This window comes from Ursus americanus, chromosome 22 (genome assembly GCF_024610735.1).
Source record: "Ursus americanus isolate L20-20 chromosome 22, mUrsAme1.1.p, whole genome shotgun sequence".
NCBI classification, from domain to species: Eukaryota; Metazoa; Chordata; class Mammalia; order Carnivora; family Ursidae; genus Ursus; species Ursus americanus.
In genome coordinates, this window is record NC_142148.1 from 12,088,969 (window position 1) to 12,218,294 (window position 129,326).

A 129,326-nucleotide genomic window follows, 5' to 3' on the forward strand; every position below is an offset into this window, starting at 1 on the left:
TAGCTATTAACTAACTTTTAGGCATTTTAAGGAGGTAAAACATACATTTTGCACATAAAGAAATATTTGATGCAAATATGAAGATAAAATTTTTTAAAAATTAGAACACTGAGAAAAACTACACCTTTGATGAGTGTCTTTTTTTGAGAGCAAGGATTTCCAGATAGATTCATTCTTCTAAATAATCAGCTTTGGTTTCTTTGTTTCTCCAACTGCAAAGCTGCTGATAATAAAACTCCAGGATTTTACATGAGTTCAGGTTATGTCTACTTTAACCCAAATGTTAAAACAGAACCCAGGGAATGCAGTAGTAAGGATCTAGCTTCTGTCTCAACCAATATCCATTTGCATCGTAACAACAAACATTTGAATGGGACGATCTAATTGCCTCTGTCCGCAGGTTCCTTCGAGAACTATAAAGACTGTGAAATGGAGAGCCATAATTGCAAAAGAACAACAGAAAGGTCTACGGGTTTTTTGTTTGTTTATTTATTTTTTTTGTTTTTTGCATTTTGTACAAAAGTCACCTGTCAGAGGAAAATGCTATGTTTCCAGATATTATGATACAATTTCCATAATGTAGCTCTTTGGTTGTACATGAGGAGTAACAGGAAAAAGGTGTATTTGACTCTAAAGATGCATATTAGAAATCAAATTTCCCATCCACCGTTTGTTGTTAAGATGCCAGAGCTGGTGATTTCCCTAAAGGACAGTGCAGAAAAACAAAATTGCTCCAAGTAGCAGTGTTGGAACAAAAACTTCTCTAGAGACCCAGCACATATAATCAACACTTAAAGCATCCTGACAAAGAAATAAGGCCTTGGAAATGCTCCATCTTTTCTAATTTTGTTCGCGAATGGCGTCCTGGCCTGGGGCTGCAGTCACACACACTCTTCTCACTATCACTAGTGTTTGAGTGGCACAAGCCACATTTACCATGAGATAGAACAGATTTATTCACAAAGTAGAATTTAGGCTGAATGGCTTATTAGTAGAGGTAAGGAATTCCTCTGTACGTCACGGGCCACCGGCAAGAACAATTACCCCAAATGGTTTGACATCCCGGTTTTTAAAAGGTCCATGCTGGTACGATTCAAATGCCTCATTCAGAAAATCCAATCTTTTAAAAGACAAAGTTAAAAAAAAAAATTCAAAGCTGAATATTTGGGCATGGAACAAAATGTGGTCAGACACTTCCCACTCTGCAAGAGGTGGCAAGAATGAAAGAGAAGGCAGGAAGACACTGGTGGTGGGGTAACCGCTGAAGAAAATGGCACCTGAGAACCTCAGGAGGAAAGGAGAAGTCTCCAGTCAGGGACGCAGTGGCACGTTCCTGGGCATGCCTTCAGGACAAATATGGATGGAGAGCATGGACTTGTTGAGGCTGTGACCGACCACAGTACCGGGGAGGGAGTCTTGGCGGCAGCGTAAAGACGTAATACATCCCAGGACAAGGTCAGTCAAAGGTGCTGACGTTTTCCATTCACAGTAAAATACTCGCCCACGGTCCCTTCCTCCTAAATGATACAGCTCCTCTTCTCTAATGTATGTAAGTAACATAAAAACTTAAACCTGCTCTTTTTTTCTTTGGTAGATAAATTAAAATACTTTGGGGGAAAGAAAAAAAAAATAGAGTACTGCTGGCCCAAACCAAACATTTCTCAAGGCTGTTAAAAACAAATTTAAGAAATCAGTTTCTTAGGAAACAAAAGCACCAGAAATCCTTCTCTATAAAGAAAAAAAAACCAGCCGATTTTAGATAGGTTCCCAACTTGCTAACTTCTAAGGCACCAGAGTTGACATCAATACAACCCAATTTCCAGAACTGAGGGGCAGGCAGAAGTCTGAATGTGGTAATGACTCCGTGTAACACTGGTTCTCCTGCTGAGCGTGGCTCTAGGGGAGCCCTGGGTGAGGGGGCGGAGTGAAGCATATGTTCTCTTTCTCACTGACTCAGAATAAATCAAGCTTCCAAACAGACTGCTTGCAGGCGGCAGGCCTGTTTGTTGCAAACTTTACATAAGCTGCCGCATCAGGATTCAGTTCTAATTGCCGTTAAGACTACTGCACCTTTATTAACACAATAAGGGCCCCCAGAATCCAACCCTGCCAAAGAATGCAGCTCCGAGGCTTGAGTTCATGGCAGTAGCTGGGCACAGGCCATCTCCTGCCACGGTCACAGTTCAGCCGTGCTGGTCCCACCATAGCACAGGCCGACTCTGGGTCAAGGACTCATGACACGTGGCTGAGGAGTTTTGCAGACGGCCTTTCTCCCGCACAGCCGCCATCCCTCTCTGGAGGGCCCTTGAAAGGGGACTGTGCAAAGGAGGGACACTACACTCACTATTCTGAGGTAAAAATAAAGGGTTTACTCAAATATAAATTAACTCTGTTAAATTATTACTTCATTTTTGTTACTACTTCATATATTAGATTTCAGAGGGTGTGAGATGGACAATGTATTCTGGAAATTTTCATACCCATCCACAAATACTTACTTCCAAGGAAGGCTAATCGTCTTCATTACATTTTTTACTTTTCCCTATAGACTTTTTCTCCCCAGGTTACTAAAACAGGGAGAGCCAGGAGGCACTACCTTTTTAAAATTTTTAACCTTGCAAGCTCTTAATTCTAACTTAATTACTAAACTCTGCTTTCAATGAAATCTTCAATAATAGCTTTTCATAAAGTACTGTAAAAATCACTCAGACATTAACAAAACAAAAACAACCCTTTTCCCCAAACTTTCTCCAAACTAATCTAACTACAGCTGACTCACAACTGACAAAAACACTCAAAATTCTCCAACACACTCAAATGACAACAAAAAATCCAGCATAATTAAGGCGGCATTTAGCCGTTACAAGAAATTTTATTAACATACTCTCTAATAATCACGAACCTCTACAGCTATGTTCAGTATTTTCAAGGACAGCGACTTCCTCCGACAGAACACGTACAGCCAATCATGGGACTCTGCTAGGAAATGGCGCATGTGCGGCGACAGGCTTGACAGGTGAGTCAGGAAGACGGAATGACAGAGATGAAACAGACTCCCCACCTACTGCGTTAACTGGGTATGCAACACTTTAATGAAACAGCACAACGGCTCAGCCAGGGACTGACGGGACCCGCGTCGAGGCCAGCTTCCACCAGGCCATTCTGAGCTCCCAGAGGCCGACTCCCTGTGCCTACGATCTGACCCTCCACGAGATGTGCCAGGCAGAGGTGGCGTGGTGAACGTTCTGCAAAGCTGCAGTGGTGGCCCGCGGGGGCCAGGGCTACCACACTGGGGACAGTGTTCCTGGTACCTGTGATGGCTCTTCCGGAATCCATATCTTATAGACAACACCTATCCGTAGAAAGAACTTGCGGAGAACTGCTCGGAGCTCAGGAATCAGGTCAAACTGCATAATTTCACACAAGTAGGGGTAGTACATAGAAGCGTGTGCTTTAAACTTGAGGTGGGAGAGAAGAAGAGAGGTCAGATTAGACAGGGAGCTACTTTTTCTGGCACTAGTTTCTCAAAAGTATTCATCTCATCCTGGAACTTTTTGCAATATTGGTGCTTTTTCTTGCTATTAAAAAGTTGGGGGGGAAATTTGCAAATTAGAACATCTTTTAATTATGCTTAACTGAAACACAAATTTTTTGGGGACAGCTTTGCTACCAAGTCAACATCCATTTTAGCAAAGCAGATCCCCCCTTCTGAGCCAGGGCTTCACTATCTGGACCCTCTTCTAACACAGCCGCGCTCAAAATCCCTGCAGCAATTTAACTGCTACGTGCGTGGTTTCAGCGTCAGCCCTTCTCAGGATGCTATGGCACCCTTGTCTGTAATGAATGAACTTTCCTCTAATGAATCTAGAATGGTGCTAGTTATGTGACCATTCTTGGAAGAATTGAAGAAATCGTTACTTTAAATTCCGAACATAAAGGAACCCAAACCTGGGTCTGAGTGGGGACATTAGTTTCCTGGTTTATACCTTTTCATCGTTTATTTTGAGGGTTTTTGTTAGAAGTAACAGCAGAAGACTTGTCCAGGCCTCCCGATGGCTCTCAGAATTCACTGTGATGAAATAGGCAAGGGCCTCACTGCACACGCTGGAAGAATCAAGAGAGAGTGAGACACGTCAGACAGAAGATTAACCTCTACACTCACTGGAGTGGAGAACTCTTCGTTCTTGCAATGAGTACTTATTTACTGGGCACCTGCTCTGGCTGTGCCATCCGGAGCAAATCACTAAGCCTCAGTTTCTTCGGCTGTAAAACAGGGATAAATAATTGTACCAAACTCGGGGGGTTGCTGTAAAGTTTACATGAAACCCGCGTGTTCAATGTTCGCTGAGCCCAGGGCCTGCTCCCAGCTTAGGGCCCCATCAGCGTTTGCACACAATGAACACAGAGCCGATCATCCACAGCTGACTACACACCGCCTCTCTCTTCTCCTGTTGCATACAGTTGCTACTTTTTTTTTCTTTTAAAGTAATCTCTACCCCCATGTGGGGCTGAAACTCAAGACCCCGAGATCGAGAGTCGCATCCTCCACCGACTGAGCCACCCAGGCGCCCCTCTAAGACATTTTCTTAAGTAGATTCTGTAAAAGTGGGATTACTGTGTCAAAGAAAGAGACTGAATATTTTAAGGCTCCTGATTTTAATGCCACCCGCTTTCCGGAAAAATCCCCTCCCTGCACGTTCCCACTAGCAGTGCAGGAGAGTGCATGTCTCATCACATGGCTGTCAGCACTGCATGTTAATGGGTTTAAATCTTGAAAGAGTGAAAAGGGCTTAGACAGAACATCTCGCTCACAGGAAGCTGGGTGGCGAAGATCTACTCTTCTGTCTGCGGCTCTTTCCATGCCATCCCCCCACTGCTGCATTTCTGCATAATCCAAGTTGGAACACCCTTGTAATTCACATGATTCCAATACATTCCTCTTGGAAAGAAGAGAGGGTGGGAGGTTAGAGCTGCCATTGCCCTCAAGGGACTTAGGACTTCACTCCAGGCTTGCTAACTCTGAGTGCTTTTTACTGCCCATGTTCCTGTGCCTTAAGAAACTTGTGAATGAAAGAAATGAGGTCCTGCCCTATTCAGCCCATTAGGAAAAGTGAAATACAAGTGTCAGCAAATAGAAGAAAGAAGCAAAAAGGAAAACAGTTTGTGAAGGCGTCAGCACGCAGGTATTTTTCTCTTATTCTCTTCAATTCACAGTATTATTGTGATGCGTTTTGTGTTTTACAGATAAGACATTTAATCAGAAACCAATTTTCTTACGTTAAAAGTCGTTGCTGTATTTCCTCCCAGGAATCCCGGCGGTTCTCATCGACATACATCCGGAACAGGATCCTCAAACAACAGGCCAGGCTGCTGGTTTCTTGTTTTAGAAGATTAGGTTTAGATTTGCCCTTAAAACCTAGAGATTAGACAGTCATATAAACAGTGCACACTTCTAGGATAATGCTGAGAAATCATGCGGGAATCTAAGCTAGTTACTTTTAGGGAACACTGAAAGAAATATTTCACATTCTTTTTTTCAATTGAAGTATAATTGACATATAACATTACTCTTAATCACATTTCTTAAAGCAGTACCAATCAGCCACAGAGATGTGTAAACCACTCTCACAAGCAAAACCTTATCACAGGCGAAGGCATAAAACATCTAGACATGTTAAAGCCACAAAGAAAAATGACATCATAAAATTATGGATAAAAATAGGTATTTGGGCAGAAAATCAATGGTTACCTGGTAATGGTAATAATACAAAAATCATACAAAGTATCACTTCTGTGTGAAGTCCACAAAATGAGACTCCCACTGTCGCCTTGCATGTATCACTTACCTCCAGGGTTTATGTGTTTATTTTTGGAGGGGGGAAAGAGAGAGAACCCCTAAAAGCCTCAACAAATGTATGAATGCTTTCCGTTTCTCCTAGACTAGCACCATTTTTATATCACCATATTTAACTACACCATTTTAACCTAATGTAAAATGTCTTGGTTTGCTAGATCTATTTCAATTCATTTTTCTATCAATTCATTTTTCCATCAAATACTTCCTGAAAATCTCCCATGTGCCAGGCAGTATTCCTGGTACTGGGATGGAATGTATCCATCATGTCCTTCTTTTCCCCTCAAGCATGAAAATATCTGGCAAGTTATTCCAGCCAGGTGTACAATATGAGGAGTTTCCCAAAGGCTTTAATGTTTTAGAACGATGACCCCTGCGGCCACCTGTCCTAGCCGCTGTGTAGCCTTACCTGCTCTCCACAGGACCGTCCGTTGCTCGTAATTGGAGTTGAAGGCCTTTGAGAATGAGTGGGACTCCTGCAAACAGTCCAGCAGCCTGAAGAGGTGCCGGGAAGACATGCACTTGTACATGCCCTGATCCTCCGTCTCTATGCGGATGTCGGCATCCAGCGTGTCTTGCTAGAGAGGGGGGGCGGGGGTGGGAGAGCTAAGTGAGGACGGGCTGCTTCTGGACTTGGAGGCAGTCCTCACTCGCCAGAAGTCATCCTCTGTCTGAGAATCACACACATCATTCCTCACCACCCTGAACAATTCTCCGTTGGACTCTGCTCACTGGCCGGGGGAAGAATTATGCCCAGGGCCTGCATGATGTCAGGCTTTGCCGGCCCAAGTTTCTGTTCTGTCAGTACTGCCTTCGCAGCACAAACATGAGTATGTGCTTCTCCAGTTATTTCACTACAGGCTGCACTGTCCTCTCTTTATATACCTTATAACGAAATTAGAAAACGAGAAAGTCACTGTACTGTATGTGACAGAAGGTCCAGTTGCGTAACACACTGTGAAGACAGGAACTGCTAAGCGCAGCCTGGGTGGGACCTTTAGCTTCATCAGGTGACTAATGAACGTAGCAGCTCCACAACTGTGTTTTCAAATGTGAAGGGAAAAAAATATAAATATAGGTATAAAATGCTAGAAGTTTTTGTTGAACATGGTGCCTAAAATGGGAGACATACTTAGGGATTTTATATTTGTTGAGCCTTCTAGGAATGGATCTATCATTTTTATAAGCCAGAGACCACAAAAAAAGTAGAGCTTGCAATATTCCCCAAATTGATCTATAGATCCAGTTCAATCCTTATCAAAATCCCAGATTACTACTTTGCAGAAATTGACAAGCTGGTCCTAAAATTCATATGGAAACACAAGTGACACAGAATAGTCTAAACAATGTTGATAAAAGCAGCACAAAGTTAAAAGACTCATACTTCCCATTTCATTCAAGACAGTGTGGTGCTGGCATAAAGACGGACATACAGGTCAGTGGAAAAGAACTGAGAGTCCAGTAATAAATCCCTGTATTTAGGGTCAAGTGATTTCCAACATGGGTGCCAGAACAATTCACTGGGGAAAATCAGTCCCTACAATAAATGATGCTGGGACAAGTGGACATCCACGGGGCCAAGACAAAGGTGAATGAACTAAACAAACACAAAATGAACTAAAAAATGGATCAAAGACCTACATGTAAAAGCTAAAACTATAAAACTCTTAAAAGAAAACACAGGACAAATCTTTGTGACCCTGAATTAGTCCATGCTTTCTTAGATATAACCCTAAAATTACAAGCACTCAAGAAAAAATATTAACTCAGACTTCATTAAACTTAAAAATTTTTGTGCTTCACAGGCTACCATCAAGAAACTAGAAAGACAATGCACAGAATAGAAGAAAATAGTTGTAAATCATATATCTGATAAGGGACTAGTATCCAGAATATAGAAAAACTCTTACGATTCAATGTTAGAAAGTTAAAATATCCAATTTAAAAACGAGCAAAGGATTTAAACAGACATCTCTCCAAAGATACACAAATGGCCAATAAACACAGAAGATGGTCGACGTCACTAGTCACTAGGGAAACGGAAACCTAAACCACAGTGAGATACCACTGCACACCCACTGGGATGACTGTGACAATAAAAAAAAAAAAAAAAAAAAAAAAAAAAGACAATAACAACCATTGGTGAGGATGTGGAGAAACCAGAGCCTTCATCCATTGCTGCTAGGAAGGTAAAATAGTCTAGCTATTCTAGAAGACAGTCTGGCAATTCCTCAAAAAGGCAGGCACAGAGTTCACCTATGACCCAGCATTTGCACTCCTAGGTATGTGCTCAAGAGAATTAAAAACATGTCCACATAAAAACTTGCATACAAATGTTCACAGTAGTGTTATTCATCATAGCTAGACAATGGGAAGAACCTGAATGTCCATCAACAGGTGACTGGATGAACAAAATGTGGTGCAGCCATACGATGGAATATTATTTTATGTATGTATACTCACATCCACATATATGTAACAACACCGGTGCTACATGCTACGGCTACAGGCTACAACGTGGATGAATTTGGGAAACATTCTGTAAGTGAAAGATGTCAGATACAAAAGCTCACGTTTTATGTGATTCTATTAATATGAAATATCCAGGTTAGGCAAATCCATAGAGACAGAAAGTAGATTAGTGGTTGTCAAGGGCTGGGCTGACGAGGGAAGGGGGAGTGACTGCTAATGCTTAGGGCATCCCTTTGGCAGTGATAAAAATATTCTGGAATTAAACTGGTGACGTTTGCACAACTCTGTGAATATACCAAAACTCTGAACACTCATTCACAGGATCTGCTGGCCCTTGAAGCACTTACATTTACAACCTGTGGTGTAATGTTACTGTCCAACCTTTGGATATCCAATCCTCTGTCTCCGAGAATAACATATATACATAAAAGGTTGTACACACAAAACAAAAAAGTAAACTTCAGAGGAAAAACTGGTATCTTTATCCATATATTTTTCTCTCTCAGTTATTTATGGTTAATAATTACACACCAATTATGAGGAATAGTCTCCCTGATTAATAGTAACACTCTTTTTTCAAAGCACCAGGGTGGGGATGGCATCTGAGCGGTGGGGTGCTGGTAAATTGGCTTTCTGGGAAATTTTAAAAAAAGAAAAAAGAAAAGCCCCGATTTTTAGTGTTTGCTGATTTCTGTGGTATAAATATTTCCATCGCAGCCCATTTCTCAAGCCACCAATATGCCACGACTGAAGGCAGGGCTGGGGAGAGGTGAGCCCGATGGGCTCCGGCAAGCCACTACCAACTGGCTCCAGCGCACCACTGCATCTGAGCGAACTCCCCCCCCAACAAGCACATTCTTCTCGAAGCTGGTCCTGTTACCTGGGCAGCAACCATGTGTTCTGCATCTTCCTTTTTGCTTGTTGCAGGGTAGAACACGATGTTGTCGATGGTCTGTATCAATTCCAACTGGACCACACACTTGATGAGGAGGCTGGCAAACAGTTTCTGATCTATATTAGATGATAAAGATTAACCCTAATAATGATTCAGCCAGTGCTGAGTAAGTATTCACCGAGCTCCTACTACGTGTCAGGCACGGTTCTTGATGCCATGGCAGAACAGTGAGTAAGCTGGACAAAAACCCCACGGCAGAGACAGACAATAAACAGGATATTTAAGTCTAAGGTACAGCATGCCAAATGCTGATGACAAAGGTAGGGATGGGGATGAGGGAGAGATTGTGTCGGGGTGGGGCTGCAAGTTGAAACAAGCTGGTCAGGAAAGGGCTCTCTGCAAATGTGATACCCGAGCGAAGACCTCAGGGGAGGAGAAGTCAGCTATGCAGGGACCCTATCTTCCAATAAGCATCTCTGCCACCTGCAGGGACTCCTACACACAGCTCCAGACTGTGCCCTAAGCACTCCAGGCCCCAGGTTCCTGCAGCAGCGAGACTCTCCGAAGTAGCTGACCATCAGTCTTGAGGGGGTGGGGCTCTTTTCTGTTCTTAGTTTCCAATCACTTTCTGTCTGCTCCGGAAGTGGTATCCTCTTTCTGTAACTGCTTCTGTTTCCCTCAAGAGTCCCCTTTTACCTCTTTTAGTGGTTAGCCATCCTTGACTAGCTAATAATTCTTCAGGTAGAATCGTCTCTGTTCAAATTATTGGTGTGGTTTCTGCCTACTGACTAGACTGGCTAATATCTCCTCCCTCCATCTTTGTCTTCTCACTCCCCGGGCTCAGGGGCGGCCCATGTCGGACACTTCACTGGTGTTGATTTGGCTATAATAAAAGTAGAGATTCCTTATTCAACTTATTGTTATAGAATCAGAATGCTGAAAACATTAAACAAAGTGCTCAGTGATGGCAAACAAGGATGGGTCATCTTCAAGTTTTGGAAAGTGTGAAAGTGTGTGTGTGTGTATTTATATAAATTCTCCATGTAGAATCAGCTCTAATTAAAGAAGAATATGGTGGCGTTGCAGCACATGTACATTTAATTTATGCCAATTCAGTGACGTCACCTTGGACCAAAAATGACAGGGAAAGAAACAGTCCAAGTGGTGTGAGACTGTGCCTGCTCCCCACTCACTGCGCTGACGCCCACAGGGCGGGCTGGGAAAGGGGAAGCATGTTCCCAGGAGGAAGGGCAGGGGTCTCAAGTCCCAGGCCCCTCTCAGAGTACAGACCTCGTGCTGCACCAAGAGTGGCTCTATTTAGAGAACTGTATACACGCACCCTCCACACAAGCCAACCCTTTATCTTGCTCGCCGGCCCCTGCAGGGACCCTGGCTGTGCCGCAGATACTGAGAAACAGTGTGAGTGTCCAACATGGCGCCTTTTTAATGGATTCCAAGGGTGGTTATGTTTTATGCCTCCAAGATAGTTGGTGACCACACGTGGCTGTGTCTAACACACTGCTTCGGAAGTTAACGGCAGTGTCAACACCGACAGCCTAGCATGTGCAGAAGTGGGTAGAACTGCTCTGAAGAAAAACAACAGGGCCACAGCTGGAAAAAGACCAGACCACGAAATCAGGAATGTTCCTTTCTCAGTCAGCTGAAAGTGTGCCCGAATCCCAACTCCACTACACAGTGGCAAGTCATGTCAGGTTATCTGTCTCAGTCCCAGTTCACGCAAATGTAAACAGCACCTCCTCAAAGGGCTAAAGGGACGATGACATGAGATCACACACATGAAACACAGTGCAGTGCCTGCCTCACAGTGACTGGGAAAGCCATTTTTTTTAAATGACAGGCAGTAAAGCATAACCACAAGTCACAGAGACAAACTGATAAAAGTAATCTGAAACTCATATCCAGAAAAGGAATCTCTAACACAAAGAAAGCTCCCCCAAACCAATAAAAAGACTAACAGCCAGTATAAAATGAGGAACGATTTGAACAGATGATGAAAAAATAGAAAGGCTCTTAAACACATGAAAAACTGCTCAGTTTCACTCATAATTAGAAAACTGCAAATTAAAACTACTCCAGAGATAGGAAATATCACCTACGTGTCCCCGAAAATCATGTAGACAGGTACAACCTTAATGGGCAGGAATCTGTAATTATCTGTCAAAATGGCAAGTGCACTTCACCCAGCAGTCCTATTGCTAGGAATTTATTACACGCATAAACTCATGCATGACACGTTTATTAGGTGATTCAATGTAGTACTGTTTGTAACAGAAAGAGATATGGAATAATAAACATCCATTAGTAGGAACCCAATTAAGAAAATAATAGTACACAGTACTATTACTATGTACTATATATTCTGGTACAGGATAGTACACCTATATCCTGGGATCGCCTATAATAAATAGTATAAGAGAACGTGAAAGCTTTTTAGGTAGTGATTTTGAATGGTCTCAAAAATACACTAAGTGAAAAAAGAATAATGCCCAGTATTCTGTAATTTGTATAAAAAGGACAGGAGGATCCGTGTGTGTGTGTGTGTACATATGCATGTGTTTATGGATATGCTATTTCTTGCATATGAATACACATGGATACAACTGGAAACGCACATAAGAAACCGGTGACACTAGCTGCCACAAGGAAGGGACTGGCAGACTGAGGCATGGGGTGGAAGAACCCTTTTGTAACTTCTGAATATTTGAATTATATAAACGTGTTACCTATTTAAAATAAATAAATGAAAACAACTAAAAAAAGTGGCCTTACTTGCATATGGTCTACCTTTCCAGCTGTCATCGGTCGGGTTAGAGAGTTGGCTCTGGCCTCTCTCAGAGGCGTTTTTATCTATGCTGCTTAGAGACTGGCGGTCCAGATCCACATCCTAAAAGTAATGCAGACAGAAATACAATGTTCACTTTCTTTACCCACAATTCAGTATTTGGGCAGAGATGTGCCCGTTCTGACACTGCTGGCCCAACTTGAATTTAAGTGCCTTGCGTAGCTTGAAGTAAAATTATACTGCCTGCTTTATTAGGCTATACAGCAGAGAGTATGAATTTCACGTATTTTCTCCCTCCCATTAAAATGTCACATTTTCTTATTCCTACTTAGAAGGAATATGACACGGGGCGCCTGGGTGGCTCAGCTGGTCGAGCATCAACTGTTGATCTCAGCTCGGGTTTTTTTTGTTTTTTGTTTTTTTAAGATTTTATTTATTTGAGAGACAGAGAGAGTGAGAAAGAGAGCATAAGCAGGGGGAGGGGGAGAAGCAGACGCCCCCGCTGAGCAGGGAGCCCAATGCGGGGCTCGATCCCAGGACCCTGGGATCATGACCTGAGCCGAAGGCAGTTACTTAACCAACTGAGCCACCCAGACGCCCCTCAGCTCAGGTCTTGATCTTAGGGTTGTGGCTCCCAGCGTGAAGCCTGCTGAAACAAACAAACAAACAAACAAACAAACAAACAATGTGACAAATTAATGAGGACAAGCTCAAAAATAAACCAGTGTGATAGCTAGCTTTTTGAAAACCTTGACAGAAGACAGTTAACACACAAAAAATGTTTAAATAAGGTGCTTCATTTTTTAAGTTGCTAAATCCCAAATGCCTTTTTTTTTTTTTTTTTTTTAAAGTAGGCTCCACATCCAACGTGGGGCTTGAACTCACGACCCTGAGCTTAAGAGTTGCATGCTGAGGGGCGCCTGGGTGGCTCAGTCGGTTAAGTGTCTGCCTTTGGTTCAGGTCATGATCTCAGGGTCCTGGGATTGAGCCCTGCATTGGGCTCCCTGCTCAGCAGAAAGCTTGCTTTTCCCTCTCCCTCTGCTGCTCCCCCTGCTTGTGCTGTGTCTCTCTGTCAAATAAATAAACACAATCTTAAAAAAAAAACAAGAAAAGAGTTGCGTGCTCCTCTGAGTCAGCCAGGCACCCGCCCTCCCCCGCAATGCCTTTTAAAATCTAATGGCCTTACAATTATTTGGGAATAGAAGTTAACAATACAAAGCCCCTGTACACCAAGGTACTTTAAAGTGAGACTTGAATCACAACTTCTCTATGTGGCCTCACACAGAAAATAAGAACCACTATCTCACTGGTGTGGAGGAAAGAACTCTTTATTTAGGAGGATAATAAATAAGGATAATTATACCAAGGCATTACTTCTATCAGCAAAACACCAGAATTGAGAGTCCAACAAGGGATAATTCGTTAAATAGATTACAATAATGTATAGCCACTGAAAAATCGGCTCTCAAAGAATATTTAAGAATATGGAAAAATGTTATGTGCCAAGTGCTTCCAAATTTCAAACCTGTGGATTAGATGTGTACCATTACACAAAGAAAAAACTAGAAATCTAAACTGGTTTTTATTGGGTGACTTCTCTACTTTCTAAAAGAAGATGTTAACGAACATATATAGATTTAAATCTTTTCTGGTCTTTTTTAAAAGTAATCTCTAGGGGCGCCTGGGTGACTCAGTCCATTAAGCGTCTGCCTTCGGCACAGGGCGTGATCCCAGAGTCCTGGGATCACCCCGCATCAGGCTCCCTGCAGGGAGCCTGCTTCTTCCTCTCCCACTCCCCCTGCTTGTGTTCCCTCTCTCGCTGGCTGTCTCTATCTGTCAAATAAATGAATAAAATCTTAAAAAAACAAAACAAAAAACTCTACCCCCAACATGGGGCTTGAACTCACGACCCTGAGATCAAGAGCTGAATGTTCCACCAACCGAGCCAGCCACGCACACCTAGTTCTTAAATCTTATAACCTTTTTTTTACTCACTTCCCATCAGAAAAGCACGAACTCTTTGGGTTGCTTAATTTTTTACTCTAATACAAGATCAGAGAAAAGACAACAACAAAAAACCCTACCAAATGTTTTTCTGACGAATCTTCCTCCATTCCTACAGGTCTCCATGTCAGCAAACTGAAGGGAATGGAAGAGAAGGAAAATGACCCACGTGAAAGGCAACGTGAAGCCCTAAGATGTCTAGCGAGCACAGACACAAACAGCACTAAGCACATTCGCACTCACACGTGTGGGATGGTTGTTTTGAAGATATCCAGCATACAACTGCATGTCTCATCCCAGACGTCGGGACTGAATTTCTCCCCGTTGGATATGACTAGGTTTTCTAAGCAATTGGTACCTGACCGAGCCAACTGTTCATTATCTGCAAAATAAAGCCACATCTATCATCAAACTTCCACTGCTGTTTTGATTCCCACCAGGGCACTGACATTTTATAAAACTTTTTCTGTTTAAGCAGGCTATAAAGAGATAAAATTATCTATCACAGCTTTACTGCTAGGGATGGAAGAAGGTCAGTTTGCTAACTAATTACCCAGCTTCTTGTATGATGAATGGTAAAAGACAGAAATATTAGACCAGTGTTTCTCCAAATTTAGTCCCCTGAACACTGCCATACTGGTATCAACTGTTTTATCATTTATTTTAAAACTGAGTCACTTTTTGAAAAAACTTAACACACTGGCGCTTTGTCCTAAGCCAAAACCATCTATGGAATCCAGGTCAAACGTGCCACGTGGCTATTCTTCCTAGCGCACACCACCTCAACGCTTAAGGACTCAAATGAACAATGCCCACTGATGAAGCTGTTGATACGGACCCCCACAGCACATTTTAAAAACACTGCAGAAAATTTCAAATATAGACAAAAGTAGAAAAAAACAGTAAAATATACAAAGGCACATCTTTTAAAATATAATAATAATTACATCCCATCTTTAAGAAATGCTTTGTAAACTGGCTTGGGGAGATTGTTTTTATGCTCTAGTTAAGTAAAAATATGCATTTTCACCAATTAAATTATATATTGTACTCCGTGGCATTACATTCTTGCTTTTACATATTGAACAATTAATCTCTCATTAAAAACTAAGTCAAGAAGAATGACGCCCAGAGACACAGCGAGTACCTTGTTTGACACACCACTGCAACTGTGCAAACACATCAGAAAGAAGCACTTCATTCAGAGCTTCATAAAACTGGGTGAACACATCACAAATGGCATAGAGCGCGTGATTGCAAGTTGTTGTCATCCACTCGGATTTCTGAAAAAAAAACAAAAAAAACAAAAAAAACAAGATAACGTTGAGAGGCCACTCTCCTTGTGGGGAGATGGGCACTCTTCCCCATCACGGGCAAAGCTGTTCTGGTGTGCAACCTGGCAGTACGGATGCAGGAACACGGCTGACAGGAATGGACCCAAAGGGAAGAATAAGATCTCTGGGTGAAGGCCTATGAATAAAGATGTTTACACCACACTGGCATTTACACACGGAAAACACAGATACGAACAAACACCCAGCAAGGCGGCAACTCAGTTAAGTACATTTATATGACAGAATATCAACAGTCATTCAAAGTGACACTGACGAAAACTTGTAATGATTTGGAAGAAGTGAATATGAGATATGCTAACTACACCTTTTTACACTAAAAGTTCACCTCTGGTATTTTCATGGCACTATTTCAAGTATTTAATATAGAAAGAGATCTAGGAAATCATCGAAAAGGGAGGGGTCCCTACTGCTAAACAAGATTCCAAAAGTGGAAATCGTAAGGGAAAAAGATTCCTAGATTTGGTTAAAAGCTAAAATTTTCTAAAATGAAAAGAAAATGAGAATAACAAAGTGGGCAAAATCATCTGCAATTTACGTAAGGACATGTTATTTTATGTACACACTAAAAAGCTCCCAAAACAATCAGAGAGAGGTAACTAACCCAACAGACGGGCTAAGGATGTGAAAAAGCAATTCATAAAAGAAATCTGAATCAGTCGTGTGAGAAAAAGTGTGCAACCTCACTAGCAATTAAAAAGCTTTGAGGCAGGGGTACCTGGGTGGCTCAGTTGGTTGAGTGTCAACTCTTGGTTTCAGCTCAGGTCATGACCTCAGGGTCATGAGATCCAGTCCCGTGTGGGGCTCCACGATGGGCATGGAGCCTGCTTAAGATTCTCTCTCACCCGGGGCACCTGGGTGGCTCAGTCAGTTAAGTATCTGGCTCTTGATTTTGGCTCAGGTTGTGGTCTCAGGGTGTCTGGCTCCATGTTCAGCAGCGAATCTGCTTCTCTCTCTCCCTTCCTTCCCTCTCTCCTCTCTTTCCCCCTCTGCCCCCAACTCCCACATGCACGTGCACTCTTTCTAAAAATAAAACAAAAAAACTTTGGGGTGCCTAGCTGGCTCAGATGGAAGAGCACATACCCCAAAACATTTTTTAAAAGATTTTATTTTATTTTTATTTTTTTATTTTTTAAAGATTTTATTTATTTAGATGACAGAGAGAGAGAGCCAGCGAGAGAGGGAACACAAGCAGGAGGAGTGGGAGAGGAAGAAGCAGGCTCCTAGGGGAGAAGCCTGATGTGGGGCTCAATCCCAGAACGCTGGGATCACGCCCTGAGCCAAAGGCAGACGCTTAACGACTGTGCCACCCAGGCGTCCCAAAAGATTTTATTTTTAAGTAATCTTTACACCCAACGTGGACTTTGAACTCACAACCCCAAGATCAAGAGTCGCACACTCTATCGACTGAGCCAGCCAGGTGCCCACAAAAATGCTTTTAATGGGTTTTTTTCAGGGATCAGAGAAATTCCATTTTTGTTGTTGTAGTTTTAAGATTTTATTTATTTATTTGAGACAGGGAGAAAGAGCATGAGCACCAGGGGGAAGGAGGGGTAGAGGGAGAGGGAGAAGCAGACTCCCTACTGAGCAGGGAGCCCGATATGGGGCTCGATCCCAGGACCCCGAGATCATGATCTGAGCTGAAAGCAGATGCTTAACCATCTGAGCCACCCAGGCACCCCAGACATTCCATTTTTTACTGACTGCTGAGAAGTAGTCCCTGTTGAACTGGCAGGTACAATGCCCGAGGGCAAAGCGAGTGGGCCATGGTGACTTATTTCCTCTCGTCCTTCCCCAAATGGGGACATTTTCTTAGCACTAGTTGACTCTGGTATAACAGTGCTAGGAAGGGGGTTTCCATTTTATTTTTTAAGAATTTTTTATAAGATTTTATTTATTTGAGAGAAAGAGCGAGAGCGAGCACAAGTGGGGTAGCGGCAGGCAGAGGGAGAGGCAGGCTCCCTGCTGTGGGGCTCCATCCCAAGACCCTGGGATCATGACCTGAGCTGAAGGCAGACGCTTAACGGACTGAGCCACCCAGGCACCTGGGGGGTTTCCATTTTAAAACACACCTCCGGGAGCTCCAAGTGTAAGACTTACACGGGGACGATGACGCAACACTGCAGGGGACGAAAGCAGAGAGGCCTCCCCCGCTGTATCCAGGACACTGCGTCAGTCACCACCTACCTCTGACTGCTGCTCAGGGAGTTTCATGTTGTCAAAAATCCTGAACACGATTCTGAACAGGTCCTGCCACCAGTGCTTTTCAAAGGTGTGGCCATAGCTCTTCATGATCTCGAACATGACCGTGAGTCCTCTGGAGGAACAAAGCCAGGTGCAGGGCGGGAATGGGGGGGAGCGGGGAAAGAACAGCAGAGAAGAGAGTGGGAGAGCATGGGGTCAGGCGAGCAGGTGACTGAGGCTCATTCTGTGACAGAAGGGGCACCGTCCCGGGACATGGTTACCTCGTCCGAACATCTAGCTTGCATCTGTTAATGATGCAGGAGAGCTCAAACAGGATTGGGAACCAGCCTCGAACCCAGACCCTGTCGCCAGGAGCCACATTCATGTCGTCGCTTGTGTATTCTTGTAGCACCTGCCGGGAGAGTCACCTCTCAGACGCAGACTAAGCAAAGGAAGAAACTCAAAGGGAACTACATGAAGATTAAGGCCCCACACATTTTCCCTTCCTAACAACGTCCACTCAGCAAGGGCAGGATAGGGAATCCCCAGGAGGCAAACACAAGCCTCTCCCCAGTGCACACGAGCGGTTATGCCTACCTTTGTGGGTTTCAGAATAAGCTGAGTGGGCAGATCACTGCTGAGCTAACTGAGGCACTAGGACGTGAAGTCGGCTGCCCAAGGTCATGCAGCTAGGAGCTGGCAGTCCTCCCCAGTCTGCATGTAAAACCCACTCCCTGCCCTACCTCTGGGATTTCGAGCCCTTTGATCTGTAACCACTCCTGAAGCGAGGTACTATCCGCTGTTAATAAAATTTCTTTATCAGCTCTGGTTACCCAACGTTAGGCAATTTCTCTCTGTGCCCCTGTCAACTCCCCCATACAGTGGGGACGTAACTGCCAATCTTACAGGTCTGATGTGAAACTAAATAAATCAATACACAGAAAAGATCTGAAGGAGAGATCTGAATAGGCTGTCATAGTTTAGATGTGCTTATTTCTATCCCATTTCAGTGTCTGAGACTGTCATTTAAACCAAGCGGGCCTCTTTGGAAAGGTGAGTCATAAAACAAAAAGCCCAAACATTTCTGGGAGAAAACAAAAGGTGATTTTTAAAAATGTGATTTCTCAGCCATGTCACAATGCTAAAATGTCATTTCCTTAGGCGGGCGGTTTGTTTGCTTTCAAACAGAAAGGTCTAGCTTCTTCAGCTTTGCCAAAATTCAAAACTAAATACTACCATTTTCTACAAAAACAATTAGTAGAATACCAGGTAAAAGTTCAGTAGGAGTAGAAGTAATTTCATACGCAGAAAATGAGAGAGGGGGTGGAACCCCAGCAACGGGCAGCATTTTGAAGTGAACGCCCAGTTCAGGGCAAACATGCACTTCTAAAAGTGTAGCTGGAACTCTCTTTGCGATTCCTTTTCCCCTCAGCGCCCATGAGGGAGGTGAGGAAATAATGTACCCGAGGCCTCTCGGAGACATATTTCCCACAGAAGCGGATGAGCCGGATCGCCTCCATGCTCGTGTCGGGGAAGGCGGCATTGCAGGCAAACTCCGACAAGCACTTCACAGCGTCCTGAAAGGAATCGATGGCTGCAGGGAAATGGTGCTGGAAAATCGTTGCTGCGGAAACAAAGCCATGTTCTTTATAAGACCAGGAGACTTAGAAATGGGGATCAAATGAATACCCCCCAACCCCGAGGGGACTACTTCCATGAACATCTAAGAGAAGCAAGTCACTATCTCTAGAAGACAGCATTTTTTATTAAATTATTCAGGAATGAATCCACTGAGCACTGTCTGGGCTAAACTGGTTCCTGAGCTCCAATTCATTAATTAATTCATTGATTCATTCATTCATTCATCAAACATTTACTGAGTGCCAAGTATGTGCAAAGCACAGTTGTGGGCCCGGGGACAGAGGTGACCAATCAAATTTCCTGCCTCATGATATTCGTGCTCCAATGGACAAGACAGACAATCACCTAAGCCAATACATACATAAAATATAAAATAATCTCAGGTTGGGTGAGTGCTGGGTGAGGGGACAGAAGGCCGTAGGGACGGCTTAGGCTGGGGGTCAGAGCAGGACTCTCTGACGAGGCCCTATCAAGTATCCCTAAGGAAGTGACAGAGGACAAGCCATGAGAAAATCAAGTTTCACCAGGACGTCAAGGGGTCCATTTCAACTTAAGCTATTTTAGGATGGAGCTGGAGGAAACGGATAGGATAAACACAGATCTGCGTGTGAAGCTGGCCCTCAGTGGTCTGCCAGAAGCTGAGCACCGAGCAAAGCTCTGGCCCTGGGCTGGTGATCCTGAGCGTACTCCTTTAATCCCCTGGCCGTTCCCATCCCAGGGCCACACCGCGTGCTACCTGAAGGAATGTTGTGAAGATAAAGGGAGATGAAAAGGTCAATGAGCTAAAGGTGAAAGGCAATTCAGAAGTCTAAGATTTTTCAAAATCCTACAAACATCACCTAAGACAAAAATCCAAGTAGCAAGAAGCTTCTTAAGAGTTAAAAGATCTCAAAAAAGATTAAAGCTGATCTAATGCTCTACCACTTTGACGAAGACCAAGAAGAGTACACAGCCTGTGGTTGATGACAGGCAGGACAAGGGCCATCTGGTCAGTCCAGAGGGGACAGACACGCCACCAACTCTGGGATGGCCTGTCTGGGGGTGAATCCTGCCCCACCATTTCCTAGCTGTGTGACCTCAGGCAAGTTGTTCTACTTCCCTTTTCTGTCCCTCAGTTTCCTCTCTGGTAAAGTGTGGGGAGTAACGGTATAGCCAGTTCTCGTTACTCATGGTAGCCGTGCTCGACAGAGTCGCTGTGAACACTGAATGTGCCCACAGTGAAGAACGACTGCTCCTAGGGGACGTATGGAGGTACGGCCCGCGAGCCTCTGGTCACAACATCTTAATTAACCAATCAATATATAACCTTGTTTCACATGTGTTTCAGTTTAAAGACACCGTATTTTATACATAGCGTTGGGTTCATCAACACTGAACTTTTGGCCAATAGCACTTTAACTCAAGCCTGAAAGAAGCTTCGTGAAAACATGTATTTTCTCTATAAGGCATATCACAGCCTTCCTGTGCTCAGGGACACAGGAGAGCACTCCAGCACCATACTTCAGAGCCATTTTATTTATTTTTATTTTTTAAGATTTTATTTATTCATGAGAAAGAGAGAGAGAGAGGCAGAGGGAAAGGGAGAGGGAGAAGCAGGCTCCCCGCAGAGCACGGAGCCTGCTGTGGGACTTGATCCCAGGACCCTGGGACCATGACCGGAGCCGAAGGCAGATGCTTACCCGACTGAGCCACCCAGGTGCCCCCTTCAGGGCCATTTTAAACGGTGAAGTCACCAACAAAAAAACAGAAATGCAAAAAAACATGGCAGTAAGTAAACCACGGAAAGGATATTTACTTATTTATAGTGAGAGAGCTGAAACAAGAAGGGAGAGGGTTGCCTTGTTAGCCTCGGCTGGGAACATGTGCCCGGGTGACTCAAGTGCTTCCCTGCTGAATGCACGCACATGTCCACAAACGACCACAAAAGCGCTGGGAGCACTGGTTTTGTGGTTGTGGATAATGAGAATCAGCTATTTATGCTTCACGGGGTTTTTGTGCACATGTCCAAGCACATGTTAAGAGCTGAGAACACCACCTGGCACATTATCATATCACAGCCGACCTGAAACAAGGAAGCCTTTCTGGGGAGTAAACAGACAGGAAATAAGTGGTCACCCTTTTAGACTTGCAGGTGGGACATGAGAGCTACTTACTGACGATGTGGCCTGTGGTCTGGAAGGCCAGCTCCACGATGTTCCCGTCGTGATCTGAGGCTGCCTGGTGGAACACAGCAAAGATGTTCTTCCAGCCCGAGCGGATGTTGGCTGCCTGGGAGTTCACCATCTGTGCAATGCAGCGGATCACCATGTCCCGGATGGTCGGAGACCTAAGGAAAGAATGGGGCAGCCATGTCGTATGTATTTTGAATGGTGGGAAGAGAAATGAACACGGCATCACTTAGAAGCAATGCATTAGAAAATCCGCATTTTTTATTTTTCTATTTTTATTTTATTTTATTTTTTTGGAGCCCAACACAAGGCGTGATTGAACTCACGATCCTGAGGTCAAGACCTGAGCTGAGATCAAGGCTGGGATGCTAACTAAGCCACCCGAGTGCCCCCCAAAACCACATTTTTAAAAGCGCACAGTAATCCACATTCATTTAAAAAAAAAAAAATTTAACTAGATACAACAAAAAGAAAAAACATTAAGACAATCACCACGGCAGACAGTCAGCTGCTTTCCCAGCAGCTGTCCTCCCACCTCTTTGGTAACAGAACTCTGATTTCATGCAGGCAGCAACATGCCTGACCTCAGGGAGCCAGTCACAAACAGGACAAGACAACATGACAATCTTGTCTCATGTACCAGGTCCTTGATGCCCCAGCCTCCCTTGTAGCCAGGGAAGCTACATGACCTGTTCTAATTACATGTAAGAGAAAATCTGTGGAAATGTGAAGGGGAGGGGTTTCTACTATAGTTTTGTTTTTGTCTTACAACGAATACATATGGTAGGCTCTGCACCTTTTCCTGGTATTCCCATTCTGAACACAGCATGATGCCTGGAGCTAGACCCTCTGTTCAGCATCACAAAACAATAGGCTCAAAGATAAAAAGTGATCCTGTGGATGGACAAAGGGACAGAAAAATGCTGGGTCCTCAGGCGCCTGGGTGGCTCAGTCAGTTAAGCGTCTGCCTTTGGCTCAGGTCATGATCCCAGGGTCCTGGGATCAAGTCCCGTATCAGGCTCCCTGCTCAGCAAGGAGCCTGCTTCTCCCTCTCCCCCTTCCCCCCCCCTGCTTGCTCTCTGTCTCAAATAAATAAAACCTTAAAAAAAATAACAAAAAAGAAAGAAGCTGGGTCCTCAATGACAATTTGGGCTATGGAACCAAACGTGGGTCGGCTTGCCTCTGACTTCTTAAGTAAACAATACACAGCTTTGTGGTTCAAGGCATTGTTGGTCAGTTTTTCTGGCTGAGAAACTTTACACTAACAATACTCATAATTCTGCCACCCAGAGATGACCATGCCTAAATTCTTGGTGCATGTCCTTAGATTTTTAGGCAGGGATATATGTGTATAGTAAACACATATACATGGATGGGAATATACACATGCAATTTGAGAGGCAAAATTTTAAATTTAATTATTACAAAACAAAACCTGAAGACATAAAAAATGGCCCATTTTCTGAAGCAGCTGCATGGTTCAACATGGTGTTACCTGGATATTTGCAAAAGGTTAGCATGTATGTCTTGCAACCTATTAAGACATATGCAGTTATGGGGTGAGCTCTATTATCAGAGAAGTAACAAGAAGCAAGGCCACACAAACCTATCTCTTCCATACACCACTAGCTTTGAAAGCCATTTAGAGTGGCTTTGGGATTGCAGACTTGACTTGCAAATTTCATCTGGCTTAGGGTAACATTCATGTTCATCTGCGGGATCCATACTAACTGATAATTGGTCATTTAGAGAAGGCAAGGAGAAAGTCAAAACCGAGTTAAAACATAGCTCCGAGTCCACAAAGCAGATATGTCACCCACAGACAACAAAGGACTGCCTACATACCTTGGTGACTTTAATACATAATACAACTGAATTCATGATTGCCTCCTCCATGGCGAAGAAAAGCAGCTCGTTGGGAAGAACTACATGTGCTTTTTAAGGATTTATTTATTTGAGACAGAGAGAGAGGGAAAGAGCATGAGGGGTTGGGGACAGAGGCAGAGTGAGAGAGAGAATCTCAAGCAGACTCTGCACTAAGCGTGGAGCCCAGCACTGGGCTAGATCTCATGATCCAGAGATTGCGACCTGAGCTGAAATCAAGAGTCGGACACTCAACCAACTGAGCCACCCCTCTACATTTAGTTTTTAAAATGCTTTTTGGGGGGTGCCTGGGTGGCTCAGTTAAGCGTCCGACTCTTCATCTTGTGAGATTAAGCCCCATGTAGGGCTCCATGCTCAGCTCCCTACGCTCCTCTTCCTGCTCACATGCTCTCTCTCCAAATAAATAAAATCTTAAAAAAAAAAAACAAAAAAACTTTTCGGGGTGCCTGGATAGCTCAGTCAGTTAAGTGTCCAACTCTTGATCTCAGGGTCATGAGTTCACACCCTGTGTAAAAAATAATAATAAAAAAATTTTAAAAATATAAAAAATAATTAAAAAAATGCTTTTCAGGGTGCCTGGATAGCTCAGTCAGTTAAGTGTCCAACTCTTGATCTCAGGGTCATGGGTTCACGCCCTGCATAAAAAATAATAATAAAGGGTGCCTGGGTGGTTCAGTCAGTTAAGCGTCTGCCTTTGGCTCAGGTCATGATCCCAGGGTTCTGGGATCCAGCCTCACTGGGCTCCCTGCTCAGTGGGGAGTCTGCTTCTCCTTCTCCCTCTGCCACTTCCCTGCTTGTGCTCTCTCACTCTTGCTGTCTCTCAAATAAATAAAATCTTAAAAAAAAAAGTTTACTAAAAAAAAATATAATAATAAATTAAAATAAGAGGATTTTTGCCTGATTATTAAAAGTAATATGTGATGACAGTAAATATTTTGGAAAATGTAGAAAAAAAATAATGAAACAAAAAAATTCCTTTATGTGACAGTATGATATTTCACAGGGAGAGACTGATAAAACTGTCCTTATTACACCGTCCGACTCTATAACCTGCCCTTTTGACCGAACTATTAAGCATTTCCTGTATCATAAACATTGTGAACGTCTGAACAGCTGCACAACAGTCCATGTTTGGCTGTACCAACACTGACTTAACACTTTTATATTTAGGTGGCATCTGGTTTTTTAAAAATTACTTTGTGTGATTTACAACGTTTTGCTGTATTTCAAATTAATTCCCTAGAAGAGTTACAGAAGTACAGAATTAGTGAATCAAAGGGCAGAGAAATGTTAAGGTTCCTGCACACTGCCCAAATGCTTTTGAAAATGTTATAGCAAGTTACAGTTCCATCAACAGTGTCTGAGAGTGGCTGGCAATGTGTGATTCTAAACTTGCTCTGTCCCTTTTCAAATGCTGGCTGGGCAGCCATGGCATGGGCAGGGAGGGCCTGGGATTCTGGCCATCAGTGCCACCAGCCAACTAGGCCAGCTGCCACGCCAGGCCTCCAACTCCTCCGCACTCAGAACAGTGTCCCCAAAGGACGGAGGGTATTTCTGTGCGTACGCTATAATCAGGGGTGAGGGGCGCCTGGGTGGCTCAGTCAGTTGAGCGTTCAACTCTTGATTTCAGTTCAGGTCATGATCTCAGGGTCATGAGATCAAGCCCCGCGTTGGTCTCCATGCTGGGGGTGGGCCTGCTTAGGATTCTCTTTCTTCCCCTTGCCTCCTGCTCTCTTTAAAAAAATAAAATAAAATAAAATAAAAATCAGGGTGATGCCAGATTCTGGAACGGGCTTTATTTTCTCTTAAAATGAGCAGTAAGGTGATGAAGAGAAAAACCAAAAGAGAGAGAGACATACCAGGGAGACTTTTCTGCTGCTCTTTTGTTACCCCAAACGATCCACACTGGCTTACGGCCTTTGAACTCGTAAGCTTTCATTTTCTTAAAAAAAAAAAAAAAAATCTAAGCAGATCTCATGGACACATTTTAGTGGGGGGACAGACACCTGAAAGTCATCCTTGACATTTCTTCCTCTTTTGCCCCACAGCTAATTCCTCAGTACATGGTGTAGGCTTTCCATTTGAAAATGTGTACAGAATCCAATCCCATGGTGCCTCACCCCCTTGATCCAAATCTGAACAATTACAGTGGCTTTTCATTTTCCACGGATAAACCTAAGAAGATCCCTTAACGTATGTCAGACCATTTCACCTCTCTGCTCAAAACCCTCCAATGGCTTTTGTCTTTGACAGGGAACAAGGCAAAGTGCTGACCAAGGCTGACAGCTCCTTCATGACCCAGGCACTCTGCTGCCACTACGGCTTCATCTTCCAGGACTTTCTGCTTTGGTTACTCTGCCCAGCTACCCTGGCCTCCTTGCTCCTCCTTATCATGCCAAGGATACTCTGCTGCAGGGTTTTTGTTCCTGCTCTTCCCTCTGCTCACAACACTCTCCCCAAGATCACATACAGCCACTCCTGGCTTGTTCCTCACTTTGGTTAAGGGTCAACTTACCAAATGCATCTCGGCTGACTGCCCCATATAAAGGAGTGCTTCTACTCTTATCCCCTTACGTTGATTTAAACATTTTCTTGTTTATCTATCTCACTGGAATATAAACAAGTTTTTTTTTGTTTTTGTTTTGTTTTTTAGATTTTACTTATTTGTTTGACAGAAAGAAAGAGAGAGCATAAGCAGGGGGAGTGGGAGAGGGAGAAGCAGGCTCTTTGCTGAGCAGGGAGCCCAATGCGGGGCTCCATCCCAGGACCCTGGGATCATGACCTGAGCTGAAGGCAGATGCTTCACCGACTGAGCCACCCAGATGCCCCTAAACAATGTTGTTTAATTTCATTAAGGAAAACTTCAAACACATATAAAAGTAAAGAGGATATGGTAATGAACACCCATGTACCCAGCTGCACCGATGAAAACAGGGGCCAGAGGAAAACAGGCATTTTTGACTGTTTTCTTTAGTGCTGTATCCTTGGCACTCAGAATAGTACCAGCAGCTGGCAGGCTGCAATAGAAATAGGCCAAGTGAACGCATGAACAGGGTGACTGCTTCAGAGGGACAGCTGTCCTGATCTCTTCTGTCACCCTCCTGGGGCAGAAAGGATGGGTCACATAATTCTTGACCTTGTTTTAGGATGCCTCCACAGTGGCTCTTTCTCTGAACAACGTCAGCCCCCACCCCAGTAAGAACGCATGGCATGTTTCTACTAGTTGTGCCGGTGTGATCTATCCTTCGGGGAAAGGTCACACACAGATCTGAGTTTTGTACTTAGAAACGATACATGTGAATCAGTCTGTTCATTTTACCTGTTTCCATCAACAAAGGAAGAAAATATTAATTGTGTGATTAGTGTTAGGAGGTCTTTTTAGGCCTCCAATGGGGAATCTGACAATGCACATACCTGTTTTTCTTCATGATATGCTCAAAGGGCCTCAGAAAATCTTTCTGGAAACGAAAGTTGGCTAATTCTCCCTTCTCGAGAAACTTCATAGAGAGTTGCCTTAAGGAGTCAACAGCAAAGATCGCCACATCTTCATTGGGGTTACAGCCAACCTGAGCAGGAACGGGAGGGGAGGTAAGATAGGCACAGTACAACAATTGTGAATGTGGGGTTCTGAACGTCAAAAATGGACAGCCTGCCTTCGAAATAAATGCTATGGAAAAACACACCTAAGGAGAAAAGAACATGATGTTTCTTGGCTATGACCTGGGCCATTCTGTTTTAATGATGAAAGATCAGTACTGCACATTTAACTAAAAGTGCTTTCAAATGTGCTATTTAATTTTTTAAAGATTGTGGCAAAATACACATAAAACACAAAAGTTACCATCTTAACCATTTTGAAGCGCCCAGTGTAGTAGTGCTAAGGGCATCCATACTGTTGCGCCCGTCTCCAGAACTCTAGCAACGCTGGAACTCTATACCCGTTAAACAACAATCCCCCACGTGCTAATTAATTTTATCCAAATACACAGAAGAAGTCAAAAGACTTTAAAGTCTCTATAAAGCCTTTTCTTTTTTAAAAATTTTATTTATTTGAAAGAGAGAGAGAAAGCGGGAGAGGGAACACAAGCAGGGGGAGCGGAAGAGGGAGAAGCAGGCTCCCCGCTGAGTAGGGGCCCCGACGCAGGGCTCTACCCCAGGTCCCTGGGACCACGACCTGAGCCGAAGACAGACGCTTTAATAACTGGGCCACCCAGGCGCCCCTCTGTAAAGCCTTTTCATACTTGCCCACATCTGTCGCCTGAAGCAGATGATTATAATTATCATCAGCCTCAAAAAATTCAGCACAAATATTGAGGCTTTTCAATTTCCTTAAAATTGTACTTGTCTATAGTTTACCTACTTTTAGAGTCTGGAGTTATGAGTATATATTTGGTTGGTGCTTCTCATATTTTTCCCTCAAGAAGAATCCCTCAAACAGAGCAAGGGAATGTTTCTCACCAGAACCCCTGCCAAGGGATCTGGGGCATCTTGCAGCAGCCTGCTCCAAGCAGGAAACTTCACTGGCACGTGGTCTGACCTGAAAAGGTTTTATTTTTAACAGAAGTAATGTTGCAATATCACTTGTAATAAAGAAAAATTGGAACATCAATAGGAAACGGTTACGTAATGGTATGTTCACAGACATGGAGTAACATTCGGCAGTTAAAAAGAAATACATTCAGCCTTTAAAACAAAAAGAAGATTCTGTCACATGCTTCAACATGGATGAACCTTGAGGACATGATCCCAAGAGAAAGAGACCAGTCACAAAAGGACAAGGGGGCGCTTGGGTGGCGCAGTTGTTAGGTGTCTGCCTTAGGCTCAGGGCGTGATCCCGGCGTTCTGGGATCGAGACCCACATCAGGCTCCTCCGCTAAGAGCCTGCTTCTTCCTCTCCCACTCCCCCCGCTTGTGTACCCTCTCTCGCTGGCTGTCTCTGTCAAATAAATAAATAAAATCTTTAAAAACAAACAAAAAAAACCAAAAGGACAAATACTGGGACGCCTGGGTGGCTCAGTTGATTAAGCATCTGCCTTCGGCTCAGGTCATGATCCTAGGGTCCTGGGATTGAGTCCCCCATCAGGATCCTTGCTCTGCAAGGAAGCTGCTTCTCCTTCTGCCTGCCGCTGCCCCTGCCTGTGCTCCTTCCCTCCCTCTCTGACAAATAAATATTAAAAAAAAACAAAAACAAAAGGACAAATACTGCACGATTCCAGTTGCATGAGGCAGCTAGAGTAGTCAAATTTGTAGAGACAGAAAGCAGAATGGTGGTTACCAGGGACTCGGGGAAGGGGCAGGGCAGAGGAAGGAATGGGAAGCTAGTATTCAATGGGTCTGGAGTTTCAGTTTTGCAAGATGAAGAAAGAGCTCTGCAGATCTGTTACACAAAATGTGAATGTACTTAACAGTAGCAAACTGTACATTTATAAATGGTTAAAATGACAAATTTTTATATGTATTTTACCACAATTTAAAAAAGAACAAATTCATACATACTAATATCAGAGTTAAATATTTAAGATTCCTTGCTAAGTGGAGGAAGCACTTAGTGTAATAGTAATTATGTTTTTTTATCAAAAAAGCAAAAGAAACCAAGACAATATTATCTGTATCTCTAGGAGTATATACACATACACGTGCAGAGAAAAATGTCTGGGAAGATAGATAACAAACTGGTAATAATTAGTTTTGGGGAGGGTTCAATAGGGGAGTGGTGATGGTCAAACGTGGCTTCAGCTGTAATTTTTTTTTAAGGTGTTTATGTAACATTCATTAAATTAAATACTAATAAAAAGAATATTCTTCTCCTAAACATCAGGATTCAGGAAATCCTGCAGCAGGAATACACGCCATACCTATGGTGCAACTTTGCACAGCCCGGGACACACATGTGTCCTACTTTAGAAGAGAAACACGGGACTGTTCCCAAGACTGCCGGAATGCCAAGAGCTAAGTTACAGCCGTACTCAGCCATCCGTTTCTTCAAACCTACAAGATTCTTATGTGCTCCAGTTCCCAAGGGGAAGCAGAACATCTTCCTGAGGTGGTACAACAAATGAAGAGCCCCAGAGGGAGCAACTGAGTTGTCCACAACTTTGTGCTTAATGGCTCTGATGAGTGGAACAGACATTGGTAATGAAGGTGACAGCCATGAAATGTCTCATTACTATCTGTCAGCCTACATCCCAAGCTGCCCGTAAGTGGCCCACAGATAACCGAGAACTGACACCTGAAGAGTCTTGACAACAGAACTGCAGGTGGGAAGTTACTTGTACAAACGATGTTCTCTCCTGAAGAAGTCCCACTGGACATGAGGTCTAGACTCTGAGAAGCTGGGAAAGGTTTACCAAGACACTTTTGGATTATTACCTCTGAGAGAAAAAAGGATGCTTTGGCTGCTAGTGGACAGATTTCATGGAATCAGTGAGAAGCGTTGGCTCCAGCTTAGTGGTCACCAGCTTGGACAAGAATACAAGGTGAGGTACAGTAATGATAATGGTCCGCATTCCCTTTCTCAAGCAATTTCACACTAATTAAGTCAGCTGGTCCACTAAGAAGTTATTTACTCAGAAGAGTGAGAAAGCTGGTTGCTGAGCTAGCTGGTCACTGTAGATGACAGCGCTAGCATCCACCAGTCACTCAACAAACAGCTGCTCTGGGTCCTGTGCCGGCTCATGGCTGTGTCCTTCCTGAGGGTTCAGATGAAAGGTCACCTGCTTCTTTTTATAAGTTTCTTCCATTCAATGGAGAGAGCACAGTTCTCTTTTGGATAAACTGTTTTTTACTCATAGTACTTTTATGCATCTGTATTACAACTCCTCATTCTCCAGGAGTAAGAAAAATGCTTTGAAACCAGGGAGTATGCTTTGGTAGGAAACAGTGCTATTCAGCTGTTAGCTTTCCTGTAAGAAGTTAATGGCATCACAGATGCACACACACGCACACACAAATACACAATACACACACAGTCTGATTTTTAAAACTTTGTTTGAGTGTGTGCCAATATGTAGGCGATGAAGCCCCTAGCGGAGAGAGAAGAGTGTAGTCTGGTTTTCTCTCAGTAGTTGTCAGTTTCATAACACACCAATCTCTAACTTGTTCCTGATGGAAAAATAAATGTTCGTTTGCTAGGGGCACCTGGGTGGCTGAGTTGGCTGAGCGCCGACTATTGATTTTGGCTTAGGTCATGATCTCAGGGTTGTGGGATGGAGCCCCGTGTCAGGCTCTGTGCTCAGCAGGGAGTCCACTTGAGATTCTCTCCCTCTGCCCTTCCCCCAGCTGGCGTGCGTGCGTTCTCTCTCAAATAAGTAAATAAATTAAAAAAATAAAATAAATGTTAGTTTTCTCAACAAAGGTTTCTGAAGAGTGGTGGCAACGAAAGCCAGCCTATAAGAAGCAGTGACATTAACAGTGAAACTATATGGAACATAGCTTAACCTTCGGTCGTTCAGAAGACATTAGACGGGGGCGCCTGGGTGGCACAGCGGTTGCCTTCAGCTTAGGGCGTGATCCCAGCGGTGGGATCGAGCCCCACATCAGGCTCCTCTGCTATGAGCCTGCTTCTTCCTCTCCCACTCCCCCTGCTTGTGTTCCCTCTCTCGCTGGCTGTCTCTATCTCTGTCAAATAAATAAATAAAATCTTAAAAAAAAAAAAAAAAAGAAGACATTAGACGATTTTGCCATGCATTCAAACACCACTGTTTGTCCAGTGACCATAGTGATGTTTGTGTTGTTAGCCTATGGATATGGATATTAAAGTATTTTTAATGCCACTAAGATTTTAATTTCATATTCCATGAGTTCTAGCAGTATGTAAATATGCTCCACAAGGGAAATGAATTATAAGTATCCTCTGCTTCTCGCAATGTCACACTGCACCGCTTTGCTTTTCTTCTCAAAGATTTATTCATATGCTTGGGGGGGAGGGGGAAGGGGAAAAGGGAGAGAGAGTGCCAAGGTGACTCCTCACTGAGCGCAGAGCCTGATGTGGGACTTGACCCCACCACCCCGAGATCATGACCTGAGCTGAAACCAAGAGTTGGACACCTAACCGACTGTGCCACCCAGGCGCCCCATGCACCACTTTGCTTTTATGAAAGACCTACCTTAGTATCTATTTTCACTAACCAAAAAAAAATCCAAAGAGGATTTTTGCTTTTATTAAAAAAAAAAAAAAAAAAAGGTGAAAAGTGAAAGTGACACTTAGCATTCGTTTTGCCGCGAGCTGTTATAGAGGCAGCACGCACCCCAGCGGCAAGACAAGTGCTGCCAAGCCCCTTCCCCACGAACTCCACTCAGCATCTCAGCATTAAGCCACCAGAGCTTTGAACTGTGTCAGTGAACATCTGGGCTTTATCTCAGTTCTGTGCACTGCGAGCAAGATGCGTCCTAAGGTATCAGAAAAGCCTAAGAGAGGTTATTTTTGGGGTGTGGCAATGCTCACAATTTTTTCATATAAATTAGTGGTTACTGCCTCTCTGCTTTACACCATTTCGGCTTATAAAAGGTTTCATAGCAACATTCTACTTCTGGATAGCAGAAAAATCTGTATAAGTACCTAAACTCTCAATTGCTTCTTCTTTGAATATAGTTGCCTGCCTTTTTCTTGACACTGATGGAGTGGTTTTTGAATTTGGAGAGTTACCTTATTGAAGTGATCTCCAATCACATGCCATATTCGGGACCACTGCAGCCGGATCCGATTCATGTTGTAGTACGATATCTCCACAATCTTCTGCAAGCTGAACATGCGGGGGTGGTGCGGGGAAGCCAGCTCGTCCATGGACACGGCGCACAGCCAGCGGACAAAGTCAACTACAGGCCAGACCCAACGACACACGCGAGGCTTCGTTAGTAATGGCCAGACAGGCACAACATGAGGATTCTATAGTTGTCACACGTGAGTGACAAATACATACCTATAGCATTGCCATCCAGTCTGGTAGATCCAGTAAAAATTCTAGGAAGATAATTCCAGACACAGTAAAATAAACGTTAGATTTGGAAGCTGCGTTTCAATTTCAAACACTGAAGAAAAGTCAAAAATGAAGCATTTCAGGTCTGGTACCTCCACTAAAATAAATGATTGAGGCATCAGAGGTACAAAACTGGTCAATGAACCCAGAGCATAAATGCCTATAATGGTAGAAAGAAAAAGCGACACATCAAAAGGAGGAAGGGAGCGTAAAACATAACAGCACGTGGTGTCACAACAGTGGGAGTGGGGGAGTGAGGACCTCCAACAAGCTACTCCTCCGTAAGACAAACAAACAAAAAACTACCCAAACCAGCTCTTTCAGGACTGAACTCCGGAAATTAGCAAAGGCTGGTAAAATGTTTATTCAAGAAAAATGGCTCAATCTTGGTATAGACAGAGACTATTACGGTGTTTTAGGTTGGCCTATTTCCATTACTGTCTTCCCCGTTCCACAGGAATGTTGAAAACCAACAGCTTTGAAGTCGCAGTAACTGTGAAACCAGCAACCTAGCTCCATATGAAAGAACAGAACAGTCCTGAAATTCCCCCCAGAACACCAGTCTCAGAACTGACATTACATGACCTGCCTGGCAGTACCCTGAAAACCCCCATTTCCAGGATTTGTCTTTGACTCAGACCTCATTTGGTGCAGCCCTGTCCCTGGGGCTTTTGTTAAAAGCAATCTGTACTAACGACCTGAGGTGGCAGTCACAGCTGGGGAAAAACAAGGACCTGGCCAAAAACCTAAAAGGAAAAGCTGGGAATGAGACATCCACGGGAGGCTCTATTTTATTTTATTTTTTTAAAGAGTTTATTTATTTACTTCAAAAAAGAGAAGAGGGAGAGAGCGCACAGAGGGAGGGAGAAGCAGACTCCCTGCTGAGCAGAGAGCCTGATGTGGGACTTGACCCAAGGGCCATGAGATCATGACCTGAGCCGAAGGCAGACACTTAACCGACTATGCCACCCAGCTGCCCCAACCACAGGAGGCTTTAAAACGCTCCACCATAGGCCTGGTGTAAACTTCTATGGCAACAGCACAGAGGAGAGGGCAGAGAATGGAGCTATATAGGAGCCAAGATGTTTCACACCACACAAATTAAGTGGACAGTAATTCAGAGTCGAATGTTAAAAGTTAAGATGTTATTAATCATGATCCCCAAGGCAATCAGTAAGAAAAACACTGAAAAATTACAGTAAAAGAAACAAGGAAAGTAAAATGATACACTAGAAAATTTCTTAACACCTAAGAAGGCACTGATAATGAAGGAATGGGGGAACAAAAACGACATAACACATATTTATAAAAAGAGAAAAAGAGCAGATCTAAATTTCACCCATCAACAATTAAATTATAATTAAATGTAAATAGATAAAACACTTTCATCCAAAAGAAGAGATTAGGGGAATGGACTAAAATAAACATGATCCAACCATCTGCTGTCTGAAGTGACTCACTTTATTTTTACTTCTTTTATTTTACTATTATTGTTTTTTTAAAGTAAGCCCTATGCCCAACGTGGGGCTTGAACTCATAACTCTGAGAGAAGAGTCGCATGCTCTACAACTGAGCCAGCCAGCTGCCCCAGAGAGACTCGCTTTAGATTAGAAGACACAAACAGGTTGAAAGTAAAAGAATAAAAAAGACATAGCATATGAAAAAGCAACCAGAAGAGAAATGGAATGGCTGCACCAATATAAGACAAGAGATTGAAAAAATCATTACTAGAGACAAAGAACATTTTATAATATAAAAGGTTTAATCTGTCAAGAAAACATAAAAACATATATGCATCTAACAACAAGGCCCCCAAATCATAAGGCAGAACAGATAAAACTGAAAGGTAGAAATGGACAACTCAACACTGCCCAGGATCAGCATATCTATATAGACAGAATGAAGATTAGTGGCTATCGGGACTGGCAGGGGAGGCAATGGGGAGTGACTGATAATGATAAGCACAGGCTGATGGAAATGCGATGAAATTCGATAGCGGAATAGCTTCTCGGCCTTCTGGCTAAGACCAAATGTGAAATTTAATAGTGGTGATGACCACACAAGTCTGAATATACTAAAACCCACTGAATTGTATACAGACATTTTAAAGATTATTTATTTGAGAAAGCATGCGTGAGCAGAGGGAGGGGCAGAAGGTGAGGTAGAGGGAAAGAATCTCAAGCAGACTCCCTGCAGAGTGTGATCTCATGACCCTGAGATCATGACCTGAGCTAAAATCAAGAGTGGGACACTTAACTGACTGAGTCACGCAGGTGCCTCCTGAATTCTACATTTTAAAAGAATAAGTCTTATGGTATGTGAATTATATCTCAATTAAAAAAAATGTAATGGTGCACAAAATGATGCTGGGAAGACTACTATTGTCCATGATCCGGCTAAGGCAGAGAAACAGAGAAGAAATAAGTGTGGTTAATGGAAGAATAAACACTTTGAACTTTTAGCCTAAACCTACTGAAAAATGTGAGGAAAACCCATCAAAACTATGTTACAGACAGTATCTCCGTTGGAGAGAAGCAGGGAAGCATCAGGAACAAGGTAATCAACATACCTTGTTAAAGAGTTTAAACTACTAAGAGGATTGTTCTGAGAACAATACAAATTATGCCCCAAATTCTATACTGCTATCATCTCAACACTGTATTTAATACTATGGGACAGGTCATTAACCACATGAACAGCAGTGTACATGACTATTCAAGGGTACTTTTCAGGAGTTTGTTCATTTTAGAAAATTCATATTTTAAATACTGCTATCTAATGAATGTCTTCGAGTAAGAATACCTATATTTCTCATGGATGTTTAATTTCAAGTAAACAGGTATCATGGAAAGGTTCTAAGAAAAAAGAAATGCAAACTATGTGGCCACCTCTCACTCATAGATAGGCTTTATATCTTAAACCCTTCTTGAAATTTTTAAACAAGTAATTTCTGCTAAGGAAACGAGGTAATCTAAAACATCAGCACAAGCAAAAACTCTTGTTTTTAAAAAGGTCACGAATTCAAACGAACATGAAGGTTATTAGTAGCTGTGGATCGCATGTGCTACTTCTTAGTTCGAGCGATCTAGAGGTCACAACACTTACAAGAGTCAAAAAGATTAGGAATCCATTAGTATACACAGAGGATGTGCCAAGGTACTGGACAGTCCAGCTTCACTGCAGAACAAAATCATTACCTGTCTACAGCTACAACCACACTCTGTGAGCTGGTCTCACCAACCGATTCCTGGAAGCTGGCCATCTGTCTTTTATCCACTCCACCACTCACCAAATTACCTGAAACACAACGCGCAAAATCAACATTGCTTCTAAAACAGTCGAGTATTTAGAACAAAGCATTCTGTGGCATCAATACGCAGAGACAAGTCACATAAGAGAATGGTTTGCAGGCAAAACAAAACAAAAACACCCTCAACTGATGACAGAATAAAATTAAACGTAGGTTTTGGCATTCGGCGTTTAAAATCCGTTCTTGGGGCGCCTGGGTGGCGCAGTCGTTAAAGCGTCTGCCTTCGGCTCAGGGCGTGATCCTGGCCATCCGGGATCGAGTCCCACATCAGGCTCTTCCGCTGTGAGCCTGCTTCTTCCTCTCCCACTCCCCCTGCTGTGTTCCCTCTCTCTCTGGCTGTCTCTCTGTCACATAAATAAATAAAATCTTTAAAAAAAAAAAAAATAAAAATAAAATCCGTTCTTATTCTTAAAACACAAGCTCCCTTGCTTGTACCAACCACCTTCCTTTCTTAAGTCTTTCACATTTTTATAGTATTGAATGCCTACATTTAGGAGAACGAATACAAAGTTAAGCAGCACTAACTTAGAGCTCCTGGAAGACGGTACGGCTTATACCTCTCAACGTCCGGCGTGCTTTCCCAGATTTCTCTCCAGCCATCCCTGCGTGTGCCCTAGAAGCGGGTGCTATTACAGCCTCCCCCTTCCATACACTCTGTGCTTTTAACTGTACCCTGTCCTATTCCGATCAGTGTACGTGGGACCTAGGAGCCTGCCCTCTGCCCTGAGACAGCCTGGGTTTGAAACCTGCCCCTGCTATTTCTTGCTGTGTGGTCTCGCTAGAGTCACTTCACCCCAGCGTCACCTTCCTCATTTATGGGATGAGGATGGTAACAGTGCCAATCTCACTGTATTGTTAAGAGAATTAAATGAGTTAAAATGCATAAACCGAGTTTTTAGAATGTGGTCCAGCACATTTGTTTGCCTTATTTACTGTTAGATACCGACGGAAGCCTCTCGATTCAATGAGAAACCATTCTACTTTCAGGAGAATGAACGTGGAAGAGATGTTGAATCTACTTTTCAAAATCGAGAGATACACATACCCATTCTTCTAATACTAGGTACTAAAGCTGTAGCCTTTCTAAAGCCAATGGCTTCTACCCCCAATACACTAGTATGCATAGAAAGAAAAGTAATGCACCCTGCTGATTTTGATAAAATAGGCATTTACTCAACAGTTTAATCACAGATAAGAGAGCCAAAGCAGCACTTCCACTTCCATTAATAGACATACTGTCAGCGGGCACACAAGGAAGAGCTGGTTTACGTGACAGTCCTGCTGAGACAAGAGGCGTTTCATTCTGGTTAACTTGTGACTCCATGACGGCCAGCCGTGGGGCCTGGTGTCTTACCAAGGCCAAGGCCCATGAACTCTTCTCCCGCCAACGTGTGGCTCTTCAGGCTCCCTTCTCTTTCACGCCCAGATCCAGACAGGTAGCGGGTTTTCACACCGGTTCCTATCAGCTGAGCGAGCTCCAGCTGGCTGATGCATTTCAAGATCTAATGAAAAGAAGGTGTGAAGAAGTGAGTTTCCATTTCCGGCCTGAAAAGGTCACTGCAGTCTTAGTCATTCGAGAGCTCTTTGAAATACACAGCTTTTCAGGTGAGAATGAAATCTGAGGGTCTTAGGGTGGTTTTCCTAGTCCTGGTGAGGCAACCCACTGACTACACACCTGGAAGACAGACATCACTATTTTTTTTTTTTCCAAACTGTTAAAAGTAAAAGAGAAAATGACCAAAAGAAAAGGTGGTACAAGGGGCGCCTGGGTGGCACAGCGGTTAAGCGTCTGCCTTCGGCTCAGGGCGTGATCCCGGCGTTCTGGGATCGAGCCCCACGTCAGGCTCTCCCGCTATGAGCCTGCTTCTTCCTCTCCCACTCCCCCTGCTTGTGTTCCCTCTCTCACTGGCTGTCTCTATCTCTGTCGAATAAATAAATAAAATCTTTAAAAAAAAAAAAAAAAAAAAAAGAAAAGGTGGTACAAGGGAGTTATGCCATATAGATGTTTAATTATGCAAATGTGATAAGCACTCGAGAAAGAGAGAAAAAGCTCTTTGGAGCAGGGAATCCCACCCACCATACTATCCAGCAAGTGGGCCATCTGGGCTGACTTAGCCCCCCTCACCTCCTTTCTACTCTACCCCTCAGACACAAAACACTAGCCTCCCTGCTGCTCCGATAACTTGACATGTCTCGTCCTACCCCCAAAGCCTTTGTACTTGCTGCTCCTTATGCCTAGAACGCATTCCTTATGCTCTTCCCCACGGCTCACTCCCAGCTTAGATTCTCGGCTCAGACACGTGTCCCTCAGAGACCTCCCTTGACTGCCCTGAGACTGCACACCACCTTCTCTACCACCATCCCCTGGTCACACTTTTCTTCCCCTTAGCCTTTACCACTTTTTGGCATTATGCCATGTATTTGCTTGTCCTCTGCCTTAAGTACCCACAGGGCATTAATGCTGTCTTGTTCGCTGCTGAATCCCCAGCACCTAAAATAGCTGGTGATTATTATCCAGATAACTGAATGAATGAGAACATGCCCTGGAATGGGTGTGCAGTCGGAAAAAAGACTGCAGGTTCTGGCCCCACGGGGTGGTTCTGGGGTGGACAAGACCCACCTGCACGCAAGCCTTCTCTTGACTGGAGCTTATCTGAAGAAACCGAAATGGGTCTCGACTTCTACTGGAGGAAAAACTGGCTACCAGAAACTTATCGAGGGACAGCACAGAGTTCTCCGGGTAAACCCTTCCTCAGGGATTTTCATGGGAACTTCTAACTAAAGCTGAGTTTTGCCCTTCATGTTGACTTTATGATCCAATCTCAGAGTATGGAGTCCACTACACCACTGAGCACTGCTTGGTATTGTTACTTATAAACTTCCTGTTGACTGAGAAAGGTACTTAATTCTACCAGAAAGAGCCATCCCCTGATTGCTCCACATACAATGATACTACTAAATTATTATCAGTAAACTATTATTAACTCCCTCCCTTTTCCAGAAGCTGAGGAGGGCCAGAGTCTCAAGTATGTCAACAACTTGTGGCCGAGGACTTCTTGGCTCCAGCCTGATTTCTCAAGGTTTCTGACCATCAAATAGGTGGTGATTCATTTTAACATTCCCAGGTGCTGTTATATACCCGGCAACCAGGAGGAACCCCACGGAGATCAGCCTCCTACGTTAAAAAAAGTTCTAGGAGCGCCTGGGTGGCTCAGTCATTAAGCGTCTGCCTTCAGCTCAGGGCGTGATCCTGGAGTCCTGGGATTGAGCCCCACATTGGGCTCCCTGCTCCGCTGGGAGCCTGCTTCTTCCTCTCCTACTCCCCTGCTTGTGTTCCCTCTCTCGCTGGCTGTCTCTATCTCTGTCAAATAAATAAATAAAATCTTAAAAAAAAAAAAAAGTTCTATACGAAAAAGCAGCTACTTATTCACTACACATTGTGACTCCTCAGGAAACAGGAAATTACTTCTTAAAAACAAGACAAAGCAAAAACAACAACAAAACGGCTCCTGGCTGGCTTAGCTGGTGGAGAATGTGACTCTTGATCTTGGTATCCTGAGTTTGAGCCCCACCCTGGGCACAGAGATAAAGAACAAAAACCAAAACCAAAACCCAACCAACCAGCCCTCCCTACCCTCACCCCGTACAACTCCATCTTTTCTAATAAGGAAAACTCCAGCGTTGCGATGGAGAAAGGAAAGGCTGGGTGAAAGGGGACAAAGGTACATGCCATGATGAGCGGGGGGGGCTAACACATACTGAGCCCTCACCACCTGCCAAATGCAGTTCTGAGCCCTGCACAAGACCTCCCTTCACCTCATGGCAACCCCACGAAGGTGCGGCCTGGGGATGAAGGGACGTGCACGCCACACAGGTAGGCAGAGCTGCACACCTACACCAGACCCCGGCAGTCCAGCTCTGGGCCCTCCCCCTTAAGGACTTGACCCCGTGGGGGAGGAGGCAGCCATGTCCCCTCTAAGTGCCCACGGTCCCCGCCACTCTGCACACTCACCTCTACTCTTTCAGTTTTCTCCCTAAAGCAAGAAGCAATATGTGCGGACACCACATATTGCCAGCGAGAAATCAGGTAATGTAATTAAAGGGAAAAAAGCAGAAAAGAAATCGCCTGCATAATGCTATCACTCAGGATGTTAACACTTTTCTTTATCCTTTTCAGATACGATCAGGAGAGAGATCAGGCCCCCAGCGTTTTCTAAATCTACACACTGACACGCACGCCCAGGAGCACAAGGGCTTGGGGCAGTGGGCTCACTTGGAAGGAAAGCTGCTGCAGGAGCACTCCTGCGAACAGGAGCTGCTGGGGAGGGGTCGCTCCGTGCCGCGGCGCATCTGAACGCACCCACCACAGCCCCAGAAGCTTTCAGAGACGTGAGGTCATTTGTGGATAAAGGAAAGCCCAGAGTTAAATCGAGGCTTGACTCTAGTTCCAGAACTGGACTGACCAAAGAGAGAAGACGGACACTGAGTCAGAGGAGTGCTGGGAGTCCTCCTAACTAAGCAAAGGCATTTACCAGGCTTTCAAAGGAAACGCACCTCGTGCCAGGAATTCCCAAGGTAGTTGCCATCGGTGTGCGCCACTGTAATGAGTGTCTTTATGGTGTCGATGTTTTTCTGCTTCATTTCTGTAATACTGGAGCTGGCCGTCAGAAGGGAGAAGCGAGCAAGAGCCTGAACGTAGGCATCTCGCTCCAGCTGCAACGGAAGTTCAAGCAAGAGAGTGCGCTGAGATTCCACCCTTAGCGTGCCCATCTGCACGTCCACGGGACTGTGTGTGCACCGGGCTCCTGATACCTTCGGTACACACATCACCTAACAGGCTTCAGACACATCAATATGCCAGTTATTCCGTGCTGGCGTCCTCCTGCTACTGAACATCCCTGTGTGCCACATGGCCGAGAGCCGGCTCTCTCCTTTGCCACTGACCTCACACTTAAGTTCTATGTTCCGTTCCCTCTGGAGGGAGTAGGAGAGGAATCTGATGAATGCTAAGACTGCCACACACACTCTAGTTTCTGCAACAATCTTGCAAGGTAGGCCTATTTTCTCAGCTCTACAGAAGAGGAGACCAAGAGTGTCTTAGAGAGGAGTTAGCTGGGCAACGTCACGGGGCTGGAGAAGCAGCAGGGCTAGGTTCTGCAACCCAGACTGTCTGATGTCGAAGCCTGAGGTCTTCGTACAGAAGAAAATGTCTAACTGCAAAATACATGGGAATAGAAGATTTGAGTTTTTCAAAATAAATGGGGGCATCACTCACTTAGGAAGTGATGCATGGGGCTGACAGCCTCCTAATTTCCTAAGAGTTTGAGAATTGTATTTTGTTGAGTTGCTTGAATTTTTCTAGATTCAAAGGTTTACAGACATACTCATTTTGTAGTAAACTATTTCCCCCAGAGAAGACTTGGAAACGAAGGACATTATAATAAAAACTGAACTTAAAAGGAGGAGTAATATTTTAGCACTAGGGCAGGCAAATTAGGTAGATGGATAGGAAGTCTGTTTTGTCAAATCCAATCAAGTAGCTTAGACCCCACCTACTCACTAAAGAAGGTTACAATCCAAATCTCCAATTTTCCCCGAGACTGTCGTCAGCACAAGTCTGCAGGCTTCCTCTCTGCAGGCATGAGTAGGTAGCTTGAGATATTTTTGACTAATTGGAATTGTCTGATAGTTTCTAAGTTTTGCCAAATCTGAAAGAACACAGCCCACCAGCATCTCTGGAGCCTTGCTCACTTCCACCCACCTGCATTCCAAAGATGCAGGCAATCCGGATTGCACACCGGATGCCCTCCAAACACAGCGAGGCTACCTCCGTATCATCACAGTTCTGCAGCCCGATGCTGTAGGCTGCCAACAGTGGCGTCCACACCAGCTGGAAGGAAGCGAGGTTTCCATCATGTCTAGAGTTTCAGCATGGGAACAGCTTAGAGGCCACACTGTGAGTTATGAGCAGAGCCAGGATGCCAAGTTCACTGCTAGTTTGATTTCAATCTACTCTATTCACAATATAAAATGGTTCCTCCTCAACTGGGGTCAAAGGTATCACTACAGATATGCTCCTTACTAAATGCACAGTTCAAAAGGAAGGACGAGAAGTACGTGGCTAGCGCGCCACCACCACGTCTACCTGTGCTCGTGGCAGACATCGCTCATCACCTGGAGAGCCCGCTGCCTGCGCCGTCTATTCAGGGCACAAGAACCCTTCTCCGCACAGTGCAGCAGGCAGGCGGTGCCAATCAGAGGCTGGCACGCACAATAAAACCTACACGCAACTCATACTCTATGAGCTTAGTTTCTTGAAAGGTTCCTAATTCCTTTCGACTTTACTTTTCCTCCAATTTTCCTGTGAATTCCCTGGAAATAAAGGGTCACAAAAATCTAGAACTGATGAACTAACAGGATATTGACAGCTACTATAAAAACACCTTAGAGAAAAATTATGCGTTAGGTATATAAGGCATGTATCTTTTCTAGAATTTTAAAAACAGAGAGACTTCAGGATATTGTCTTTTACTTCCAACTAATTTCACCTGGTAAACTAACCCTGAGGCCATGGAGGTGAAAAGTCAAAATAAAATGGTCTCTTTTGTCTGAATAATTCTTTTTCTTTTCTTTTTTTTGCCTGAATAATTCTTAATTCATTCAGTCCCCCAGTACCCCCAATAGCAACCCTGTATTTATCCCCATTTTACAGATGATGAACACAGAGAGGGACTCAGTAAGCTGACCAAGGTCACAGAGCTACAAAGTGGCAAAGGCAGGATTCAAACCAGCCATTCTGACCAAGGAGCCCACACCTGTGGCCGGCGATGGCACATCCCCTGCATCATCAAAGGGCTTCTGGGAAGTACTCACTTGAGTTACTGTGCACCCAGACCTGGCCTTTCCTCTCGTCCACCTCTTCATTACAGAGTCACTGGTTAGCTTCTAGCTGGTCACCTGCAGAATCAGGCTGAGCCAGGGCCTGGCTTCTCAGGATACTCACTTTGAACATTGGCCGGACGTGGTCCAGGTGAGTGGCACTTGTGAACGGAGCCTTGGCATGGCTCACAGCCTCCATCAGAGCTTTGGCCGTTCTAGCCATTTGTTCCATCTCCAGGTTGTACAGGAGCCGTCTCTGTTTTTCACTAGCTACGCCTACAAAGAAATGAGAGTCTCACAGTAGCTGCTGACACCGTCTGAGCGCTTGCTATGGGCTAGGCACAGTTTTAAAAGATTTACAACGGTTAAGTCACAAATCCTCCTGAGCACCTCCACGAGTGTGCTCCGAATATTACCATTTTACTGAAGGGGGATATGAGGCACAGAGAGGCTCAGCACCTTGCCCAGGGACATCGGCCAGTACGTAGTGGAGGTGGGCCTTGACCCCGGCCGGTGTGGCTCTGCAGCCCGTGCTCTCAATCTCTACGCTCTGCGGAAGCCGAGAGTGTCACAGGCCTTCCCTCACAGAATTCTCAGCAAGGCTGGTACAATCACCGCTGGCGTTAAAGCAGTTTTAAGGAACATTGTGTGGGATAATTTAGCTTTCAGATTACTCATTTTAAATTCCTTCTTGTGGCTAATCACAAATCTAGCAAGAAGATGGGTATGAGAGAATCAACATAATCACAATAACTGATTTAAACACATTTACTATTCAGGTATCTAGACAGGCAAATTAAATTTATCATCAGGGAACTTAATCACGCAATCCAATACACTTGAAAATTAGAATTAATAGAAATAATTTGTCATTAGACCTTACTCTGCTTAGTAGATTTGGTTGCGATCGTATGCTCTTTTGTTTCTTTCATGGCAATTTTCTTGCCTTCTATTTCTTCATAGATGCTTGAGAGATATTCTTCCGGGAGATCTTTACTATCATTGATACCCCGATTCATTTTAATGTATTGTTCTTTTGTCATTTTATTTTTTACCTGAAATTACAAAAAATTAAAAGCCATTTAGAAAACATCCAATGGCCCAAATAAAACTCCTTATTTAGCTACTACAATATATAAATCATTAAAATATTTTACCTGAGGGCTGTGCAAGTCGGTGGTTAGCATGATAATTGAGTACGCTAGGACATACGCAGTGTCGGCACTAGCAAACAGGGTTTGCCTGGAAGAGAAGGTTTCAGATGTAAGAGCACACACAGAGAAGAGGCTAATGGAGACACGCTGCACTGAAAGCAGGCCGACTGTTTCAAGTGAGGCCAAACTAGTCATGCTTTTATCACCATCGAATAATAACTAATGACCTTGAGTGTAGAAACAGCTAATTAAGAAATTGTGTCAGGTTTTAGGTTTCTTTCAATAAAGCACTTTTATTTTTTTTTTTTAAGATTATTTATTTATTTATTTGACAAAGACAGCCAGCGAGAGAGGGAACACAAGCAGGGGGAGTGGGAGAGGAAGAAGCAGGCTCCTAGTGGAGGAGCCTGACGTGGGGCTCGATCCCAGAACGCTGGGATCACGCCCTGAGCCGAAGGCAGACGCTTAACGACTGCGCCACCCAGGCGCCCCTGAATAAAGCACTTTTAAGTCAAGTTTTAAAGAAGATTCTTAAGGTGCAGCCAGAACCCCGGATTAGGGTGTGGCAAGCGAGGCACCCAGAGCACAAAATGCAAGGAGACCCTCACTCTGAACATGACAGTGAGGCCCTCTTACAGTCTGCACCCTTGTGCCTCACCTGCCTCATGCTGGTCCTGTTCCTGACAGCATCTACTTTGTGCTAGGCACTGGGAAGCAAGAGGACGAAAACTGCTGTTCAGGGGCGCCTGACTGGCTCAGTCGGTAGGGCGTGTGACTCTTGATCTTGTGTTTGTAGGTTCAAGCCCCATGCTGGCAGCAGATATTAAAACAAAACAAAACAAAACAAACAAACTTAAAAAAAGAAAACTGCTGTTCAGCTATTAGTTACAGCTTACATTACCCACTGTAATACTGAATAGCAAAATTTGAAGAAAAATATTTATGTTGTTCTACACAACATGCCGGTGAAGTCTGACTTCTTTGCCTTAGACAAGAAAAGACAAAAAATGTGTGGATACACAGCCTCAAAATAGGTGAGGCTAAAGCTACAAAAACTGGTCTGTCCAAATCATCCCCAAAAGGAAAGGCAGAAACTCTGAAGAACCTAACAAAAGGTCTGTATTCTAAGATGAAACAATCTAACATGTTTAGCCATTAAGAGAAACAGACCAAGGTCCACACAGGAGATACGTTCAAAATAAGTAACATCTCTTCTGTCCTCAGGGCAAATTCTAACGTCCACTGGGTTAAAATGACCAGATGCTGCCTCTGTTGACCATGCATCTAATGGGAACAGCTTGCTGTGCACCTGGAGGATTAGAACCAATAAATATGAAAACCAAGTTGACCCGAGAGGCAAACTGTTATCAAAATGTCTCTACTGAACAATTTTCACGTCATGTTCACAGTATATTCGGACATTCTTCACTTTATGCCCAGGGGAAAGAGTGTGAGCTTTTGAGTTAGACAATCCATGTTCAATCCTGCTCTGCTACTTACTAGCTGATTAACTGGGGACAGGTTGCTCAATCTCCTAGAGCCTCAGTTTCCTCTCTAAAAAATGGAGACACTACTCCCACGCTTACCATTAATTAAATGAAATGTATGTAAAACCCATGGCATGGCTGACATACAGGAGACGTGTTTTTGTTTGTTTTTTGTTTTTAAAGATTTATTTTAGAGAGAAACAGAGCATGCACGTGTGCACGCATGAGGGAGGAGGGCCAGAGGGAGAAAGCCTTTTTTTTTTTTTTTAAAGATTTTATTTATTTGACAGAGAGAGACAGCGAGAGAAGGAACACAAGCAAGGGGAGTGTGAGAGGGAGAAGTAGGCTTCCCGCCGAGCAGGGAGCCCAATGCGGGGCTTGATCCCAGGACCCTGGGATCATGACCTGAGCCGAAGGCAGATGCTTAATGGCTGAGCTACCCAGGCACCCCCAGAGGGAGAAAGTTGTCTTCTGCTTTTTTTTTTTTTTTAAAGATTTTATTTATTTATTTGACAGAGAGAGACAGCCAGTGAGAGAGGGAACACAAGCAGGGGGAGTGGGAGAGAAAGAAGCAGGCTCCTAGCAGAGCAGTGAGCCCGATGCGGGGCTCGATCCCAGGATCCTAGAATCACACCCTTGGCCGAAGGCAGACGCTTAACGACTGAGCCACCCAGGCGCCCCCGAGAAAGTCTTAAGTAGACTTCCCACTGAGCCTAGAGGCCGACTCGGAACTCGATCTCATGACCCTGAGATCACGACGTGAGCTAAAACCAAGAGTCAGAGACTCGACCTATTGTGCCACCCATGTGCCCCAGGAGATGTTTAATAAAGGTTAGCTCTCTTTTTAATTTCCACTTCCTAGAGAAACATGAACTGCCTACCAAAAGAAGACCGAAGATGAAATCGTGTACTTAGGCGGGTTTTATTAGTTATGCAGCCACTTTTAATAACCTGCCCATCAGTATGTAATCAAAGAAAAGACAAAATTCCTTGCGATCCACCCCATATGTTAAATCAGGGAGCTATTCTTAATTAGGAAAGAGGTGCCCAAGGGCCTCTTCTCAACTCATAAAATTACTCTTATCAAAACAGCATGGGCTTTAGCTGTGTGAACGTGGGCAAGTTACTTAGCCTCTCTGGTCCTCTATCTCCTTGTCTGCAGAAAGGGGACAGAAACAAAAGCTGTGAGGTCTTATCTGAGATATTCCCTCAGCACAGTATCTGGCACATCGTAACAGAAACTTTGGTTGTTTGGCACAAATTTAGAAAGATTAAACTCAACTCCCAACCAAACTAAGATCAGTGTTCTGAGGCAGGCAAAAAGATGACATGGAAGGGACTTCAACACAGCACTCACCCCTGGTTGCACTCTATGTATCTTGCAGCAAATTTCTCCATTAATCGATCAATCTTCTGGGCTTCCCCAGGTAGACGGAAACCTTCTAGAAACGTCCGCAGGGCTGAGACAAATTCCTTTTCGCAGAAGTCAAGTTGGTCCACGTAGGCATACATCACTTCCTTGTTGAACCTTGTGCTGTCTCCCAGAAAATCACCTACTTGGGTCTGAAACATACACACCCACTCACATCTAGAAACTGTCATATGTGAACCCACAGTAAAACACAATTCAGGGAGAGTGGTGGGGGGGGGGGCAGAATGCCCTGCTCTCAACACCCAGAACAGGCTGGCCTGCTAGAAAAGCTAGGCGACTCCAAGCCTGCCTGCTGCCTACCCACCCACCCATTCCAGGCTCAGTCTATCCTGTCTCAGACAGAACAGGAGGAGGAGGCACAAGAGACTTAAAGATGAAAGAATGATGGGACACACTCAGGGGGGAGGTTAGCTGCAGACAGGCAGCCAGAAGTTTCTAGCAGCCAAGGGACACTTCAGGTTCTGACACTGTTCCACCAAGTACACAACTACCTCTTGGGAGCTTTTTGCAACACTGGCCAAAGGAATAAGTAGGACTGCTATAAACAGGGGTGTGGACAATAGCCACTGCACTCAGGGTCCGCCACGCTCTAGGTTCAAGCTGATGAAACCCGATAAAACCTACACTCAAGCGTCCAACCCCCAGTCTTACAGAATCAAGGCGCTCCTCCTGGTGCAGGAATTGGGCAATGTCTTCAACTGATGTTCCCAGCATGCCCTGCTCCTGGAGAAACTGGATGCCTCTCTTGGGTTTCTTGTTGAAACTGTTTCAAGAAGAGACAAGACATGGGTTACTTATTTCAAAATCTAGAGGATAAAAAAAGCTGGCATCTGAGGCATGAACAGTCATTGCCTATCAGCTCAGGAAGGTCCTGTGAGTCCTGAGCCTTCTCTGAATTCACCTTTAATTTCTGACCTAGCTACAGCAGAGTCTGATGGCTGTCATCCAACATCTGTTCTCCTCCTCTCCAACAGTAAGAAAGCCCTAGATGTTTAGCTAGGCACACAACCACCTGGAATAAAAACTACATTTTCCTGCCTCCCTTAAAGTACGGCCACGTGATAAAGTTCTGGCCTGTGATATATGAGCAGAAATGGTGTGGGTACTTCTATAGGAAGGATCCTTAAACAAAACTGGCTTGGCTGGGAGGTATATTCTTTTTGCACTTTCCCCTTTATTCCCTAGTATATGTGTGATGGCTGGTGCTCTAGCAGTCACCTTGAACCATGAGGGAACACTGAAGGGGAAAACTGTGTTAAGCATCCAACTCTTGATTTCGGTTCAGGTCACGATCTCAGGGTTGTGAGATCAAGCCCCATGTCAGGCTCTGCGCTGGGTGTGGAGCCTGCTTAAAATTCTCTCTCCCCCTCTGCCCTCCCCACCTAAAAAAAAAAAAGAAAAAAATGATGGTGAAGAGAAAGAGTAAAAGAGCCTGGATCTCTGATGTCCATGAGAGCCAATATAACAGCCCTAGGCTGTCCACGTTGGGATTTCCTTTAACGGTGCTTAAGTACGGCTTCTGTCTCCTGTTAAAGGCAGGCACACTTCACTATGGCTAAATTCAGTGTGCTATTTACCAGGCCCTGCACTGGAGAATGTTATGTGCTGGGGCAAGAGCCGCGCAGGAAGGACACAGATCAGATGCGAGCGAGAGCAGTCTGCAGACAGGCGGCTACAGAAGACTCCCTTGAGGAAGAGAGGTTTCGTCAGACCTGAGGGAGGAAAAAGACCCAGGAGTATTCCAAGCAGAGGGCACAACGGTGAGAAGAGTTCAAGGTGTTTAAGGGACTGAAGTGCACCGTGTGACTTGGGTACTGGCAGGAGATGAGGTCAGTGGCGGTGGGGACGGGATCAGGCTTTGATGAAGAGAGGGAAACCTGGAATGATTTTAGGCGGGGAAGTAATAAGACCAGATTTAAGTTTTTAAAAGAGTAGCTGCTGTGGGGAGAACAGACTGGGGGCGATACAGGGCCAGGGAGAGTGGAAATGAGATCAACACTTCACTTAGTAAGTATTATAACATCAACTTTTAAACCAAACTGAATTTACTAACTTAATCATTCAAAAGTTGGACAGGATAGGAGACTGAGTTTATGTATTTGTGTGTGTGAGAGACTGGAAAGAAACACATTAAGATGTACCAATGCTTGTACTAATGATGGTGCGCTTATGAGAGAATGTCATTTTTCAAAGATACACGGCTGAGGTATTACGGTGGGTGCAAATTACTTTCAAATGGTTCAGAAAAAAATATACATAGATAACGCTAACAAGGCAAGAGTTATTTCTTCCGTATGTTGGAACTATTCAAAAGATATAGTTGGAAAATTGCTACCAATGGTGATTTCCTTTAGATAATAATTTTGTGACTGATTAAACATTCTTGCTTCATGCTTTTATTTTCTAAATTGGTTTAATTTCTTGCATTAGATAAAATAAAAATTAAAAGACCAGGCATCGACTACACAAAGCTATTAAATTTCAATCTCAATCTGCCTCCCCCTCTTCTACTCTCTCACTCACTCACTCTGCCTGGCTCAGTCAGGCTTGGCTGCGAGTGCCAGCACTGGCCTTTGTAACAGGCATTCCCCTAGTGCAGTCAGTCCCCAGGTTCCCAGAGAACACGTGGCTTTGTCAGAGGCCCCAAGAGATTCAGCCAGAGTAGCAGCCATACTCACAGCTCGATGCCGTGTTCGATAATTTCCTTTTGTTGCTTGATGACCTCAAACTGCTCCGGATCATCCTGGACAGCCATCTGGGTCCCCGAGGACACTGTGGACTCCATGGATGTCACACTGCTCCGTCTTGCCATGTCAAGGCCTTTCCCATCCCCCAGTTCCTGATCTGTGGGCCTCTCCTGACCTGCAACGACATAAAAGCAAAGGAAACCAAATCAACACACGGGATACAGACACACCTGAGCTCAGGTCTGGCTCTGTAGTTCCCTTTCCCAGAGCTGTAACAATGACGTTTCTACCCTAAGAGTCGTAAGCATGAAACTTTGATATCGCTCACGTACTTTACTTAAAAATTTATTTTTGTGGAACCTGATGAGCTAATTTCAAAATTCACATAAAAGAACAGAAGTACAAAAACTGTCAAGACACTTGAAGAACAACGAATAGGAAGACCTATCCTAACAGGTATCAAACTCACTCAAGAACTCAAGGCATCTGAAAAGTATGGTATTGGTGCAAGAACAGACAAATCCATAGAATGGAACAGAAAATTCAGAAACAGACTTACACGGGGAAATCTGGTGAATCATAAAGGTGGTGCTTCAAGGTGGTGAGGGGAGGAGAGACGACTAAAAAAATCAGAACAACTGTCTCTCCATTTGGGAAAATGACATCAGAGCGTAACTCACACTATTCCCCCCCACCCCCAATTCCAGATGGATTAAAAAGCAGAAGCTTTAAGGTAGTCAGCAAACTAAAGCGTTTTGCTAGTTCTAAGAAAGCGACACAAGGACGACTTTCCCAACAGCCGTGATGGGAATGGAGGTGGTGATGCAGCAAGCCTTCTCACCGAGGCTGGTCTGGTGGTTGGGATTCACATACAAGTCTTTGCTCCACTCCACCATGCACTTGAGAATGGACACGAGGCACTCCAAACCTTTCTTCCTCAGACTGAGCTCCTGAAGGACAGAAGGGACATGGCACAGAGATTTAACAGATAAACTGAGTGCAGACATCTATGGGACTCTTAGGGAATTCTGTGAGAATACGAGATAATCACTTGATATTCAGTGCTATTGAGCACAGAACCCAAGGAAAAGTTAACAGGTGATTAAGTATTAAGAGTTCATTGCAAAAACCCTGAAAATCTCTAAAGCTGTTCATTACAAACACCCTAGTAGAAAAATAGTAGGAGATGTGTGCTTTCCTAAAAGGAACAGTGTTATCTGGATTTTTTTCTTTTTAAGTAAACTCTATGCCCAACACGGGACTTGAACTCATGACCACCACATCAAGAGTTGCATGTTTTACCTACTGAGCCAGCCGGGTGCCCCAAGTGTTATCTGGATTTTTAAAAGGAAGTTATTTCATTGCTTGTGTAATTTGAAAAACACTTAAGACACTTTCCTTTTTAACAAACCAATAGGGTTGGGGTGCCTGGGTGGCTCAGGTGGTTAAGTGTCCGCCTTCGGCTCAGGTCATGATCCCAGGGTCACTGAGCCCCGCATTGCGCTCCCTGCTCAGCAGACAGCCTGTTTCTCCCTCTCCTGATCCCCTTGCTTTGTGCTCACTCTCTCTTTTTCTGTCAAATAAATAAACAAAACCTTTAAAAATAAATAAATAAACCAATAGGGTTGTGGTGCCTGGGTGCTTCAGTTGGTTAAGCATCCGATGCTTGGTTTCGGCTCAGGTCATGATCTCGGGGTCATGAGACTGAGCCCCACATCAGGCTCAGCACTTAGTACAGAGTCTGCTTGGGATTCTCCCTCCCATTCTCCCTCCCCCTCTATTCCTTCCCTCCCCTCGCACACATGCACACATGCACGCTCTCTCAAATACATAAAATCTTGGGAAAAAATTGCTTAAAATACATAAAAATTAAAAATCAACAGGGTCTTAACCAGTGACCTCCCCCCCCCCCGCCAAAAAGAGAAAGAACTGTACATCATGCAACAAATGAGTGGTTCTGTACACATTCTTACCCTCTTTTTTTTTTCTTTTTTTTAAAGATTTTATTTATTTGACAGAGAGAGAGACAGCCCGCGAGAGAAGGAACACGAGCAGGGGGAGTGGGAGAGGAAGAAGCAGGCTCCCAGTGGAGCAGGGAGCCCAATGTGGGGCTTGATCCCAGAACGCTGGGATCACGCCCTGAGCCAAAGGCAGACGCTTAACGACTGAGCCACCCAGGCGCCCCCATCCTTACTCTTCAAACACTCACAAATGCGTTCCATTTTAAGGCTTGCCCTATAAATAAATAAAAATACTAATTTTTTAAAAAGTAGCGTTTCTTAAATAATTGTATGTGAATCACAGACAACCCAAATATATGCAAATATTTTCTACTCAAAACAGTACCTAAGGAGGCACAGATCTCTCTGTGAGTCTAATGACAGCGATGGACCTTCTAGGGAAAATGCCCTTACACCAAAATTCTACACGATTCCAGGCAGCTCACAGACCTTCTGACCAGTTCGTTCAGAGACCTTAGCTTAAAATCCTCTTCTCTGTGTGGGCCCTCCAATGAGGCAATTGGATAAGACACAATTTCCTTTGCCCTACTGGAGCCTAGGATCCTGTTTTCATATAAGCTTTGGAAAGGTGACTGAGAGTGAACTGACTTCCTACAGGTCTCGGCTCAAATGTCACCTTCTCAGAGAAACTACCTTTGTGACCCCATTAAAAATGACAGCACCCTCATTTCCAGCACCCCCTTATCCCTGCTTTAGTCTTTTCTGCAGCTTACTTCTCCACTGTTGGCTTGTAAATGTGACCACAGCAGTTGTGCACATTCACGCGCACTGCGTTTTGTTCCCCTGCTGAATCCCAGCACCAGGGACAGTGCTGGCCTGGCACACCGCGGTGCTCAATAAATGTTTACTGAGATGAACGCACTTTATTATTTTTTTCAAATAAAAATGGGTCCTTAAAAATAAAAATCCACGCTGGCCATGGAGCCTAATACAGGGTTTGAACTCACAACCCCAAGATCAAGACCTGAGCTGAGAGATCAACAGTCAGACACCTAACCAACTGAGCCACCCAGACACCCTGAAACAATGCACCTTAAATATAAATGGGGGGGGGCACCTGGGTGGCTCAGTCGGTTAAGCGGCTGCCTTCTGCTCAGGTCATAATCCCAGGGTCTTGGGATGGAGCCCTGTGTCAGGCTCCCATGCTCTGCAGGGAGTCTGCCCCTCCCTCTCTCTCTGACCCTTTCCCCCCCAGCTCATGCTCTCGCTGCACTCTCTTGGAGATGGATAAATTAAAAAATCTTTAAAAATACATATATAGGGGCGCCTGGGTGGCACAGCGGTTAAGCGTCTGCCTTTGGCTCAGGGCGTGATCCCGGCGTTATGGGATCGAGTCCCACATCGGGCTCCTCTGCTGGGAGGCTGCTTCTTCCTCTCCCACTCCCCCCTGCTGTGTTCCCTCTCTCGCTGTCTGTCACATAAATAAATAAAATCTTTAAAAAAATAAATAAAAATACATATATAAATGGGTGTTTTCAGTGTTTTTACCTGTAGAGGTGTCATTCCCAGCTCATGTCCACTTCTTCCCTGAGCGATTTTGGATAAATCATTCACGAGGCGCTCAAAAATGTTAGCGGCATTTAAATCACAGTCGTAGTTGACATAAATATCTACAACACACTGGGCGTCTTGAAAAATAACAAAGAGATATGAGAAATTCTGATACAACAGACACAGCAGTTACGTTTTTTTATTCAATGAGATTCCTTTTTCAAAAATGCTTCCCACTGAATCACTGACTCAGATAGCCAAGCCTCCCTCAGGAAACGTGTGTCAGATGTACCAGAAGTCGGGGGAGGCCCTCTTCTGAGGCCTGCCCCAGCACTAACTGGAATCTTGAGCAGCTCACCTCTCCAAGGCTCACTTCCCTCATAAGAATGGGATAACGATTGCCCGATCCACCTCTCAAGGCTGTTGTCACGTATGGAATTCTATTTGATGACAGACGAGTGGGAGGCTTGGTTGACAGCCACACAATTGTACGGTGATAAGGCAAAACCGAACCGACCTTAGCATCCAACCAAGGGTTGGCAGCGCCAATACCTTGGACTCTGTGACTAACAAAGTGTTCGGTTTGTAGGTGGATTTTGCAGGATTAGGAGGCTTCCCAGGATGTGGGACTTTCTGTGTGGAGACCACAAAGTGCAGGGCAAACCAGACTGAGCTGGTCATCCTCTAAGGGAGAAGTGGAGCCGGACTAGAGGTTAGGTTAGCATTAGCCTTTAAGGTGAGGCTTTCCAAGTGCTGTATTAAAACTCTAAAAGCAGGAGGTAAACAAAGGTCTCAATCTGGATTTTGGAAAAGTATTTCTGGGTAAGTCAACGGATGAGCACCCGCAGAGTAAAAATACCTGCACAGATCCTTGTCAGAGTCTGAATGACCATCCACCTGTGCTCAAAAGAACTTGTTGATGTTTCTAATATGTTCAGGAAAATCTCTTTGAAAAACACCTACATGACATGAAGACAGAGGGGGACACCAATTAATACCATTTAAATTAGGGCTCAAAACCCCCAAAGGCTTTAGGGAACAGGCAGCTCTGACGAGTGAGGTAGCCTGGAGAGAAGTAAGAGAGCAGTGTGCACACACACACTGCTGAGGCGCGTCGGAGGCCTGGCCTCCCGTGGGAATGGCTAGCCGGGCGGGACCACTGCGACCTGGAGGACGGAGGCCCCCCTAGAGGAGCACATGCTCCTCAGCAACCAGCGAGAGCTGAGCCTAGTGTTACAATCCCGAGAGAAACCAGAAATCTGGATTTTCATGTAAAATGAAAGGAAAATGACTTCTCAATTTGCCAACTAATTCAGGTTATCTCAAATAATTTAGAGGCTAAACAATGATGTTTAGAGGACTGAGCCCAGCACATGGGCCACTCGATTTAAACTTTTGGTTAAAATGAAGGCATGCAAGATTTGGGGGCAGGAACTTTTAGGAAAAGGTATTCTCTCATTCATTCAAAAAAGTTCTTCTCTGGGGTGTCAGCAAGTAGACCATGTAAGTCTAGTTAACTCTTTGTGTAGAAGCATTATACAAAAAAAAAAAAAAAAAGAAACAACAAAAAACCAAAACAAAACAAAAAGAACCCCCACAAAAATCATTTTGGACCCCATACCTCTATTTGCATTTTCAAGTGCATTTTGAAGTTTGACAGAAGAGTAAGAAAAATGGCAAGAGAGAGCTCGAAGACATCAGGCACTGAAGAGACACCGTTTTTGGACAACGCCACACAGAGATACTGCTTGATTGCGTTGACGAACATCTCATGAGTCCTGAAGACGGGGCCGGCGTTCTGCAGCACGGACAGGAGCAGCTGCAGGGAAACCACCTTGGAACGCAGCTCGTGGGATCTGGCACAGGAAGGGAAGGACGGGGACAGCGCTAAAAGATTCGATTTTAAATGGTGTGTTTCTTGAGAAGCCCTCGCTCCTCTACCAGCGAGCAGAATTTTCTGAGAGCCAATGAGTTAAGAATTGGCACCTAGATGCCAAGAGCCAGAGGGCAGATGGCATGAGGTGGGTCCTTCTGGGACCTGCAGGCCCATGAGGACAAGAGCAGCCAACTCCTACTATCCTTTTCCTCTCCCTGCCATAAAACAGGGTATTTAGCAGGAACAAAGTAAGTATAAAGCGACTCCAGAGAGCTGGTTCTGCAACTGACCATCACAGCTGTGAGACTAAACCCTGCGTCCTGCTCTGTCTCTGCGCACAAACAGAAACAGTGCTCTTGATCCACCTGCCTCACATTCTCCACCCTCCCCACAAAGCCAGAAAGACAGAAATTGTCCTGAGTCACCTCCTTAATGGTCATCATGTCTCAACAGAAGAGCTGAGGATTATTATTAGAGACTAACAATAAAAGTGACAATAAAACACAAAGTGCAGGGCCCCCCACTCAGGATGCGATTATATCACTTTATGTAACTGATCCTGTATGACGATTTCCCACATCCCATTTTTCAGGGGAGGTTCAGTAAGGCAGATGGCTGTGGAGGGGCTTTCAAGCGAGCCAGGAGTATAAATGCGGCTCTCTGGCCCCAAAGCGCTATCCTCTCTGCAGTAACTGGTTCACTCCGAAGAAAGGTTTGGCTTCTCTGGGTTGCAGCTGGGGCTTAAATCTGTACCCATGGAGCAGAGGTTTTCCACGAGGGCAGGGAAGTGAGGTTTGTCCACATCCCGCCTCTGCCCACCCTGCACCAGATTAAATTCATTAGTCAGGGAAAAAGAGGGTGCACGTTCAATATAATAACTCTTTTTTGCATATAAACCAAGGAAAGCAACACTGGGCAAAATCTTGGTGTGGACACAGAGACAATCCATTATGAAAGAGCTGTAGGGACAGCAGGAGTCTGAAAAGCTGTAAATTCCTGCATTCACACCAACCAAGGGACAGGGCACTGGGGTTTCCTGGAACCCCCAACATCCTCCTGGGTCGTCTGGGTCATACGCGGCCAAGAACTACTGTCTGCTTACTTTGGATCTGGGGGGCCTTCAGCAAGGGGTTTCATGGACAGCTTGCAAAGGGAGCGAAACACCAGGAAGGCGTCCTTCTGCAGGATGTGAGAGAACCTAGCGGCCACTTGATGTCCCTGTGCATCTGATTCCTAGGGTTAGAAAAAAATAAGAGAAAAATCAAGGGGTCAAAACAAAAGAACTCTTTTTCAAATATAAGGAATGTAATTATCTCATGGAAATTTAAAATTCTGTTATTTATTCAATGGGGAAGTGAGGAATGTGGGGGAGGGGACAATATGCCAAAATCGGAGCTATGGGGGAGTCATTTTAGCAATTCTAAAACCTTGTTCCTTGTCCTTCAAAAAGTGGGTATGGATGGCTATGGCTTAAAATGATAAACGAGCAAACGTTAAACCGTTAAAAATCTAACACAAATACAGCTGACCCTTGAACAACACGGATTTGAACTGCATGGGGCCACTTACACGTGGATTTTTTTCAATAAATACAGTACAGTACTGTAAATGTATTTTCTCTTATGATTTTCTTTTCTCTACTTTACTGTAAGAATACAGTATATAATACATATATGAAATATGTGTTAATCCATTGTTTATACTATTGGTAAGGCCCCGGTCAACAGTAGGCTCTCAGTAGTTAAATTCTGGGGGAGTGAAAAGTGAAATGCAGATTTTCGGCTGCATGGGGAGGGGGAGGTCAGTGCCCCTAGCCCTCGCATTATTTAAGGGTCATGTGTATAAGTAATTATATTAGCTTGGATAGCAGTATTTCTAAGAACACTACTGCAGGATAGATGGGGGAAAAATGATAGGCATTTTAAAATATACTTCTTTAATTAAAAAAGTAAGCTACATTAAAAAAATAAAAATAAATATTTGTAACATATGACAAAGACTAATATGCTTGACATACAAAAAGTTCTTATAATTCATTAAGGAAATACAGAAACCTTCCACCCAATGGAAAAAAAGGCAAAAATACATGAATAAGCAATTCGCTAAGAAATGCAAATGGCAGGTAAACCTAAATAATCTTATACTAATTATTAAGGCGGGCTCTTTCTCCCATCAGACCAGCAAAATTTGGAATGAAGGCTATTGCCCAGTTTTAATGAGGGAATGGGGAAATGAGCGCTGATAGCCTACAGGTGGGCAGAGACTCGAGCATTACCTTCCCAGCAGGCTAATGTGATGTTAAGGAACGAAAGCCTTAAAGCTTCCAACTCGTGACCCAGCAATATCACTTGGAATTTATCCTAAAGAAAAAATTAAGGATGTGCACAAGATTTATCTATAAGGATGCTCATTATAGAAGTATTTCCTGTGATAAAAAAACTGAAGTAACATAAAAACCTAACAGGGAATTGGTAAAACAGATTATGGCAATCCACAGGACAGAATTTGACATGACCGCTAAGACAATTAGTCAGGTCTGTATGCACTGATGTGGAAAGATGTCCATAAAACAAAGCAAGTCACAGCCTAGCATATTAGGCAAGAGTCCTTCGTACAGATTTGAGTACATCCCTGTAAGTGCATTCTTAATGGAGATGACATAATCCAATGGGGACTGCTACAGACTGAATGCTGTGCCCTCTCCACCTCCACTCACAGGTTGAATCTAATTCCCAAAGTGATGGTTTCTGGAAGTGGGGCTTTTGGGAGGTGATTACATCAAGAGGGAAGAGTCCTTGTGAGCGGTATTAGTGTCCTTAAGAAGACAGCCATTTATGAATCAGGAAATAGGCCCTCACCAAACACCAAAACTGCCGATACCTTGATCTCGGACTTCCCAGCCTCCAGAACTTTGAGAGATAAATTGCTATTGTTTATAAGCCACCCAACCTATGGTATTCTGTTACAGCAGCCCAAATAGACTAAGACAGGGACAGGTATTGGTTCTTGGTGGAGGGGTCTCCGGGGGGTGGGGGTGGAAAAAATCTTATTCTTTGTACGTATAGAGCACAGATACGTGTATAATCATAAACAGATACCCAGTTCCAGTCGTTTTAAAATTCATGAAAGGGGGCGGTGCATCAGAAAAAGCAATCTATAAAAAGGCTGGGGGGGGGCGCTGCTAATGTGAAAGATTGAGAAACACCAGTGAAAAGGTGCAGAGAGTGGGTTCAGGTGGGATGTTAACATCATATTTCTCCCTGTTTCGCGTGTTTATACATAGCATTTTCAACAAAACAACAAAGCTATTTAAAAAAAAATAATGTGGCGACAGATCTATGGGTCTGAAAGGATGTTCATAATATACACTAAGTTTCAAAAGCAGGTTACAAAACAGAAGCATGTCATGTGATTACATTTAAGTGGAAAAATATGAGGAGAGAAAAATCTAGAAGGACATAAAATGTTAACAAGGGCTATCTCTAGGTTAAGGGATTATGGATGACTTTTATTTCCCTATTTTTCCTTCTCTGCATTTTCTTCTTCTTCTATAATGAATGTATAATGAGAGAGAAGAGAAAAGCCCAGAAAATCTCAGTTTTTAAAAGTCCGAATACACAAGGTTTAATAACGATGCTATGTATACCCAACAGCAGCACATTCCAAGAATGGGACCTCCTAATCCAGAGCGTATCAGGCCAGGACTGTGTGACTAACTGAAGAGGGTCAGCTGGTTTTCACTCGTGTCTTCTGCTAGAGACTTAATTCTGCATCTTCTAAAGAAGTAAAACTCCGCACGGGTCTGTATAGGAGGAGGATCCCCAACGTACCAGATTATCCGCCGACGACAAGGACTGCCTGTCGTCTGCTATCCCGTTGGTCTGTGAATTGTCATCAGCTGCTGGGGGAACAGCACATTCCTGGCACTCCAGTTCACCCAGGACCCGCTCGGGTTCTGTCAGGCCGTGCTTTTGTGCTGCTTCTTAAAACACGAGTGCAAAAATCATCACCAAATTAGTACTTATCCCAAAAGGTCTGACACCAGGGAGAAGCTATTCACATCACCTTCCAGCTCCTGCTTTTTCCCCTTTCTCTTTGCCACCGCCCTAGGAGACTGACCTAATTTTGAAAAAGGCTTGACCAAAGTGGTGCTTAGGCTTTACATGTGTCTATTATCCACGCCCCACTCCCCAGAGGTTTCATTCATACTGCAGTCCATGTCAGTGGTGCCTCTAGAGCTGAGCAAGATAGCAGCCCTGCCCATCCCTGTCTACTTCTGGAAAAGGTTAGAAGCAGCCGAACATGAAAAGCACAGATTTTTAAAAAATGTTACCAATACAGGGGTTAGAGCAGAAGAGCCATGTAAATGAAAAGAGTTGGCAGTTATGAGCGAAGACCTCAGTCACACGGGGGAAAAAAAAAAAAGTAGACCTGAGCTTCCCGGCGGCCATGTGAAAAAGGGAAAGATAAAGAATTAAAATTATTCTATTTTAAAGACATTGCTACCAGAACATACATTCTACATTCTATTAAGTATTTTTATTTAATTCTACATTAAATAAATAATGAAATCTATGAATACAGATTGGCGGTAATCAACAAAAGGACAGGGCTTAGGGGCGCCTGGGTGGCTCAGTCGTTAAGCATCTGCCTTCGGCTCAGGACGTGATCCCAGGGTCCTGGGATCGAGCCCCGCATTGGGCTCCCTGCTCCGCTGAGAGCCTGCTTCTTCCTCTCCCACTGCCCCCGCTTGTGTTCCCTCTCTCGCTGGCTATCTCTCTCTGTCAAATAAATAAATAAAATCTTTAAAAAAAAAAAAAAAAAAAAGGTTGGGCTTAGAGCAGTGAGTCAAACTTCTTTGACTGTGACCCTCAGTAAGAAATACATTTTAAAAATCATGACTCCTGGGATGCCTGGGTGGCTCAGTTGGTTAAGTGTCTGCCTTTGGCTCAGGTCATGATCCCCGCATCCTGGGATCAAGCCCCACATCAGGATCCCTGCTCAGTGTGGAGCCTGCTTCTCCCTCTCCCACTGCTCGTGTTCTCTCTTCGCTATGCCTCTCTGACAGATAAATAAAATCTTAAAAAAAAATCATGACCCAGTATACACGTGCATATGATAACTGAAGAACACGTTTCATGAAATAATGCTTAATGTTACCATGTGTGATGCAGTTTGTATTCTATTTTCATTTTATTCTCTTGCTTAGGAAATGCCAATTGTGGGGCACCTGGATGGCTCAGTTGGTTAAGTGTCTGCCTTGGGCTCAGGTCATGATCCTGGGTCCTGGGATCGAGCCCCAGGCACCCTGCTTAGTGGGGAGCCTACTTCTCCTTCTTCCTCTTCCTTCTGCCCGTCCCCCTGCTTATGCTCTCTCTCAAATAAACAAAATCTTAAAAAAAAAAAAAAAAAAAAAAAAAGAAATGCTGATTGTAACTCCTTGTTAAATTAATGATTTCTTGACCCGTTAATGGTTTATTGACACTGGAGCTAAGTGTTCAACACATAGCCATTTACCTAAGATTTGGGGGGGAAAAAAAAAACTCATCCAATAGTCATTCTGACTCTCCGAGTTTAATTCCACTGAAACCACACCATAAAACTGAGGGAGCTATGAATGAAGTCTAACAAAACGAACAAAGCTTCCCTGTGCATCTGATAGCGCTGACGCTGGGACTGTCCCCTTGACACATCAGTGGCTAACCATGAACATTCAACAGCCATGGGCACCACCTCAGGATTCACAGCCACTCCTGGAAAAAGCTGGCTATATCTGGGAGTGGCCTCTGTCTTCCACGTGGAGCACCCAAATTCAGCATCATCAGACTGTGCTGAACACAGCCCCGATGAGAATAAAATTAATCCCTAAAAAGACGCTTCTTTTTTAGGTATTTAGAAATATCTTTCACAGATATTTCTGAATTCCACATGAAAGACAGGCAGATACGAGCAGACTCAGTTTCCATGACTTCACTGGGGGTGGGCACTCCACCACTAAAATTAACTGGCCAAGGACTTTTTTGGAACAGCGAGGAGGAGGACAGGCTGAGCTCTTGGTTCTTACCTTTAACAGCAGACGTGACCACATCTTCTAAGATCTCCTTCACCACTTCCTGGGCTCCGTCATCAGTCCCTACACACACCCAAAGACACAAACACGAACATGTGGGTATTTCCCAGGGAAGCAAAGGAAGGGGGAAAAGGAGGTCACATCTCAGGAGGCAAACGGGGCAAACAAGTCCTCTCCAAAGCCAAATCTCATTATGCCAAAAGAAAACAAGTCCTGTGCAATCTGGAAACTCTTAGGCAGCATCTGCTATGACTTTGAGTTTCCCTCTGTGGATCACTCTTCCTTCCTAAGGCCCTCTCCACCACCCTCGAGTTGGAGGCAGGAGCTGGACCGTACCCAGCTATGCTTCTTAGCAGAACAAAAGATGGAGCTTTCTCTTGTGCCTTCACCTCGGGCACCCCAGAGCCTTGGGAAGTGACACGCCTCCTGCTGCTTCGCTTCCTCCACACTCAGAACCCAGAACTCAGCACGAGACTTCTAATGCGGTCGCTGAGGATTTACTGCATTTTAAATCGAATTTTTCTGTCGACTGTTAACTGCTTACGTGGAAGAGCTTCGGCACCAGCCGTTCTGGGAGAACGAATCCACAGTCTTGGACTAGACTTTAAGGAGTAAACATGAGTGATTTCTCAAACATCACATTGACCAAAAAGGCCAACACATAAAACAACCAAAATAAGCTTTCACATTCTTCCCGAATGAGGCCTTTCAATCCAGCCCCTACTTTTATGAGTTCTGTGTTTGATCCACAAGGTCCTGGAGAGCAGTACAAAGTATTTCCATTTCCACTGAGCAGCGGACCCACCCAAACTACTTATCTGCCCCTCCCCCGAAGCTTCTCCGAGGAACGACTGATAAATAAAACCACCACCGTAACTATTTAGAAGGATAAGTCAATCTCTGGAAAACGTGGATGTTGCATGCTTTTCTTAGAGGGTGAAAAAGAACTCGAACGGAAGTTAGGAAAGTGGGTGGCCATGGTTATGATCTCGGCACCCACGTCTTCGTCTAAACAACGTGGCTTAGACTAGATGGGTGTGTGAGCACGCTTCAGGCACTCTCGGGCCACCTTCGTCATGTTTGCTGTTTTCACCAACACGAGGATCAGTACGTCACACACGTACAGTTACCAGCGCTCTTCATGCTGACTCACCTCAGGCAAGAACGTTCACAAGACCGCAGGCTTCACGCACCAATTATATTTTCTGAACATGTTAAAATCAATGTGTAACTATGAAAATCAACACTGTTTACCAACGAGCTGCCTAAAACCGTCTCATCTACATATGACAGGGTATTTCCAAGTTCCTTTCCGGGTCCAACACTCTCCAGCGCCACGATTTAGTACCAGGATGACGACAGCTGCTCGTCTGTACCGTACATTCCACCCCGAGCATGCCAGCATGCCGAATGCGTGTCACCGGGGGAGCTGCATCAGAGACTGTCAGGTGGAGGCTGCTGGGGACACCTGGTCTGCAAGCAGGCGCTCTGCAGCCTCTGCACTGCTTCCCCCCACCCAGCTTTACGGAGGTACAATCGACAACGAAGACCTGCATGTATACTGAAGGTGCACAACCCGATGATCTGATGTATGTGTACACTGTGAAATGGTCACTACAATCAAGCTAATTAACACCCCATCACCTCACACGGCTACTGTTATGCTCGTTCTTCGTGTGTGGTGAGAACACGTAAGATCAACACTCAGCAAATTTCAAGCCTACGGCCCAGTACTGTTAACTACGGTCACACTGCTACACGTCACATCTCTGGAACTCCGCATCTTACATAACAAGCTCTGTAACCCTGACCAGCATCTCCCCATTTCTCTAACCACCCTTCTACATTCTGTGCCGACGAATCTGACTCCTCTAGGCACCTCATATATGTGGAATCATGCAGTATTTGTCCTTTTATGACTGGCTTCTTTCACTTGGCGTAATGTCCTCCAGGTCCATCCATGTTGTTACAAATGGCAGGATGTCCTTCTTTTTAAAGGCTGAGTAATATTCCCGTGTGTGCATGCATACGTGTGCATGTGTGCTTTATGCATTCATCTTCTGACATTCACGTCATTTCCGCATCTTGGCTATTGTGAATAATGCTGAACAGGGAAGTGCAGATGATCTCAAGATCCTGATTATATTCCCTTTGAAGATATACCTAGAAATGAGCCTTCTCCATCACAAAGTAATTCTATTTTTAATTTTCTGAGGAACCTCCATACTGTTTTCCATATCGGCCGTACCAATTTACATTCCTGCAACAGGGCACAAGGGCTCCCCTCTCTCCACATGCTCCCCAGCACTTGTCCTTCATCTTTCTGATAACAGTCATCTGACAGAGGTGAGGTGGTATCTCCTTGTGGTTTTGATTTGCATTCCCCTCATGATTAGTGAAGCTGAGCACCTTTTTAAGTATCTGTTGGCCATTTGTATCTGTTGGCCTTTTGAGAAATGTCTGTTCAGGTCCTTTGTCCATTTTTCAATGGATTATTTGTTTTTTTGCTATTGAGTTGTAGGAGTTCCTTGTATATTTTGGATATTTACTCCCTATCAGATATATGGTTTGCAAATAGTTTCTCCCACTCCACAGGATGCATTTAAACTCTGTTGATTGTTTCATTGGTTGTGCTTATGGACTGTTCTGTTTTGTTTTTTCAATTTGAATTAGCTGCGAACACTTAAAAAATTGGGAGACATGTCATAAAAATCCAGATCTGGCTTCTATTAAGAAAAAGATTATCTGGCAACAATAGGCCACAGTGACTGGAACCAAGAGCAGCTGCCCCCTTTAGCCAAGGTGTGAACTCTAGAGATGTCCTGGTGCCTCAGTCCTTGCCACTGAGGACAGGTGTCATTACAGTGAGCAGGAAATTGACACAGGACTCTGTCAAGAGTGGGGAAAATGGGACACTGACAGGGTTGGGTGTCTGAAAGACATCAGAGAGAAAATGTTCCCTTGTGGAAGTGACTTCAACACGGTGAGGAAGAGTGAAGGCTCCAGAGCCAGTGTGTCTGGCTCAGGTCCCTGCTCTGCCACTTCCCAGTGTGGGGATTAATGTCATGTCACCTCTCCAAGCCTCAGTTCCCTCAGTTCCCTGAACAAGGATGATTTCAACCTCACTTACCTCATGGGACTTTGTGAGAATTGAATAAAATAATACCTGGAAAGCATTTAAAATGCTACTTGAAGAGTGAGGACTCAAATGTTAATTTTTCTTTGGCCCGTAGAGTATGATTGTGCTAAGACATTCATGATGCCTTCATGAGAGAGGCCCTCTCATTTCTCTTTCTTTTTTTTAAATTTAAATTCAATACCCAACATATAGTATATCATTAGTTTTTGATACAATGTTCAATGATTGATTAGTTGCATGTAACACCCAGAGCTCATCACATCACATGCCCTTTTAAAATATTTATTTTAAAGAGAGATAGACATAGAGCACATGCATGACTGAAAGCAGGGGCAGAGGGAGAGGAAGAGAGAGAAAGAGAGAGAGACAGAGAAGCAGACTCCCCACTGAGTGCAGAGCCCCACACAGGGCTCGATCCCAGGACTCTGAGATCATGACCTGAGCCGAAATCAAGAGTTAGCCCCTTATCCTACTGAGCCACCCAGGTACCCCAAGGCCTTCTCACTTCTGCCACTTGCCTGGCCCTGGAGACTAGGTCCATATAGAAGTTTCCCAAGGAGGGGCATCTGGATGGCTCAGTCAGTTAAGCGTCCAACTCTTGATTTTGGCTCAGGCTGCGAGATTGAGCCCCACATTGGGCTCCGCGCTGGGCACTGCTTGAGATTCTCTCTCTCCCTCTGCCCACCACACCCCCCACTCTCTCTGTCAAAAAAACCCAAATAAACAAACAAAAAACTAGACAAGAAATTTCCCACTAACCACACAGAAGGCAGTTTCGGTTACTTAAAGCCATCACTATTTTTCATTCTAAAGAGAAAAAAATGTCCTTTTTACAGGCTTAGTCAGTTGAGCATCTGCCTTTGGCTCGGGTCATGATCCCGGGGTCCCTGCTCGACCAGGAGTCTGCTTCTCCCTCTGTCCCTCCCTGTTCATGCTCTCTCTCAAATAAATAAATAAAATCTTAAAAAAAATAATAAACAGCATCAAGACCACCGTTTTTTGAGGGAATAACAGTGTTTAACTCATTTTCTTTGACAGGCTGGATCCCTAACAGCACCTGTGCAAAATCAAAATATTCTCAGGCGAGGAAGAGGTGGGAGAGTCAAGAAGCCCTAATTCCAAAAGAAGGTTCTCGTAGAGGAAGCTGCTGCTGAAGAGCCCCTAAGAGGTCCAGAAGTAGCCAGGACTCCCCACAGTATCCCCGCTCTGCTTCCCTTGCTGACGTGTCAGCCTGGGGTAGGTCTCAGAAGAGACCTTCCTGGATGATAGAATAACCACTAAGAGGTCTGCTGTGTTTAAGCTTCAAGCACGCTGTCAAAATGTTAGAAAACCAAACCAAACCAAATCCTTGCAAGGTTCAGAGTATAATGCTGGTTCCCCAGGATGTCCAGCACTCACCACCTGGCCATTACTGATTGGCCATTTCACAAACTCTGTCCCTAAGAAAAATAAGAGGGTCACCTTGAATAGGTTCAGATAAAAGAAACCCTTGCTGCCATTCCCTCCCTAGCCAGCAGGAGAACCCACCCCTGTGGTGGGCATCGCCAGTTACTAACTCATACCCTGAGTCCTTACAGAGCTCTAATTTTGTTTTGGAAGGGGCTGTCCCTATATTTCTTCGCCATCCCAGCAGAAAGGGTGGCCATGTGACCAAGTTCTAGCCAATGAGGGGTAAAGCATAAATTACTGGGGATTGCATGGGCTCCTTAGGGAGGGGCATGACTCAGCTGGGAGTCTTGGAGTCCCACCCTCTTCCTCCCTCCTGCAGAACGTGACAGCATCTGGAACCATGAGGTAACCTAGAGGATGAAAGTTACATGCTAAGAATAATCAGGAAAAAATAGAAGGAATCTGAGACACACCCTCCCACACCCCTGTTTTCTGTCCAGTGAAGCAGGGGACCGTGGGGGATGTGGGTAGGTGGGGTAATAAGATGCATTCACTCATTCATTCCATCAACGAATTCAGTGCCTGTGTGTTTGGCGCTGTTCCAGGCATGTGGAATACATCACTGTTTAAAACAAAGATCCTTATCCTCACGGTGCTTACATTCTAGCTGGGATAATAACTGTTATGCTATACACTACAGCACTAGGGGAAAAGCAGAGTGGGAGGAGGCAGATGTGGAACTGGCAGGGACAAATGTGAACATATGGTGACGATAAAATGTGACATGCCTGTTTCCTAGAAACTAGGGTTTGGTTGTGTCCAATGTCCAAGCACTTGGTAATATGCAAGAATACTAAAGGAAAAAAAATCAGGGAACAAAGCTGTTTGCTGTCACATTCCAGCCACACACCAACACAGTTCCTCGATAGGAAGAAACACTTAGGCAACCTACTGTCGCAAAGTAAATGTCCATCAGGCAGCTAACACAGGGGTCGTAAACCCCTGAGCTGGAGCTGCCCTGCAAGAAGGCTGTGTCAAAAAGGAGGGAGACCTGGGGGCACATTTTGTTATTTTTATAAAGTATTGGTCTGAAACATATTTTTGTTTTGTCCACAAAAAACACTGAAATTCCTAAAGCAGAGGATCTGGGATTGCTAACATGGAAAATAGGCTCCCTTTATTCTACGCACTATTCTCACCACCTTCACACCTGATTACCATCTTAACTATTTGCTCTTTTTCTTTAACTCATTTTTTTAAGCGGAAACTTATTTGAAAGCTAATAATAATAACACACACATAGGTCCAAGCGCCAGACACTGCTCTCATTTAATTCTCACAAACCTGTAGGAAAGGTACTAGCTGTGGCCTGATTTTACACATGAGGACCGTGAGCCTTGGAGAGGTTAAAGATTCCACTCAAGGTCACGGAGCTACTACACCGTAGAGTCATGATCTGAAACCAGGCTGTCCAATCAGAATCTCCATATTGGCTGAAGGAGGATAACTTTGCTCTGTTCTAGAATACTTAAGAATTGTGTTGTTTTTTTCCCTTAAAGAATGAGACACAAGAACAAAAAATGAGCTAAGAAATCCCTAAACACACAGGTATCTGTGTGCCTACAACAGCTACTCATTAGCTATATAAATATAAAAACGCTGGTGTCTCATACATGTTGGGAGTCAAAAAGTCAGAATCTTAAAAATGATCTTAAAAAAATAAAAGAAAATGGGAAGTGACAGTTTCTGGGCATAGGATTTCTTTTGGGTGTTAATTAAAATGTTCTAAAATTGACCGTGGTGACGACTGCACAACTCTGCGAATGTACTAAAAATAACTGAATTGTACATTTTAAAAAGCTCAACTTATGGTATACAAATTATATCTCAATAAAGCTGTTTAAAAAAAAAAAAAAAAAAACAACTGACAAGAACAGCCAGGTAACAAGGAGTGTGAATGGACAAATGGGGTGGGGTCCCCTAGGAAGACTGCTGGCTGTGCCCCCAAATTCACATAAGCTAGAACGTCTCAGGCTCAAAAATCTCATTTTGTAAATTTACACAGAGTAATTTAATCCCTGTCTTGGACAGGCTGATAAGACTTATGAACTGACTGCTGATTTATCAACTTAGGATGAAAAACTAGTAAGGAGAAAGAGATGCTTAAGTCTGTTGGTGAACTGTCTCCATCCATGCAAATTTCACTGGAAGGCAAATGATCCCAGGAAGGCCATGGGGAGGATTCTCAGTAAATTAAATAGGAAAATACAGGGGCGCCTGGGTGGTGCAGTCAGTTAAGCGTCCAACTCTTTTTTTTTTTTTTTAATTTTATTTATTTATGTGACAGAGAGACAGCCAGTGAGAGAGGGAACACAGCAGGGGAGAGGGAGAGGAAGAAGCAGGCTCCCAGCCGAGGAGCCCGATGTGGGACTCGATCCCGGAACGCTGGGATCACGCCCTGAGCCGAAGGCAGACGCTTAACGACTGCGCTACCCAGGAGCCCCTAAGCGTCCAACTCTTGATTTCAGCTCAGGTCATGATCTCGGGTTCCTGGGATCGAGCCCCATGTAGGGTTCTGTACTCAGCACAGAGTCTGCCTGGGATTCTCTCTCCCTCTCCCGCTCTTGCACTCGCTCTAAAATAGATAAATAAATCTTTAAAAAATAATAATAAAAACAAATAAATAGGAAAATGCATGTCAAGTGCCCAGTTAGCAAGCACGGTGCCGGCATGGTGACTGGAAGGTAGGGGTGGCTCCAGGATGGTGATGACGGTGACGCACCTCACAGAAGGGCAGGGTGTGTTCCCTCCATCACAGAGACACTAGAGCCCAGGCCTCTCAGTGGGCCTCCACGGCCTGGACTCCAGCCTAGGGCACCGTCTCCCTGCATGGAAATCTCCACCACCTGTCTCGGGCTATCCTTCCTCCTCAGCTTCCAAGGCTGCTCAACCTTCTTTTGAAGGACCTGTTCTTTCTTTAGAGCCGTATCTTGAGAACCAGAAGCCACTCGCTCTTTTTAAAGGTAACAGCACACTTCCGTTCCAACCCACTATTTTCGAGTTTGCTATTTGATTCTTACAGGCAGTCTGATTCCCACATTCTTGGGAGAAGCCTCGTGGGGGGCACCAAGTACTGGCAACAAAACCCACAGTGATATACTCTGTGCAAATCACTCTTTGCTTTATAGCAGAATTTTAAGTTACTGTGTTTTTGCAAAACCATCTTTTAGAAGTCAAGTTTTTTCCCCCATTCATTCAAAAAAAATGTATTTACTGAGTGTCTGCCATCAATGCTGGGCACCATGCCAGTGCTGGGAATATAATGGTGAACAGAGTGATCTAGATCTCAGCCCGGGAATAAGTGAACATAAACTCTTCAGTGATCTCAGGTAGTGATAAGTGCTATGAAGAAAATAAAAGAGGCTGATATGGCAGAAATGGGGGAGCTGCAGAGAAGGTGATCAGTTTGAACTGAGAGACCTGAAGATAAATGGGGGCGGGGGCAGGAAGTGCAAAGGCACCAACAGCAAGCACGGCACTCTCAAGACACTGTGCTGTCAATAAGGGGGAAAGAGCTGTAAGAGCAGATGGAGAGGCAGACAGGGGCCAGGTCACACACGGCCTCGGAAGCCATGGGGCAGGGCGGGCACAGATTCCACTCTGAACGGGATCTGATAGGAACTCACCAAAGGGGTTTAAGTAGAGGGGGGCTCTGATCTAATTCATGCTTTTAAGAGATCACTTTGGCTGCCATGCAGAAAATGGGCTGTAGTGGAAGCACTCTGATGCAGCTAGAGAGATTTGCGTTTTTATCTGCACAGCTATGCTTACTACATATCAAGTGTTTAAATGTTAATATTTATTGACTGACCACAGCCTGATAAGGGTTACAGTAAAAACCTGGTCCTTGCCCTGAGAGTTTAGGAAAGCGAAGATAGCGACAGATCTGGAGGGTGGGCCAAGAGTTTCTCAGCACCTTCCCCCAGATACAGGACTGCAGGACTGAGGAGACGGCAACTCTGTGCTCACCCGGAGACGTGTGCCGCTCTTGGTGGCAACTTTCTCTTTTGTCCTTTCCTTGAGTAAACTGATTCAGAAAAACCTTGCAGCAACAGCACTTGGTCTGTTCCTGTGTATGCCAAGCACGCTGATAAATAACAGAGGAACAAAAGCTGCTCACACATGCGTCCTCTCACAGGACACACTACCAACGGACACTGTTGTCAATAAAGGGACAGAAGACATGAGATAAACTAGAAAGACGGGTCAGGTATTTCATGTAGACCAAGCAGCTAGAGTGAAGAATTACTGCACAAAAATCATTTGGCAAGGTACATTCCTGAAAAAAAAATACGAATTTGAGAACTGATTCATACAAACTGCCCAGGGAAACATGCAAACACTCTGAAATAATCTTATGATAACCCAATCCGCCATTTCTTGCCTAATGTTTTGTTTACTTTAAGACTATAATCAGGTGTGGGATGTCTCTTTCATTTAAAAAAGCAAACAAAAACACGTAAGGTACTAAGTCACCACAGAAGAAAACAAAGTTATCTCTCTGTCCATCTCTAAGTCCACCCCCCCCCCCCCCACCTTCCTGCTCCTTTCACAGATGTCTGTGAGCAGCCACTAGCTGCCAGGCTGGGAGCAAGGAGCAGAGATCCCGTGTATACATGACAGAGGGGGTCCCCATGTCCTTCTCAGGGCAGATAAGACAGACACTGAGTAACTAACTACCTTAACAATTAACTACTGGGAGATAAACACCCCCAACCGAAGCCACTGCACTGAAGCTGACATCAAGAAGTAGACGCTTGCTGCATTCCAAGGACTATTTAGAGAAAACCACACAGCTGACACAGGACATTAGACATCATGCTTTGGTGGCTGTGCTCCTCAAGAGACGAGCAACAGGGAAGGGGGAAGGCCCAGAAATAGACAAGCTGCTATCAGAAGTTCCCTGCAGATGTTACCAGACCCCTTCAACTGCCCCTCAGCCACAGATGGGTCCCTCTCACGGCGGGAAAGGAACAGTGTCCAGGGTGTACCTGACAGCGATGGGCCTCTTTCTCTGGGTGCATCTCCATTCTCTGAGCTCACTTTTCCAGAAGCACTCCTGGCATGTTCACCGTTGGTTAAATCTGTCTTTTCAGGAGTCGTTGGTTTGCTCTGTGCCTGGCTCTGCTTCAAATGACTGAATTTTGGGGACACTGTTGCAGCTTGGATCACAGGGGACTGGGGTTTTGACGGGATTGGTCTTTCCAATTCTCTGGCCTCCTGCAACTACAAGGCAACAAAAAAGGGATTCAATCTAAATGCTCCCAGCACTGGGGTGCCTGGCTGGCTCAGCTTCTGGAGCATGTGACTCTTGAGGTCAGGGTTGTGGGTTCAAACTCCATGTTGGGTATAGAGATAACTAAATCTTAAAAAAAAAAAAAAAAAAAAAAAAATTGGTCCCAGCATTTTGAGAAGGACCAGAAAGTATGCCAGCCTGAAGAATAACATTTTAAACAGAAGGATAACATTTAAAAAAGGAAATGAACTCTTTTGACAAACTCGAAGCAAATTCTGAATGCTGATTCCAAAACCCAAGCTAGATTCTCTGCTTTTTAAAGCAAGAACAAAAACAGAATTCAGAGGAAGAAAGGATGCACTTTAAGATGAAACCGTTCACAGATCGGGTGTGCCGCGTCCCCAGTAGCTGATGACCACCACCACTCACCACTTGGTTTTCCATGCGCGTGAAAATGACGTTCAGCATCTGAGTGAGGGTAGCCTTGGCAGTGGTTTGATTGATGAGATTTTTGCTGGCCAGATAGATATTGTAACATGTCCTGACTGTCTGCAGGATAGTGCCCTCATGAATTTCAATGTGTGGGGATGTCACCGCTGTCAGAAGAGCCTAAAACAAAAACCCACAACCTTCACCTTCACAAACATCCACCTGCCTCCCATCCTCCCATAGCCAAACTTTTCTACAGGGTGTGGCTTAGTTTTGGTTTGGTTTTGTGAATTTGAAGAAGATGGCTCTGCAAACCATAACTCCCTACTGCTCTGAGCTTAAAGATAATTATTAACACTATAAAATCCAAATTATTTGCCGTAATTAAGTTGTGTTGAAGAGGGCTTTCTATCAATATACTTTTTTAAAAGCCAAAAACACAGTTCTCTTAGGAGGAAAACTGCTCTAACTCGATCTCACCTATATTAATCATAAAATATACAGGTTTTGATAGGCAATCAGCGTCCCAGTTCCCTAGAGGGTTTTCAAGGGAGCTCCAGGAGTTGCTAACATGGAGCCATCCCACACAAAGTCAGGACTGAAGATCTGGAACGCTGGCTACACCCATCCTGATCCTGTTCTCCCAACAAGCAGACGGTACTACCACATGCCAAACCACTTCTGGCAGCAGAAATGGACCAGAGAAATGGAAATGGAATGGGGGGCAGGACAAGAGGACAAGGGGCAGAGTGGTCTAAGATTATTCAGGACCCACTGAGAAATGGCAGACTGGGAATCCAGAATTTCAAGGAGAAAGACCAGAGGACTTCAAGCCGAGTCAACTGACAAGCAATTTACATTGTTATTAGTGGAACTGTTTACTTTGAAAACACACCTGGTTCCACTTTCCTTGTCTCAGTCTGTGCTAATAAATTCTGACACTTAACAAAAGATCTAAGCGATGCTTACACTCTTCTGTTCCAGCTCAGCACCACCTGAGACAACTAACACATGGTAAATTAGAAACCCCAACGCCCAAGGGAGACTAGTTTTCTTATTCAAAAATCCAGACCAGGCAAACAAACAGAAATACCTTAATTATTTGTAACTGAACTCCTTCATCGGTCTGAGGGCCCTGAAAACAGTTGCAAATGGTTTCAACGATCCTGTCGATGAGCCGCTTCCCTGGGGCTCCACTGTCGGGGGCGTTGCCGGTGATGTGCCCATATGCAATGAGTTTCTAAATACAGAAAGAACAGAGATGAGAAGTTTCTGCCTGGCCAGGACTGCGGCTGTCCATGTCAGCAAAAGACAGGCAGTAAGCTTGGCCTTAACTTCTGGTTCCCTCAGATCCCCCTGCTCCCCTGGGGCATGGCAAGCACAGCCACCCAATGGGTGCCGTGTCCACCCTGCCTCCCATGGCAGAAGAGCCCCAGGAGGGTGAAAGGCTGTCCAGTGGAATAGGCAAGGTGTAGAACAGTCACCGGTACACAACCACTAGTGTGAAAAATTGATGGACTAAAAGCCATACATAATGGAGACAGGAAGTAGTCGGTGGTTGGCTGCGGCAGTGGGGGGAGTTAGAAGGAAACAGGGAATGACTGCTGATGAACCCAGGGTTTCTTTCTGAGGTGATCCAGACGGTCTACAATTAGATTGTGGGGATGGCTGCACAACTCTGTCAATGTACAAAAATCACTGAATTGTACATTTGCGACGGATGACTTGTATGCATGTGAATTATATCACGAGCTGTTAACAAACCATATATATTTTTTTCTTTTTAAAAGGAAAGATACATAAGAAACAGCTGATAACGTGTTTTGCTGGAGGGGGGCACTCAATTCTGCACCTATGTTATCAAACGTGTGTCAACCCAGTGGCTGAAGAAGTAGGGGGCTGCTTGGGCCACATCCTCTTGGTTGGGCTACTGACTGGCTTGGACAGGGGCTGCCTTTCAGAGGCCTGTGCCGTCTCACTTAGGACCTGGATTTCACCATGGAGAATGTGAAAGCTGGAAAGGAAGTCAAAGGTCAGGGGCAAGATGATTTCCAAGCGTGGCTGAGACTCAGCATCAGCTGAGGGAACCCATCACAAATACAGACTCCCAGACCTCAAAGCAGACCTACCAAATCAGAATTTCTGTAGGACAGCCTGGTAATCAGTGTTTTTCTCTAAGCTGTCCAGGTTATTCTGAGGGTTGAGCAGCTAAAAGAATCACTCATCAGACACAACCCCTCTAGGATATGCGCATTCTCTGCTTCCACTGACTTAAAGAAAATGCTATTCTGTTCTTTATCCTTTTCGGTTCCTAATTTGTCATCTCCTTGCCTCTACACGCACAGAGTGACACACGGATCTGAGGTTGTCTATGGTGCCACCACCACTGTGCTAGGAAGACCTGCCGCTCTGCAGAGGCCCGACTCCATTTCTCAACAGCTTTCCCCCCATCGTTAGCTGTGGAAGCACCGCCATCCAGTAAGCAGAACAAAACAGGTTAAGAGAGAGTGGCTGAGAGTAGAACATGATCCCGCCAGATTGTGTGACTGAATAAACAGGAGAGGCCTGCACACCCTCTGCCGATCAAATCCAACCCCAGAGGTCACCACACAGGGTCAGGGGGTGGGAGCAGGAGTGGGGAAGGTGCAGAGGGTGGGAAATGTGTTTCTGAAAAACAGCTCAAGATGCTCTTTACCTCAACCCTCTTCCTGCTGCAAGACACGCAGGCTTCCCAAGTGGGCAGCACTGGCGCCTGGTACGTCAACTCTTGGTTTTTGACGTTCCTTATGCCTTAGCCCTAATGGATGCATAAGCCCATCTGGAGCACCGGATTATGAGTGGGATGGTTCTGAACTCCTAAAACGCGCATGTTGAAAAGTAGGCCCATAGAACAATGGTGCTGCAAAGCAAGGATGGAGGTGAACTGTTGAATTCAAATATGAAAAAGGCTTAGAAAGAAGAGTTCTCTCTGCTCTATAGGCTCCTAAGAGAGCACACTCCCCTTCAAGCTGAACAGGTTTTTAAAGCATGGCTTTACTCCCGTGTCTGTGCAGTGACACAGGGCCAGAAGAAAGCACAGTTCCTGCGTCCCTGGATATTTCTAGGTCTGCCCTCTTACCTCTCCTTGGGCCAGATATTGTCCTGGGCACTGGAGGTACAACAGGGAGTAAGACGGTACTTCTTCTCCCAGAGTTTATATTCTCCAGGACAGGGGCAGACCGAAGCCAAAAGTCCTGGCTGGGATCTCCAGGGCCCTGATTTGTAGACATCTTAAAAAGAACAAGTTGCACTGATAATGCATAGCATTATCTCATTTTTGGAAAATAAAAGCTATGTGACTGTGTGTGTATTTTTGTAAATGCACAGAAAAAACCCCGGAAACAGCAGAGGTCCAGCAGCATGAGTGTGCTTGGCAAGCTCACTTGAGGAAAGTGCTTTGCACAGTGAGTGGGGTGGAAAGTTACTGGCAGGTTTAAGTAAAGGATTAACATGATGTGGTACATTTCTAAAGGTTCCCTCCAGTTCCTGCGTGGAGAACAGCCATAGGAGTAGAAGCAGGGGACAGTGAGGAGGCTGTCACAGCTGTCTGGGAGGGAGATGCTGGTGGCTTGGACTCTCAGAGGGTGACATGGCTGGAGGGTAGAAATTCCTGCTTTATTCCTTGTCGATGCAATGAGATGGGAAGTGGGCAGAGGAGGGAGGCCTTTGGGCAGCTGACTCACTGACCCTTGTGTCCAAGGAGGCTGCGTGCACGGGGATGTTCACTGTTACTCTATTTGTCAATGCCCCTCTGTAGGGGAAGAGATAAATAAAATGATGGCATAACATATCATACATCAGTCAAAAGGATGCACGTAGCCATATAGCTAGATCTTAAAAACATTGTCGAAAGTGAAGAGCAAGCTGCAGAACACCTGAAACTTACTTAACATATCAAATACACTTCAATGATAAAAGCTCTTTAAAAATTAATTATTTTAAAGAAAAGTACTAAATACATAACGATAAAGAAGAGTGCAGATACGGAAGAAATTGTGAGGGTGAAACATGATTGACTTGTGTTTGAAAAACAGAGTCCTCATCATAACCTACGGAGGCAAATGACACTATTGCTAATCTATGTCTGAGGATCCTGGACTCTGGAAAGGTTAAAGAATTTGTCCCAGGTGTCTTAATGACATGTTAAGCCAGTATGTAAATGCTAAGCTATCTGTGACCCAAGTCCGTACTTTTTAGCCTTGACTTATTTTCCTTCTTTATGGACAAAAAGTTACATTAGGGTAGGTCATATGAAGTTCCTGATACCTGTTTTTCACTCCATGAGAATGACAATTTCATGTGTTTCAACCTAAAACATTATTAAAATGAGAAAGAAAGTCCACATATCTAACTAAAATTCTAAAGATGCAAATAAATTAGGGAAACTTGTCAAATTCATAAAATAAAAATCTACCACCCATAGGCAAGAAAAAAAAATGAACAACAAAGGAAAAAAGTATATGCCCTGCACAGGCAACTGGGTTTGGGGCTACGGTCTTAAAAAAAAAAAAAAAAAAAGTTCTAAAAAAAATTTTAACAGAGAACGTAGCCATGTACAACTTTTATAATTATTAATGGATTTTAAAATGTGCTTTAAAAATCCAAAGTTTTCTAGAAATAAGAACTAAAAGATAATGCTTGTGGTATGAACAAAGGACAGCTGAGATCAGTAGTTTCCTACAGCCCTCACTGTGACTTAGAAAGAAAATATTACAACTCTATTCCTACTTTTTAAATCTTTTTCAAAGTTCTATTCTTGTATGTTTTATAATATATGTAATATAGTAACAGTAATACATATACGTAATCTTATCACTGAAGAAATATGAATATATTAGAAGGATATTCTCAAAAAAAAATCTGGTTATTGACATATGCCCAGGCAACCTTGGAGATCATGCACTGAGTAAGGCAAGACTGAACCTAATGCCGCTCCCCCCCGGTGGGAGGGGGGGGGGAAGAGTGTGCAGCAGACTAGGTGCTGAAGGGAAGGAATAAAGAGAATCTTTATCGTTTGGTACAAGTGAGCAGCAGCAGAACTCTAGGTTGCTCTCAGCAGGGAGAGGGAACTCTAAGCTAACTGTGTCAGGACAAACCAAACCCGGAAGCACCTTTGCCACCCCATCACCTCTCCAAGCTCAGAGAAGGATGCCTTTAAATGCCCAGGGCAGAATGTGGATGTGTCTGCAGCTGGCTTCAATTCTGCTCAAGCCAACCTTTGCCCCTGGACACTGGCCTTCCATTTCCAAGACGGAAGTCACGTCTCCCACACTGGGGAAAAGCCAGTTGAACAGGCTTTGCAAGGACAGCCTCCAAGAGCAAATGAAATTTTTCATTCAGTATTCCAGGGAGCACTGGGTCACTTTCTAATGTCATAAAAAGAATGACACAGCTTGCATTTTGTATAATGACCAAAGAAATTCGAGTGTACCTACTAAATCACAGAGAACTTCCATTCTAAAAAAAAAAAGAAAAAAAAAAGAGCTAACCATATGTCATCGGCCTCAAGACACTCTTACATGTACATTTATAGCTCAAGTCAGGACAGTGGGCTGAAGTAGAGCAGGATGTCAATGTTTCCGTTCCAGAGTTCCAGAAACAGACTATTTCCAGGAAAATGCAGAACATAAAATATAAACAGTATATTTTTAATCAAAGGGCCAGAACCACACGGTAACAGTTAAGAGTGGTGGTCAGCAACCTTTTTCTGTAAAGAACCAAATTTTTAGGCTTTATGGTCTCTGTTTCAACAACTCAACTCAGCCGCAGTAGTGGGAAAGCAGCCAGAGATAATAAACAATGGGCCCAGCTGTTGCTATGGACTCAATATTCGTGTCCCCCTGGTCCTATGTTGAAGCCCTACTCTCAGTGAGATGGTATGAGGAGGTAAGGCCTTTGGGGAGTGATTAGGTTTAGATAAGATCATGAAGGTGGGGTCCTCATGATGGGATCAGTGTCCTAGAAAAAGAGACTGGAGATCTAGTGTGCTCTCTCTGCCATGTGAGAACACAGCTGACAACTCAACCATCTACAAAGCAGGAAGAGGGATCTTACCAGGAACTGAATCAGCGGGCACCCTGATCTTGCCCTCTCCAGCCTCCAGAACGGAGGGAAATAAATATCTCTTGCTTAAGCCACCCAGTCTGTGGAATTCTATTTCATTAGCCTGACTATATTAAGACAGCTGTGTTCCAATAAAACTTTATTCACAAAAGCAGGTGGCAGGCCAGATTTGGCTTACAATTGTAGTTTAATGACCCCAGGTTAAGAATTCAGACGGGGTGGGAAGAGTTCTAAATGCTCACCCCATTCCACCACTTCCTGGGCAGGGGGAGCTCGGTACTGCTGGTCACTTCATTCTCTCAGCCTCCATTTCCTCAATTCCGAAATAAGGATGAGAGTTAAGTAACCAGAGTGTTTCTGGGAAGATTAAACACGATGTTGCAGACAGAGCACAGGGCCCAGCACAGGCCAAGTACTCAATAGCCACTGTTCTTAGTACATTGGTAATGTTAACTGTCAGCACCAGCTTCAGAACTAGACCGTAACACGAGAAGAAAACAACTAAAATTAAACTTATGCCAAACTTCCTCAGAAAATTTCACAGCAACAAATATTTTAGGATAGAAGGAGGACTTGGGCCTGCCGTTTAAGAATTCTTGGCTCATTATACGTTTCACATAGGACAATCTGTACAGAATTATACTGAATGAGAAAATAGCTTTTCATTTGGAAGAATTGCTTGTGAAGAAACTGTCACCAACTTTCAAATACAGATATATCAAAGAAGTGAGATTAATAGAGTAAATATTAGACTGGAGATGCCAAAAATGTGGCATGCCCACCGCCACTTGGCAGCCCGCGCCTCAGCAGACATCACCAATTGATCACCATACTTTCTCAAGAAACCCAGATGAAGCTTCAGATAGCTTTTCAACACAGCTTCTGAGCAATCATAATATAGAACCTATTCACTATGCCTGTTCTAGAAAGTACTGGTAAATTGTGGACCTCTAAATATAATTTTTTAATTTATCAAGCTTTTGATGTGCAGGTTGCCTGCTGGGGCCAAAGATAAAAGTGAGGTAACCAGAAACCTCAGGAGTAGATCTCTTTTAAAAAAAAAAAAAAAAAAAAAAAAAAAGAATTCTGGACCAGGAATTAAGACACCTAAGTTGTAACCTTTTTTTTCTTTCATACCTGCATTATTACTGGACAAGTTATCTTTTTTTTTTTTTTAAAGATTTTATTTATTTGACAGAGAGACACACAGCGAGAGGGAACACAAGCAGGGGGGAGGGAGAGTGGGAGAGGGAGAAGCAGGCTTCCACTGAGCCGGGAGCCTGATGCGGGGCTCAATCCCAGGACCCTGGGATCATGACCCGAGCCAAAGGCAGACACTTAACAACTGAGCCACCCAGGCACCCCTGGATAAGTCATCTTAACTTCTCTATTCCTATTTCTTCATCAGCCAAAGGTAATTTATCACAAGGTCACTGTGGCTCTCATATAGTCAATCCTCATCATTCTCAGATCCTGTATTTGCAAATGTACCCACTCAACTATAATTTATTTGTAAGCCCCAAATCAGTACCTGTGGCGCTTTTGCAGTCATGTGTGACACAGAGCAACGAAAAAAATCAAATTACTTGATGCATATGTCCTCAGCCGGGGTCAAACAAGGAGATGCTCTGTCTTCTCGTTTCAGCTCTTATACTGTAACTAGTATCTTTCCGGTGGCCTATGTCATGCCACATTTTTTGCAATTTTTTTTTGCACTTTTGTCCATTTTGTGGATGTTTCTGTCATTTAAATTGGTCCCTAAGACCCATGCTGTAGTGCTGTCTACTCTACCTAAGAGCAAGAAGGCAATGATGTGCCTTATGGAGAAATTACGTGTTAGGTGAGCTTCGTTCAGGCCTGTGTTATAGTGCTGTTGACCATGAGTGCAATGTTAATGAATCAATAAGATATATTAAATAAGACGTCTTTAAACAGAAACACACAAAGAACAAAGTTACGTATTGCTTTATGTACTGATCAGTTGCTGAATGTGTTGATACCAGAGGCTCCCAGGCACCTTATCCTGTATTTCCTGTGGGAACAATGGTTTAGTATTTGCTTATCCCGCGTTCATAAATGATGAATATTGATTATATCTATTTCTCTACTCGATATTCTGAATTTCAATGCCATCAAGAAAAAGGTGGCATAAAAATACTGCACGTGCCCAGGTGTACCCACATTTCCAACTAATCCTAAAGGTTTCAGTTAGAAAAACACACGTAAGAGAGTACAAGAAAGTATTTCCACGGAAACACATTCTTGTTCTGGCTGCGGAGGTCAGACCCCTTACCATCCCTCCTTCTTGAGACCTCCATAAAGAACACATCGGATTGCTCCTTCCTCCATCACCCTGGAAGCACAGTTCCTCTGAAAGGACTGCCGATGGCTTGGAGAAAACCCTCTTTACACAATCAAGTTTGAACACGGTACCTGCAAGCAGTCGAGGGATGTGCTGACCACCCGTGGGGACTTGGACTGGCAAGCTAGCTCAAACGGAAGGAAATACTTGTCAGCTTCAATGAAGTTTGCCTTTGGTGGTGCGGCGGCGCCAAGCCTAGGGAAAAAGCAGGAGAGCGCCACAGAAGGGAAGTGAAAAAACAAAAATTTTGCTTCTCATATACCTCTAACTTCCCATCCCACTTGTGATTATTTAATGGAAAGTGCCCACAAACTGCATCTGCGGGGCAAGACAATTAAAAACAGAAACACATGCATGAGGACAAAAGACCAAAGCGTCACAGGGAGAAGCAGGGTCTCTGATTAGTGAGCTATGTTGACAGCATCCTGGACTGAATCTTGGCATCAGCCATGTTCTGAAATGTGACCAACTGGCTTTTTAACTATGAAGACGAGAAGCAGCCACTTCTGGGGCAAGCTGTCCTCCCGCCCAAGGAGCACGACATACGGGCTAAGGGCTCTGCCTCATCCGTCAAGAAAAGGTACAGCAGCATTAACTCGATCCACTTTACCCCTTCCTGCAAACATGCAGTTACTGAGTTGGTAACCTGTTGACCCAGCATCTGTTTAAACACATACGGAGTCCTGCCATGTGCTCGGCACTCCACGTGCTAGGGGAGTGTGTGCCACCCAGGAGCTAAGAAATATGAGAAAACATGCACATAAAGGGGTTCCCATGGCCACTACCTACTCCCTTAATACTGTATTTCAGCAAGGAGAAAAGCTTACCTCTGCTTTTCTATTTCTGCTTTAATTTCATCTGGTGGGGAAGAAAGAAAGCCATGTTAGGAACATGCAATATTTCTATAAAAGAAAACTTTACTAAAAGATATTTGGAAAATATTAAAAAGAATGCTTATGAGCTTTTAAAGAACACAATGCTGACATGAAAGGATAAAAAGTGACAATGATAACAGCTAACATGGACACAGTGGTTATTCTGTGCAAGGCATTGCTCTAATTACTTTACATACTTTCATTTACTTAATCCTCAAAACAATCCGATGAGGTAGGTGGTGTTTACCTCCATCTTATTGAGAGCTGGACTTCTCAACCAAGACACTACTGACCTTGTGACACCGAGAACCGGTGACCCACGGGGCTAGCCTGTGCACTGCAGAATGCTTAGCAGCGTCCCTGGCTTCCACCAGCCGGATGCCAGGAGCGACCACCTGCAGTCTGGAAAAGCAAGAATGTCTCCAGACATTGCCAAGTGTCCCCTGGGCAAAACTGCCCCAGTTGAGAATCACTGATTTCGATGAGAAGCCTTGGCACAGAAAGGTTAGGTAACTTGCCTCCTGTGACATATCAGGAACTGGGGAACCAGAATTTGAATCCAGGCATTTTGGCCCCATAGTCCAACGTTCTAGCTATTTCCCCATTCTGCGAAATGTATGTTAACAATAGCTACCACAATATTATGGTCATGTGATAACATTTCAACTATGTAAAAATATGTATAGAAGATTGGCAACAAATAGAACAAAAAGGTGTGTTAGTAGAATGACTATTTTTTCTTTTTTCACATTTTCTATAAGCACATATACTGTTATTTTTAGACAGGTTGTTTTTTTTTTAATTGTGGTAAACACACCTAAAAATTTACCATCTTAACCATTTTTAAATGTACAGCTCAGTATATTGACTACATTCATATTGTTGTGCTAAGCCATATGTAATTTTTATGAATTAATTAAAAAGTTTTACCGTGGAGGTTATAACAACTACCCAGTGAAGGTTACAGAAATAAAGTGTCATTATTTACAAATCACAACCTCAAACAGATAGTCTTATTTCCAGGAGAACAAGGTTCTGTGCCCTTGAAACAACAGAACACCCCATCTAGACATAAAGAGAATTCTCCCCTACCCCCTCGGTCAGATATATTCCCGCAAGTTAGGCTCCGCAGGCTCAACGTATTATCAAAGTGGGCCACTGAAATAAGTCTGCACTGAATGCCATGTATTTAGATAATCTCCAAAAGGGCAGCATTTTTACAATCTGTTGAGAACCAATGGTTTGGATACGGCATTAGTTATCCCAGCAACACAGTTCTGGTAATTACAAATTTCCTTTCCTTGGAGAACTCCTATTCTAGACTGAGCTAGGAAGTGAAAACTGAACAACTAGACTCACTAGAGGTGGCAATTTCTAACCTTCAAGCCAACCGTCCAATGTCTTCTTACTACACACATAAGAAAATGGGTGAGAAACACCCAGATGATTAATATCAAGTGTTCTGCTCACAGACCATAAGGGCTGTGACACACAGGGTCTGTGAAAGAGAGCTCTGTGGCATGGTTCCTTCCCTCTAGGGACAAGAATTCGCTGAGGAAGTAGCTGTGGCTTCCTCCAGCAGAGGCCCCCAGGCTGTGGGAATGGCCCAGGACACTGCGAGGCAAGCTTGCAGAAATCTATATCCATAGTATCAAGGCTCTGCTCAGTGCTTAAGATCGTGTCACAAACTTAAGGTTTCCTTCCAACCATGGCTACTTTGTTAGAGTTTAGATGTTCAATGTATCTGAAGCAATTAGGCCTTCACTAGAGTCTGTGCTGGCCTCTGAGCTCCAAGAGTCTGTTTTGGAATGTCGCCGGTGCTAACTCACCAATGGCTAAGGCAGGGTCTGACCTACAGCAGGTGGCCAATAAGTGACAGTTCTCTTGTTCTTTTCTTAAAACAGGAGACAGAAACAGTGCAAAATCTCCAGTGCCACCAGTGGCACCAAGCAGAGCCAACGGGAAAAAGAAAAGGGCAGGTGCCCATTCAGTCCTCACCACAACCCAGGAAAGCTGGAGCACTCTTATCCCATAACTGTTATCCAGCTGAAGAATCTGGGCACATGTGAGGTCACCTGTGCACCATCCTAGCCACCAAGTCCTACTGTGTGTCAGGATTCATAACCCAGGCTGTTTGCTCCAGAGCAATACTCCAGAACCCCTCAGTGATGAGACAGAGGAGGAGGATGGCTGAAGGAAGAGGAGCATATGGCAGGGCACGCCTGCTCTGGTTTACTGCTTCACATTTTAATAGGCATTGCTTTCCCAACGGCCAACTGGGCAATTAACAGTCATAAATGAGCAGGCTGGAGAGCAGGGAGACCTGAGTTTCAATTTGCAATTGAAAAGCCGCACTATCTTCCCAGGAAGTCCTTTCTGGGCATCGCTATCTATGAACCCCTAGGGTCAGACTCCCCCCCCCATTCATCAATGACTTTGGCACTGACCTCTGCTCCACTCCCAAGCTGAGTCCAACAGCCCCCTTCACCAACCTCAATATCCCATCAGTGGTCAACTCACCCAAAGTGCAACGTCCCTGCAAACCTTCAACTCTCCCCCACACACCTGACCTGCCACGTACCTGCCTCCTCTGCAAACCAGGGCTGTCTTCAACTCCTTTAACTTCCCCTCAAGGCCCTCCACCTCCCCCACTCCAAGCCAGGCTGATGTGGCTGGTCCCACTGAGAATCTTGTCCCTATGTGGATCTGTGGCACTTCCTGTTCCATGCCCTCCATTCTCCTTTCCTTCCAGACGTCCTACTCAACTGCTCTCCGCAGGGCCTTTCTTTGGCCTGTCAGATCTTGACGAGTCCAACACCTCAGCTTTCCCCATTCTTCGGTTTCCAGGATGGGTCCCATTAGCAGGACTATTATCACAATGATAGGCAATCGATAGCCATGACTCTCTCTGACCTTTAGTCTTACCCAAACTCAGATTACACTATCATCTCCTTCTGACCTATCTCCACCTAACAACCAGACCTCTGACAACAGGGCAGGTTGGTAGGGCTACAGAGCCATAACCACCAACCACAAATGGAACCCTAAATCATGCCAGCTGAGCCCATCTCCTCTATCCTCACAGACTACTGCACGTTTTTCTGCTCTCCTCAAATACCCGATCTCCCCTCTTAACCATCACCCCTCCTCTTTACTCAAAACCCATGGAGCGATCTCCTACTTCATGCAGAGATTAGAAGCCGCCACAAGGAGACTTCCTCAACTTACCATTAGAGAACCTACCAACTGACCCAGTTCTGTACCCAGCCTCCACTCTCTCCCTGCCAGAAGACAGGGTCCAATCCCTCCACCTCTGTAGTCTCCCATCCCTATCTGCCTCTCGGGAACTTCACGCTCTCCTTTCCATCTAAAATCTGATCACTTTTCACGATGCTGGCCCACCAGCACTACCATGCACACTGCTCCAGCTCTCATCCTTCCTCCCACCCCACATCTTTCTTCACACAGCAGCCAGAGGGACTCCCTTCAAATGTAAATGAAATTACATCTGCTCAAAATGAGATTATCCATAACCCTTATGATATAAATCAGATTACATCTGCTCCTTTGCTCAAAACTTTCCACTGGCTTCCCATCTCACGCTAAGTAAAATCCAAAATCTTGACCTTGGCCTCCAAGCCTCCGTAAGATCTGGCCCCGGGCCCAACCTCTGATCTCACCTTCTACCACCCTGCCCCCCAGCTGGCTTGTTGCATGTTCCAGTTTCAGGGACTTCACAATTCCTATTCCTGCTGCCTGGAATGCCTCCCTCCCGCTCTTCAGTTCACTGTTCAAATGTCACCTTCCCTCACCACCCAAAACTGCCATCTCTGCCCCCCCACCCCATAATTCTGTATCTCCTCACCTGCTTTACTTTTTCACTACTCTGGTTTATTTTTCCAATCTCTCTTCACAGTATTTACTGCCCTTGACATATTATTTATCAGTTCATTTGTTATCTGTCTTCCCCAGGAGAATATAAACTATGACAACAGGGACTTCTGTCCGTCCTGTTCACTGCTGAATTTCCAACACCTAGAAATTCCTAGGCGGAGAGTAGGCACTCAATATTTGTTGAATGAATAAACCGTCCTTTCTCTTTCCTGCATTATTTAACCTCTCACTCAACTGGCTCCCTTCCCAAGTTTAAACCTTTAAAGAAAGAAAAGACAAAAAAACCTTCCATGATCCACATCTCCTCCTCCCCTTTACACTAGAGCTGAACTTTGGCAAAGAGCTGTCCATGCTCACTGCCTATATTTCCTCACCTCCCACGCAGGCCTCAGCCCACTAGGTCTGGTTTTCACCTTCACCACACACCCAAAGCAGCTCAAGTTAAGGTCACCAAAGACCCCATGTTTCTCAATCTGATGGGCATTTTGCTACTCTCCATCTAACCTGATCTCCTTGCAGCACTTGATCTTTTTTTTTTTTTAATGATTTTTTATTATATTATGTTAGTCACCATACAGTACATCCCCGGTTTCCGATGTAAGGCTCGATGATTCATTAGTTGTGTATAACACCCAGTGCACCATGCAATACGTGCCCTCCTTACTACCCATCACCGGTCTATCCCATTCCCCCACCCCCCTCCCCTCTGAAGTCCTCAGTTTGTTTCTCATAGTCCATAGTCTCTCATGTTTCATTCCCCCTTCTGATTACCCCCCCTTTCTTTATCTCTTTCTTCCCCTACCGATCATCCTAGTTCTTATGTTCCATAGATGAGAGAAATCATATGATAGTTGTCTTTCTCTGCTTGACTTATTTCACTTAGCATTATCTCCTCCAGTGCTGTCCATGTTGTAGCAAATGTTGAGAACTCGTTCTTTCTGATAGCTGAGTAATATTCCATTGTATATATGGACCACAACTTCTTAAGCCAGTCATCTGTTGAAGGGCATCTCAGCTCCTTCCACGATTTAGCTATTGTGGACATTGCTGCTATGAACATTGGGGTGCATATGGCCCTTCTCTTCACTACGTCTGTATCTTTGGGGTAAATACCCAGTAGTGCAATGGCTGGATCATAGGGTAGCTCAATTTTTAACTTTTTAAGGGACCTCCACACTGTTTTCCAGAGTGGCTGTACCAACTTGCATTCCCACCAACAATGTAGGAGGGATCCCCTTTCTCCATGCAGCACTTGATCTTAATGGCCTTTCCCGCCTTGAGATGTCCTCTACTTCTGCCACCATAGACACACATTCTCATGGGTCCTCTGTTTCTTGCCCCAAGTCCTCCCTACTGCCCTTGCAGGCTCTGCCTTCTCTGCCCAGCCAGGCAGGCAGGGGTTCCTCCGGCCCAGGCGCACCTCCTCCGCCTCTCCTTCTCTGTCCACTCCCCCTAGGCCACCTCATCCTCAGTTACGACCAAGGCTCCCCTGACTCCCAAATCACGATTTCCAGCCCAGGCCTGCCTCATGAACATCAGGTTGTGCCTCCATCCGCTGACAACTCTACCAGTCCAGCTGGATGCTCAAAGGCAGGGGAGCCTCAACACATCAAGTCCCAACTCAGATCAACCTCCTGCCCCCAGTTCTCCCCAGATGGTCTTCCCACACTCCCACCTTACAGAACATCCATCCAACTGGGTGAGTACCAATCCTCTTCCTTATCCAATGTTCTTATCCAACCCATCAACAGGTTTTGCCAGCTTCACCTTCTGAGCAAGTGGGGAATACATTCACTTTGTCCGGCTTCTGTCCTTACCACTCAGGTCCAGACACCAACATCTCTCACCTGGAAGATGGTAACTGTCTCCTCATTGTCCTTAGGCCATCCTTCTGGTCTTTCTCTAAAATGTTCTGAACACAATGGCCCAAATGATCTTTCCAAAATACAAACCTAACCACCCTGTTGCCTTCTCCCCTGTTTAGAACTTTTCAGTGCTGTCTGGCTGCTTTCGGTCTGAAAATCAAACTCCTCACCATGACAACCTTGGGGTCCTGGCCTACCCCTCCCACCTTATTCTCAAACACTCTCCCCTCTCATTTACTATGCTCCAACCACACAGTGGCCTCTTTCCGTTTCTCTCGTTGTTTGTTGTTGTATTTTCAATCACTTTTTTCTATTTTGCGATAACTGTCAATTCACATTTTAGTTTCCTTAACAATTATACTTCTTCCTGCCACAGGGCCTTTGTACACACTGTTCCCACCTGCTGCCAAAATGCCTCTCACCCCAACCTATTTCTTATTTATCATTTGGATCTCAAGACTTCCTCAGGGAAATTTTCCCTCACCCCTTTGTTCACTCCCCTGCAGGACCAGGTTTCTCTCCTTCACAGGACTTTTTAGGTTGTTACTATGATCCAGAGGATGTGATCATTTGAATAATGCACTTCTTCCCCATTAACTGAAAACTCCATGAGAACAGGGTCCTTGTCTGTTTCCCTTACATCATGACACCAAAAGTGACACCCAAATAAATACCTTCTCAATGAATGTCACCCTTGTTTAGCCAACAAACAAAAGGACCATATAAATAACAAATATGCACTGACCGCTCCCTGGGACCAAGGAAAAATTTAAGAATTTAACAGCACAAGAAGGCCATTCTCCCCACAAATCTATAAAACTTAACAAAATACCTAATAAAAAAGCTAAAAGACTTATTTACAACCAAGACAGTAAACTGAAAGAAGCTTCTTATAGGAGGACTCCAGGAATGAGTCAAGGTTTTCTAAGATAACCTTGCTGGAAAGACAGTCAAGTATTTTCCTGGGAGGCCCCCGAAGCCTGGTGAAATTGGTGAGAACAAAATACAGTTCTGAGCTATTTATATAGGAGACTCCATGTACTTGCTGATTAAGTACACGTTTTCACAAGTCTGCTCTTTTCCATAAAGAATAGTCTTACTGTTTTCCCCAGCACTGCTTACAGAGTCTCCCCTGAGACTTACAAGTACAGGACAGAGCTCTAAATTCATCCAACCGCTTGCTTCACCAGCGTCAAAATGCCAGAGACTAGCAAAAACATCCATAAACCAACATAGACGGGAGGCAGAGAAGAGCAAGCATTCAGTTCCTTCTCCTTTAAATATGGTAATGCCAGTGCCTCTGAATTTTAGCAGGTCAGCTGTCAGGTGCCAGGCTGTCAGTGACCTGACTGCACTGGTTCACTTACCCCTCGCTATAATCCTGGGACATAGGTACCGCCACCTTTATCATTTCAGGAAACTGAGGCTCAAAAGAAGCTAAAGTGTCAGCCCGGGATCACAGAACTAATCGAGAAACAAAGTTTCCAACTCAGCTCTCAGTGGATTTTCTGCCAAACCAATAAATAAATACTTTTCAGTAATCAAAATCCAACGTTTATAGGCTGCTTCTAGGCAGATGACCCCCTCCTAAAGAATTGTTATAAAGCTTTTCAACAAAAAGTAATCCGTCAAGGTCCTGAGTCCTGGTTATTTCTCAAAATTTTACTCTGCAGCACATGTAAACAAAATGTCTAATCAAAACACCAGAATTTGCTAAAATTAAAGGCTTTATTCTGTATTTCAACGGAAAGCTTTACTTTATTTGCTATGACAATTTAGGGATTTTTAAATATTTTTCAAATTTTGTGCTTAGGTTCTTCCTAATAGTGGGAAGAGTTATTTTGAACACGTTAGAAAACACAACAACATCACACGGAGGACAGAGTGATGTACTGTTTATCATATGGATGTGTAAATGTTAAACTGTTTTGCACATTAATATACAACTAAGATTTATGAATGCACTCTCTTAATTGGCTCCTTCCCCATGACACTTAAACTAGTTCAAGTTTTTTCCACTTTAAAAGGAGGAGGAAAAAAACCTCCCAGGATCCACATCTCCCGCCTCCCCTTCACACCACGGCCAAACTCTGGGAAACAGTTGTCTGTGCTCACTATTTCCTCACCTCCCACGCATGCTTCAACCATTCCATGTTGGTGTGCACCTTCACTGTCATACCCCAAGAGCTCAAGCTAACATCACCAGTGACCCCCATGCCTCTAAATCCCATATATTAAACAGAGTGGCAAATCTAAAACTGGATTTTATGATTTCTATGTCAGGACAGAGCTCTCCCCCACCTGGCTGTGCAGATGTGGGCAAGATGCTCTCTGAGCCTTGGTCGCCCTTTGCCTGTGGTTCCCAAAGACAGACACCAATTCCACATCACAACTCCAGAATTAATCAAAGGCAGTTTACTGCTGAAGAGATATGTCATAAATCAGAACACTTCATAACTCAAATGAAGCTTATGAGACATAAGCTCTTTACTCTCATTTCTTTCTTCCCATTAGTCCCTAAGTTAAAGTAAACCAAAGATATATGCAGCAAAAAGCTCCAGAAAAAAAGCTGTCATCTTTTTGACTAGAGGTTTTCAAATACACCCCAAAATTCAACTACAGAAAATACGGTCTCGCTACTTACCAAATGCTTTACTTAATGAAACTTCAAAACTTTGCTGCAGTGCAATTATTGTTTAAAGACTCCATCAAGTATTTTATATTCACTAACATTCATATGGAGAAGCAGTACAGCATGATAGTAATGGTTAAGATCTGAAGATCTGGCTCTGAAGCCAGATTGCCAGTGTTCCCTCCTGGATCCATGACTTACTGGTTGAGTTATGCTGGCCAACTTCTCTGGGCCTCAATGAGGATAATAATAGTAAGAACTAAACTGCATGTAAAGCACATGGCATTGTGCCTGGAACATAGAAAAGCTCAGTACATGGTAGATAGCAATAGTTATTACATAACATGTGATTTTAAAAAGTGACTCAGTTGGTTGATAAATGGTGCATTGATAAGTGTAGTTTCATCATGGTAATTAATACATGTTCCATTCTGGTGAGGGATGCCGATAATGGGACAGGCTATGCATGTGTAGGGGCAGGCGGTACATGGAAATCTCTGTACCTTCTGTGCAACTTTGCTGTGAACCTAAAACTGCTCTAAAAAAAAATTATTTTTTAAAAAAAATCACTCTATTTCATATGAAAGCCATAAATGTTTACCATTTTTATATTTTCTCGATAATGACTAAGAATGACACTTACTAATTATAGAGCACTCAGCCCTTGCTTAGCACTCTGTGCAGATTAAGTTATTAAGACAGTGCATCTCTTATCATATATACACGAAAAGAGCACCCTTAGAACAATTCAGTTATTAACATTTTCCAGATTTCCAGACAAATCTTTCCATACTCAATTTAAAAACCTTCAGATTATCTTGTCAAGTCTCCAAACTCCGTAGAGTTTAAGAGCAGTACTATCATTTAAAGAGGGATCATGAGAGAAAACGGCCCTGAAGACAGTTATGAAAGGGAGGTTTAAGAATGTACGTATGTGCCCCAATGGAAGCCCGAAAAGATTCAAGATTATTAATATACATCAAAGCTTCGTTAACAAGGTAAAGAGTGACAATATCCTTGGGGTGATGACTCCTCTTACAGGGTATTTTGTTATCTCCAGATACAGGTTGGAAGGACACAATCCCCTAACTGGGCAGTCCATATCCGTGCATTTGGCACTTAGTGCAGATAAACCACTGATATTACTTCAAACCTGTCCATCCCAATCATCACTGCTTTTACAAGGGACAAGCCCTGTCTTTCTTGAGCTTAGCAAGTTAACACTCCAATAAACATAGCCTCCTGGTCACGTAATTACATTCTTATTTATTGCATCTACAAACCAAATAGAGCAATAAGTCACTCCTGAATGAGGAACCAACGCAGGTTAAGGACATCAAGCTAGAGCGCTCAGTGTCTGTGGTTTGTCGCAGCTTAAACTAATAATACAAAACGACAGCAAGCCTTTATAGAGGACCTACTACATGCCAAGTTCTTCAGAAATGTCAACTAACTTCACCTTTATAATAACTCAATGAGGAAGGTATTAATACCTGTCCAAGATCACAAAGATAAGAAACGGAAGGCAAGCGATTTGAAACCAGGCAGTCTTGAGTCCAGAGAACATACTCCTAACCTCTCTACTGCGCAGTCCCTGTATCCCTGATCCCTTCCCCCAATACAACTGACGACGGAATACCATCACAGCTGTTTCCTGCAAGTGCTCTCTATCATCTAAGCATTTCAACTTTGAGTGGTCATTTACGGTTCCTCTTATCAAAATTCAGGATAATCTACACATGGTAATCTCTAAAATGCCAGCCACATTGCAACACTTCTTATACACAAGCTCATACATAGGCTTGTTTCAGCTATTCCGGGCACAAGAGATGCAGAATGAACTATCCCACCGTGTACTTTGCTATAGGTTTTCTATTGCTTATAAATAAAAGCAGTCATTTCTATTTAACAGCAACGACACAATCACTCTCTTAAAAAAGATGGCCAGTTTAACTAACACTGTGCATAGGTTCCCTTATAATAGTTCCTATTACCCAATTTGCTGACAATGATGAGCCACCATGTCCTTTGGCTACTCATTTAACAGATGGCCAAATTACTTCTTATATTAGCTATTTCTTACAACTCACTACTACACCATTGAATGTGCATTCCACAATTTGGGTTGGACAAATCTGAACTTCTGAACAAAGATATGATGCAAAAATATCTAATACGCTCTCAATGCTTTGACCCTTTATGACCCATAAGACAATTTTATGAGTAGGTTTCAACAATGAGATACACAATTTGGTGAAAATTTTACGTCAAGTCTTCTGAAGGAGGAATAAATACTTTTCTGCCAGATTACTATTTTTAAATTTCTGCAACAATACTCTTAAAGTAATACTGAGAGGACGGAATCCAGGCAGATTTCAAAATGGAGTTCTAAGTATTGGGCTTTTGCCTAACAAACTGCTTTGTAGTGCTTATCCTGCATTCCTGATAAAACAATATCCAACAGTTAGCCTTGGTTTTCTGAATAGAAAAGCTTTACAAATCTAAATCTCAGTAAATTCCTCCAACTGATCCTGGATTTCACAGGACTAACATCTGTTTCCAGATTACCTAAGCAACAACAATCTCTCCATCAATTGTTCTTGACCCTTGAGGGAATGAGGGAATATCAGACCCTTCTGAGAATTGGATGAAAGCCATGGACCTTCTTCCCCAGAAGTGCAGAGTTCACAAGGTCGTTCCTAGGCCCCAAGAAAAGAACGCCATCTTCTACCTTATAACAAATGTAGCGAGAAAAGTGATGGCAACTTCAAACTCTCCGACAGAAAAATCAAATTTTCCATTTAGTCAATTTATTAGGAAAAAACAGGTCGTTTTAGATTCCAAACCAACATCGGGGTGGTGAATCAGCTTGAAGCTAGCCCTGGGCAAATGTATTGATCCTAACTGCCCAGAATTCTCCTCTCCTGAAACTCCACATGGTGGATACTTCTTGCCTTTCAGTACTCAGCTCAAATGTCACCTCCTCAGAAAGGATTACTTTCTTGACAACCTATCAAAAGCAGTCCTCAGGCCCTCTTTATCACATCTTGCTGTTTTACTTTCACAAAGTATTTATCAGTATTCAAAAATGTCTCATTTTCTTTCTTTCTTTCTCTTTTTTTTTTTTTTGCTTTTCCTTTTAGACTGTAAGCACCACAAGGGCAAATACCTTGCCTGTCTTGTTCCCCATCACAGCGCCTAGTAGACAGTGGGCATTTGATAAATATTTCAATGATTAAAACTAAAAGACAGCATGTTGATGTTAATTAACTACCAAGGTTTTAAGTAGCTATGAGGTAGGGTTCTCTCCCTCTCTCCATAATCTATAGGTCCATTCAATCAGCACCTACTATGTGCCAGGCACTACTGCGGATGCAGGAGATCCAGAAGTGAATAAAACAGACGAGTCTCTCTGCCCTCACAGACCCTCTATTTCAGTGAACTGCCCGCAATAAGCAGATCTCTTGCCCCTACCAAGGAAGTGTAGCATACGACAAAGTCATGGGAGAGCCCCAAATGAAAACATTTTCCAATCCGGGACTTCCAAAGCAAGCCTCAGGGGTTTCCCTAAACCAGTTGAGCAGCTCTTCCCACCTGCTCTGCTCACACGGGGGAACCCTAACTAGAAGAACGCAAGTAAAGAAAAAACTTGGGGCAAGGGCTACTCCCTCTGAGGGTGGTGACAGGAGGAACCAGGAAACAGGACGGCAAGGAGTCGTGGCAAGAGCCCTGGGCTGGAAGGCTGGAGAGGTAGCACCAGGTTGTCACTAACTTGCTAGGTGACCTTGGGCCAGTCCCGAGGCATCAGTTTCCCCGGGGTATCATGAGGGGGCCGGGAAGGTGGGATTCGAGGTCGGGGGAGATGGAGGCCAGGAGGCCGGGCGGGGGTAACGGCCGGCGTGGGGAGGCCGGCGCGGGGCCGGGCCGGAGCGGCTCACCCACCGAGCGCCACCTGGCAGGCCCTGCGCAGCTGGGAGTGCTGGGGCCGCTTCACCTCCTTGTCGGCTAGGATCTTCTCCAGGGCCCGGGACACGAACATGCTCTTGGTCTGGCTCTCCTGCATGGCCCCGGCCCGGCGGGGGCTGGCAGCCCCGCGGGCGGGCGGCGCGAGCAGGCGGGCGAGAGAGGCTGCGGGCCCGGCGTCCCGGCCACCACCGGCCGCGTCCGTCCGCGCCGCCCCGTCAGGAAGCGACGCCGCGGCCCCACGGCGCCGCCATGTTGGAGCGCGTCACGTGACCACGTGACTGGCGGGGCCGCTACGGCCGCCGCGCGTCCGTCGACCCCGTGACCTCCGGCGGGGCGGGGCCTGTGGTTGGGGGCGGGGCCCGGTGGGCACTGAGGGGCGGGGCGAAAGAGGAAGGAAGGGAAAAAGGTGGGGGAGGCGAGGGGAGGTGGATGAAGGCAGGAGGGGACCGGCAGGACTGGAGAAAGGGGAGAAGGAAGACGGGTGGAGAAGGGGGTGATTGAAGGTGAAGGGGTGAGGGGAGAGGGGAGGTAGGAAGAGGAGAGTTCAGGAGAAGAGAAGAGGGGAAAGGAGGTGAGAAGGAGAGAAGATACAGGGAGGAGGGGGAATTGGGAGAAGGGAAGAAGAATGAATTGGAAGAGGAAGTGGTGTGGGAGCGAGGTGTAAGAGAACGGCTGGAAAACAAGGAGGGAGAAGGAGAGAGGAAAGGAAAGAAGGGGTGGAGGGAAAGGGGAGGTGAAGGGAAGGCCGAGAGAGAAGGGGTATTCATGGACGCTCTCCAAACACAGGATCACGCCGCGCGTGTTGGCGAGGTGCGCACCTTCCGCCCCACTTTCCCATCGCTGCAGTGGAGCCCACGCCCGGCTGTCCAGTTCAGTGAACTGTGTGTCTCGTGCCGCCCCCGTGCACCTCCTTTTGGAGTGTGTCCGTCCACGTTCATAAATCTGTGGTTCTCCTCGGTGCTGTGCGCGGGGCAGGGGTGTTTGGGGTGTCTGACAGGAAGAAACGGAGATCACCAGTGTCACACAGCCTACAAGTGAGCGTAAGAAGGCAAAAGTCTGGCCACGGGGCCCCTTGCCTTCTATCCCACCGCCAGTGATGTCACAACACCATTAGTGATGCCCCTTGGAGCCCTTCCAGGGAGCCTGAATCCTTCTCCCACCCCCCAGGGAGCCGTGATGCTGGGCAGGGCTGCTGCAAGGATAGTGTCTTTCTTGGAAACCCCAGAAGCTTCCCGGGCAGGCATGTTCAAATACTCTGGTCTCAGCTCAAACATCTCAGGAGGCCCTCCCTGACCTCCTGTTGTACAAGAGCCCCCCTCCCCCCCCCCCACGTTTCTCACAACGCTTTTTGGCCTTTTGCACTTGTTGACTTACATGTTGTCAGACTAGGGTGTAGGCCACAAAGGGGCAGCGGTCTCCCCAGCACCTGGTCCAGAGCCAGGTAGAATGTTTCAGGGCCATAAATTCCATTGCTGTAATGCTACTTTGCAGCTCTTCTCATCAGGAAGTGAAGTTTGCTTCTCCACCCCCTTGGACTCGTTTTGTGACTTGCCTTGACTAATGGAATGTGGTGAAAGTGAGCCTGTGCGTCCTGAGGCCTCAGATGCTCACAAGCATACTGAAAAGGGAGCACATGGAGAGAGAGGCCCAGTCGTCTCAGAGCTCCCAGTGGAGCCCAGCCCCCAGCCAACTCACCAGCTGATTACAGCAGCTTGAATACCCCTCGTGGGGCAGCAGAACTGCCCAGCCAACCCGCAGAATAGCAGAAAGCAACACGTTATTGCTAGGTTAACCCACTCTATTTGGGGGTTGTTTGTTACCCAGCCATGCATCCCTGAGACACCTCTCAATCCTTATGTGTTGAATGAATGAGTAAATGAGTGGACGTGTGAAACTCTCAAAAAATGCCGTACAATCCACAGAATAGTGTGTTTTGTGCCATCACTTCCCTGCTGAAAAACCCACACTCTCAATTGCCCTTGGAATTGACTCTAAGTATCTCACCATGCCTGACTTCTCTGCCCTCATCTCTCTCCCACTGCTCTGGAGTCCTTTTTGTTCCCATTTAGGGCTTGGCTTATGCGCCTCCCATCAGTGCTTCTCAATGAAGCCAGTACCAACCCTAGGGACATTTTGAAATTTTATTGTCATGAGAGGAGAGTGGGACTGCTTGACAACATCCCACAGAGAGCTGGACAATTCTAGGTAGTCTCATGTAGCTGGAGTAGACATTCTTGGAGGTGAAAAACCTATTAATTGTCATCTGAACCTAGAACGTACATCTGCTTGACACGTAAACACAAAACATTTTTCATAGTCTTAATATAAATCTAATTTTCCGGGAACGCGACTACTACTGTAATTCAAGAGAAAACTGCATTTTGTCTGGAACTTTACCAAATGTTGTTCTCTGTTTCAAAACTACATTACTACCCGACACAGGGCTCGATCCCAGGACCCTGGGATCATGACCTGAACTGAAGGCAGACACTTAACCGACTGAGCCACTCAGGTGTCCCCAGGATTTAATAATTTCATCAGCAAGTAATTTGTGGGTGACTTCTGTATTTCTGTGATAGGCACAATAATGGTCCCCAAAGATAGCCACATCTCAATCTCCTGAACTTGTGAAACTTATGGAGCAAAGTGGACTTTGTTTCTGGTTTTTTTTTTTTTTAAGATTTTATTTATTTATTTGAGAGAGAGAGCACGAGCAGGGGAGAGGTAGAGGGAGAAGCAGATTCCCTGCTGAGCAAGGAGCCTGACATGGGGCACCATCCGAAGGATCCTGGGATCATGACCTGAGCCAAAGGAAGACACCCAATTGACTGAGTCACCAAGGTGCCCCTGTTTTGTTTTCGTTTTTTAATAATCTCTATGCCCAGCATGGGGCTTGACCTCACAACCCCGAGATCAAGAGTCACATGCTCTACCGACTGAGCCAGCCAGGTCCCCCACAAAAGGGACTTTGAAGGTGTGATTAAGTTAAGGGTTTTAGATGGGAAAATGATCCTGAGTTACCTGGCTGGCTTAATACAATCATAAGGGTCCTTATAAGAGGGACACAGAAGGGCCAAAGTCAGAAGAAGTTGAGATGTTGGAAGCAGAGGTGGCAGTGAAGTGGGGCCACAAGCCAAGGAACACAGGCAGCCTCTAGAAGCTGGAAAAGGTGGAGAAATGGGATCTCTCTTGGTGCCGTCAAAAGGAACACCACCCTGCTGGGGTGCCTGGGTAGCTCAGTCGATTAAAGCGGCTAAGCGTCTGCCTTCAGCTCAGGTCATGATTCCAGGGTCCTGGGATCAAGCCCTGCATCCCCTGCTCAGCAGGGAGCCTGCTTCCCCCTTTCCCACTCCCCCTGCTTGTACACACACACTCTCTCTCTTTCTGTCAAATAAATACATAAAATCTTAAAAAAAAAAAAAAAAAAGGAACACCACCCTGTTGATCCATTGTACACCCTGGCCTCCCAAACTGAGAGAATAAATTGGTGTTGTGTTAAGCCGCTAAATTTGTGGTCATTTGTCACAGAAGTTAAATTTGAATTTCAGATAAACAATGAGTACTTTTTTTGACTTTAAGTATGTCCCATGGAATAACTGGGAGATTGTTATATTTTTTTAAAAAAATCACTGTTTACCTGAAATTAAAATAGAACTGGAGGGAAAAAAATATATATGTAACTGGAGAGGTACCTGGCTGGCTCATTTGGAAGAGCATGCAACTCTTGATCTTGGGGTCATGAGTTCAAGCCCCACGATGGATGTAGAGATGACATAAAAAAAATTAAATAAATTGGGGTGCCTGGATGGCTCAGTTGGCTAAGCGTCTGCTTTCGGCTCAGGTCACGATCTCAGGGTCCTGGAATCGAGTCTCACATCAGGCTCCCTGCTCAACGGGGAGTCTGCTTCTCCCTCTCCCTCTGTGCCCTCTCTTTCTCTCTCTCTCTCACTCTCTTTCTCAAATAAATAAAATCTTAAAAAAAAATAAAATAAATAAAGTAAAATAAAACTGGATATATTGTGTTTTATCTAACAGTCCCCTCCCAGTCTCACTTTGCCAGCGGCCATATTGGACCCACGAGGCAGTCTGAAATAGAAGTTTTTCTCAGCAGAGCAACAAGAGAGAAGGCACCTGGGTCCCTGACATTCTGGAGAGCCATGCCTGCTCTGGGGTGCTGACCTATTGGCTTTTACACGAGATAGGCACAAGCACCTTTGATTTTTGGTTCCCTGTCTCTAGCCGCAGAACCCAGTCCTAACCAATAAAACTGGCAACCAGCAGCGTCTCTTCTGACTCCTGCTTTCCTCTGAGTAATGTCTCAACTTGGTAGCATGAACCAGTCACCTAAGGCACTTGTGGCTATGCCTACAGCTGGCCTTTCCAGCTGCCAGTCTGGTTCCTTCCCGCTATACACAGACTCTTTATATGCCTTCCCGTCCCGGATGGCCTGTCCCTGCCCCCACAGAGCTTCTGTGTGTCACTGTTCTCTTTGAAATGTTTATTTTCTGTGTTTACTTTAAGGCAATACTCAAACGCAGCCTGCCCGATTCCTGCAGCAAGGCTGGGGAGGGTGCTTGAGGCAGAAGCCCTGTTTGGTGGGGGCCTTAAATTTAGGGAAAGTCTCAAAGGTAGACTTGTAAGATTCTCTCCAAAGGCAGTTATGTATGTAGCAATTGTATTCTGTTTGTGTACATGTGTCTAGTTGCACTAAAAAAAATGTTAACTTGTTCGGTGTAAATATTTAAGACACCACGGCTGTGGGGTTTTGCTGTTTATTTGTTTGCCTCTGGATCATGGTTTGGACTCCCTGAGAAGAGGACCCTGAGACAAGGATTCGAGTGTGTTTAGGAGGTGATCCCAGGACACAGCAGCAGGGGCGTGGGGAGGGAGACAATACAGGTGTGATTTCCAGTCACCACCAAGGGTGATCTGGGGCTCCATCCCCCTGGAGAATCTGGGAGCCAGTATAGATGGGCCTTGGATCCCAGAGAAGAGATCAGAAAGCTGGGGCATTCGTTCCTCTAGTTCCCATCCATTATTGCCTAAGGGCTGCTTCTCGGGCTTGGATTCTGACACTGTGTCCTGCACCCAGGCTGACCAAGCCCCACGGCCCATGGCAAGCAGCCTCGTCCAGCTAGGACAGGGGAGTGCCCAAGGCAGATGGCTGTTTGGGTACTTTTTTGTTTTTAAATATGCCAGACCCTTGGCCTGAGTGCTCTCCTGGGTCACAGAGGTGTGCTCGGCCGAGCACAGGGCAGACCGGAAGTGTCAGTGGGTTGATACCCTGGGGAGAGCCACCTAATGACGAACAGAGAGGTCTGCGGCATGTTCTATCGTTTCCCAGAGGTCCTCAGTGCTCGTTGGCCAGATAGCACACCCCATGGAGGCTTCCTTTCCCTCCGTGTCTCACTTCCCCACTTGCCTGCTGGTTCCTCCCAAATATACCATGGGCACCCAAATCCTCACTTCAGAAGGTGCTTCTGGGGAACTCAACTGTGGGATACAGAATGATAGCTGCCCAAGGGTACCCACGTCCTAATCCCCAGGACCTGTGAAAACGTGACCTTATGTGGCAGTGGGATGAAATTAAGGATCTTGACATGGGAAGATTATTCTGGATTATCTGGGTAGGCTAACATTAATCACAAGAGTCCTTATAGGGGCGCTTGGGTGGCTCAGTTGGTTAAGTGTCTGACTCTTTGTTTCTTCGGCTCAGGTCATGATCTTGGGTCGTGAGATTGAGCCCAGCAACCACCTCTGTGCTCAGCAGGGAGTCTGCTTGAGATTCTCTCTCGCTCTTTCCCTCTGCCCCTCCCCTTGTACTCTCTCTTTCCATAAAATAAAATAAAATAAAATAAAATAAAATAAAATAAAATAAAATAAAATAAAATAAAATAAAATATAAAACCCTTATAAATGAAAGAGGCAGAGGCAGAGAAGGGAGAGGGGACAGAAGCAGAGGTCAAAGGAATGTTATTGCTGGCTTTGAAGATGGAAGGCAGGCTGCCTCTAGAATTTAGAATAGGCAGGAAAACATTCTCCCCTAGAACTTCTAGAAGGGAACACTGTCTTGCAGCACCTTGAATTTAACTCAGGGAGACGTATTTCAGACTTCTGACTTCCAGAACTGTCGGGTAATAAATTTGTGGTATCTTACACCATTAAGTTTGTGGCAATTTGTTACAATTTACCCCAAAACTTCGTAGCTTAAGACAACAATTTATTATTTCTCACAATTCTGTGCTTGCCCAGGATCAGCTGGGAGGTTCTTCTGTTGTGTGTGCTGTTGGCTAGATCTGCAGTGAGCAGGGCTCACACATGGCCGGGACATCCAGAATGGTTTGCTCACACATCTGGCACCTTGGGGAGGACAGCTGAGGTGCTGGGACAGCTGGGGCAACTGGCCTCTCTCCTTGTAGACTCAGGGTCTGTCCCTATGTGACCTCACCACATGGTCCCTGTCGGCAGGGTAGCCAGACTTCTCGTGCAGTGGCTCAGGGCTCCCCAAAGTGCAAAACCCGAAGCTACCAGACCTTCTTAAGGCTGAGTCTTGGAAAGGCACAGCATCCTTTCCACCTCATTCTATGGGTTAAATCAAGGCAGGAGATCAGACCCGAATGGATGTTCAAGGAGCTACACGGGCCGTGTGAATACTGAGAAGCTGGCTGATGGCAGGCATTTGTGACAACAGCTGCCACACTGCTCTTTCCCCAATTACCCGAGGGTCTCCTGGGACTGATCATAGTGAAGAAATCCCACCCACTGGGTCTCAAAAGAAGTATGGTGCACTGGTGAGGAGTGCGGACTCCAGACATACATGGTCTGGGTTCGAATCCTGCCTTTGCCTGCTTGCTGGCTGGGTCACCCTGGGCCAGTTACTCACCCCCTCCCAGCTCAGTTCCTTCATCAATGCCTTCTTCGTGCAGTGCTTGGCTCCTGGAGTTTCTTGTGAGGAGAAAATGAGTTAATGTGTATCCAGCCCCTAACACACGACATGGCTGGCACATAGCAGGTGTTCTGTGTTTGTTCTTATACAGAGGGCCAGTTTTTTACTTTATCTGTGTATAGCTGTTGGGCAGAGCCCTGTCTAGAGTTCGGGAGGGGATACAAAGAGGAAAAAGCAGGGTCTCTAGAATCGTATGCTCTATTGTTATTGGGGGGTGGAAACTAAGACACAGTCAAGGGTGAAACGACACAAGAAATGACGTATCACATAGGCAAATAGCTACAGAAAGAGAATCAGTGGTTTTCAGGCACTACGGGGGAGGAGGGATGGGAGTGACTGCTCACAGGAGTTTCTTTTGCAGGTGATGAACATGTTCTAAAATTAGATTGTGGTAATGGTTGCACAACTCTGAGTATACCAGAAAGCCCTGAATCGTACACCTTTAAAGGGATACATTGTATGATATGTGAAGTCCATCTCAACAAAGCTGTTTAAGATGAAGAAAATACAGTGGACAAATCCACAATGCAGAAATCTGAGAGCTAAGAGCGGCTAACTCATCCGCTTCTTCCTATCGGCCAGGACTGTTCTATGCGCTTGACTTCAGTGAACTCATCTAATCCTCACAACTACCCCAGGAGATAGGTATAAATATTACCCCCTTTTACAGAAGAGATAACTGAGGCTCTTTGAGGCTTCTTCTTTTTTTTTTTTTAAGATTTTATTTATTTATTCGACAGAGATAGAGACGGCCAGCGGCCAGCGAGAGAGGGAACACAAGCAGGGGGAGTGGGAGAGGAAGAAGCAGGCTCATAGCAGAGGAGCCTGATGTGGGGCTCGATCCCATAACGCCGGGATCACGCCCTGAGCCAAAGGCAGACGCTTAACCGCTGTGCCACCCAGGCGCCCCTCTTTGAGGCTTCTTGTCCAAGGTCACACCGTTTAGGAGAGCCACAGAGGAGGGCAGGAGCTGGATACGGGTGGTGCTTTGGCCTGACTTGGGTAGAGAGGAGAGGGGCAGACATTTCCTTGTTCCATCACCTTACGGTTCTTGCGTTCTGTTCGAGGCCCTGGGGACACTGCAGTGAACAAAAGCCCAAGTCCTCACCTTTATTGAGCTTAATTTCTAGTATGGGGAGACATGATAAACACGTAAACTAATGTGGGGGCTGGTTAAAGCCTTATTTGTATACTTTAAATTTTTACCAGGAATTCGTTGTGGCGGTAGTGTTTAAATATGTCCACAAGTTCTTTGACAGTCCGCCTTGAAACTCAGCGGGCTTTTGAGACTGTATCAACTCATGAACTATGGCTGATGTGGCACCATGTGGCTTCTGAGGCTCGGTCATGAAAAGGTGATCTAGGGGCGCCTGGGTGGCTCAGCTGGTCATGTGTCTACCTTTGGCTCAGGTCAGGATCTCAGGGTCCTGGGATCGAATCCTGCATCAGGCTCCCTGCTCAGTGAGGAGTCTGCTTGTCTCCCTCTCCCTCTGCTGCTGCTCCCACTGCTTGTGCTCTCTGGCTCGCATGTGCGCTCTCTCTCAAATAAATAAATAAATAAATAAAATATTTAAAAACAAATAAATAGGGCGCCTGGGTGGCTCAGTTGGTTAAGCATCTGCCTTCGGCTCAGGTCATGATCCCAGGGTCCTGGGATCCAGCCCCATATCGGACTCCCTGCTTAGGGGGAGTCTGCTTCTCTCTCTCCCTCTGCCTCTCCCCCCAGCTTGTGCTCTCTCTCTCTCTCTGAAATAAGTAAATAAAATCTTAAAAAAACATAAAGATGATTTAGTTTCCACCCTGTTCATGGGAACACTTGTGCCTGAACCCTGAAGTCACCGTGTAACCAGGCACACCTGCCTGAGCCGGTCACCCTGTGAGGAAGCCCAGAATCGCCCACGCAGAGCCCCCACGCAAAGAGCGGGATTCCGGGCCACCCCCTACAAAGAAAGAGAAGGATGTTATAAACCCCAACTCCAAGACTGCACCTTCCAGTGGGTATTCCTCATAAGCAACGCCAGCCTCTCTGAAACTGCTTGGTATATCCACTCGTCTTTCCATAGAAGGGGAAGGACGACCCTCCACCCCACGTGCATCCTCAACCTCGATGCAATTTGTGTCTCAGCCACTGGAGGGCGACAATGTTCAAGGAGTTCAGATGGACTCCCCACCTGGTCCTGTTTTACTCCTCTCTGAAAAAGAGGTGGGGAAAAGTTTTGGCCTCCTCATTTTGCCTTAGACTCATTCTCATGAGCTGCCTTGGCACCAGGAGGAAGTCTGATAGCTATGTCACGTGTGAGTCTGGCACTGGCTTATGGGATCCCTCACCACAGTGTTCCATGAGCCCACCTCTCAAAGCACAGGGACTTTCCCGTCTGTATTTTCATTGCCAGCCTTAGGGGAAAATCTGATACACTGATACTTCTACCCTATGACCTCCCCCCCAATCTATGACCTTCTCTATTGTCGCCTTTCCTCATTTCTGTGCTTCCAGCAGTGGGGGCTTACGCCTTCCTCTGTGGGACAGGAAAGCAAAGAGGACAGTTGTTTCTTATCTTGAGTTCACCTACAGCTGCTCCCCACAACTCCTTCCCTGAAGTTCTCCAAAGGGATATAGGAGCTTGGTGGGGAGGTGGGTTCTCAGAGCCTCACAGACCCTAGCCCTGTGGTCTCTGCTGCCCCAGGTACATCCTTTTGTTCCTTCATGATGGTGCTCGGACCCCATAAGTCTCCTGACCTTCTGAGGGCCGCTGCTTCCCTCCCGAGCAGCTCAGGGGGCAGGCGCTAAAGGGTTAATTTCCAAGATGGCCTCTGCCAGAGGGGATGGTTCTCAGGGCCTCCCGGGGCGCAGGAGGAGAGGGTACCAAACCCACCCACTCTTCTTGTTAATGCCCCAACTGGAAGAGATTATTTGACAATAGAACTTCTGTTCCTAAAGGTACTGAGACTCTAGGAATTGCAAACTCTCTCTGGTCTGGTAAAAATGATCCCCCAGGCTTGGGCGTGTGGAATTTACCTTGGCTTGCTCAGGTCTCTGGCCCTCACCTGGTCTTCCCAATTTCTGTTTCTGAGTTCTCTTGTTGTTTGTGCCTCAATTAAAGCCATTATCCTGTTTCCACACACACACACACCCCACCAAAAGATTTTATTTATTTATTTGAGAGAGAGAGAGAAAACAGGAGCAGAGGGGAGGGGCAGAGGGAGAGGGAGAAGCAGGCTCCCCACCTAGCAGGGAGGGGAGGGGCAGAGGGAGAGGGAGAAGCAAGCTCCCCACCTAGCAGGGAGCCCCAACGTGGGGCTCGATCCCAAGACCCTGGGATCATGACAAGGACTGAAGGCAGACACTTAACTGACTGAGCCACCCAGGTGCCCGCATTACACTGGTTTTTGTTCTTCTCGGAGCCTGAAGGTCCTCAGAGTCAGAACCTCTTTTTGCACATCTCAGAATTCCCCAGAGTTGGGGTAACCAACATCCCCCTGCTTCACACACACACACACACAAACACACACACAGCCTGGCTAGACTGTGAGGAGGTGTGTTGTATTATTATTATTATTTAAACCCGTTCATGGTACTTTGTGGAAAATAACAGTGTTGTGAAATTTGCATAAATTTAAACAACTGCTGTTTATTCTGATATTTTCATCTCTTTGCCTTGTTGGGGGTAGTGGTGGTGGTGGCAATTCACACGTTCTTTCTTTGTGAAGTAATGATGAAAATATTTCTTTGATCTGTAAGTAAATCATCTTATGTAGGTTGCCCAATCATTTGTTTTGTTTTGGGGAATTTTTACCGGCCTTGAGATGTCCAAAAGCCTGGGAACTATTGTCCGACCACAGCTGGCAGAGTCTCCAGAGCAGAGAACATCCAATTCCCATGTGACACGGCAACGCCACTCTGCAGTGTATATGCAAGAGGTCTGAAAACAAGGTCCACGGAATATTGTACGGGAACGCTCAGGGCAGCACTATTCACAACAGCCAAACAGTGAAACGACCCAAGTGTCCATCGATGGACGAAGGATAAACAAGATGTGGTGTCTCCATACAACGGAGTATGATTTGGCCATAAAAAGAAACGAAGTATTGTGTTGACGCACACTGCCATGGGGATGAACTTGGAAAATGTCACACTCGGTAAAAGACGCCGCATGTGAAAGGACGAAGGTTGTATGATTCAACTTCTATGAAATACCTAGAAGGTGCAATAAGTTAGAAGTTCCCACGGGTTTGGGGGAGAGGGCAATGGGCAGTGATTGTTCAATGGGTACAGAGTTTCTGTTCGGAGTGACGAAAAATTTGGACACAGTGTTAATGGTGGTACAAGTTTGTGAATGTAATTGATGTCACTCAACTGTGCCCTTAAAAATGACAAATATTAGGGGCGCCCGGGTGGCTCAGTTGGTTAAGCCACTGACTTCCGCTCCGGTCATGATCCCGGTTCCTGGGATTGAGCCCTACATGGGGCTCCCTGCTCAGCGGGAAGTCTGCTTCTCCCTCTGCCTCTGCACCAACCTCCCCCACCTGGGCTTGCTTGCTCTCAAATACATAAATAAGATATTTTTTTTTAAATGACAAATTTTATATTACATGTATTTTACCACAATAAAAAAAATGAAAAAGATGCATCAACAATCAAAATGTCTACCAGCTAGTGAGTGGTTAAAAAAATGTGGTCTGAGGGGCGCCTGGGTGGCACAGCGGTTAAGCATCTGCCTTCGGCTCAGGGCGTGATCCCGGCGTTGTGGGATCGAGCCCCACATCAGGCTCCTCCGCTGTGAGCCTGCTTCTTCCTCCCCTACTCCCCCTGCTTGTGTTCCCTCTCTCGCTGGCTGTCTCTCTCTCTGTCAAATAAATAAATAAAATCTTTAAAAAAAAAAAAATGTGGTCTGGGGCGCCTGGGTGGCACAGCGGTTAGGCGTCTGCCTTCGGCTCAGGGCGTGATCCTGGCGTTACGGATCGAGCCCCACATCAGGCTCCTCCGCTATGAGCCTGCTTCTTCCTCTCGCACTCCCCCTGCTTGTGTTCCCTCTCTCGCTGGCTGTCTCTATCTCTGCTCGAATAAATAAATAAAATCTTAAAAAAAAAAAATGTGGTCTACACATACACATAGAACAGTATCAGCAGTGAAAAGGAACAAAATACTGATCATTGACAGCTTGAAGACTACAATTCCGTTTATATGAGTGTCCAGAAAAGGCGGATGTGTAGACAGAGAAAGGAGATTAGAGTTGCCTGGGGCTGGGGTGGGGGATGGGGAGTGACTGCAAATGGGCTTGAGGGATCTTCTCTTTGTTCTAGAATTGTGGTAATGGCTGCACAACTCTATTCGTTTCACAAACATCAACGAGTTGTAGAGTTAACACGAGGGGATTTCATGGTATGTAAACTACATTTCAATAAAGCTGTTTTTAAAAAAGAAGGAAATGACCAGTGTCAGTGAGGAGGTGGAGAAATTGGAACCCTCGTGCCTTGTTGGTGGGAATGTAAAATGGTGCAGCTGTTAGGAATCCAGTACGGTGGTTCCTCAAAAAAATTAAACATAGAACGACCATATGATCCAGCAGTTCCACCTCTGGGTATCTACCCACAAGAACCGAAAGCAGGGACTTGAACGGACATTTGTGCACCCATGTTCATAGCAACATTATTATTATTTTAAAATATTTTATTTATTTATTCGAGAGAGAGAGAGCGAGCACGTGATCAGGGGGAGGGGCAGAGGGAGAGGGAGAAGCAGACTCCCTGCTGAGCAGGGAACCCCACACGGGGCTCGATCTCAGGACCCTGAGATCATGACCCGAGCCAAAGGCAGAGGCTTAACAGACTGAGCCACCCAGGTGCCCCTATAGCAGCATTATTCACAATGGCCAAAAGGTGAAAGCAACCCAAGTGTCCTTGACAGATGAATGGATAAACAGTGTAGTATATACGTACAGTAGAATGTTATTCAGGCTTCAAAAGGAAGGGAATTCGGACGTAGGCTGCAGCCTGGATGAACCTTGAAAGAGGTGATGTTGAGTGAAACAACTCAGAAGAGGACACGTACTGTCCGATTGCACTTCTAGGAAGTCCGTACGGTAGTCAGACCTATAGAGACAGAAAGTGGATTCCTGGGTGCGACGGGCTGGGAGGGGGTCAGTGTTTCCTGGGGGACGGTTTTCAGTCTGCAAAGATGAATACGTTCTACAGCTGAATGGTGGTGACGGGGGCACAACAGAGCGAATGCACTTACTGCCACAGAGCTGGACTCCAAAAAACGGCTAAAATGGTAGATTTTATGTTCGGTGCATTTTACCACAATTAAAAATAGAAAAGTAGGGAGTAAGCAACTGTGTCACATGCTGCTGAGTGGTCCAAGTTATGGACAGAGACATCACAAGGATAGGAAACTACAGACTAATAGCCTTATAATATAGATGCAAATATTCTCAACAAAATACTAACAAACTGAATCTAGGAACATATGAAAAGGATTACACACCAGAAATGTATCCCAGGAATGCGAAGTTGACGTAACATTCAAAAATCAATTAATACGATGAACCATATCAACAGACTGACAGATAAAAACCACATGATCATCCCACAGGTACAGAAAGAGCATTTGACAATATCCAACAGCCTTTTATGACAAAAACAAAACAAAACACTAAATGAACTATGAGCAGAAGGGACTTCCTCAACCCAATAAAGAACATCTGCCGAAATCCCATAGCTAAAATTCTCCTTAATGATGAAAGAATGGATGCTTTCTACCTGAGATCAGGAATGAGACAAGACTGCTCCCACCACGTCTAGTAAAGACCGTACTGGACAGTCTAACTGAGTCAGTCAGGTAAGAAAAAGAAATAAGAGGCGTCCAGATTGGAAAGGAAGAAGTAAGACCATTCTACTTGCAAATGACACCACCTTGTGTGTTATGAATGGTAAGGCATTCATTTAAAAAACAGTGAGAACTAATAAAGCAATTCAGCAAATTCACAGGATATGATTGATGTAAAAATTAATTAAATCTCTATAAAATACCAAGAAAAACTTTGCAAATGAAATTAAGTAAAAATTCCACTTACGTTAGCATCAAAGAGAATAAAGCATTTAGGAATAAATTCGGAGAGGAATTACAAAACTTGTACTCTGAAAGCTATAAAACCTTGTTGAAAGAAATCAGGGGAGACCTAAGCAAGTGGAGAGGTATCCCATTTTCGTGGACTGGAAGACTTAATATCACTATGGTGGCAGTATTCTCTAAATTGATCTACAGATTCAAAGCAATTCCTATAAAAATCTCAGCTGGCTGCTTTTCAGTTAGCCAACTGATCCTAAAATTTGGGTGGAAATGCAAGGGATCCAGGATAACCAGAACAACCTTGAAAAAGCACAAAGTTGGAGGGCTCACAATTCCTGAGTTCAAAACTTACTACAAGGCTATGGAAATCAAGACAGTGTGGTATTGGCTTGAGGATAGGCATGTAGGTCAATGGAATAGATTGAAAGAGTAGAAATAAATCCTTACATTTATCAGTTAGTTGCTTTTTGGCAAGGATGCCAAGATAATTCAGTGGGGAAATATAATCTTTTCTTTTCTTTTTTTAATTTTTATTTATTTATCTTAGAGAGAGAGAGAAAATATAATATTTTCAATAAGAGGTGCTGGGACCACTGGATATCCACATGCAAAAAATGAATTTGAACCACTTCCTCATGCCATATGCAAATAATAACTCAAAATAGACCACAGATCTAAAGGTCAGGGCTGAAAGTATAAAATTCTTAGAAGAAAACATTGAAGCAAATCTTTGTGACCTCAGATTGAGCGAAGTCTTCTTAGATATGACACCAAGAAAGGACGAATGACTGAAGAAACAAATAGGTAAATTGTACTTCATCAAAATTAAAAACTTTTGTGCCTCAGGGGACACCACCAAGAGACTGAAAAGATAAGCTACAGAATGATAGAAAATGTTTGCAAATCATATAGTGATAAGGGACTTGTATCCAGAATGTATTAAAAACACCTACAATCCAACAATAAAAAGGCAATAAACCAACCTATGAATGGACAAAAGATTTGAACAGACATTTCTCCAAAGAAGACATTCAAATGGCAAATAATCACGTTAAAGGATGACCAACATCATTAACCATCAGGGAAATGCAAATCCAAGGTACAAGATACCACTTCCACCCCCTGGTTTGGCTAAAATAAAGAAGACGGCCCCTGGCTGGCTCAGTTGGAGAGCATGACACTCTTGATGTCGGGGTTGTAAGTTAGAGCCCCACACTGGGCGTAGAGATTACTCAAGAATAAAATCTTGAAAAAAATAAAAGGAAAGAAAAATGACAGACCATCCTAAGTGTTGGTGAAGCTACGGCGAGTTTGGAGCCCTTATACGTTGCTGGTGGGAATGTAAAATGGTGCAGCCACTTTGAGAAACCTTCAGCAATTCCTCAAAATGTTAAACATGGGGGTGCCTGGGTGGCTCAGTCCATTAAGTGTCTGACTCTTTATCTCAGCTCAGGTCTTAATCTCAGGGTCGTGAGTTGAAGCCCTGTGTTAAGCTCCACACCTTTTTTATTATTATTATTAAATAATACACACAGGGTTAGGGGTGCCTAGGTGGCTCAGTTGGTTAAGTGTCCAGCTCTTGATTTTGGCTTGGGTCATGGTCTCAGAGTTGTGAGATCAAGCCCCGTGTCAGGGCCCGGGTTCCAAGCTGGGCATGGAACCTACTTAAGATTCTCTTTCTCCCTCTGCCCCTCTCCCAACCTCGCTCTTTGGGAAAAAAAAAAAAAGGGTAGGGGCACCTGGGTGGTGCAATTGTTTAAGCGCCCGACTCTTGGTTTTGGCTCAGGTCATGATCTCAGGGTCATGAGACAGAGCCCCATGTCAGGCTCTGCACTCAGAGTTCCGTCTGCTTGAAATTCTCTCTCCCTCTCCTTCTGCACCCCCTACTCGTGCTCACTCTCTCTCTCTAAAATGAAATAAATAAATCTTTTTTTAAAAAAAAGTAAAAACAAAACAAAACACAGGGTTACCATTTAACCCAGCCATTCCACCCCTAGGTATACACCCAAGAGAAGTGAAAACATATATTCATACAAAAAACTTATATGTGAAGGTTCATATAAGCCTTATCACAATAGCCAAAAATTGGAAGCAAGCAAAATGTCCATCAATTGATGATTGGATAAAAAAATGTGGTCTGTCCATAAAATGGAATATTCTTTGGCTGTAAAAAGGTATGAAGTGCTGATGCATGTTACAACAGGAATGTACCTTGAATACATTAGGCCAGGTAAAGAAGCTAGTCTCACACACAGCATATTGTATAATTCCTCTTATGAAATTTACAGAAGATAAGTGCATAGAGTCAGAAAGTAGGTGAGTGGTTGCTTAGGGATGGGGGTGGGGGAAGGGAAGAGGAATGAGGTGTGACTGCTAATAGGTATGATGTTTCTTTTTTTTTTTAAATTTTATTTAAATTCCGTTAATTAACATACAGTGTATTATTAGTTTCAGAGGTAGAGTTCAGTGATCCGTCAGTTGCATATAATACCCAGTGCTCATTCCATCAAGTGCTCTCCTTAATGCCCATCACCCAGTGACCCCATCCCCATCCCCACCTCCCCTCCAGCAACCCTCAGTTTGTTTCCCATGATTTAGAGTCTCTTATGGTTTGTCTCCCTCTCTGATTTTGAGGTATGACGTTTCTTTTGCGGGTGATGAAAGTACTCTAACATACATGGCGGTGATTGTTGTATGACTCTGTGAGAAACCGGTGAATTGTACAATTTAAGAGGGTCAGCTGCATGGGTGTGAATTATATCTCAGTAGAGCCATTAAAAAATCAGTTAACAAATATGGAAAGTAGATAAAAAGGCCAAAATCTATGAAGAAGTAGTGATGATAGAAACTGCCTGTCAGTTAAACTTTAAAGCAAGTTTATTAAAGGAACATTTTAAAAACCAATTGTAGGAAAGGATTTATTGCAGAGTTTAAATGCTCTTTTTAGTATGGAAAAATTTTAAACATACAGCGGAAGTAAAGGGAAACATATGAAAACTTCCACGTCTCTATCACCTAGTCCAGCAATGATCAACTCATAGACCATCTGGTTTTAGCTATACTCCCACCCACCCCTTCGCCCCCAAAGTTTGAAACAAATCCCAGAATCAAGTTACTCCATTAGTCAGGAATATGGTTAAGGATATTGTCCACCACGTCCCGTGTGAATATGGTTAAGGATATTGTCCACCACGTCCCGTGTCTTCCTCATGAAAACCTGTGGGTAGACTTTCTCTTTAATCCGCATACAGGAGAAGATGCGCACTTAGTCACGGATTTCTTTCTGCTATTGTCATTAGGACGCTCAGAGACGATTCCTAGCCAGACACCTGAAAGGTCTTTCTGGCAGGCAGTTTTGTGGACCAGCTGAACCCCCCACTTTATTTCATTTTCTCACCTGTGGGGGAAACTACTAGTGGCCTGTTATCTATTCTCCCTTCTTTCCTAGTAAGAAAGAGCCCTGATTATATTTGGGGTGACATTGTGCTGAGCTAAAAGATAGCATTTCTTGGTCCCCTATGTAGCTAGGGCTAACTCCTGGCTAATGATTTATAAATAGAAGTTTGGGGCTAGGAGTTCTAAGAGGCTCCTTAAAGAAAGCTGGGATTGCAGGGTTTTCTCCCTTCCCTCCTCCTGCTACCTGGAATGTGGCTGCAGTTGCTGGAGTTCCTGTAGCCATCTTGCACCCTGAGGTGGTCTTGAGGATGGAAGCCATGTTCTAAGGATAATAAAGCAGGACAATTAAAACAGCCTGTGTTCTCAATTCCGTGAAGCTCCCACATGAGTTCCAGACTTTCCTCCCCCACGTTTTATTTATGTAAGAGAAAAATAAACATCTATGTTGTTGAGGCTGCTGTTATTTCTGGTCTCTCTGACCAGCGGCTGAGGACAATACCTTATCAGATAGACTGCTCTTTATTTTTTCTTCTCCCTGATTCCCTCATCTATTGATTTCATCTTGTACGTATTTTTATAAAACCACTTTAAATCCTTTATGGACCTAGAGTCAAAATAAATAATTTATTAAACGGCAGCATGACACAATCAAGCCCGTGGATTCTTACTTCAAAGAGCAACAACAAAAACCATTTGCCGACAAAAAGTTAAACTGTGTCTTGTGATTTGCAAAACTGAAGTTTGAATCGGGAAGGAAATCCATTGCTTATTACCAGAAAGATGGGCACCACATGGAAAATCAATTTCCAACAGAGAGAGTTTTTAAAATTTGAAAGGCTGAACAAAAACGGACCATATGTCCCACTGCGGAGGAAGGGCGAGGCCATCCCCAGCGTGTCAAGACAAAGGAATATCTGGTTGCCACAGTGAATGACAAATAGACCGTGATGCGGAAATCAGGGAAGGTGCTCCACAAGGTGACAGGAAGAGAGAAAGACAGGACTTGGCCGGTGCCCATGCCTGCTTCGTCACCTAGTGCAAAAGTATGTCTCTGGTATCTCTAGGCTCAGAGGAGGTTACGCAGTTAACAATAATTGGTGATTCGAGGACTGGAGGGTGGGGCTCTTATTTCATGGAGCTGTTGATAATTCAGTGTTTCCATTTAATGCGTGCATACTGAGAGTTAATAGATGTACCCAGAGGTGATCTTAAAAGTGCGTAGCAGGGAGGGAGCCTCAGTCAGGGAGGAGGGTGCAGGAGGACCCTGCCCGCCCTGGGGCTCACCCTTTAGGTGCCCAATTGTAGGATGGGCTGGGGGGGGGGGTCCCAAGAGGGGAGTTGAGTACATCCTGGAGAGCCAGGGAGTCCTTGGGAGATGGGGAGTGGTGCTATTTATCTACCATTACAGAAGTATTTCGGTATTTTAACAACTAGTGTGGTTGCACTTGTACCAAGTAAACATCAGCTCCAATTATACAGAAGTTTAAATATTTGTTTCTTAAGTGAAAATTTTAAAAGTGAAAACAGATTTAATTATGTGTGTAGAAGATAGAATAGTAAAACGTTACTACCAATAACTCCTGCTAAGCACTTTATAATTCACAATTTCATTTAACCCTTTCACCAGCAGCCCTGAAATGTGCTCTTTTGGTTACAAGTGACTAAAATCCAATTCCAATTGGCTTGAGTGAAGAAGGGAAGCTACCAAGGTACGTAACTAAAAAGTCTAGTGGAATTCAGGCATGGCTGAATCCAGGGGCTCAAGATAACCCCAGAATTCAGTTTTCCTCTCCCTCCATCACTGCTCTGCTTTCCCTGGGGTTTCTCAAGTAGATTATCTCTCCATGTGGTAGCTGTGGTAGTTCAATGCCTATATTACCCTTCTAACAACATCAGCATAAAGAAAGCTTTTTATCTCTAATCATCCTAATGAAAGTTGCGGGATTGAATCTCAATAGACTGACTTGGATAACAAGCCCATCCCTGAACCAATGTCTGTACTCGGTTCTGGAATGCCACTAGAACATTCTGGCCAGTCACAAGTCCATCTCCGGATCTGGGGCAGGGTCAACACATCTTGAAACACATGAGAGTGACCGAGTTGCAAGGAAAAGGGGAAAGCTGGCCAGACACAATATCAGATGTCTACTACAAGTGTCCCCATTTTAGTAACAAGGAAACTGAAGCCTAACTGTGTGTGGATCAGCAAGGAGGACAGCCAGGCTGGAATTCAGTGAGCGAAGGGAGATCACTGGGAGAGGAGTCAGCAAGGACAGGGGTGGAGATCATGTAGGGCCTTAGAGCCTGTTGGAAGGACTTGGGCTTTTGCTCTGAGGGGGAAGGAAGCCTCAGAGCAGAGGAGTGAAGTGATCCCATAGAGATTTTAGAAAGAATCATTCCAGTTGCTCTGGTGTTCAAAGGTAAAATACTGTATTTCTTTCTCTAGCCTTTCCTGTTTTTTCGTGTAACAAATGTGAAATGGACATGGGACCCAGGCCCCTCCAATTAGCACATTCCACTTCCCTGGCCAGTGATTGTGTCTGGAATGGGCACGCGACCCACACCGGTCCAGCACGATCCAGTCCAGGCACCTTCTGCTGTAACCATTCAAAGCACTGGTGTTGCCAAAGATATGAGTTTCGCCACTAAGAGCCACCACATAGTAAGACTCCACCTGAGAAAGGTCAACACGAAGGACACAGGACAAGTGATGGGGAGGAAGAAAGTCTAACCTCGATGACATCGGCTGACCCCTAGATCCAGCCCAGCCTGACGTCATTCCAGCCCTGGATTTCTCAGTTCTGTGAGTCAGTATATTTCACTTTTCACGGATGCCACCTTGAGGTGAGGCTCTAATACTCACAACTGAAAGAATCCTGCGAGAGAGGATGTGTATACTGACAGCCCCACTATGCAGTTGTTCCAGACAGAAGCCAGGATGCTTTTGACTAGTGCCTTGCTCCCTAACAAGTTCCCAGTTGACTGAAATGAAGAACCTTTCCCTGTCTCCGTCCAGATCACATAGACTCCTGCACAAAGACAGTCTTCAACATCATTCCCAAGTGCATTTCGCCCTTTGTAGAGCCTTTGGTGGCTACTCCCTAAGTGTGTCCAATAGTTTGCTTGAAGATGGGACTCCCAACAACAAAAAATGTTAAAAATCCAAGGTGGCTGGGAAACCTGCCTGCCTCCCAGGCCAGATTACACATCCTGGAGCCCCCCCCCCACAGACCCCTGGCCAGCACCGAACCAGGACGCAAAAGGAAAGTAAACAAGAAAAGCTTTATTCCCTTCTTGGATTTGAAGGAGGAGTTTGCCTGATACGATCAGCACTTGGCCACCTCCTACCATCTTTCATGTCACATCGGGTTTCATTGGTGTCCTCTAAGGGCTGATCCCACAGCCAGAGCTGTCTCCAGAGGACTCTGATTGGCTCCCATCCCATCCACCTGAGGCCAAGTAGATGATAAAAACAGTTTTCGGTCCTCTGTCTCAACAGAAGACCTGGGCTGGAGCCCTCTGAGGAAAGAACTTCTTGACCCAGGGACTGAGAATAGGATTACAGGATCGGTCACCCCCATCTGCCACCTCGCCCTCCCCAGAGGTGTGTCTTTGTGTGAGGAAGAGGGGGAAGGGCCCCAAATGCTTTGCTCAAGTCCCCTTGGGGTGAGAGAGCAGGGAGGCGAGCCCAATATATTATTAGGAGACATGCGATCCTGCTGTTCTCAGTGTGGCGTCTGGGCGGCTCTGCCCACCTGAGCAGCTCGGCACTCCCTCATGCCACTCTCCTCCCAGCACCTAAGTTCGCGTCCTTCCCAAGCTGTTCCCGCTACCCCCTGGGCACTTCCAGAACACCCTGCCTTCTTTGCCTCTGCTGTGCTTTCTGCCCGTCCTGGCTTAGTGAGCTCCCATTCATTCTTCAGGACCTAGCTCAGGGGGTGCCTGTGATGCCTTCCAGATCCCAATCCCTCTTCCACCTCTTCTCCAAGCCCGAACCACATACACATCAGCATTTGTCTCTTTTGCAAATTGTTTAAATTCCATGGAAAGGTCTTCTCAATTGCCATCCCAGGTACCCTTTTGAAAACTTGAATTTTTTAGCTACAGATCTGAATGGATTAAATCATATCCAGAGTCGTCACACGGCTTACCCAGTAGCTACCCTGTCTGAGAGCCACTGGCTGCCCTGACCTCGCTCTCCTATATGCTCACGAAGCCACTCTTGCGCTCACATAAACGCACAGTTCTCCTCCCGCACCAGCTCGCGGTCCTGCCACGCCTCTGCGCTCCTGTCCACCTTCCCAGTGCAGCTCAGGGCATGTCCCTGCTTGCCCCGGGGGCAACCCAGCCTATCTCCCCCTCCCCCACTCCTACCCCTACTCTTTGCCTTACCACCCAGGGGTCCCTCCTCTCTCTCTGAGGCCAAGCCGTCTCCAGCGTCAATCAAGGCATCCCCACTTGCTGTTCCCTTAGTCTTGGCATAATTCCCACTCAGCCTTCGGGGTTCCGCTGGAATGTTACCTGCTGGAGGAGTCTTCCCTGACCCCCAGTCTATACTGAGCCGCCTGGTGACACATTTGTATTGCCCGGGCTTCTGCGGGCAGAGTGGCAATATGAACATATGCACAACTCACGCAAGAGTTCTTTCCACTTTCCACTTTCTCTAAATGCTACTCTTTTCGAGTTAGCTGGATAAGGCTTGTGTCATCCCCGAGCCTGAGCAAGGATATCAGCCCCCGGCTGAGCTCGCCTTTGGCATTCAGTTCTTGGAAGGACAGATAATGAAGCTTTCTGGAGGTGCCCGACACACCGCTAGCACATCCTGTTGTGCCGTCAAACTGCCTTCAGAGACTCCTTGTTTCTTTGGCTTAATCGTAAACCACCTGAAGGTGAGGGTCTCTGTTCTTTTCTGCAGGTCTCCCAAAGCCTGTAATGCAAGTCTGGTCATCGTGAACACACCTGTTTCCTGTTCCTGAAACTCACCACCCCAACACAACACACACACACACACACACACACACACCTCTTCCTCCGTGGTCCAGAGGACAGGCATAGTGAGCTGGTAACAACAACTTTGGTAGGACAGCTCAAACCCCCGTTTAGAGAAGCAGCCTTAACTGTAATTGAAAGAACTTTTGGAAAATCCTGGGTTCAAATGTCAGTCCAGCTATTTAACAGGTGGGTGATCTTGGGTAAGCACCTTAACCTCAGATTCCTCATTTATAAAAGAGAAACTCAAAATGCCCAATCATAGGGTCAATATAATAGTTAAATGATTCAATACATATAACTGTCATGTGAAAATACGCATAGTATGATCTCATTGTATAAAATGAAAACCTTCTGTGTGTGTAAAAGTGTGGGAAAAAGTCTGATGGGACTTATCCCACTGATGGAGTGGTTACGTCTGGACAGGGTGGGCTGGGAGGGTGGGGAAGTATTTTGCTCCTTTGTGATGGTTTTATACTTTCCTGCTTGAATTTTTAATGGAACCGTGTTCACGTGTAATACTGGTTGCCGTAGATTAGGCTACAGCAGAGCAAATATTTACCTCCTCCCCCTCCACTGCCGTGGGAGGAATGTACTCCTCTGTCTCTCATCTTTGGCCTTGGCCATGGGACTGGCTTTGGTCAATGGGACATTAGTGGACATGATATACAGCAAGGCTTGCCATGAACTGGGAGAATGGGGCTCGTCCCCTGTGCTTTTCAACATGAGCAGAACACGCCATAGGTGGCCTGCTAGTTCCCCAAATTGAGTGGCTTGTGAAGTACTCTGAACCAAACCCACGGCCCGGAGGCCCAGCTGGGATGAGACGATCAATAGTGTCCCCCTGGAAAAGCACAAGTGAGTATATGTTCTGTAGCAAAAACTGACTGATACACTTGACTTCTTTTTAAAAGAGAGGGGACGGGCGCCTGGGTGGGTCAGTCAGTCGAACGTCCAACTCTTGGTTTCGGCTCAGGTCATGATCTCATGGTTGTGAGATCAAGCCCCACGTTGGGCTCCATGCTCAGTGGGGAGCCTGCCTCAGATTCCCTCTCTCCCTCTGCCCCTCCCCCTGCTATCTCTGTCTCTAAAATAAATAGATAAAATCAAATCTTTGAAAGGAAAAAAAGAGAGAGGGGAAAAAAGGAAATAGAAAAAAATGAAATCAGGAAACAGAATGCCAAGCAAATAGCTGTTGAATAAATGCTGGGTCTTCTTCCATCCCCTAATCCTCCCTCAAGGGCTGGTTCAGAAGACTCTAGAAGTCCTTCCAGGCCCGAGTTTGAATGGGTGGCCCTTCCTCATGGTACTTTGCACCCACGACTTATTCTGTCTTACAGAATACTTAGTTATTCCCATGCCTGTCTTGCCCCCTTGAAGAATGTCCCTGCCTTCAAGGAGCTTACAATCTACTGGCACGGACATGAGATAAATACAAAGGAATCTTCTTTTTTCTCGCTTAGGCCCACTTCCTCTGAGCCTCTCACAGCCTCAGTGTTTCGCGAAGCTGGGCCAAAGATCCTAATGTTTAAGGTACTTTTTTGTGTCCACTGTGATTACCAAGCACAATTCAAAGTGGCATCTATTATTATCCCGGTATTGCAGTTGAAGGAACGGGAGCTGAAAAGGGACGAGTATCCAAAGTCAGGTACAGCTTGTGAGGGAGATTGGGCCAGAGTTGGGCTTCCAGCGGGGGTCTGGACCCAAAGCTGCATCCTGGGTTCTCGTTGTAGACTCCCTTCTGCACCCAGAGACTTCCTCAAGTACTTAGTGAAGGGTTTTAGGTTAAATGAACAGAAATAAGCAAGATTTTGTGGTTGGTTATTACACATCATGAGCTGATTAATACATCTGAGAGGTGGGCACCCGCTGGGCTTGAGGGCAGCTCCGTGCACATTCACTGTCTGCACAGAAGCAGGACTTCTACTCATTGAGCTGACAAAGGCTCCAGGTAACTCTGCAGGAGCTCTGGTTCCTTCCTTCCTTCCTTCCTTCCTTCCTTCCTTCCTTCCTTCCTTCCTTCCTTCCTTCCCTCCTTCCTTCCTCCCCTCCTTCCTTCCTCCCCTCCTTCCTTCCTCGCCTCCTCCCTTCCTCCCTCCCTTCCTTCCTTCCTCCCTCCCTTCTTCCTTCCTCCCTTCCCTCCTTCCTTCCTCCCTTCCCTCCTCCCTTCCTCCCTTCCCTCCTCCCTTCCTCCCTTCCCTCCTCCCTTCCTCCCTCCCCTCCTCCCTTCCTCCCACCCCTCCTCCCTTCCTCCCACCCCTCCTTCCTTCCTCCCACCCCTCCTTCCTTCCTTCTTTCTTTCTTTTAAAGATTGATTTATTTATTTCAGAGAGAGAGAGAGCACAAGCGGGAGGGGCAGAGGGAGAGAATCTTAAGCAGGCTCCACACTCAGCACAGAGCCTGATGTGGGGCTCGATCTCACGACCCTGAGATCACCACCCGAGCCGAAGCCGATTGTTCGGTGCTTACCCGACTGCGCCACCCAGGCGCCCCAGAGGTCCCGGTTTCTTACCACCGAAGCTGAGCGCTTCCCCAACTAGGTTGTCAGCCAGGAAGTGGGTCAGGGACAGGCCCAGGCACCAGGAAGTTGGGATTTGAGCTCTGACTCTGCCGTTCACTCGCTGTGCACCTTGAGGCAAGTCAATCCACGTTTCTGGGCCTTGAGGGGTGGGAGCTGGTAAAATTGGGGCCAGCGTGGCCCACAAGCAGGTTGATTTGGGGGGCACGTGGCCTTATTTTGATTCATCTTTGTTTATTTGGCAACAGTAATAAGGTGTTTGTGAGGAAAGAGCCACTGATACATAATGGGCCGGAGTGGATCTTGGTGCCACTAGGAGGGGACAATTTGGCAAACTGATGACATGTTAAAAATGTACACACAGAAATTCTACTTTGTGGAATTCGGTCCGCAGATACACTGGCACATGTGAAAAATGACATACATTGGAGGTCACTCAGGCAACATTGTAATGCAGCAGTTTTGGAACACAGCCCAGTGCCTCCCAACAGGGGATGGGTTAGATCAAATATGGATCACCCACTCGTTGGAATACTATGGAGCTGGAAAAAAGGCAGGGGACTGCCTAGGTCCTGATAAGGAACGTTCTCTAAGATGTACTGTTAAGTAAAAAAGCCAGGTGTAACCCAAGTGCTCATTATGTTCTCTTTTAGCTAAACAAAATAAGTATATATGCATACGTTACTATTCGCTTGTATAATTATAAAGAAACCTTACGTATTCAGGAAAAGTTGGGGCACCTGGGTGGCTGAAGCCTCTGCCTTCAGCTCAGGTCATGATCTTGAGGTCCTGGGATCAAGTCCTGCATCAGGCTCCCTGCTCAGCGAGGAGTCTGCTTCTCCCTCTCCCAGCTGCTTTTGCTCTTTCTCTCTCAAATAAATAAACACAATCTTTAAAAAAAATTTAAAAAATTAAAAAAAAAGTATTCAAGAAAAGTCAATTAATTGTTACCTTTGGGAGTAGGAGACTGGAGTGGGAAGGAGACTTCTTCTGTTTACCTTTTCAAAATGTTTTGGATTTTGAAAAAAAAATACACTTAAAACATCAGATGTTTTCAGATTTAGATGATCTAGAAGCCCTGAGGGCAAGGGCCAGCTTCAAGCTGGGTGGTGGTTGTTTCCCAGATGGGCTGCATGCTCTCTGGTTTGCCACAGACCCCACTACTCCCCATTGTCTCCCTGACCCCAAGACCTGGGCTCTGTTGCCATCTATCATTTTGCTCGCTGTAGCTTTTCTTAAACTAGAACTAAGAGAAAAGCAAAATGCTTCTTAAACACAGGTCTCCACCAAAGGTGGCAGGCTTATTGTACAAAGATGTGAGTGTATTAAATCACTACACTACAGTTACACTCAAAAATGGTTAAGATGGTAGGGCACCTGGGTGGCTCAGTCGGTTAAGTGTCCGACTCTTGATTTCAGCTCAGGTCATGATCTCGGGGTCCTACAATCAAGCCCCGTGCCGGGCTCTGCACTCAGTGTGGAGTCTGCTGGAGGTTCTCTCTCCTTCTCCCACTGCCCCTTGCCCCAGTGCTCAGTCTCTCTCTTTCTCATATAAATAAATAAATCTCTAAAAAAATGGTTAAGATGGTAAATTTTATGTTACCTTTATCTTACTGCATTTTTTTTTTTAATGAGGCAGGCTCTGTACCTGCAGGTAGATGCATAGATGGTTCACAGCACCGACAAAAGTTCCAGAACCAATTATCATCAGCCCAGCGTGGCCTGTGTGCCAGCTCTGGGGCCTGTGGGATGGAACGGCCAATCTGCTTCTCTTACAGACATTGCCTGTGTGGCTCCTCGAGTGTGTAACTCTGAAGTCGGTGGTTCATGTTCTCTCCTGCCTCCATGATTCCTGAAAGACTTCTGCCCCTAACTTGCTGTGTGACCTTGGCCAAACCACTCCCCCTCTCTGGGCCTCTCCTTCTCCATCTGTTAAATGAGAAGCTTGAAGTGGATTATCTCAGAGGCTCCTCAGCCCTGAGAATCTCCCGGCTGATTTCTCCTTGAGCAATTCTTCTGTCACTGTCTCCAGAGAGGTGAAGTGGGCTTGGGCAGGGGAGCGGGGAGGAGAGGCCTTCCTTTCATGTTGGGGATGCATGGGCTGCAGTGGGAGGTTCTCTTTTCTTTCTTTCTTTTTTTTTTAAACCAGAAAGTTATTTTAAACCATAAGTGGGGAGCTGTTAAAAGCCACACGCCTCAGATCTCACGTGCTACAACCTCTTCTGGGGAGAGAGCAAGGAGAATTCCTAATTCTTACTGTTCTCCTCTCACCCGCATCCCGAGGGAGGGCGACTCCTTCCATTCATCCTTTGCTCTGCTGAGTCACAAAACCGAAAACACTTGTCTTCTGTCCTCCGGCAGCTGCTAGGCTGCTGTCCCCAGACCAGTGCCCCTCCAACTCGCAGATGCATGCGGCTCCCGGGGACTCTTGTTCAAATGTCAGATGCGGCTTCTGGTCTAGCAGGTCTGGGGTTGGGGGCGCACTGTTCTAGGAGTCTCCCCCGTGGTGCCCATGAGCAGCGAGGTCCTGAAGGACGGCGCCCAGGTTGCTGTGAGCTCAGAAAATCCGGCTGGAAAGTCACCTGAAAACCACTAACCCGCTCCTTCTCATTTTGAATGTCCCCTGCTCCCCTCTTTTAAATAATATTCTTCAAGCGTGTGATACATGCACAAAGTAAAAATATATAAGCAAATAAATCTAATGCTTCGAAAAGGCACACACTGAAAAGTTAGTCACCCTCTATCCTGCCCCCCATCATTCCAGTTCCCGGAGGCACCCTTGTTACACAGTTTCTCGTATCTGTCCTCCCGAGAGATAGTATGCACAGTGGTCATTGTTAGCCTAGCTGTTCTTTATTGACCAATGCCTGTGTCCCTGGCACTGAGCAGAGCCCCTTACGGAGATGACTTAATTTAAGCTTCCTAACAAGCCCAGCAATGAGGACCCAATTGTACGGGTGAGGAAGCTGAAGCACAGAGAGGTTGAGCGTTTTGCTCTTTGTGACACAGCCAAGGAGGGCCAGAATCGGTCTGCCTGACCCCAGGCCCTGGCCCTCTTTCAGGTTTCAGTGTCTCTGTAGACTTGCCCCCGCCCCCTTTTGTGACAGCCGAGACAGCATATAATGTTCTGAAACTTGCTTTCCCCCCTTACCGATTTATCTTGGAGAGAGCTCCATCACAGTACCCGGAGAGCTGTCTTTTGACCAAGAGCGTAGAATTTCTTTGCAAGTATGGACCTTATTCATTTAACCAAGGATGGGAGAAGGATGGGTCCTTCCAGTCCTTTCACTACAAACTGCTGTAACGTGTAGGTCTGTGCATACATCATGCCACGCATGTGTGAGGGTATTTGTACGATAAACTCTCGGGCCTGGAATAGACGTGTTAAAGGCCATGTTCCTCTAAAGTTGGGTTGTTGATGTCAGTGTCATTTGCTGTCCAAAACACCTAGAGCAACGGGCTCTCACCCCAGAGCCTCACCTACTCCGTTTGATGAACTTTTGGCTTTTTCTACTGCTGATTTTGAGCTGACCTGCAGGAAGCAGAGTTGGACGAGGCTGCCCTTCCCCACGTGATGGTCAGAAACACCAGCTGAGGTGTGTGGCTTTGAGGTCATGTTCCATAGTCCAAGACTCTGTTCCTGCGGGCGGGTCAGCCTGCTCCTCCGGAGAGCAGGGTTTTGTCATCAGGGATTTAATGGCTTAAAAATAAAGGGGATCGGATTGCACTCAGGAGCCCTGGGCAGCCTTGAGCCCTGGCAGTAACTCCAAACTCTTTCCCCCAACCCCCAGGGCCACAGCTAAGAGACTGGAGGAAGCCACAAAGAATAATGAAGTTTGGCTTCTCAGCCCCCCAAAAGGCAGAGGGGTCCTGGCACAAAGGTGAAAATCAGGGTTCAGCCCACGCTCTGCCACCGCCCCTCCATCTAAATGACCTCCCTTTGAGGCGCCTGCATAGCTCAGTCATTAAGCCTCTGCCTTCCGCTCAGGTCATGATCCCAGGGTCCTGGGATCGAGTCCCATATCGGGCTCCCCGCTCAGCAGGAAGCCTGTTTCTCCTGTTCCCATTCCCCCAGCTTGTGTTCCCTCTCTCGCTCTCTCTCTGTCAAATAAATAAATAAAATCTTAAAAAAATAAAAAAATGAATGACCTCTCCTTACTGTAGAGTGGTGGTCAACCCACAGACTCAGGAGTCCCTAGACCTGCTTCCTCCACGTTTGAGCTAATGCCACCTTAGGTTAGTGATTTAACCTTCTGTATCCCAGTTTTCCCATCTGTGAACCTGGGGTAACGACAGGTAGCACGATCGTGAGAAGTAACTGCCTTAATGTGCGTGAAGATTTTGGAACAGCATCTGGCACAAAGAAAGTACACAATAAATATTAGCTCTTCTTTCATTATTCATATAATTTATTTACTTACTTGCTTTTTTGTTTGTCTAGAGTGTCAACTCCAGGAGGGCAGGGAGCTCAGCTCCTTATTCCCAGAGACGTCCCATGTCCCAGCACAGTGCTTGCGTGAAGTAGGTCCTCTGTCGCTCTTCACTGGAGGAAGGAATGAATGGATACTTTACTTCCCCTCCTTGAGCCTCAGTTTCCTTCTTTGTAAATGAGAGATTCTTTTTTTGTTCTCTATGCTCATCTCAACTGTTTTGCTAATCTAGGGTGATCATCTATCCTTGCTTTTTGCAGTTGGAAGAAAAAGTCATAAAAAATGGATAAGCCCTTATTCATAACTGCTGATACTTAGAAGCAACCAACATGTCCTTCAGTAGGTGAGTGGATGGACAAACTGTGGTTCATCCAGACAATGAAATATTATTTAGCGCTAGGAAGAAATAAGCTATCAAGCTAGGAAAGGACATGGTAGAATCCTTTTTTTATTAAAAAAATAGAAAAAATTCATTTACGGGAGAGAGAGTGAGAGAGAGCATGAGCAGAGGGGAGGGTCAGAGGGAGAGGGAGAAGTGGACTCCCCATCGAGCGCGGAGTCCAGGACCCTGGGATCAGGACCTGAGCTGAAGGCAGACGCTTAGCTGACGAAGCCACCCAGGTGCCCCAGGACACAGTAGAATCTTCAAAGTCTGTTACTAAGTGAAACAAGCCAGTCTGGAAAGGCTACATAGGATATGATCCCGACTGTATGACATTCTGGAAAAGGCAAAACTATGGTGACCGTGAAAAGATGAGTGGCTGCCCAGGGTCTGGGGGGAGGGAAGGAAGGGATGAAGGCAGAGCACAGGATTTCTAGGGCAGTGAGACCATTCTGTATGATACCGCAATGATAAAATATGTGTTATTACATGTCTGTCCAAACCCACAGAATATACAACACAGAATGAACCCTACTGTAAGCCGTGGGCTTAGTTAACAATGATGTACCAATATGGCTCTAATGTTGGCTCTCCATGTTAATAAACATGCCGGGCTAACGCAAGATGTTGGTAATAGGGGGACCTCACGGGGGTGAGTGGGTATAGGAGAATGCTCCACACTTTCCCCTCGATCTTTCTGCACCGCTAAAGTGGCTTTTTAAAAAGTGTATTAATTAAAAAAAAAAAAGTATAGGCTCAGTTTGAAAACTTTGATTAATTGGCTTTTTTTAAAAAATTGTTTTGGTTTTATAGCTATTTGACCATCCTTGGTTCTCACCCACACTGACTGCAGCTTTTGGGGACTGGTGACGGGGACACAGGTAACCCAAGTACAGAGCTTATTTGATGACTCTCCATCCTGTCATGACATTTTCTGGAGAAGTGCACACGGATACAGTAGGGGGTATTCCTTTATTTCTCTGGTCTGGGTCCGTGCACACATCTGGAGCTCCCATCTCTTTCACGACACATTTCTGGAGCTTGTTGAGGTTCCAAAGAGCACGCTTGTTGAAGCCCACTGCTTGGATGTGCTCGTGAACGCTGACGCCATGTTCTCTGGTCATCACCTTCTTGAGGGCAGAGGGGCTTTCTTGTTCCCATCCTTCTCTGCGGGAGCCATTCTGCCAGGCCCAGGTTGGAAAGGAATAGCACAATGGATTGTTGATTCACTGGCTTTTAAATCACACACACACACACACACACACACACACACGCATGCATACGCACACATACACACACCCAAGCCCTACCTGGCAAGTGTAGTTTCCAATTCATTGTTTTCATATATGCTTTGAGTTTTAGGACATGTGTTCAAGACCTAACACAATGTTTCGAGCATAATGATGGCATCGTACAACTTGGAGATTTCACAGATGAGGAAATTGAGGCCTGGAGAGAGGAAGGGACTCGTCCAAGGTCGCATCAGAGAGGCGAGAGAACTGAAATCTACCCCAGGCCTGCTCACCACCACCATGTGGGCCTGACTCAGTTCCATCCTCTATAAAATGGGGTTACAAGAGCGTCTGCCTCCTCCGATTGTTGTATAAATGAAAGCATATGTGAAGTGCTTAGGAGAAAGGCTGGTGCATAGGACATGCTCAATTAAAGCCAGCCATTATTAGTATTCATTGTAGTGAGGGGGAGGAGGAGGAAGAAGAGGATGTCAGTTTGTATTCCTCCTGTTTGAATTTTATCAGGGCAGAATCACCAGACTTTAATAAGGATATATTTTGTTTTTATTTTTTTACTTTCTATAAGCTTCGAGATGGAGGGTAGGAGGGAGGTTACTGTCTGAAGGCCCTTTGAGCAAGGCACAGGGTCCACTGTAGGCTTTCTTCCTTTTCTGCTGGGAACCCCAGAAAACTGAGTGTAGAAGTCAAGTGGTGAGATAGCAGTGGGGGTGTTGAGACCCTGTTGTGGTGCCCCCCCCCCCCATTTAGGGAACTTGTCCACAGAATGCTGCAATTAGGAACTGAGAAACGGGAGGTCGCAGAGACAGCGTGTCCCATGATCAGAAACCCCAGAGCTGTGTTTTCAAAGAAATCTTCCCCCAGGAAACTCTAGGGAAGCTGTTCTTGAAGTCAGAGGCCCCTGGGGTGTCATCTTGTCCAGGCTTTGCAAACTCAACCAGCTACAGCACCCTGGCAGGGAAGGTTCTGGACGGGAGTGAAGTGGGGAGCACTGGCTTCTCCCAGGGGTGGTGCCACTTCCAGACGGCGGTGACCGCCAAGGAGCAGAGCCCCTGGTGGCTGGACGCTCTCAATTTTAAGTCTTGTGTGGGACAAACAACACATGTCAGATACGGTTCCTGGGCACTTCTGAAGTCCACCCCATCCCTGGGAAAGATGGGGAAACTGAGGCCCAAGCAGATACAGTGAAACAAATGTTCAAGGTCCCCCAAAGCCAATATTTGAAGTCCATTTCTGTCAACCTCCTTTCACTGCTGTGCTGTCCTGGGACCAAAGGGGGTCACTGAGAGTCTGTGATGGCTTCTCTTAGGGTCACAGAGGCCTGGCCCAGACTTTTAATGTGCAGAGAGGGCTGGATGGGGCCACAGGGCTGCTGGAGGTGCAGTCAAACCCCATCCTTCCTTTCGAAAAATGAGACCTCCTCTCTGGGCCCCAGTGAAGGGGCAGAGGCATCCCTTTCTTTTTAAGAAAAAAATTTAAAATTGTGGCAAAATATACCTCACACAAAGGTTACCGTCATAACCATTTTTAAGCATCGGGTTTAGTGGTATTAAACATATCCACATTGCTGTGTAAACAAAACATCCCTGCCACCCATCTCCAGAGCTGTTTTCATCTGGCGCCCTGTCCCCACTAAACGACAACGCCCCAGTGCCCCCTCTGCCCAGCTCCTGGTGCCCCCTCCCCACTTTCTGTCTCCATGAACTTGGCTATTTTAGGGACCTCACAGAAGTGGAGTCATATAATATTTGCCCTCGTGTGACAGGCCTGTGCCACTTGGCTTTGAGTCTTCAAGATTCCTCCATCCTGTAGCCCGAGGCAGAATCCCCTTCCTTCCCAGGGCTGGATAACGTTGTGTTGAATGAATAGACCACATTTCGCTTATGGAATTATCCATTGATGGGGACCTGGGTTGCTTCAGCCTTTTGACTACTGTGAATAACGCTGCTGTGAACGTGGGTGTATAAATATCTGTTTGAATCCCTGCATTTATTTATTTCTTTATTAAAGATTTTACTTATTTATGTGTGAGAGAGAGAGCGAGAGAGCACTTGTGCAGAGTGGGGGGAGGGGCAGAGGGAGAGGGAGAAAGAGTCCTAAGCCGACCCTGCACTGAGCCAGGAGCCCGACGTGGGGCTCTATCCCAGGACCCTGAGGTCACGACCTGACCTGAAACCAAGAGTCCGATGCTTAACCAACTGTGCCACCCAAGTGCCCCTGAGTCCCTGCTTTTAATTCTTTTGGGTATATCCCCAGAAGAGGAATTGCTGGATCATATGGTAACTCTATTTTTCAGTCTTTGAGGAACGGCTGTACTGTATTTCCGGGGCTGCCTCATTTTGCATTCCCACCAGCGAAGCACAAGGGTTCCAATTTCTCCACGTCCTCACCGACACCTGCTGTTTTCTGTTATTTCGATAGCAGCCATCCTCATGGGTGTTTGGTGAAGCAGGGCACCCTGATTTCTGTCTGGAAGGTCTTCCTGAAGGATGGTTCCAGAAGACCAGAACACTGGTCTTCCAGGCGGCATCTCATGGGGCCCAGGGAGGTGGTGAGGTGACCAGATTTGTGCTTAACCAGTGTTGGCGGAACACCTGCACGGGTTTTGTTGTTGTAGTTGTCTGATTTAATGGGCCTGTTAAAATTTATGACAATCACCAAGTTTCCTAAGAACCTCTTTATTTCCATGAAGCATAAGTGGTTTTGTGCAATAAAACTGTAAAGTACTTAGTACGGTCCATAGCATACAGGAAGCGCTCAATAAATGCGACCCAGAGACAGGGGTTGGGGGGGGGATGAAATGGATGAAGGGGGTCCAAAGGTATAAAGTTCCAGAGAGAAAATAAGTCGTGGAGATGTGACGTACAGCGTGGTCACTATGGTCATATTTGAAAGTTGTTAAGAGAGTGGATCTTAAAAGTTGGGATCAGAAGAAAAAGATTTGTAACTGTGTGGGGATGGATGTTAACTAGATTTCTGGGGGTGGTCATTTTGCAACATTTACAAATATCGAATCACTATATTGCATGCCAGAAACTAGTATAATGTTGTATGTTGAGTATATTCCAGTTAAAAAAAAAAAGGCAAGACTTCGGGTCCCTGCGTCAAGAAAGATCACCCCAAGGAAGGGTTTTGGTGGTTTGTTGGCGGTGGGGTGGGGGGAGTTAGGACCCCCCCCCCAGGGTTACCCCAAGGCTGTCCCTGCGGCTTGGCTAGTTTGGGCCAGCCTCCTTCTGGACCCTATCTGTCACCTCCTGGCACCAGGAGTAAGGCAAGACGACACCACTCTGGCTCCTGGGAGCCTGTCCCCCAGGACAGGGCTGAGAAGCCCCCCGCACTAGCTCAGGCCTGTGTTCTCTGCCCTTCTATCTAGTCTGGGGGCAGATTCACCCTGACTTCTCTGCTCTGTTTTCTCTCCGCCTCCATCTCTCTCTCTCTCCTCACCCCAAATCCGGCTGCTGCTGGGGGCAGGGGAGATGCAAATTCATCTGCTGCTGAGAGAGTGTGAACTTGAGGTGAAGGTCTGCCCTGTGTATGAGAAAGGCGGTGGACGCTGAGTGAGTCTGTGGGAAATCAGGGCTGAGAAGGGCAAGCCAGAGGTGCATGCTGGGAGTACAACTGGGAGCTTCCAGAGTCAGGCTGAGGAGGTACTGGGATGTGAGCCAGGCCGAAGGGGGTTGTAGAAGAGGGAGCCTTGGTTCTGAAGAAGGAGACCTGAGTTTTAAGGCCCAGCTCTGCCACCAACCATAGAGCCCCGGACTTAGGACTGAATCCACAGGCCTCACAGTGGCCTGCCAGGCCCCGCCCCCACTCCTCTGATCTCATCTCTCCCACCCCTCCCCCTGGTCTGCTCTGCTCCCACCTTACTGGCCTTTCCTTTCTGTTCTGCCAGCACCAAACTTGTTCCTACCACAGGGCCTTTGCAGTTGCCATCCTTTGGTCTAGAACCCTCTTCTGCCGGGCTCTGGACATGGCTGGTTCATCTCAAGCTACAGGCCCCCCTCCTATGTCAGCTGTCCTGGGGCCCTTCTCTGACCACCCTAAATTGGTCCTGCCAGATCCTTTGTTTATTTCACCCATAGTACTTGGAATTTTCTGAATTCTCTGAAATTATCTTGTTCATGACATTCTTTTTTTTCTTTTTTTTTTTTTTTAAGATTTTTAAGAATGTTATTTGAGAGAGAGAGTGCACGAGTAGAGGGGAGGGGCAGAGGGAGAGGGAGAAGCAGAATCCCCACTGAGCAGGGAGCTGGATGCGAGGCTGGATCCCAGGACTCTGGGATCATGACCTGACTCGAAGACAGACGCTTCGCTTCACCGACTGAGCCACTCAGGCGCCCCCATGGCATTATTTTCTATGCGGCCTGCTCCCCACCACTTGCCTGGTCCACATCTGCTGACTGGACAGATAAACCTGCTATAAAGCCTCTGAGGAGCCGTTTCACACTCCTGGGCCTCGATTTTGTGGAAAAGTAACAAAGAGCCCAGCCTTCTCCAGCCCTTGCTCAGCACTGGTTGTGAGAACTTATGAAAATTAGGGGAATGTTTTCAAAAGCACGAAAGAGAAGTCACTTGCTGAGAGCAGAGAGACCCTCTGAGGGAGAGATTGCTCGTTTCACACACCGAATTTGCTTTGCAAAGTGTTACTCCTCACAACCAGCCCCCAAGCGAACAGTCTCGCCTTCTTCTTACCCTTGGGGAAGTAGCAGCTTCTTAAGGAGATAAGAATATTGATGTTATTTACTCTCATCTGCACCTGTGAGTGGGACGGTTCACGATTTGTTGCACCCTTAAGCCAAGTCTTGAAGACTGGGGCTCTAGCAGGAACTCGCTGTGTGACCTTGGGCAGACCTCCTCCCCTCTCTGGGCCCTATCTTTTCTATCCCTTGAACGAGAGAATGGTGTTTGAACTTTGGGCTCTCCCAGTGCTGATATTTAGGATAACACAGACTCACCAGGAAGAAGAAACCACACTGACGCAGAGTGCCCCTGGTATGGGCCCTGTCCAACGTGTCCATTAGTAACACTGATTGTCCCTCCTCTCCTTCTCAAAGCAATTTCCCATCCATTAGCTGGGAGGGAGGTGGGGCGGCGGGCTGATGTCTTTATTCCACTTTGGCAGAGAAAAAAGGGGGAGAGAAACAAGGCCTTGCCTGCCTGTCCAAACTCAATTCCTACCATTCTCGCCCCCTGGTTGTGCCCTCAGGGCCTTTGCACATGCCATTCACTCTTCAACCTGGAATAGTCTTTCCCCAGCTACCCTCACGTTATTAGCTCTGAGCTCAAATGTCTCCAGGAGGCCCTCCCTGATCACCTTATTTAAAATAACAACCCTCCAAAAAATAAAATAAAATAAAATAAAATAAAATAAAATAAAATAAAATAAAAAACAGCCCTCCCACTCCTATTACTCTCCAAGCCCTTACTCTGTTTTATTTTTCTTCATGGTGTTTCTCAACACTTGACTTTAGATCATGTCTCCACTATTTAATTGCCTCTCTCCTCCCCTAGAATGTCAGCTCCACGAGACGGGGATTTTAGTCTGTCTTGTTCAGTGCTGTCTTTCCCAGTCCCCACTGGAACAGTGTGGATACTTACTAAGTAACCGTTGAATTGAATTAATCTCCTGGGGACACAGAAATGGAAATGACCTTGAAAGATAAATTTCTTCTGTCCCCCTGCCCCCACACTGGACTTGGTGGCCTGTGTGGGTGTCTATTCTGGGAGAACCTCTCAGTAGAAATCAAGATTCTCGACG

General features: G+C 45.2%; 1 protein-coding gene across 1 annotated transcript; it reads right to left on the reverse strand.

Moving 5' to 3' along the window:
* Window positions 1-3,069: 3,069 nt before the first annotated feature.
* ARFGEF2 (ARF guanine nucleotide exchange factor 2) lies at window positions 3,070-92,855 on the reverse strand. The gene is made up of 39 exons (XM_045771561.2): window positions 92,565-92,855; window positions 80,184-80,214; window positions 79,428-79,551; window positions 71,986-72,132; window positions 70,893-71,072; window positions 70,219-70,453; window positions 60,634-60,702; window positions 58,400-58,551; window positions 55,672-55,802; window positions 54,315-54,549; window positions 53,553-53,652; window positions 52,691-52,830; window positions 50,023-50,131; window positions 49,173-49,356; window positions 47,146-47,257; window positions 46,420-46,625; window positions 43,579-43,663; window positions 43,305-43,476; window positions 42,546-42,697; window positions 41,304-41,432; window positions 40,097-40,255; window positions 36,897-37,044; window positions 35,430-35,529; window positions 32,176-32,216; window positions 31,902-32,071; window positions 26,672-26,823; window positions 21,359-21,531; window positions 19,028-19,188; window positions 17,846-17,976; window positions 17,568-17,697; window positions 15,176-15,311; window positions 14,272-14,410; window positions 14,109-14,163; window positions 12,012-12,126; window positions 9,207-9,337; window positions 6,264-6,432; window positions 5,278-5,416; window positions 3,987-4,104; window positions 3,070-3,458 (listed from the first exon to the last, which is right to left on the reverse strand). The coding sequence occupies exons 1-39, from the start codon at window positions 92,683-92,685 to the stop codon at window positions 3,282-3,284; spliced, it is 5,358 nt and encodes a 1,785-aa protein (XP_045627517.1). The 5' UTR covers window positions 92,686-92,855; the 3' UTR covers window positions 3,070-3,281.
* Window positions 92,856-129,326: the final 36,471 nt, after the last annotated feature.

Excerpts from the sequence above, each read along its gene's own strand:
- ARFGEF2 (XM_045771561.2), bottom strand. The coding sequence starts at position 92,685 with ATGCAGGAGAGCCAGACCAAGAGCATGTTCGTGTCCCGGGCCCTGGAG. Across the intron at positions 35,530-36,896 it reads GTTCATGGGCCTTGGCCTTG|GTAATTTGGTGAGTGGTGGA; the intron begins GTAAGACACCAG and ends GTTGTGTTTCAG. Across the intron at positions 32,217-35,429 it reads GTGGTTGTAGCTGTAGACAG|AATTTTTACTGGATCTACCA; the intron begins GTAATGATTTTG and ends TTATCTTCCTAG.